The sequence below is a fragment of the Myotis nattereri genome (genome assembly GCF_964212035.1).
Source record: "Myotis nattereri genome assembly, chromosome: 6".
Lineage (NCBI taxonomy): Eukaryota > Metazoa > Chordata > Mammalia > Chiroptera > Vespertilionidae > Myotis > Myotis nattereri.
This window is the reverse complement of record NC_138081.1, coordinates 18,618,600-18,762,778: the sequence shown is the minus strand read 5'-3', so window position 1 is coordinate 18,762,778 and position 144,179 is coordinate 18,618,600. Positions and strand designations below refer to the sequence as shown.

Here is a 144,179-nt window from a genome sequence, read left to right as displayed (position 1 = left end):
GATCTGGTGGACTTCCATGTTACTTTTCAGAATTTGTTGTAAAACAATTGCTCTTCCTGAAGTTTCCTGAAATCGAATGCAAGTAGTGACACCATATGTCAAGGTGTTTCATACCTGTGAAAAATGGCTTATTTACTCTGCTGTGATCATTCTATGCAGGGATGGTGCTCACCCCATAGCTGGCTGCTTTTTGGGGTCAGTGATGTCACTCTTGGGGTTCAAGATAATGTGTCCACTGAGACCTGGAGCAGGGTCAAGACATTCAAATAACATTACCTATTCTCTGGAATTCCTTTCCTGCCTCTTATGATTTTTTGTTTGTTTATTTGTTCATTTGTTTAATTTTTGTCCTCATAGTCTTCCTCTTGGAGAAGTATTTTATAGCAACTTCATAGAATATCAGCCAATTTACACCTATTATTGAACATAGACTCTTCTTCCTTAGCTTATTTAGTTCAGGTGTTCAAAATTTCTTGCCACTCATGTTTTTAACCTCAACAAAGTCTCCCTCCGCTCTGTCCTCCATGTCCTACCACAGGGTTTTTGAGAAAATCAATTCTCTCAATGTCACTCTCCACAGTGAACTAGTCCCATCATGCGCCTGCTGCCTAAAGGGCCCTCTGGAGTCAGCAGCATTAACATCACTTGGGCTGTCAGAGGGGCAGGCTCTCCATCCTCTCCTCAGACTTCCCAAATCTGCATTTTAACCAGGTCCCTGCACATTAAACTTTGAGAAGCCCCAACTTAAAGAAGGTAAACAAGACCTTCAAGGTCTGCTCCTTATCACCATGCCCAGCCTCGCCTCTCCCCACCTGAGCTTCCAGCTCTACTAAATACCTTTCAACTCCTCAGGACATGAGAGCTCTCTGCCCACCTATGTCTATGGGTGCTATTCTCCCTGTCCAGGTCACTGCCAATCATCTTCTCCACCCAACTATCCACTTCAGTCTGACTTCTTTCCCTCCTTGCCCCTCATCCAGTCCACCTCATGCTAAATGTCCCTCGGGTCTGTGGTTTGATGGCACTTTGTGAAATGTGCTGTCATAGCCCTAGCACATTAAGTGATGGTTGCTATGCTTATTTTCATCCTTGAGGAGTTATCAGTCTGTGATTTCTGAATCCATAGCACTTGAAACAATGCCAAGTGCACAGCTTTTGCTTAATCAATGTTTATTGAATTTGTGAGCACATGAATGAAAACATGAATGAATCTGTTGTCTGAAGAACCCAAATTTATTACCAGATCAATAGTTCAAAGCTTTTCAAGGAGATTGCTGATCCCTGTAACATTTTCCTACACTCTCCTTTAGGAGACTTTGCTATATTCATTTTTTTCATCAATTATTTTGAGTACCTACCTTGTACCATACCTTTTTAGAATTGATTTCTTTATGTCTCTGTGGATAGCCTCTCCCATTAGGTGTTTCTCTATCAGTGCCCCTCACTCCACCCCTCCAAGTCAGAGACTTGCGTATTTATTTTATTTTTTATTTTTATTTATTGATTGAGAGAGAGACACTGATTTATTGTTGTTCCATTTATTTACGCAGTCATTGATTGAATCTTATGTGTCCCCTGACTGTGGACTCACACATGTTTAGCAAATACACATATACTGAGCACCTTCCACAGAAACACCAGGTTCTGTACTAGGGATATAATGGCAAGTGACACAGATGTGAGTCCTTCTTCCATCCAAGTCTCCTTAGAGAGGACGTACATTTTCTCATCTTCTGTCCTGCTTCTCCCTAAAAAGCATTAAAGAAAACTCAAAGTCTGATCTCTAATACATGTTGGCACATCCAAGTACATATATCAGGAGCTTGAAGTATGATTTAGTAAAAAACTGTGGGGCCCTGACTTAGTCCTGCACCTGTAACTCACTTGCCATGTGAACGTGGGTGAGTGCACATCCATTCTCTGAACCTTGATTTTTCTCAAGTGGTAAGCAAGACAGGAGCGACAAGGGAGAGGAGCCTCAGCCTTCATGTGTGCACATAGAAGACGATTTCCCAGGAGCCTCTGCACTCACCTTCTCTCATGCAGCTTGATTATTTGAAGGGCATTATTCTGTAGTTTTCTGACTCAAACTGGCAAAGAGATCTTAAGGGAGTCATTTTATCACTATGCCCATGTGCTCAGCCATAGACATTAACGTTGTCCATTGGTACCGTCTATGGAGCACAGTGTGGCAGTGGCTCTTAGGGAGCAGTGGCCTACAGCTTACTTTAATCCACTGGGCATTAGTTGTTGGGTGTAGAACTACTTTGAAAAGGGGCAGCTGAGGGCAGAGGCAGTGTCATCCTCAGGCAATCCCTGCTTTTGGAGAGCAGCCAGGAGAAAGGAAGGAAGTAACCCTACCAAGTGGTGTGGGGGAAACGTAGAAGCCTGGAGACATAAAGCCAGTCCCTGACCCTCATTGTGGCAGAGCTGCAAAGGACTCTCTTTCTGACTACTCGCAGGCTTTTTCTCTTTCCACCTAAAGGTGTGGCCTAACTAGATTTCACCTAGAATCGGATGTTGGACATAGTATCCTTTGTCCCCAAACTTTGCACTCCCGTAGAGTGCATGATCAGCTGGGGGAAAACAAATATTTTATATTTATTCTGTAGACACAACCACAGGGCTCGGGCTAAAGCAAACGGTTTAGGCACTCTCGTGCAACCACTTCCCCCTCTTTGAGCCCTGTTGTCTTGTTCTCCCACCACCTGAAGTTTCCATAACAAGGTGCCTCCTGGGCCTCCTAAATTCCTTCTTGCTCCCTGTGGCTCATGCATCTCTTGACCACTATACCCCCCTGCACACCCACCTTGTCTATAGTTTCCCTTCAGCAGCCAAAGTGGGTTTTTTCCTGGTCACTTCCTAACTGTTCAAATTAACATTAATTTTTAGCTTTTATAAAAAAAAAAAACACCAAGAAATAACAAGTGTTGGTGAGGATGCAGAGAAAAGAGCACCCTTGTGCACTGTTGGTGGAAATGTAAATTGGTGCAGCCACTTTGGAAAACAGTATGGAGGTGCCTCAAACAACTGAAAATAAAACTATCATATAATCCATCAATTCGACTATTAGGTATTTATCCAAAGAAAAAGAAAACACTTCTTTGAAAAGATATATGCACCCCTATGTTCATTGCAGCTTTATTTGTAATAGCCAAGATGTGGACATTTACGTGTCCACCAATAGATGAGTGGATAAAGAAGATGTGGTACATTTATACAGTGGGATGTACTCAGCCATAAAAAGGAATGAAATCATGCCACTTGTGACAACGTGGATGGACCTTGAGTGAATGATGCTAAGTGAAATAAATCAGAGATAGATAAATACCATGTGATTTCACTTATTTGTGGAATCTAACACAAAAACAAAAAACCCTCACAAAACTCATAGATACAGAGAACAGAACAGTGGTTGCTAGAGGGGAAAGAGTTAGAGGTCTGGGCAAAATGGGTGAAGGGGTCAGGAGGTAGAAGCTTCCAATTATAAAACAAAGAAATTATGGGGATGTAATGTACAGCATAGTGTCTGTAGTCAATAACATTGTAATGCATAGTTGAAAGTTGCCAAGGGTAAGTCCTAAAAGTTCTCAACACAAGGAAAAAAAGAATTTTGTAATTTTGTATAGTAATGGATGGTAGCCAGGCTTATTGTGATGATCACGTCTCAGTGTATACAATATCAAATCATTATGTTGTACCCCTGGAACTAATATAATATTATATGTCCTTTATACCTCAATAAAAATGAAAAACAAAAAACAACACACACCCATTAATCTCTATTAGTAAGGACAAGTTGTGGTGACAAAAGGAATGTTAATATGCATAGGAGGATTCTAGCAGCCACAGATCTCAGAATGTATCTGAGATCAACCTTGGCTATACCTGGTTCAACATTGTTTTTTTAATCAGAGACGTGTGGTGGGCTAGAAAGAGGCAGACCTGGTTTTGAATCCCCCATCTGCCACTTCTTTGAGTTAGTAATTGTGTCTTGCCAAGTTTTAGTTTTGTTTCTGAAAATGCAGCTAATATTTAGCTCACAAGGTTATAGGGAAGATTAATTAGCTAAAGTACTTAAAATGTTGCCTCAAGAAACACATCAGATCTTAAACGAGGAGGCTGGCCAAGATGGGGAAAAGGAGAAAATTGTCATTTGCAGAATAGTTGAAGGAACCAGGGGCATTTGAAGTAAGAAGTCGGTCTTGTGGCACATGGAGGCTACCCTCAAATATTTCAAGATTGATGTGTGTGGGGAAAGAGGTCAGCAGAGGATTGATGAGTGGAAATTATAGGGTAACGGCTTTTAGCTCAATGCGCGGAAGGATTTGCCCACCATCAGAATTGTCTAAAACTGCCTAGTGGTTTGGTGAACGACCTGTTCTGGGCGGTGAGCCAGCACCCTGGAAGCTCGTGGCCGGGGTGTTCCCACAGGGATGCCGCACTGGGTGGGGTCCGGGTGGTGACCTGAAGGTCCTTCCCGCTCAAAGCCACCGAGAGTCCTGTGATGTCAGGCCCCCAATCCAAAGCTACCAAAGGAAGGTCTGAAAAAAATCATCAGGCTAGAGAGCGACTGTAGCTGCGCTTTTGTTAACTAACTCTGCCTGTCTGCTTGACCATTTAAAACCAGGGTCTTTTCAACAACAATAGAGTGAGTTTGGACTTCCAGGAAAAAGCAAAGAAGGCATGAGAACGATGAGGCAGCAAAAGTTCACTCAAAACCACTTTTCTTCTTCAGTTACTCTTTAACTAGATTGTGGGTTACTTGTTGTGCTGCAAACACATTCCGATTTGATGGAAAACTGACACAATTTGGCCCATTTTCAGCCAAACCAGGGTCAGGCAAGTCACAGCAAGACTCAAAGCTATACCCCTGATATCTGTTCTATTTATAAAATAGAAACACCACCAAATGGAAATGTATTCTTAGCCACTCAAAAATCTAATTTTAAAGAGTGCAACATAAATGGAACTACCATCTTCTAAATTGTAGGGACTGTGAGTAAGATATTTGCCTTTTGGGGAGAGAAGAGAGCTGGTTGGAGCTTTCTGCCTGCTGTGAGTCAAGTTCATTGTCCACTGTTGACTTACCTTTTTTTTTCTGCTAAATGAGCCACGTTAATAACAGCCTCTCTGCCAGCTAAGTACCTGGAGGCTTAGGGAAGGGAGGATTTCGTTACAGGGGGTCCCACTCAGGTCACCACTGCTCCAGGCCAGCCCAGGGTTCTTTGCTAACACTTTATCCTTTCTACACTGGGAAGAACTGGCTGGTCTTATGGTTTTGGATGCTCCCATCTTTCTGCAGTTGCTTGGACAGCATCCCAGCATGCCTTTGCTTTCTTGAACCTTGTTTTGAAATCCTCAGGCAAAAGAAAAAAAGCAATAGACCTTTTAAAGAAATAGGTATCAGCAAATGGTACATTTTGACAAATCAAAAGGAAACCATGATATATTTTATTGTTCCCGTTTACCTGGGCTTGCTTTCTTAAAAACATTTTTAAAAAATTCCCTTTTGAAATGTAATCCACTGTGCAGGGCAAAATCATAGAACCCCATGCAGACCAGCATGTTTATTTTTAGGCGCACATCAGCCTGCCCAGCATAGCAAAGCAACTGCCTCACGTCCAAACTCTGGCCCTGGGAATTTCCTCTAACAAGCCCGTGTTTCCGAGCATTGTTACAGTACAAAGGGCAGAGGGAGGTCTGAGTGGAAGGCTCATGGTAACCCCGCCCGGAGTGAAATCTGCAACCTGTCATTGCCTCAGTCTACGGGGTCCGAGTCCGGGGTCACGATGGAGGTCACCCACCAGCTCTGGGCAGATGCAAATGAGTCGACATGTATGATTATTTCATCTAAAAATATCCCGAGACCAGTGATGGCATTTCAGAAATAAAGGCTCAGCTTTCTATTGACAGTTGAGAATCTAACCCTCACCCGTGCTGTGTAGTGGACTCTGGTCTGGCCAGAAACAGGAATTTAAAGATCCTGGGTTAGACTGCAATTAGTAAAGGGTGGTTAAGCATTTTATAGTAACAAAAGCACACATGTACATGCACACAGCCTTGACACATACACCACACACCACACCACACACCACACACCATATACCACACACCACACAATACACCACACACACCACACACCACACACCACACACCACACAACACACACCATATACCACACACCACACACCAAACACACACCACACACCACACCACACACCATATACCACACACCACACAATACACCACACACACCACACACCACACACCACACACACCACACAACACACACCATATACCACACACCACACAATACACCACACACACCACACCATATACCACACACACCACACACCACACACCAAACACACACCACACACCACACCACACACCATATACCACACACCACACAATACACCACACACACCACACACCACACACACACACACCACACAACACACACACACTGCACACATTCCACACACACACCACACCACGCATGCACCCACATACACACACGAGCAGCTACCAGAAACATGAATCACCCGGATCTTTGCTATTAATGTTTCCTAGGCCAGTTTCTGATCCTTGATTTATTCATCTACAGAATGGCTGCAGTAATCCTCACATCTTATTAGTTTGGGCATAAATAAGGTACATTATTACCAATAAACTGACCCACACTAGATTTTTGCTTAAGATTTTTGCATTTTGGTTCTAAAATGCTGTGGATTCCTTATGAGAGATTATTGTATAAATATTTACCAAGACTTCAGAGATTTTTGTTGCTGTTGTTTGGGTTTGCTGTTTTTGTTCTTGTTCTGGTGAGTGGTGAGTGGTGTGTGTGTGTGTGTGTGTGTGTGTGTGTGTGTGTTGTTTCTTGCAATTACAGAGAAAGAAGCCTAATCGGTTACGTAATCAACACACTTTATTAGCAGGGTTTTCACACCTTTGTCAAGCCCTCCCACTCCTGGGGAAGGCCACTGCATTACTACTCAAGGCTGTAAAGTTCAAGGTTGTGTCTGGGAGTCACTGCTGAAGATGCTAAGGTGGATCTCAGGTCTGCATGCAGGGTCCATATCCAACCTGGAAAGGATCTTCAGTCTACATTCCAGAAGCCCCATGTGAGCGTGGGGCTCCCACACAATCAAAAACACAAGAGGCAAGGGGACCTGCAGGGACAGACGCCATACAAAGGGCAGAGGGAGGGGCAGAAAGCCCTGACCAGGGACAGGATTGTTGGGCTCTGCCAGCGGGTGGATGTCCAGGCCCCCTCCAGGTCCACAGATGCAGGAAAATGCGCTCCAGCCCTTTGGTGAAAATGCGAGAACATTAGTAAAAATGCTTTTATGGATTGTTTTGTTTGCAAGTGTTTATCATCAGACACTCCTCCGGGGTTCACAGGGCAGGTTGCGAATGTCCGAAGTGGGGCCTGGGAATTTCCTTCCACAAAGGCTGCGCTTCCTCTCTTTGTTACTCCTTGGAGAACAAGTGGAAGCATTGCTAGAGATCCTTAGTTAACCCTTTCTCCTGTCCAGTGCTCCTGTGTCCTCATATCACACAAAAATCATGTTTCTGGCCTTCTAAGAAGTAGAAAGATTTCGGACTTGGGTTGTGTGCGTGCACAGGCAGGTTTGTGTGCATGTCTGCATGTGGGTGTGTGTATGAGTATGTGTATGAGTGTGTGCGTGTGTGTGAGTGTGTATGAGTGTGTGTGAGAGTGTGTATGTGTGAGTGTGTGTGTGTGTGTGTGTGTGTGGAGAGGAAATAGGTAATAAAGTGTTAAATTCAATATCATAACATGCACCAATCACTGTTTAGATAGGGTAAAACTTCTGCATTATTACTACGATATGCTTTCCTACTAAAAATGCTGTTCAGTTTCAGTTCCCTGTCCCCAGGACAGGACACACCTAGAATGATAGTCGCTTCTCCCCATTGGCATCTGCTTTTACTAAGCAAGGATACGATCAGTTGAAGATCTTTCAATCAATGAAGTTATTTACCGAGCATATGCTACATGTGGTCTACTAGGCACTGAGAGAAAGCCTGAAAGAAACTTTAAGAACATTTGAAATATTTACATGCACACGCACGCGTGCATTGTAAGTGAGAGTGCACAGAAGCCAGATAACTGTATGTTTTAATCCCAGGAAGATCAGAAGAGGCACATGAGTCCTCACCTAGCCGGAGACTAATTATACACAAAGGCAGTTCCATGGGGTCTCCACCGTCCTCACATGTCCAAGCACTAGTGTGGCCAAGTGCATGCACACACTTGGACATACACATGCACACACATGTACACATACCTCATCTCAGGAGGCAGCTTTGCCTTCTCAGAGATCACAGCTCTCCTGGCCTCTCACCACCAACTCCATAAAAGTATCTGCTTCAACACCCATCTCTCTCCTCCTTTCCGGTCTCCAAGGAGAGACAGCCCTTTCCTACATCCAGAGCTCAGCTCTCTCCTCCCTCCACCCTCCCAATGGCCTCACTCCACTCCTCTCTGATTGACTCTTTCCCATTATCATTTCATTCTACTTAGGTCCTTCTCATCTCAAACAATACTTTACCTTCACTCAAAGTCAAATCACAATTCTAACACTTCCGATTTGAGTTTTCAATCCCTGTTTAAAAGCAAAAAAAAAAAAAGAAGAAGAAGAAGACAACATGGACTTCAGAGTGAATTTAAATTTCTCTTCAGGGAGAATTTCTGAATATATCACGAATGACACTGTGTTTTCATGAACCTCAGTGGGGTTGCCACGGTGGAGCATGAAGCAGAACTAATGTTTTGTCAAGGTCACCACCTCACGGTGGAGCTGGCATTGCAGAAACTACCCACGGCTGCACCTGCAGCTCTTCTGAAGCCACAGAGGAGTTGTTTGAAGGAAACCTGTGGGGACTACAGGATGAGCCTGAACATGGAGTCAGTACAAAATCCACAGCCTCCTGCCTCCCAGGAGTGTGCAGGGAAGGCTTAAGAGGGCAGGGCCAGAGGCTCACCCAACCCTGGGTGGTAACAGTGTGCTGAATCCTCTCTTGGGTGAAGAGGAGAAAATATATCAGCTGTTATTTATTTTGAAACATCTCAACCCTCTACAATGTCTGGGGCTTTTGTAATAATGTATGTAAAATATTAGTGTAAGAGAACAGTAAAATGACACTCAAAATACTGGCAATACAGAGCATGGTTCATCCATGTGTGGTCTAGAGATCACCAGTGGACAACCTGGCTGGAGTGTTGGTCAAATTCAGATTGCCAGGCCCTACCTGCCCTATAAAATCAGAATGCGCACATGCGAAGGTGGGGATGGGGGCAGGGAAGGGAGCCATATGTACACACTTTTCACCAGCACCTTAGATATTTCTTCCAAAATCTGATGCACATTTAATTATGCATAAGTAACAATGGTTAGAAAACATCAGCCAGTGTGTTTAGAAAAGTGTTTACACTGCTGGCTTAAGGGGCTCCTCCCTGCATTCCTCTGGGTAGGTTAATGATTTTGCCAGCTGGCTCCTCTTTGCAGGGACATCCTTCCTGCTGAATTTGTAACCCTCTCTGGCCACACGTTTGGAAGAGAACCCACCCTGCTTTGTACCATCCCTCACACCATCAGGTGTTGACCTTTTGTTCGCTTATGTCTCGGCAGCCTATCTTATCTATGCCATACAGCATAGTGGAAAGAGCTGGGTTTGGGATTCAGAATCTGACTTAAACCTTCAGTTTGTTTGACCTCCAATCTAGGGAGTTTTCAATCGAGGCTTTGCAGGTTGCTAAACCTTTCTAAGCCTCCCTCTCTAAAATGGGAATAGCTAACTACCTCATAGAAGAATGTGAAAATTTAGTGACATTGTACATAAGCAATTTTTTAAAAAGAACTCAGCACACACCCTGTGATGGAGTTGTTTCTTGGCAAGAGGCAGCAATTAGTAACAACAACAGAATTATCATCACTACCAACTATGGCAGTGGTTCTCAAACTTCTGGCCCTTTAAATACAGTTCCTTATGTTGTGACCCCAACCATAAAATTATTTTCGTTGCTACTTCATAACTGTAATGTTGCTACTGTTATGAATCATAATGTAAATATCTGATATGCAGGATGGTCTTAGGCGACCCCTGTAAAAGGGTCGTTCGACCTCCAAAGGGGTCGAGACCCACAGGTTGAGAACCGCTGAACTATGGTGACAATATACTTGGTGAGTTTGGGAAGCACATGGATGATTTGTTTTTACAGAACCTGAAACAATATTCTGTATAAAAGAGGCCCCAAAACATTCTACCAGTAAGTGAATATGTTGTGATTTATTGGTAAAAAATAGTATTTTAAAAAAGTAAATATGTAAGCAAACTGCTGATGTAATTGGTCATGTGACTGGAAATCAGATTTGGTCTGCTCTTGATACAATTCGAATAATTTTGCACAAAAATAATCTGCTTTCCCACATGTTGTCTGCAAGTTCTCCTTACTTTACCAGGCAATTCTGTCTACTGCTTGTATGTTTAAATTGCACTTCTTCTATAAGTTACTAAGTCTGTTTTTCCCCTCTTTTTACTTGAGACGCACCTTATTTCAATAATTTCATAAATGATAACTTTCAAGGGCATGTAGGTTTTATTTATTTTTAAGAATTATCCTTCAAACAATTTTTGAATTGGCTAATGCCTATTTCCTAATTGCTGACATACCTTAGTTCTGTTTAGAACTTCATAAACTCAACCAACAAACCACATCTACACACACACACACACACACACACACACACACACTTCTAATGGTTATAAATGTGGGATGTTGTTGTGTTCTTAGAGAGCACTGTATCAAAGAAAGAAGAGAAAGGAGAAATATTGGCAGCCTAGAGAAGAAATATGAAAATTTGGAGAAAGAAGGGGCGAGTGACTTTCTAACTACTGAACTATCTTAGGACCCTCATTGATCCTTTTTGTTGCTAACATGAAGCATTGAGGCTTTAATACATATCAGGTCCTGCTCCAAGCACTTGAAGCAACAATCCTGTGAGGTAGTTGCACCCCATCTCAATTTTATTCAGAAGAAAACTGAGGAAAGAGAGGTTAAGTAATTTCCACAAACATACAAAGCTAGAAAATGGTAGAACTAAGGCTTGAGCCCATGCAATCTGGTGTCATAGCCCATGCCCTTCACCTCATGTAGTGCTCTAACAATGAGCCACTTTGAGAACTTATTTGTAACAAACATTGATTTCATACCTGTACCTGACCTGGGCTAAGGTACAGGGCACAGAAGAGTAGACAGATGAGGTCCTGCTTTGGGGGTGTGGGTGGAGAGTGGGGGGAATCATAGGATAGCAGAAGAGCTCACAAATAGACTATTATAATGCATTTCAGTAAGTGCTTTGACAGAGGGAAGTGAGGGGTGGAAGTGTACACACAACTAGAGTGAGTCAAAGGCAGCTTCTTGAAGGAAGTGACCTTGACTTGGACCCTGAAGGACAATGGAGTTAGACACATGACATTAAAGGAAGGAGGCAGTTCCAGGCAGAGGCTGGAGAACACTGTGTTTGCAGGGCATGAGGGGTTCAGAGAGGGAAGAGTAAAATGAGAAGAAAGTGGGAGAGAGAAGTGAAGTTGGATGTGTAGGCAGTTGCCGTAATGATTTAAGGTTTTAGCTTGAACATAGTTTTGCCATTTTGGGGACAGGACAGACTCTCCATGAAGGAACCCAGCAGCTCACCTATCGCCAGTGTTTCTTTTAAATGTATGAGGAGCTTCTGATTCAACTGGTGGTTTTTCAATGTGAGGACCCTATGTTAACAGATAATCATACTATATAAATCCCAGTGGTTATTCAAGTTTGCGAGCGGAGAGCTGTTTAAACACTGATTACTAGGCCCAACCCCTCTAGTTCTAGATTCCAGAGGTCTGGATGGGCTCAAGAATTTGAGTTTCTCTCAAGTTCCAGGTGGTGCTAGCACTGGATCCCAGCCCTCTAGAGAGCAGAATCCCTCTGAGTGTGAAGCCAGGAACTTGGGCAAAATCATGTAGGTGATTCTTAAGAAGACATAAAATTTGAAAATTCCTGGGGGGCTGGGGGGGGGGATGATTAAATCTCTCACCTCCTTTGCAGTAATGCTCCTTTGATTTTTAAATATTTATGTAGTTTAAGAAAAACTAACTCAAATATTCCTGATATTCTGTTTCACTTTGGCCTATAAGTTGTCAAAATGTGACTTGTAAGGTTCCTTGGAATTTTAAAAATCAGCCCTCTGACACTCTTGTTTGAGAAGCAGGAAGTCACTTGTTACCCAGAGCAAACACACTCAAGTCAAGGATTTGCCCTTCCAGAGGGCTTTCAAGCTGGGGCTTTTGAGCAAGTTTCTCTGCATTTTGGAACAATTTGAATCCGAGCCTTTAGAGACTGGACTGTGAATGTGGAGATATGAGATTGATGTCTCTGAGTGTGGCCAAGTAGAGAAGGCCGAACCGTATCTTAGGTTGTTAATTCCTGTTGGATAGATGAAGTAAAAGAAGCTGGAAATCCAAGGGCACCTTGAACAAGGGCGGAGTGAAAGGATAGATGGAAAGAAAACATCCTGGGTTCTTCATGTTTCCCTTTGCTTAAAAAAAAAAAAATCTACCGTTTTTTATGTCATGGTCACAAACTAAATTTCTCACACCAATGATTCAGAAGAAAAAGGTTCATGTGAAAAACAGCAAGTGGCCAAATCAACAACATTCTTTAACATGGTGACTGATGAACCAAAATGAGGCTTTGGGGAGCAGAAATAATTACAAATCATAAAAAAACCTAGTTCCTGTGTGGGAAACTTATACTCCTGTGTCTATAGCATTGAAATGCAAGTGTCATTCTGAATATCTAGAAGCATCTAGAAATCCTTATTCACCCAAAGTAGATTCACTTCCATTAACTGTTTCATATAGAAGAAATGGGCTGAATACATATATGCTTGAAGATTTTTCAATATCACACAATTTGTTGCCTTAGTTTACCAGTGAAATTAGATAGTAGAGCCCCTCATTCCGTATTCTGGGGACAAAGTTCAACCTTTACTGAAAGTGACTTTTGAGTTTTGAAACAATGGGTTCAAAGGGAAGTTGCTAAAAATAATTGAAATTAACAGCGATTGTATCAAAGGGAAATAAGCAGAAAACTTCTTTCATTGAACAATCGACTTTTATTAACTTGCTCTTTCCCCTCATTTTGTTAATTTTCTCATAGGGATTTCAGCTGAAGTCCTGCATTGCACCAGCTGGTTGTCTATTAATTTACTAAGTGCCTCCAAAAGCTCATGGGGCAGCCGGTGCCCTCCCATTTCCTGAAGCTTCCCCCACCCTCACCTTTGAGCCCACTAGATTCCAACCCCAGCTCAGCCCTGCCCGCACTCAAGTCAGATACTTTGAACTTGGTCTCTCAACTGACCATATTAAAGCAAGATTACCACATCTATAGGTAGAAAAGAATCACGTAAAGGAAGGAGTGATGAGTCCCTAAGGCTTTTGCGTTGACAGAATCAGAAAAAAGGGAAACAAAATGAAAAAATGAGGAGATTTCTGGGGAGAGGAGAAGGCCCTGAGAAGCGCTTTGTAGCAGCACACGGGTGGTAGTCTCTAGAACAGCCGTGGGCAAACTACGGCCCGCGGGCCGGATCCGGCCCGTTTGAAATGAATAAAACTAAAAAAAAACAAAAAACCGTACCCTTTTATGTAATGATGTTTACTTTGAATTTATATTAGTTCACACAAACACTCCATCCATGCTTTTGTTCCGGCCCTCCGGTCCAGTTTAAGAACCCATTGTGGCCCTCGAGTCAAAAAGTTTGCTCTAGAACAATAGACCCCTGCTCTAGAACAATAGACTTTAGAGTTCAGTTTGCGCAGGAGTCACTTAGAGAGTTTATACATAAATGAAGATTCTGGAGGCCACCCTGAGACTCTGGTGAGAAGGTCACAGGCAGGGCCTGAAAGTCCTGGTCAGTGGACACCCCAGGGCGTATAGCACCCTGCCCATGAGGATCGCAGGTCTAGTCTCTCCGAGGGTGAGAAGAGCAGATGGGCTGCAAGGATTCGTCCATGGCTTGGAGGAGCAGGGAAGGAAAAGTGTTCCTCCACCCTATTGGAGTCCCTGGCGGGATCTGAGAATTAGACTGATAAAATGAGGTTAACAGGAGAGATGCATACACTTTTATTTAACATAAGCTTTACTTGACAACAGTAGCCTTCATAAAGAAAGGAGGACCTGAAGAAAGTTAAACCTGACTGCTTTTATGCGAGGTTTGAAAAAGAGTGGACAGTTGAGAAAAGCTGTGATAGCACAGAGAGTATGTGCTGAATGTAGTAAACTGGGGGGAAGTGCACAAGACCAGTGTTCAGATTCTTCTTGACATCTCTCATTCATGGCAATGAGGATTCTCTCCTCCGGGTGTAGGAAGGGCACCTCTCATTTGCTTCAAGGGAGAAGGGGGGATGGGTGGAAGCCAGAGAGGCCTCCTGTTTCTGCCATTTTCTCAAACTCCTTCAGCCTAAATATCCAATATGCTAAGGTGCCATATTTTGGGGTACAATGTCCCGAACCCTGTCAGAGAACAACTCACCTCCAGTGGCCTCATCTACCAGAACCTCACTTTCCTTATTGACAACAACCCCCAAGATTGCTCATTATCTATGGCCTCCTAGGTGCTTGACAGAACAACAACAAAAACCAGAAATCGACCAGTCAACAGTGTTTGTCAAGGGTCGGAGGAACATGGGAGGGAAGCCAACATACTCAGCTCTGATTTTCTGCTTATGGGATGGGATGGCAGGTGGCAGAGTCCGAGGCTGGGAAGGAGAGGACGATGCTTTAGAAGGCACCCAAGCATTGTCATTCTCTTGGCAAAGAATTTGCAGAGCAAGCATTGGACTTGTTCTGCAGGCTTTGGGAGGTTAAAGAATACACATGCTTGCTAAACACACAAAATTAAACTGTAATTCATGTTTCTTCACCAACTACGTGTAATGGAAAATATTTCTGGCTGTCGATGACTGCTCATATCACCTTGCAGTGAAGATGAGCATAGAAAGCACTCTCCCTGGGAGATTGAGATACACATTCAAGGCAGGAGCCGTGATTGGCCTGCAATGTTCTGTTTAATGCAAATAAGAAAAATTGAGGACCCAGTGGAACACCCAAGAACATGAGATCTGAGCTAGTGAGGCTGGGAGGGGCCAGGTAAGGGCTGGAAAGGGGATTTTCAGTAACATGAAAGAAAGAGGGATGGGATGCCACCTCACTAACACACGTGCACTCCTTGTAGCCCTGACTCTGCTTGATGTTGCTATATGGCATTTTTGCTCACCTGATATGTAAGTTATTTGTTTGTTGATTGCCTATATTACTGTATCAGTTGAAGCCCTAGCAGAAAAAAATAAGACTCTCTCAAAGGTCAGCTGAAATGGTGTAGGCAGCTAAGTCAACAGGAGATTGGCAGCATTGAGAAGCCCTGGATCGCCTTCCTGAGGGCAGAAAGAGACAAAACGTTTGGGTGGGGTGTCAGAGGAGCCTGGCAAGACCTGTGGATGTAGGAGAGGGTGTTCCCTAGAATCTGTGGCTGAGGGTAGAGGAACACAACCACTGCCCAAACTGTAGCCTGGACCCCCTTTCCTCCATCCTTCAGTCTCCTGCTGGGCTTTTCCCCGCCCTTTCTTCCCGTTGCCCTCCCACTTGACAAGGATGTGGGTTTGGGTCACTTCCCGGGGCAGAGAGCAAGGGCGGATATGGATCTGGAAGCGAGCCAGCACTCTCCCCCAACTAGAATATCAACTTCTAGGGGACAGTGTTAGTTACTGATTATCTCCAGGGTCCAGATTAGTGCCTGGTGCATAGATTTTCAACAAATATTTGGTGAAAAAAATGAATGATGGATGACTCAATGAAGAGACATATTATTGTATCATGTCTCCTAACTGTGGGTAGGTGACATGATACAAACTCGCCCACTAACCCTATGATCATATTTAGCTAAATTCACCTTCTTATAAGGCTTTCCTGAGAAGGGCTTATTTTAAAGGGCAGGCACAACAGGCAGACCTGGATGAAAAGAATGAGGAGATACCTGGCATTTGATTACACACAAATTATGCTAATAAGTTATCTAGACATTCACTCTACACATTTCTGATTCTTGCTCTGTGAGCAGCTGGACTGAATTAGCCATAGATGGACCCCATCGCTGTACATCCAGCAGCATGACAGCAATGGTGAAGGTTAAGCCTCTGGTATCTACAGGTGCTGCAGTCACGGGAGGGCTCATCTCCAGCCAGCCCACCCCCAGCGGGCCAGAAGGCCCAGACACCAGGCAGTCCCGGGGGTTGGGTCCCATCCTCCCACGTCAGCTCCTCAGAGACAGAGTTTCCTGTCTGTGAAGTGGGGATGGCTGGGCCTCTTCCCGGGCATAGTCGTGAGGCTGGTCAGTGTGAACACTTAGCAGTAGCCATCAGGACTGCTTCTTGTACCGGACAAGGTCGCTAAGCTTGAGAGAGGTGTGGAAAGTGCTTCGGGGCTCTGCTTTCCGCAATTTGCTGGGTGTTTTCGATTAGGGAGGGTCAGGAGGTAATAGCACAGCCAGTCCCCACGAAGGGCTTCCTGCTTCCTTCCTTCAGGGTCAAGTGCAGGGGAGGCTGGTTTCCCTCTGACCCCTGCTCACTACCACACACCACACAGTATTTTTCTTTCAGGTGGCCTGGTGGGCCTAGAACTACACACACACACACACACACACACACACACACACACAGAGAGAGAGAGAGCTATGCAGCTCTTCCTTCCTCCGGTCAGGGAGATGTTTCCAGAAGGAGCGGGAATGAGGGGCAAGTGGGGGACCTGGGAAGGAGAGGGCAAGATCAGCTTCCCTTGGTGAAGATGGGAAATGCATTAACGAGTCTTGGCATTCACGTGGCCGCCCTTTCCAAGGGCGCACCTCCACTCCAGCTTGCTAGTGGCAAGTCCTCCCCCCACTTTGGGGCTATACCCCTGAAGGTTGGCTCTGAGTTAAAAAGGATGGGCTGATGTAAAGAGAAATGGGTGACCCTCGAACGCGAAGGTCTCCGTGCCTGAGTGACAGACAAAGAAACTGAACAGGAGTTGCTTCAATTCTGTCATTCTGTGGGACCACGCAGAATTTTTATTTGTGTTTAAAAGTTAAAGCGGTGAAGGGCAGTGCACCCTGCAAAGTGTAATCTTTTCCTTGACAAATACAATTTTGGTTTACAATGAGATGTTTTACTGCATTTTAATAATATTTCCACGTGAAATGTTTTATTTTTTCATTGTTTTAAACATAAAGATTAATCAAGAAAATAAGAATTATTAACGGAAATAGTGTTTTCATCTAAAGAGGGGGAAGTTAATAAAAGACATGGTTCAAGTCTCAAAAAAGCTAGATGCCTCCCTGGTCCAGAATTATGTGTGCTGGTTGCTGCTTTCTTTACCCCTCTGGTACTGCAATGCAGAACAATATAAGTGTGTGTATGTGTGTGTGTGTGTGTGTGTGTGTGTTGTGTTATTATAGGTATACACATGCATGTGTGTGTGTGTGTGTGTGTGTGTGTGTGTGTATTTGTAGGCTTAAGAGACCCGTTTTCTCTCTTTAAATCATTTCACAATTCCTGGAAAATTCTATGATTTTAGACATAGAAGTATACTTATATATTGCTCTTGTTAGTTCATAGAAATAATCCCAGGGCACCTGATGTGCAAGGTGAACTTGGCACTGAGGAAGGGGCCATTTCTAATTTAGACTAGTAAGTGAGCCAAGGGCGAGAGGTCATTTATATGGGGGCCCATATTTAGAGTCCAATAAAGGGTCCCAAGCAGAGATACATACTAAGAGTGTGCACATATTACCATGTAAAACACGGGCCAGATTTCAGTGGCCCTAAATAAAATGGAAAATGGAAGGACATTTGAGGAATTCAGGAAGAGACTAAAAATATATGCGGTTTTCCTCTCAGTGTTTCAGGTCAGATGAGGCAAACTAGAGGGGTGTGGGCCTGGAATAATCCTGTATTGTTGATATGTAGCTGTGTTTTGTGTATTATGTCTCAGCTCTAAAAATAGTTTCGAGGTCCTGAGAGGCAAACTTTGAGTTATAGAAGGCAATGTTGTTCGGAGAGGTCTTGAACTTGAAAAACTGGACCCCTTATTGTCCCGGGATAGGCCAACAGAGGGAGCTATGGAGGGCTGGGCAATTCCATGCACCAAGGGGAGAGTCTGCAGGATGCTGGGCCATATCCAAGGGCAGTAGCAGCCACTGTGAACATGTTTCCCTAATCTCTTACTCCATCTATTTCTGGAAAACTCAAAAAGTACAGAACGCAGGGCAGCTAGCCTTAGGGTTAATCAGCTTGGTCACCAGGCTGACTAGATGGTCAGTCAGACTTTTAGAGTTGGCCATTACCACATGAAACAACAGATCAGTGAATAAAGAAGGTGCCAAAGCAATGCCTTATCCACTGCTCAGGTTTGGGGAGACGGGAATTCAATACATCTACAGGTAAGCCATCCGAAGTGAACAATGAATGCTTCTCCCCAGTAATAAAGCAGGCAAGTTGTTTTGAACAGGGGCCAGTTTACCAAGTAATATGCACGGTATTCAGAAATTTTGTGCCCTTCCATTTTCTTTAAATGTAACTTACTACACGTAAAATAGAAAGTGGTGTTTGTGGTCTAGCAAGATCTTGCTAACTATCAAATATTTAATTTCCCCCAAGCTGTCACAAGCTCTGTTGTTTTTCAGCATTCCGTATCTCCATGCTTTTAAAAGGCACATTCTTCCTTCTCCCCAAGGAGCTGAACTTCAGGAATTTTGATTAATTTTCACTTGTGCTTCACTTTCCATTCCCACCACCACTGCCCCCAACTTTATTGTTTGATTCTCATAGACACAGGCGTCAGCCTGTCTTTTTCCGATTTCATTCTCAAGCAAACATTGTCACTGTCCTTGACATATTACGTATTCTTGAAAGGGCATTTAAAAAAGAATACATCATTCCTCTGAAGAACTTGGAGAAGTATTAGTCCAGGGAAATATCTGGTAGACTTGTAGCAGACACTAAAGAGCAGAGGCTCTGCTGGGACGTGGAAAGCATACTGTGGGGGGCGGGGAGGGGGGTAGCAATTTTTACCACAGGATGGCGCTCTCTGGTTGACCAGAAGGTAATACTGACTTATTGTATTACCTTCACATTGTAGGTCTTGCAACATTTATTGAACATCTATGATGTCCTGGGGATAGCTAGCTCTACTTCAAAAATTACTTCCACTCTTTGGCTAAGTTGGTGGAGTATCTCCCCATACATGTAGGGGACCTCCTGTAACTCTGTTATTAACAAGAATGCAGGGAACATCAGTGTGCAAGTGTGTTAGCAATCAAAGCCATGCTGTGCTTTTGGAAGTACTGGGTTCCCTGATGGTGTGTATACCTTAGCCAGCTGAAAAAGAAATGAGAGGTAAAGCAAAATCTCCCCTTGATTAAGTTATTCATTAAAAAGTATTCATTGAGCACCTACTATGTTCCTTTTCAGAGTTACTTATTATTTTAGCTCATATCTTCTTTTATAATCCCACCTTCAAATTAATCATTTTAACTAATAATTTAAAAAGTAATAGTTAAAGAATAGTTTTTAATGATCGGTTCTCATGTTTAATCTTCTTTTTTCTCAAATATCTCTTTAACCTAAGTTAATGTGTGCCATATGAATAAAATTCAGGAGGTCCATGAAATTTAGAATTTCCTTTCATTAGGAACACAGGTAATACACCACAGCAGTATTAGCAGTACCTATGATTTGTTACCAATAAAAATCACAGATATTTTTCTATCACATTTACTATGCTGCAGATCCTTAAAAAAATCTAATTTATTCCCATCATCACTTAAAACTTGTGATAGTTATTAAACCTGTCGCATTAAATATTTTATTTGAATATATTGATTAAGTAGTAAATACTCAATCACATCATGTTTTAATATTTCAGGAAGTGTATTTCAATAGAGTGTAATCCTATGTATTTTGCTTTATGCATTTAAAAAAACACTATTCTGAGAAGGCGTCAATAGGGTCTACCAGATGGCCAAAGGAGTCCACGGCACAAAAGCTTTTTTTAGTAGTCCTTTCAGCCAGGACCAGTGAGGTACAAACCTTCTCAGTCTTCACATGCTAAAAAATCTTTATTTTGCTCTCCTCCATGAATGTTCTTTGAAGTATGGAACCTGATGAGTTCACCCTGGAATAAAGCAGGTCAAATGGACAGTGGGACCCTGGACCAAACCTGGGGCACACCAACATTTAGGGATCAGGTAGAGGAGAAAGGCCACCAGGAGACTAAGGGGAGGGATGGGTGGGGAAGGAGGGACATCAGAAGAGTGGGTGCCACAGAAGCCAGAAGACTATGAGGTTTTAGGGAGGAGGAAGTGGCCAAGTCTGTCCAGTGGTGCTGCAGGGTCAAGGAAGATGAAAACAGAAAATGTACCACTGACTGTGGTGACATGGAAGCATGGTGACCTCCAAAAGAGCTGCGTTGTGCAGTATGAGGGAAGGAACACTGATTTGACTGACTCTGGGGCCAGAGAAGAGAGCTGAGGAAGTGGAGACAAATGTACTCAGCTCTTTGTTCATGACTTGTTATGGGAGCAAAAAACTGTTGCAGTCAATGAGGGGAGAGAAAGGCCTAAGTCCAAGGCATTTAAAGAGACATTCTAGAACATGTTTGTGTGCATATGGGACTGATCCAGGGCTGAGGAAGTAAGAGGAAACAAGACACAGAGGCAAGTGGAGGAAGAGGCATGCCATCAGGAGGAACAGGGACATGTCATCCTCTCAAACCAGAGGGAAGGCAGAAAGGGCAGTGCAGGTGTAAGAGAGTTGGAAGTTCCTGAATAGGAGCAGGAACATTCCCATTTAATTGACTCTGTTTCCTCAATGTAGTATGAGGCAAGGCTGCTGCTAAGACAGAGGAGAGGAGAAAGTATGCAATGGTCATTTTGAGGACTGAGAAAACTAAAATAATGGGATTGTTGGCTATGTGATTGTAGCAATTCCACCAACAATTAGCAGGATGATTTTAATGAATGAGCTGAATATCTGCCCTTGGACAGAATTAAGAACTGCTCTCTGCAATATCACCCTCTCTCTATTATTCCTCACCTTTCTCTAACTTTACTGCCCTCCTGTTGTCTCTATTCTTTCCCATATAAAACCCTCTTTGATGTCTTAAACTAATTCATGTTTATGTACAACTCATTGGAAATGGAAAATATATCAATCTTCTAAACATATTTGAGTCAGAGTAGAGTCTGTTCCTTAACTTACAGTAATTTGTTTCTAAAAGTGTAATTTCAGGAATTAGAGGCAGGTGGACATGTTTCTTTTTTCTTTTTTAAAAAAATATATCTTATTGAGTTTTTACAGAGAGGAAGGGAGAGGGATAGAGAGTTAGAAACATTGATGAGAGAGAAACATCGATCAGCTGCCTCTTGCACACCTTCTACTGGGGATGTGCCCGCAACCAAGGAACATGCCCTTGACCGGAATCAAACCCAGGACCCCTCAGTCCGCAGGCCGATGCTCTATCCACCGAGCCAAACCAGTTAGGGCTGGACATGTTTCTTTTTGTTGTTGTTGTTGTTGTTGCTTCTCAAACCCTGCCACAGGGTGACAGCCAATACTACTGATGTCACCTGGTACCATATTTTTTAGCCTATCATGGTGCCATTCACCACAATTTTAGTTCAACTGCATTCTAATATGTTAAAAGGAATTCTTTAACATTCTTCCATTTAGGTGCTGGAAAAAAATTGGGTATCATTTCTGGCACTAATTAAGTTTTGAACCAAGCATCATTTAAAAAACAAACAAACAAAAAAAAGCACAAGTTTAATATTATCTCTTTCTCTACTGAGAAATCATTACTCCATCTTAGACATTAGGTGTAGAGATAAACATCCTATCAGTACCTGTGGAATTATCCCACTTTAGAAGTGAGAGGCAAAGTATCTTAACAGTATCCTGGGAGCACAGGGGGCAGGGAGGCAGTCACCAGAGCATGGTGTTAAGAGGACTTCCTGCCAGATTAGCCAGAAGGCCACCTGGCAGCCCAAACAAAGACAGAAGATCTAAATTCTAATTCTAGCTCTGACACTAATGGTGTGGTGACCTTGGTTAAGCCTCTCAACTTCCCTCTCACACAAGGTAGCTGGAATGAATGGGTAGAGGCCCTCTTTAACTCTTTGATTCTGATATCTCCTGGCCTGGGTGACTCTTCAGCTCATATTTGCCCAATGGTTTTGGTATCATAGTTGCTCACTAATTGACTTGATACATTCTGATGAAATTACCTCTATAATCAGAAGCAGAAATGGCAGCAGGAGGGCGGGGAGACCTTTCTTTTGAAGTCAAAGGAAATGCTGGGGAGCTGAAAACAGTAGAGAACAATGGACTCTGAGAGGTGGCTCTAAACTAGGGTCTGCCAGATGCTAGTAGATCACACTCACTGTCAGAGGTATACAACATCTGCCAGTGCAGAGCACCTGCACCAGGATGAACAATTAGGGAGAGAGGTTAGAATAGCAGTGACTATCCAGAGATCATGGACAAAAGAACACCTGTCCTTTAGAGGAAATGCAGCTTCATTCTAAATAGATTCCTTCCCAGATTAAGACAAGAAGGAATGCCCACGTCTTCAAATATCTTGCTTTTCTCCATAATACTGATGGAAGGGAGTGAGGAAGGAGAAATCATTGACACATTTTGTCAATTAATAACTCTGATATCAAACGCATCCCAGCTGCAGCTGAGGGTGACATATAGCATGTTGTGGGCATCAGTAGGCATGTCTGCTGCATGGATGGCATGTCACCTGTAAGAACTAAAGGTGGAACCTGGAGTCTGGGAATGGCTCTGTGCTTCGCTCTTCTGGGCAAAGGCAGGGAAGGTAATGCTGGGAATAGCGTCCAAAAAAGGAGAATTCCACTTGGAAGGCGCTTTGGGTTTCCGCCAGAAGCTGGGACCATCACTGGAAGCATAGGAAGGTGAGTAGAATGGGGCTGTCAATTGTACGCAATGGGTTCAAAAGATAGAAGCTTTGGTATCTTTCATAGCAAAATAACACCATCATCTTAAGTTATGTACACAAAGAAGGTGTAATAGCTCTGTCTACGGGTGGAATGAGTCCATAACAGCAAGTACAAATAAAACTTGAGAGGCTGCAGCTGAGCACAAGTACAACTAACTCCAATTAACAGAGACTCTGCCAAGGTATACACACAAAAGATAAGAACAAGACCATTTGTATACTATAAAACTGCCCAATTATTTTTTGGTTCCTTCCTTGCATAAGGACAGGTCAGTGCCAGAGGGCAATTTTGCTGGCCTTGAAATAGAAATACCAAACAAGAGCTGACCCTGGGCCACATTGAGTCAAAAGGGTTACCAACATCGTGTTGTGAATTAAAAAACAAACCAAGACTTAACCTGCCAATACATGGAGGTCAGGGTGCTTCCAAAGGTGAAGTGTTGTGTACTTTTGCTTCTGCTTCTGCTATGTATATGCTAATGCTGTGGCATTCGTAACTTTGCTTGTGTGTTACACTTCCAAATACTCTTCTATAGTGAACCAAACAGGCATCTCTCCCCTAAGGGAGCTTATGTTCTAGTTGGGGATGGAAGGTGGAGACAGCCAAAAAGCAAAATAAATAAGTACATTATAGTATGTTAGAGGTGATATATTATGTGGAAAAAATAATCAGGGAAACAGGAGTGGAAGGGCTGAAATGTGAAATATGGCAGTTAGCTAAGTCTTTACTAAGAAAATGAGGATTGGGCAAAGGTGGGAAGGGAACAGGGAGAGAGACACGAGGGTATCTGGACAAAGAGCATTCCAGACAGAGAGAAGAGCAAAGTAGGAAGACTCTGAGCTGGAATTGTACCTGGCTCACAAGGAGGTCAGCACGCTGGAGCAATGTGAGTGAGGGAAAGAGGAGTAAAAGAGGAAATAAATGGTGGGAGGAGCAGGGATGCTGATGGGGTGGTGCAGGGCTTACAGGCCATTGAAAGGACTTTTACCTTGACTGTGTGAGAGGGGAGTGCCCAAGGGTTGGGCATAGGTGATGAAGTTATATAGCTTATGTTTTATGAGGACCATCTAACTGCAGTCTTACACAGAGACCAATAACCCAGTCAAGAGACAGTGATGGCTTGAATGAGAATGATAGCAGTGAAGAGGTAAGAGCTGCCTAAATATGCATGTATCTTGAAGGTAGGGCTGACAGGATTTGATGGCAAATTAAACATAATGTGTGCAAGGGAAGACTCAGGATGACTCTTAGGGTTTTGGTCTGAGTTAACTGGAAAGATGAAGATACCGTTTACTAAGATGGGAGAGACTATTGGGGTAGTTCGTTTGGGAGGGAAAAGTCAGAAGTTTAGTTTTGGACGTGTGCACTGTGAGATCCTATCGAGCATCTAAGTGGGGATATTAAGTAGGCAGTTGGATATTTGGGTCAGGAATTCAGGCGAAATGTCTCTGATAAAGATACACATTTGGAGGCCATCAGCCCAAGGATTTAAACCAGCAATTTTCAACCGGTGTGCTGCAAGACCTTTTAAAACATGCAATACCTGACCTCTTTCCCCTTAGACCGTCAAATAAAAAATATGACAACAGCCAACACAACAATAGCCATCTGGTGTGAATGAATCAAAATTATACCTATATTTTTTATCAGATTGGCAAAAAAATGTGCTATTTTTTGGTGTGTTGAAGAATTTCAGTAATTAGTTTATGTGTGCCATGAGATGAAAAAGGTTGAAATTCGCTGATTTAAATCCTGAAACTCGTGGAGGTCACCTGGGAATAAGCATCAACAGAGAAGAGTTCCAATGACTGAGCCACAGCGCAGTCTAATGCTGAGAGGGAACCAGCAACGGAGTGAGACGGATCCGTTTCATGTTGTCTGCTTTTGTCGATGAGCTGCGATAGGCCAGCACTATGTTAGGAGCTGGGCAAACAATCAATGAGACTGGCCCCTGCCATCAAGGAGCTCATACTCAATGCAGGAAAGGAGTCACCTGAATGCAGTGTGGTGACTGCAAAAGACTCACCTGGTAGGGTGGGACCAGGGAGACAGAACTCCTGGCCCAGGCTGGGAGGGCTACGAGGGTCTTTAGAAGACATAACACCTGTAGCTTAGAGTCACCAAAAGTGAGCTGAGTGACGAAGGAGAAAGGGCAGAAGGGCGAAATAGCCTGGAGCTTGCTGAGAAATACACACTTATTTGGTGCTGACATCTCTGCCTCTGAAAATAGCTCTGTCTCTAGTGAGATTAGGCCCTCAAGTGCTAAGAGACACTTTATACGAACGCAAACATAGATAACACAGCTGGAAAGTTAGTTACTCTGGCTTCACTGCTGCGTCAGGTTGAAGAAGTCTGGGGACAACTTGCCACCAACTTCAACATCTTAAAATGCAGGGGAAGGGCAGGGCCCCTGCCACAGACCACACATCTGTAGCGGCGAAGGGGCAAAGTCTCCCCATCAGCAGTTAATTCTGGGTTGCAGCCGGGGCCATATGGTGGTTCCATTCTTTATTTGTCTTTGTTTTCATTGTAAAGTGAGTGTGACAAGCACAGAGTGTTCCTAGCAACAAACGGACTGTGGGTGAGAGAGGAATTGCTCCTTGGGGAAGCGCCGGGTCAGCCACTGGACGACGCCCCTTTCCATGTCAGAGAGCCAACTGCCACCAACGACCCGGAGAAAGCTGGGGGCGGTGGGGGGAACAAGGGGGGAGAGCAGTTGGAAAAGCCCTTATCCGGAGCTCGCTCTGACAGCAGGGTGTTTGTTAAGGCAAGAAGTGTCCAAGTCAAGTGCCCCCACACTGTGCATCTTTTTGTAAATATCAAGGTCTGCAGCCTCCCTTTCTCCAGCTCTGGGTGAACTCTGCCCCCAGACATGTACTTCCCAAAGCCATCAGCCTGCTGAGTTCTCTTTGTGTCCTTTACCATCGTGTTAATGCCCAGTGTCCTCCGACGTTTTCTTCATTCCTCCCCAACACAGCTGCCACCAGGTATCTACATTTATACCAACCCACTCAGGTTACTCTTAAAGGAGCCAAATCTCACGACAGAGACAATAGGATATATTTCGGAAGCATCTGGAAAGGGCCGATCAATCCATGCTGCACCTGAGGCAAAGCTAGCGTAAAGCAAAGGCAAAGACAATACCCAAACCATATGCTACTATTTTTTTCTTTTTTTATTTTATTGCTTACAGTCTTACAAAGGGTATTACATATGTGTCCCTTTTTTCCCCCCCCGCCCTTGACAATCCCCTGGGATATGCTACTATTATTACAACGGAAATTTCTTCTCTGCAAAAATAACAGTAGCTAACACACGTGCTCACTGTGTGCCACACACTGTTCTCAGCATTGTTATGTGTATTTAATCTTGACAACCCTGAAGCAGGTAATATTATTTTACAGATAAGGAAACTGAGGCCCAGAAAGATGAAGTAAGCTGGGTTTCCGCGGAGCTACTACTTGGCAGGTCTGGAGTTTTTGGCTACTCTTAAGCTCTGGCTATTCTGGGTTTTTAAGACCCAAGTGCTTTTCCAGGACTTACATTTAATATTGAAGATTTTTAGTGTAAGAAAGAATCTGGAGTATTTTAGTCCATTTCTATAGAACAAGTCAATACCACACATATTTAGCATAAGAAGTGGATTTGGAATATTTTAGAATATGATTTAAGTCATTTGGCTCTGCATACATTTTGATTTTCCCTCTGTTTTATTTAGGCCCAGGGTAGTAGTTTATATGGAATCAAAAGATTTATTTTTTTATAGTGATTCACCACTTTATTATAATGGCTTTTAGCTACAAATAACAGAAAACCCAATTGGAGCTGGAATAATAACAAGAACCTTTATTGTGCCACTAACAGTAAATTCAGAGGTAAATATGCACCCACGATCCGCCACATATCCAAGCTTACCTCAACGCCCCCAAGGAGAATGAGATCACCTTGCTTAGACCCATCTCCGTTCACCCCCTGAGCTCACAGACTAGCCATGCATGAGTTCCCCAGCAAAGAGGGTCAGCTGTGGGTGGACAGCCACCGTGGTCTCCCTCCCAGTAACTGCAGGGAGTAGGCTGGAGAATACAGTTGAGAATCAGTGCCAAGAAATAAAAGAATGATATTTTGAAAGTTCATCTCCTTTTATTGAAATACTTAACTTTTGCCGAACCGGTTTGGCTCAGTGGATAGTGCGTCGGCCTGCAGACTGAAGGGTCCTGGGTTCGATTCTGGTCAAGGACATGTACCTTGGTTGCGGGCACATCCCCAGTGGGAGGCGTGCAGGAGGCAGCTGATTGATCTCTCTCATTAATGTTTCTAACTCTGTCCCTCTCCCTTCTTCTCTGTAAAAAATCAAGAAAATATATATAAAAAAAGAAAAAGAAATACTTAACTTTTGTCTCAAGCCTGAGTTCCTTTGGTGGTGGCTGACAGCCAGAAGGGAAGACAGGCAATGGACGGTGTAGAGCAGGGAAGACGTATGAGCTTAGAGGATTGGAACCCAGGTCTCCAGACAGTAATGGACAGTTCTTGAGCTCTTCCTCTATTCAGGCTCTCACTGGTGCACAGCAATATTATTACCCACTTTCGTACATAGTAAAACTGAGTCTCGGTGAGGAGAAGTTGGTGGGACTATGGCTTGACTCTCTACAGTCTGATTCTGGTGTCCTTGCTTTGACACTACACTGGTTTCTCTAACTACAGTCTGGGGATTACCTGCATCAGGCTCACCTGGAGCACTTGCAATGCAGATTCCCAGCTCCAGGCCAGGCCTCATTCAGCAAACCATCTGTGCACAAGGCTCATGGGCAGGCAATTGAGTAGCATTCCCCATGCTAACGCTGAAGAACGGGTGGGTGATAATCTATTACTTCCCATCTGTGTTTTGACCTTGGATAAATCCTGTTTCCCCTTGGGCTTCATTTGCCTCACTTGTAAAATCAGGATGGGTAGGTCACTTTCAGCTCAAAAACTGATTAGAATTCATCTTTAAACCCAACAACCTGACTACAGCCAGCCAACTGGTCCTTTTTCATGGATCTTCTTATCCTATATAATAACAGGCTAATATGCAAATTGACTGAATAGCAGAACCACTGGTCGCTATGATGCACACTGACCATCAGGGGGCAGACGCTCAACACAGGAGCTGCCCCCTGGTGGTCAGTGCGCTCCCACGGGGGAGTGCCACTCAGCCACAAGCTGTGCTCTTGGCTGGCGAGTGCAGCAGTGGTGGTAGGAGCCTCTCCCGCCTCTGCGGCAGGACTAAGGATGTCTGACTGGTGGCTTAGACCTGAGGGCTCCCGGACTGTGAGAGGGCCCAGGCTGGGCTGAGGGATCCCCATGAGTGTTACATAATAATGTTATCAAAATGATATTTGAATTGTCACAGAGTTTAAACTTTGATGAACAAATTTTCGTAGAGCTTCCCTAGAAATCTGGAAGAACTAGCTGTCCCTTCTTGCAGCATATTGGAGGTTCCGGACTCTAAAGCCATGGGAGGGGACTGAACTTCTGTATGTCTTCCCATCCTCTAACTTTTAGGCACTGCTGGGAAAGGAAATCATTGATAATTTTAATTTTCTTTCCCCTCTGAAATCACAGTGGACATCTTTCCGAGGTTTAAACCAGGGCATCCTACACCCGTCATTAGCTCCAACCCATTTGGGTTTGCTTTGGTTTCAGTTTTCTGATTTTTTTTTTCTTTGGAGAAAGGAAAACAAGAGCGAGGGGCATTGGCCAAACAAGTCCAGCCACTCAGTGGTGAGGTTTCCAGATAAGAAGGATCTGAAGGACTTCCCATGGGCGTGAGGGAAATCGCGCACGCCATCCGGGAAGGGGACCAGGAAATCACTTCTTGTTTTTGAAACAGCAGCAGGCTGTGCGGAATGGCTCTGTGAGGCTCGGAGCACAGGGCAGGGAGGCACCGGCAGGAGGGACACCGAGCTTGGCGGCAGCTGCCTGAGCCTCGCAATGAGTCCTGTTCGGCTCTTTCTTCAGCCGTGAGGCCTTCAAGGAGGCCGAAGGGCAAATGGCCTCCTAGTGGAAACCGGGAAGCGTTGAGGCGTCTTTTGCAGCAGGAGCGGGTCTGGGGACTTCAGTGCTGGCCAGGTAACAGGCTCTTCTCCTCCTGGGGTCTGTCTGCCTTTGCAGCAAAACCTCAGCGACACTCCTCTTCAGGCATCTTCCATTTAGGAATCTCTTTGCCTAATTTTCTCTTTTGTAGGATATGTGCAGCTGTGGCATGTATGTTGGATATGTGCAGCTGTGGCATATATGTTGGATATGTGCAGCTGTGGCATATATGTTGGATATGTAAAGCTGTGCCATGTACATTGGATATGTAAAGCTGTGGCGTGTATATTGGATATGTGCAGCTGTGGCATATATGTTGGATATGTAAAGCTGTGCCATGTACATTGGATATGTAAAGCTGTGGCGTGTATATTGGATATGTGCAGCTGTGGCATGTATGTATCATGCATAGCTAGGGCATGTATGTTGGGAGTGTAAAGCATGTGTGGTCAAGAGCATTGTGCAGCCTGTCGATTAAGTTGAGACTGTGCTTAGGGAGACTGAGTATCAGACAATTAGCTGGGATCTTTTTAGTATATTCTCGATAATGGAATTCTTTTCCCTGTCACCTTTTTTTGTCGTTGTTGTTAATAAATTTTCCTGTCTCTGGGCTAGAAAATACCATAACGACCAGGGCATTAACGAATCAGTACTGAGCGTTTCCATGGCTGGGCAGCCATGCTGCAGTTGCGCTGCCCAAGGCGATGGCTGCAGCCGTGTGTAGCCAGAGCACGGGGCATTCTGTCAGCTCAGGCCGGACAGGGGTGATCTCTGAAATGTTAAGAGTAAGCGTTACCTCCCACCCACTGACTGAGGGGACAGGAGTTTGCAGGCAGCCCTGGAAGGAAGACAGGCAGAGTGCTGGGATTAAGAGCTGGCAGACTTGACTGGAGCATTCGAGAAGGGAGGAAAAGTTCTCGGATGTGTGGTTGCTTGAACCTTTTTTTCTTGTACATTGTAGAAAGCCAGGCCATGCCACTACTGCAGCTCAGTTTTTCCTGACATGAAAGTTTTGGTCATTTTTTCTGAATTATACCCCTAATGCATGTATACTTGTACTGTGACAGAATATCTCCAACCCTTCAATACGCATTATTTCTTCCCGAATTAAATCACCAATAGTTTGCTGTGTACCTTACTAGTTAAATGACTTATTTTCTCTCTTCCTAACTCTTAGGACAAGCCAGGGCACACAGAAGTACAATAAATTTTCATTGTCAAATTCATGTATTGATCCTTAACAACATCTTCTTCCCACTGGAAATATAAAATAATACATGGGGAGTGTGGACAACTCTTTTAACATTTAAAAAAGTTTGAAAGAGTTTTGGTCATTTTTATCATTATTATTTTTGTGTTGGCTTTGGCTTTAGTAATTAAGGATATTAAAAATAACTTCCCATGGATTAAACTCTAGATTTGCAAACTTGAGGTTTAGGTTTTTCTCTTGAAGACTATCAAAGGCAGCCTTGTTCTGGCAATGAAAGGGGAAAAAAGAAAAGACAGGAAAACTAACTGGGGAACAGAGAGACCCCTAGATTAAATGGTTGACTCAGGAAATATAGGTGAGTGTGGGAGAGACTCATTTTTCATTTCATGGATAAGACCTGTGTGTAACAGGGGTTTATTTTTATCTCTTTCAGCCTTCTGTAAAAATAAAAATAAAAAAAAAAATGGTGGTCATTGATTCTTCTTTTCCCCCTTACATTGTTATGGGACAAGTGAATAAGAAAAACAGTCACTGTTAACAAGCCCATGTAGCTCATGGAAAGAAAGTACAAATAAGCTATGTCAAATCCAAGAATAATTGAAAAATACTTTCAGTTGCTACTGGTATTTGGTATTTTCTTGTCCTTATCAAGGTTTCTTCACTCCAAATTCAAGGGTCATTGGCCCTGCTGATTTTGGAAATTGGTGCTGCCTTCTTTTTTTTTTTATTAATTTTTTAGTGGATGGTGCTGCATTCTTGACCATCCAGCCTTGGTGCTTCTCCCTATCCCTGGCTAATAGGATTAATCACTTCTCCTTACTGCATAGATCCAGCCCAGACTGAGACTTCCCCTTCTTTCACCACGTCACAGGTGAAGTAGTATCTTCTTCCCATTTTCATATATATATATATATATATATATATATATATATATATTTCTTTATTGATTTCAGAGAGGAAGGGAGAAGGAGAGAGAGATAGAAACATCAATGATGAGAATCATTGATCGGCTGCCTCCTGCATGCCTCCTACTGGAGATCAAGCCTGCAACTCAGGCATGTGCCCTTGGCCAGAATCAAACCTGCGACCCTTCAGTCCGCAGGCTGATGCTCTATCCACTGAGCCAAGTTGGCTAGGGCGTGTTCCCATTTTATGGAATAAAAAAAGAGATGTTCAGAGGTTGTTTGCCCAGGAACATACAAGGAATCTTTCCGGAGCACTGAGATGAGAAGAAACCCAGATGTCTGGCTTTGGTCAGCGATATGAGGATAAATGTCAGGTGGGACAGAGAATTAAAGTGATAGAACTCTGGCAGCTTTGTAGCAACACGGACTCCAGTTTTGCTGGGAATCTGTAACTAGATCAAGCTATTGCCTGGTCCAGGTTTTAGCCAATTTTAACACCTGTTATCTAGTTGTATCTCTATAGGAACATAACCCCCACCCCACCTCACCCGCCAAAAAGAACAATGCCCAGACACCTCCCAGGAGCAACTGAATCAGAATCTCTGGGGAAAGGGCATGGGCGTGGGAATGGAATTATTATGTATTTTACTCTCTGAAGCGATTCATTTACGAGGCTGGGATTGAGAACCCCCGAGTCCTAACTGTAGGAGAGAAAATGGCTAAACGGGGCAGCAGAAGCAATCCCCGTTCCTGTGCCTGAAAGCTGGGCCAGAAGTGCCAGCTGCTGTGAGCATCAGGTAGAGGGTTCTGGTTGTTGCTGCTGTTGAGAGGAGCAGACACACCTCACAGCTGCCTGTGAGGGCGAGGAGTTTTCCAGCCTCCCCGCCCCCCACCCCCCACCCCCGCCCCCCACCCCAGGCAGGGCCCTGCCTCGCGCGTTTAGATTGGAATAGCCCCGCCGACTTCACTGCGGATACTGTGACTCCTGTTACTTGCAGATTTTACAAAATCAGATGAAATGTTCTAGGTAAACAGGATGTGCTCTTCTAGTGCCAAGTGACCATGGGAGATTATAGATTTTACTCAGTGTCGCTTTAATACGTTTTGTCCTGATTCCAAGAAAAAGGGGAAAAGAAATACTAATTATGCTTTGCTGATCTGCCACTTTCTCTATTGACCTGAATATGGATAGACAATAAATCAAGGCTGCTTTTGAATCATAAAATGTGCCCCTAGAACCTCTCCGCCCCGACATTTCTTGATATAGTTCAAGTTCATCAGTGTCATTGTTGCCTCCTCTATAGAGGCCCTGGGAGGTCCTTTTCCACCTCTCTGAGTCCTCCCCCCACCCCCCGCCCCCGCCCCCATGCCTGTGAGTTTGGGCACAGAATAGATGCTGCAAGAAAGGCTTGTTGGGTGAAAAGCATGTGTTGGCTGTGGGTACATTGTGAATTCACGAGTTAGTTACCAGCTCAGCATTTCAGCCCGTATTGTACGACTCTGGTTGTGATGGTTAAAATAATTAGAATATTGCCTATTTCTTAAAGGTAATACAACAGTAAAACCTGTTAAATCACAGCATAGTGCAGGAATCTCCACGGGAGAGACTTGCTATAGAATTAAAAAGGCAAATAATCCTTTCCTTTAAGCTTATACTCTTAATGGGCGGCAAGGCTCAGACATTGAAAAATTTAATAATAGGCAATAATTACTGAGCACTGCTATTCTAATGCCTGTTTTTTAGATAAGGAGTTCAGTAAGATGAGGAGTTCAGATTTTGGCAGCAGACTCAGCTACTTACTGTGTGATCTGCATATGTTCTTTCATTTACCCAAACCTCAGTTTTTTCACCTGTAAAGTGGGGATGATGTAGCTTTAACAATGAAGGATTAGAAGAATTAAATGAGCTTAGTGCATGCACAGTGCTGAGCCTAATGCCTGACACAGAGCAAGGGCTTGATAAATGATAGTAATTATTGTTACTACGTAAAGTGAGGCTCAAAAAGGAAGAATAGAGCAGTCCAGTTGCCAAGAATAGTATAGAAGAAGCTGAGAGATAGCAACCCATTCAACCAATAATTATTATTAATGCTTATGGCATATTTTGCAAAGGAAGGCACAATATAAGCTTGTGAGCAGGTCAGCCTGCTCTGTATCCAAGTGCTATGGGAGGAACATGTGGCACATCTGGGTTTACATGAGGTTGTGGTGATCAGCTTGCCAGGTGAATTGGCTCAAATACTATCTGAGCATTTGAGGTTTAATGTAGTATAGTAGCAATCTTTGAAAAATAGTGCTGTACACAAATTAATCAGCCTGTGCTGTGATCGGTTACAGGGCAGAGAAGAAAGGTGGGAGGGGGCCCATTGAGGAGATTCCTGCAGTCATCCAAGTGTGAGATGACAATGTGCAAACCGATGTTGTGGCCGAGAGAAAGCAAACGTCAGCAGTGGAGTCATGAACAGGACTTAGTGACTGGTTGACTTAGTGCCCCCACTCGTGCCCTTGATTCTTGTGTCTAAGGACACCTGTGAGCCAGGAAACTGGGAAGGAAGTCAGCCAATGGTAAATCTGAGCAGAGGTGGGTGAGCAGACAGCATCGGGAGAGAAGAAGGCGTGTTCAGTGCTAGATGAGTTGAATTTAGATTTAGTTGGAAATAGCCCATTTGGAGAGAAGCTCCTGCTATTTAGCCAAGAGATCAGGGTGGAAATACAGTTTTGGGAATTGTCACATAAATGGATAATTAAAATGGTGGAAGTGGACAAGTTTCCTAAGAGAAAGGGTGTCAGGAGAGATAAGCCACGGATCCAGGAGAGGTTTTGGCAGGTTCACAGTGAAGCACTGGTAGAATGAGAAGGACAGAATCACAGAAGGAGGAGGGAAAGGAGCAAAAAGTGGAGCGATGAGACTCAGGGGGGAAAAGGGGTCACCGGGAAGGAGGAAGCGCTACATGGTGTTGGAAACCAGTAAGTAACCAAGGAGTATGAGGACTAGTGAAGAATGCTATTGGGTTCGTCTTTATAAAATACTCTCATAATGAAGTGAAAACTAAAGTGAGAATGTCCAGATAAAGGAAATCGTGGAATGGCTCATGACTTCTTTCATTTTGAGGAGTGCACACATATCATTCTTTTTAAAAATATATATATATTTTATTGATTTTTTTTACAGAGAGGAAGGGAGAGGGATAGAGAGTTAGAAACATCGATGAGAGAGAAATATCGATCAGCTGCCTCCTGCACGCCTCCTACTGGGGATGTGCCCGCAACCAAAGTACATGCCCTTGACCGGAATCGAACCTGGGACCCCTCAGTCCACAGGCCGATGTTCCATCCACTGAGTCAAACCGTCCAGGGCAACACACACATATCATTCTTAAAGTCAAACAAAATCCCTAAGAGGGAAATGAAAATTTCAGAGACATGAAGTCAATGGTCAAAGTCACCAACTCCTGATCTCGGGGGCATGGAGTGAACAAGGTCTGTGAAAGGAGGAAACAGAAAGCTAAGATGGCCCTACTAATTATTAAAAAGCTGGGATATTTTCAACCATGCAGTAACTCCTGCCCTGAGCCTGGAGGATTGCCCTCCACACCTCCGTTTCAGCCACCTTGGACCCTCCCACAGACCTCTCCACTATCTACCTATGTGGGCCCCAGGCCTCTGCTCCTGCACAGAGACAGCTCTGATTGGTCCATTATGAATATTATGAAAATACTCCAGTGTTATTTTGAACCTCATCTAACAAAGAACTACTGAACTGTAAGGCTTGGCCTCACACCCAAGCCCTCTGATGCTCTCTGCACAACTGCAGCCAGCCGCAGGCTGCCCGCCACCGCAACTGGAACGCACCCCAGCATTGTTTGACCAGGGCTGAGGGAGACCCCTCCATGGTAAATGAAAGTAGCAAGATACATGAGATAAGATCAGAGTAAGGAACTCAGTGTTTTCATAGAGATGGCAATCTCTGCTTAAAGGTTAAAATCTTCCAGAGATTTACAACAAGGACAGAAGGATAAAAGGTTATCAAGGCTGCACACATGTGTGGTGTGTTTTGGAAAACTTGACCCCATTGTGTACAAACAAATGTCCCTCTGTAATCTGATAGCACTGAGCCACCCAACACAATGCTGCTGCAGGACCTTATTTCAAGGCAAAGGAAAATGAAATAGAAAAAACATTTCAAGGCAGGTCTTTAATTGGTATTGTGTTTCATGTTTGTGTTAAATAAATGTTTAGCTTACAGTTCTGCATGTGTGAGGGATGAATCATCTAATTAAATAAGGTCAGCAAAGATAAGTCTAGTACCTCTGTGGTTGAAAATACAGACCTATGAAGGCAGGCTCTTAAAGTTATACTTGAGGATTTTTCATGTGTATGTCTACAATTCGGATGGGTGGCTATTGATGACACTCTGTCCTTATTGCAACCCTATGCCTCATGGAGATGAGCAAAGAATAATAATCACACTGGAAATTGCAATGAAAGTCCTCTTGAAATTTGGTATTACCATCCATCATTAAGAGAAACTCTGCTTTAAATTATCCTCTAGTAGTAGAATGGTATATGTGCATATCTATTTGCAATCTCTCCACTAATCTCTATTTTGATTCAGAAATACCTGTTTGAAACATAGCCACTTGAGCATATAGTCTATACCCTTGAACACAGGGAAATATGCCCTTGGTTTATTTCAAAGAATATAGTAACTTGTCTAGTTAGCCCGCCACAGGCCAAGGTTTAGTGAGAGGCATGGCTTCTTTTGGTATTGTCCTAGTATGCAATGCAGTTAGTTCTCCTCTAAAAGGAAAGCTGTGCGTATGACTGTGTGACATCAAGGTTAAGCAGTTTATACCTGGGATGAACCTCACTCTTTCCTTCTTCCACCTTGCAACCAGATTTCTTGAGTTTTATGTGCTCATCACCTTCAAATTCTCACCTCCTACACTCTGCAACTTTCCCCAAATAATTTCCTCCCCCATCACCCTAATGAGATCCCCCGTACTAAGAACATAGTACCTCTCCAAATCCAATGGGCAGTCTCAGTCCTCCCCTTAGCAGGCCTCTCAGCACTGTTGGACATAGTCGACCACACTCCGCTCCTTGAAAACCTGACCTTCCCTGGTTCCAGACTTTCTTCTAGCCTTGCTTCCCTCCTGCCTCTCTGGTCTCTCATTCCCAAACATCTTGACTCAATCATCTTCCTTGAACAGGCCTTTGATTGTTGAAATTCTGTGGGCCTTGTTTGTAGGTCTTCTTCTCTACTCTCTCTACTGTCTTCCTAATCAATCTTACCCACTCCTGTGATTATAATTACAAGGCTTGTCTGCCTAGCTTCTGCTCACCTCACCAGTCCCATCTCATACCATGCTCTGCTTCCTTTTGGGGTCCCAGCCACGCTAACCAGCTTACAGCAACTTGATTGTGCCACGTGTTTTCCCACTGCAGGGCCTTTGCACATGATCTTCTTTCTGCCTGGAATCTCCTCCCTCTTCTCCCTCCACCCTCCCCTTTTGTTTTTAACTAACTCCAACTCATGTTTCAGATTTCAGCTCTATTAAATACTTCCTCTGGGACACCTCCCACAAATTCCCAACGCTAGGTCATATTCTTCTCTTAATAGGCATTGTTAGACAGTTCAGCACAGTGGTTAAAATGATGGCCTCTGGAGTTAAACTTCCAAGGTTCAAATTCTGGCTTTGCCCCTTACCAGCTACGCAATTTAGGACAAGTTAATCACTCTGTAGCTCAGTTAATTTGACATCGTACTATAAATTAGATAGTATCCTAGAATCCCTTCTAGAAATTGTTGTGAGGATTTAAAATTTTGCCCTAGCTTGTTTGGCTCAGTGGATAGAGCATTGGCCTGTGGACTGAAGGTTCTCAGGTTCAATTCTGGTCAAAGGCACATGCCCGGATTGTGGGCTCAGTCCCCAGTGGGAGCATGCAGGAGGCAGTCGATCAATGATTCTCATCATTGATGTTTCTATCTCTCTCTCCTTCTCCCTTCCTCTCTGAAATCAATAAAAGATATATTTTTTTAAAAAAATTTTCACACAGTCAGTGTTCAGATCAGTGTCTGGTACATAGTAAATGCTAAGCAAATATTAGTATTATGATTATTTTTCTTGGTAGCACTTTCATGACCATAATTAAACAATAAACTGAGTAATCGATAGTGTGGCTCTCTGGTCTTTAATAAGCTCATCTACTTCATTAGACTCTAAGTTTCATGGGGACAGGGACCATTCTCTTATTTTCTGCTGTTCCCCATGCACCTAGCAAATCACCTTGGCACTTAGTAGGATTTTATAAATGTTTGTCCAGTCAATACTTGGGTGAGCAGATAAATAGACTTGCTTCATATAATACTTTACAACAATAAATATAATATGAGGAGGAAGCCTAGATAAAGTGGGTGCTTAGAAGAAGTGGGTACTGTTGATAGCTGAGCAGATTATGGGACCTATTGCCTGGATATTGAAGAGTGGATAGAATTTGAATATGCAGTGATTATTCTGGGGCTAAGGAGCAGGGGAAAGTGGAGATTCACAAAGCATGTAAATGGCAGAATTATTTTGTTTTTGCCAAACACTGAGAAATAATAATTACTACCCCCCCCACTGTGACTCAAATTAATTCTCAAGTATTAGTTTTTGCAATTTTACTTTGCATGAACACTTGAACATCTCTTGTACTATTTTAAATTATGGAAAAGCAATCAGCTTCAGTAATGAAAATATGATAGATGCCTTTTAAATATACCAGCTCAAAAAAATAAAATTTGAGCCCTGGAGGGCCTTGATATGAGTGAAAGTGATTGTCTTTATTCTGAAGGCAATGGGGAGTTAAATAGAAAGTAAAACGAGGTCTGGAAAATCAACCTTGTGCTCGTGTATACAATGGGGCAGAGAGGAAGGAATGGAAGCCATTGCAATGGTGTGCATGACAGCCAGTGAAGGCCTGGACCATGCAGTCAGAGGTAGGGTGTCAAAAGTGCTTAGATAAATATAATAGATAGTTATGATTAGGTTGAGAAGCCCAAGTGAGGTTACACTGGATTTGAAAAATTATAAGGAATTTTAGACTTTTTGAACAGTAGTAGGGCCTCCAGAGGCCAACTCTTACACCCCAATTTTGAAATCACTGAGTGCAGTCAACTCCCTGGATTTGCAGGTAACAAAACAAACTCTCAGAGTTAAAGTGACTTGCCCTAAGTCACACAGTTAATAAGTGGCAAAGTGGGGCTAGAACTCATGTTTCCAGTTGCCTGGTCTAGTGTCCATATAGAGAAAGTTTTCCATTTATTCTTATTGCTATCCCACCAGGAAGCTCTCATAGCCCAAATGGTACCTATTCCCAGTAGCATAGACTGCTTGCTTTTTAATTTTGCCTACCACATATCAGCTATGTGGCCTTATAGAGTTATTCTTCCTTCTAACCTTCCATTTCCAGATGTGAAAAGTAGTGATAATTTAGTGGTACCACAGGATCACTGAGAGGGTTAAATGACATAAGCCTTGGAGACAGCTGAGCACCATGCCTGGACATAGTGAGCTCCCAGTAAATGATAGGGACCATCATCATCATCATCAACAACAACAATTACTATCCACAATCCTATTATCAATAGCTTGCCTGACTGTAGAATAAGAGTATTGTCTAGAATTTTAAGAATCCTTGGTTGATCTCTAGAGTCCTTACTGATTCGATCCCCAGTTGCATTTGAGACACAAAGACCTTGCTAGGCCTTAATTTTCTCATCTGAAAAACTAAAGTGTGTGTGTCAGGGGATTGGGAAGCTTGAACTAGAGATGAATTCTAACTTGTCTTCCAATTCTGATGGTATGTTTTTATGCTCTGACCAGACATACCCAGAATGCATTTTTCAATTTTCATAAAACATATCCAGAATAACCAATAAATGTTAAGCAAAAGACCAGAGTAAGTGACCCTGGTCACTCCAAAGCTCACCAAACATTCACCCCCTCCCCCATGTTCAGCGTTTTTAAAAGATAAAAAATTTAAAAAGAGGTAATTTTTAAAAATTCTATGTGAGTTTGCTAGACTGTGTGGCTTAAATAGCAGAAATTAATTTTCACACCATTCTGGAGCTTACAATTCTAAAATCAAGGTGTTGCAGGGTTGATTTCTTCAGAAGCCTCTCTCCTTGGCTCGACAATGGCCGTCTTCCTCTGGTGTGTTCACATGGTCCTTCCTCTGTATTTATCTGTGTCTTAATCTCCTCTTATAAGGTCACTAGTCATATTGGATCAGGGTCCACCCTAATGACCTCATTTTAGTTAACTACCTCTTTAAAGACCCCGTCTCTAAAGAAGGTCACATTCTGAGGTATTGGGATTTCGGATTTCAACACATCAATTTTGGAGGGACACAACTCAGCCCATATCAAATTCCAACTATGACCAAGCCCGTTTGTGCTTCCTGGGCATATCTCTAATCTTTATGACAATTATGCAAAATGGGTACTTTGACCCTCGTCATTCACGTCAGGAAACTCTGAGGCTCAGTGGGGTTAAATGTCTGGACCCTAATTATTCAGTGGTGGAGCTGAAATCAGAACACAAGCCTGTTTGGCGTCAAGGCTGCTGTTCTTTCCGCTACAGGAAGGAGGGAATCACCTGAGCCCAAGGCCATCAAATTCATTCTCTTTCCAAGTTAGAGCTGAAATTGCTCTGCTCAGGAGAACAATGCCTCCTGAGGACCACACTGAGCACATGTCACAAGCTGCTCAAGGGAACTTGCACAAGTGGCTCACTGCTAAACATCACCCTTTGGGCTGTTTTGTTGAAACAGAGCTGCTTCTGCTCACACTGCTCCTTTTCTACCTGAAATTCTTTCTTTCTCCATTAGACATTGAAATATTGCCCATCCTTCAGGGCCTGGCAAGTGATCCTGGTCACTCCAAAGCTCATCCAAGGTCCCTCTGTCCTCAACTCCTGTCATGCTTATCACGTGCACACTACAAGTCACTTTGGCCATAGGCCAACTTGGGGACGGATCTGACTCTACTACCTACTAGCTGGGGGCGCCGGGTAGGTTCTGTAACTTGTCTGGGCCTTTAATATTTTCTCATCTCTGGATTAGGATTAAAATACCTACCTCACAGAGTTATTGGAAGAGTTAAATGAATGAGTTGACATATTTATTGTATTTAGCACTGTGCCTGATATCTAGTAGGCATTTAGTAAAAGTATATCTTTCAAGCGTGCTTCCTTTTAGTTCATTTTTTAAAAAAATTTTATTTTATTGATTTTTTTACAGAGAGGAAGGGAGAGGGAATAGATAGTCAGAAACATCGATCAGCTGCCTCCTGCACACTCCCCACTGGGGATGTGCCTGCAGCCAAGGTACATGCCCTTGAACGGAATCGAACCTGGGACCCTTGAGTCCGCAGGCCGATGCTCTATCCATTGAACCAAGCCGGTTAGGGCTAGTTCATATTTCTTTAACTGTATGTTTCATGTCTTCCCAACAAGATTGAGAGCTTCCTGGGGCAAGGACCAGGAGTCATTTCAATTTGTGAATGCATAGCACAATTTTGGGCCAATAAAAAGTAGCCTGTATTTGTTGGTCCAGAAGTGCCCAACACATATGACTCTATTTGAGATACAGAACACAAGCCCACAAAAGAGGATTTCAAGCAGAGGGCAGCATAAGCAGAGGCAGCTGTCTCCATTTCAAAGGGAACAAAGCAGCCCAAAGGGTGATAGTTACCAGTTCCATGAGCCACTGGTGGCTTCTGTTATATATCTCATTATACACTATTGGATTGCATCAAAACTATTAGGTAGATCACCTCTGAGCCCATACTCCCATTAATCCATTCATTCATCCACTGCTGATTGATTGCCTCTTAAATGCATCCCCCTGAAGATTCTGTTTCTACATAGCTTCTTTAGTAGAGGGAAAGCTATAGGGTGGTGATGGGAAGGGCCAGGGGTGTGCAGGGAAATGTGGAATGGAATGTTGAAGATGTGGATCTGGAGACCTCATGTATCAGAAGCAGGTGGGGTAGACACCAACTCTCAGCTCCCATCCCCCAGAAATTCTGATTAATTGCTCTGGGATGATATTGAAACAACAAACAAACAAACAAAAGAAACTCCCTAGGTGTTGATTCTGATGTACAGCCAGGGGTAAAAACCGCTGAAGCAGATGCTACACAAATGCTCCAGGAAACTTCCTTCCAGGGTGGTGGTACCTGGCAAGCCTCGAGGAGGGTCCGAGTGCTGGGCTGGAGCTAGGAGCAGAGCCCTGGGCTGGAGGAAGGGAGAGACACCGGGCAGAGGCTGATCAAACATGGGCTCTCTTTCACCTCTTACCTTCCTACTTCCCGAGAGGAGAGTAACAAGACTACACTCCCCGGGGACCAAGGATTCCAAGAGAGCCAGGAAGGCAGAGCTGTGTAGAGCTTAGGAAGTAAATTATTACCAGAAAGAATCCCACTATTGCCCTATTTAGAAATAGCTTGGAGTCATAATTTGATGATGACTTCACAGATGTCATCATTTTGTGAACAGGCTTTGAACTTGCAAAGTACGCAGCCCATTTACTCCTCTTCCTACTGCAAGTCTGGGTAGGTCAAGGCTGATGAAGCGTTTCCAAAAGAGCAGTTGATCTTAAGCACTGGACGTTTCTAAGATTTGGGAGAACTGTTTCCTGACGTGTTTCAGGCCCATTTCACAATGCCAGCTCCTGCAGGAGGTTGTCCTTAGAGACTGCTCCAAGGAACCCAGACCCTCATCCTCCCAATGCTGGCTGCCAGGAATCCTGACGACCTATTCCTGGCATATGATGTCAGGGTGCTCAACTCCCCTCTCCCCAACCCCAGGGACAGGAAAATAGAGTCAGAGGAGGCCAGGAAGTTGGTCATCACCATAGGGTTGGGGCTGGGCATGAGAACATGTTTCCCAGCTTTTTCTAAGACACAGCCTGCTCACATAGGTTGGTGAGTTTTAGTACAGAATGTTCAGGACTTATCATTTTAAAAGAGAAAGATATTGGGAGTGATATCAGATAATTTTCTCTCTCTTGCTGTTCGTCTCTGTATCTCTTAGCGGTTATCTGTCCTTAACTCCAGGAATTTGGAGTAAACAAGAACCACTGCTCTAGGGGATTTATGACTAAGGGAGCGTTACTGAAGACACATTGCTGTGAATGTGGGATAATGCTCTTCACTTTTAACTGGATAAATTTGGACTTTTGTCTCCATTAGCCAAGTTAAAGATCTTCTACTGCCTTTCTCACAGGCAAGAATAGCTTTGAGCTGGAGGGTTAGGTAAGACAAGTGTGTCTTCAGGTTTCCCCCCACATGCAGTAGCAACTTCAAAAGCTGAACTGATCTTCAGCTGGTATCACTGTTCTGATTGGTCAGGCCCATGATGTACTGGTTGTCACATATTTTGAAATGACCTCTCTCTCAAAGGGAGGGCATTCTCCTTTCAGGTGGTGAACCCCTCACCTGTGCTGTGTGACTGGTGACTGCACACAGCTGTCATCACTCTTCTGCACCCAGAGAACCCCTTCCCCACAGTGGGGTCCTCCCTACTTCTCTATTTCTATTGACTTGTGATTTTTGTTGTCACCAAATACTTCCTTTGAGTAAAGAATGTTGATTTAATCAAGAGCTGGCCTAGGGCCGAAACCGGTTTGGCTCAGTGGATAGAGCGTCGGCCTGCATACTGAAAGGTCCCAGGTTCGATTCCGGTCAAGGGCATGTACCTGGGTTGTGGGCATATCCCCAGTAGGAGATGTGCAGGAGACAGCTGATCGATGTTTCTCTCTCATCGATGTTTCTAACTCTCTGTCTCCCTCCCTCTCTGTAAAAAATCAATAAAATATATTTAAAAAAAAAAAAAAAAGAGCTGACCTAGGGAAGGCTGAGGAAGATGAGGACAGTAGACAGTAGTGGATAGTGGGCTATACAGAAGGACAAGATGTAACCACTTAGAGACATTATAATTCTTGCTCACTCGACGAAAGGCCAACATTGGAGAATGGTGGAAAGATATGGAGTCAGTTTAGGTCCTTCTAATACCTGAGTCCCTCCATGGGTGTCACAAATTAAGGGAGGTTCATTAACCATTCAATTACTAAGTGTCATCCCCTGATTAACTGCCTCAGTATGGAACCAGCCAACACTATGTTGGGGCCTGAAAAAATTAAGTTGCCTCCTACATAACTCCATTCATCCTGGGAACAGTTGCTATCACCACACTGAACCAGCTGCCCAATATCCACAAAAGCCCACACTCTTTCAACGAGGGAGAAAAAACCTCAGGTAGAGAACTGAGCAATGAGTTGCTATGATTTCCCATCAGCAGACGCATCTGATCTCAAATATCTGTTCCTGTAACTCAAATTGCAAAGCATTTTCCAAAAACCATCGGGTTGCAGAATTTAAAAAATGTATTTGATTGCCAGGTTTGCCAATTGGGTCAGTTTACCAAGGCCTTATACTTCCCTCTTTTCAACTGGGGAAAAGGAAAAGGAGGCAGCCGGCAGCTCGTGATTGAAACACAATTCTCCCCGGCATGTAAGTCTTGGCGGTCATTTCTGTGTTATCTTGGCCAGGGTCGCCTGGCACTGTCTGCAGCGCCTGGGCCAAGGACTGCCCTTCCTGATGGTTGCCCTCTGGATTCCACCAGCAGTCAGAGTGAAAACCACAGCAGACCGCACCCCTGGGGCTCTTCATGGCTTTTAGTTGCATTTGAGTTTCAGAAAAGTCTGCGAGAGAATTAGAGGAGGTGCCATTATCCCCATATCACAGATGGGGGAACTGAGACTCAGATAACTGACTTATTTGAGGAAACACAGCTAGTTTATAGTAATCCTGGATCCTAATCCTTACCCATTTCTTAGTCCAGTGCTCTTTTTAGAACACATGGACATAGGAAAGTCAGTAAGGGAAAGAGTTTCCACAAGGCAGTTTCTCCTGGTCCCCAGACCCATAAGATTTGGGATTCTTCCATCTGATAGTCTTCTTTTTAATTGCCATAGTAAGTAATCAGGTCACCGAACAACTTTGTTTTCATCACCATCATTATAAAACAATAGCTATCAAAAATCAACACATAGGCGTAGCCCATGGACAATAGTTTGGGGAAGGCCAGGAGAGGGGGCGGAGTGAGGTGGAGGGGGCGGTCAGTGGTTTCAGCAATAAAGATAAATTAAAAAATGATAATAAAATAAAAGTATAAGAAAGAGAATAAATAATAAAATAAAAGCAATAGAAAATTTGCAAGAGGCAACAAAAATCAATACATAGGATGGGTCATATTATAATATTAATATTCTTCACTACATACTATAAGACTATAAAATACAACTTATAATTTTATGGTTTAAGTCTAGGATTTTCCGTACTTATGGGTCATGAAGTCAATTTAATAAAAAATTAAATTAAAAGAAAAAATAAGGATAGACGAGAATTGAAAATATCAGTGTTGCATGTAGCAAAGGTTAAGTATTAATCTCTTTTGTTCATATATTATGTGTGCTGGATCCTAAGGTTAAAATTATTTCGTACTAAATAGTCTTTCCCTTTTTCTTACTTTCCCTCTCTTTCCTCTTTCTCTTTTCTTGTTCCTTATCTCTCTCCTTCTCCATGTATAAGAAAACGTACCCCAAAGCCTGCCACCTCTGTCCTATTTACAGGTACCATCACCCATCCTCCCGAACCCTCATCCTGCCTCACATTTCCTCGCCCAAGGGTTTGGAGTAGAGGCTGTTCTCAAGACTGACTATTCTTGGGAGGGAAAGGGGTGTGGGAGATGTGGGAAGAGACTGGACAAAAATTGTGCACCTATGGATGAGGACAGTGGGTGGGGAGTGAGGGCAGAGGGTGGGGCGGGAACTGGGAGGAGGGAAGTTATGGGGGGGAAAAAAGAGGAACAAATGTAATAATCTGAACAATAAAGATTTAATTAAAAAAAAAAGAGTAGATACTTAACGCACCTCCTTTCTCTGCTGAAAAGGTCCTTTTGTAGTGTGGCCTTCGAGATAGGGTTTGCAAGTTCTCTCCATGTTTTATAAATAACTTGCTCTATCTCTAAACCATCACATTTCCCTTTCAGGCAAAGCAACTCAAACTTGAAGAAATGAAACATCCAGGGAGAACCACATTGTGCTTCGTGATCCTTGTGATTTATTCTTCCCAAGTCACAGCGACCTGGAATATAGATTCTACTGTTCATCCTTTGGTGAGTAAATCCACGTCTGCTGTGTTTTTCCTTGTCACATTTTTCTGATATCCTGGGAATATCACAGACGAAAGTGGCTTAAAAAAATTTTAGGGTCTGTGAGAAAATGTTGTAAATGGGGGTAGGAGAAGTAAACTTAAATGGACAGTAGTGTATCTACTCATGGGTGACAACTTGTCTTGCTCTGAAATCAGGGGAACATCCCCCAGTCTTCCCTTTTTAACGAAACTGCCACCTCTAGGCCTGAAGCTGTACTCTGTGAATCAGACAACAGTGACTGTAAGGCAGATTTTGAGGATTGAAAAGGATGGATGTTCTCAAAGGATTCATTGTAACTTGAGCATCAGACTACAGCACATTTCAAAAGGTGTTCATTGTGTGCGATAATCATGGCTTGAGATAGCTAAAGGGGCAGAGATATCTTCAAGCTTTTTGTTGACAAATTACCCAGGTAGTTTTGTCTTTGGAAAGTTAATGGGAGTTTTCCTTAACTAACGGGGTGATAAGTGCTGTCTTATTATTATTTTTTTGGACATTATTGGGTTATTCCTTCCTTAGCTTACTCCATATATCAGAGATAGAATATGTTATGGGTTATGAAGCTTGGGAGATTAATGGAGTTCTCCCTGTGTTTCAGTTTCTTCCTCTATAAAACAATGATAATAATGGCACTGATTTCCTATGACTGCTGTGAGAATTAAATTAGTTAATATCTATAAGCTGCCTTAGAATAGTGCCTGGTACATATTAATTACTGTAGCACTGTTTGCTATTATTATTTCTTCTACTGTCATGTTTTTTTCTGCTGATTTTTAAAGAAGATATTTTAGTGCTACTTTATTTAGTCTGTCACCATTGTTATGGCTTCATTGGTTGATTTTAGCCTTGGAGATGTCTCTTTTTGCCGTGCTTGGCCCCTTTTAATTTTAATTCGTTGTCCATCCTGTCTTTGTATTGTGTTCGCCCGATCTTTGTCCTTTATTTTTTGTTTAGCCTTTAATATATCACTTTGCTTTAATAGTTCTTTTATAAACAACATGTGTTGAAGGCTTTTTTTTTTCCATTTAAATCAAACCTGAGTGAACCTGACTTTGATTGTGGTGTATAATTTATTCACGTTAATGTCATATTTAAAATGTTTGGTCCTACTTTCAGGATTTTGTTTTATGACTTTACGCATGTCCTATTTTCTGTTTTCATGTCTTTCATCATTTCACCTAGGTTTTCTTTGTCTTTTTTTTAATGTCTCTGCTGAGTTGGGCGATATACTTTGTGTGCAGAGTGCGACCCGGACAATTACGTGCAGCAGTGTGCACATATATGGTACAGAGGGAGATGCTTACATTTCCTGGGGGGTCAGTGCAGAACTCTAGTTACCCCAGGCACGTGGGGAGAAAGCCATGCATGAGGGGATCACAGCAATGGAGTTAGCTTTACCACTGCTCCAGGATCCTAGTGCCCTCCCACTGTGCCAGGTTGGCCCTCATTGCAGAGGGCCTAGCAAAGCCTCTCCGTCTGCCTGGTGGCACAGGCTGTCAGGGGATAAGCCCCTGACCTCCAAGAGCTGCTAGTAGAATTTGAACTTGATCTACCTGGAAGGTCCCCTCTCTCCAAAAGCCTGCCCCCTTTTTCTTCCTAGATCTGTATTCAAGATATAGTATCTTCATACAGCCCAAAGGCCAAAGACCCCCATAGGAGAGGTACACTTGAGCCCTTCTCATCAGCTTACACTTCTCTAAGCTGCCACCCAGCTTCCATGGCTGGCCGTCTATCATGTTAAATGCATAGTGATGAGCTTTTAAAAGACAATTATCGCTTTTGAAATAAAATTCACCATTTTGACAGTTTTTAAGTGTATAGTTCAGTACTGTTAAATATACTCACATGGTCATGCAACCAATCTGCAGAACTTTTTCACTTTGCAAAACTGAAAATCTATACCTTATAAATAGCAGCTCCCCACTGTCCCCTTCCCTCAGCACTTGGCAACCACTCTTCTACTTCGTCTCTATAATTTTGACTATTCCAAGTACTTCCTATAAGTGGAATTGCACAGTATTTGTCTTTTGGTGACTGGCTTATTTCACCTAGCATAATGTCCTAAAAATGTGTCTATGTGATAATATGCATCAGAATTTAGTTCCTTTCTTAAGACTGAATAATGATCCACTGATGTATATCTACCTTTTTTTTATTCCTGTATCCATCAATGGACACTTAGGTTGCTTTCACCTCTTGGCCATTGAGAATAAAGTTACTATAAACATGGGTGTGCAAATAGGGAGTGGTGGGCTTTTGAGGTGGATGATGTACTTTCTCAAACTTCAATGTACACATGAATCCACCTGGGGACCTTCTTAAAATGCAGATTTTAACTCAGGAAGGCTGGGGTGGAGCCCCAGATGTTGTATTTCCGACACTTACCCCTGTTCCAGTGAACACACTTTCAGCAGCAAGGCTGTCCACTCTCAACTGTGGCCTCAGCCCTGAGTCTGAAGCTCTGACCCTCACTAGCTTTGGAAAGAGTCACATTTCTTTATCTCCCTTAACCTGTTTCCCCTACATGATATGAGAATAAATAGTATCTCCTCCTCAATTGGTTGGGAGGATTAAATGTTGCGCACATGTATGTCTTAGCACAGTGACAGACACAGAGCAAGTACTTAAGATTTAGTAGTTATTTTTACTATTCAAGTACAAATAAACCTGTGTTAATTAGTATGCTTGTGTGAGGAGAGATTCGAACAGGATGCTTGTTGAGATAATTATTTAATACTAGTGCCTGGGTGCATGGATTAGTGTACATTGAAAGGAAATTAATTAGAAGATGGCTGGCGGGGTGGAACTGGGCGAGATGGGCCAGACACACATTGGAGCCAACCTCCCAAGGTCCCTCCCCGGCCAGCCACACCTGGGGCGGTGCTGTGGCTCAGCTCAAAGGTTGTCTGCAGAGTGAGTGGGGTCCCTCCAGCAGGTGGGGTCCCTCAGCCTGGCCTGCGGGGATCAGGCCGAAACCGGCTCTCTGACATCCCCAAGGGGTCCCAGATTGTGAGAGGGAGGTTCTTGGGTGACGCACCCCAGAATAGGGTTCTCTCCTCTCTGGTTCCGGTGCATCACCCAAGAACTGCAGCTGCCAAGTCACCATAGCTCAGCAGCTCCTGCACTGAGCGTCTGCCCCCTGGTGGTCAGTGTGCATCATAGCTACCAGTCGGACAGTTGGACGGTCACTTAGCCTTTTATATATATAGAATGAGGCAAAGATCTTAAATCTGGGATTCCAGGTCAAGGCAAAGAGGAGGGAGGGACAGGGCCTTGACAAAGAGGGGTGAGATCTGGCAACAGCAGTGACCTTTGAGGGTCCCTTATCATCAGGTTCCATGGGAATTTTCTTTCTACACATAAAAGTCACCTCTTATTCCTGACTGACTGTCTACACCCTCTTCAGGCCATAGCCCCACCTCCATGGTTGTTTGTAAAGTCATGTGGAACAGGTGGGGCGTTTCCTGGAATTGCTGACCTCAGGTCTTCTGGCTGAAGCTTGGCCGTCAGGAAATCCCCTCTGGAGAAGCTGCCCATTGTCACTCAGACACTCGCCTGGGTACTTCTAGGTGGGCAAGCTGAGGGAGGCCCGGCTGGAGGCTCTGTGATCTCGTCCAAAGTAAACATTCATCTCAGCAGTGGGAGCCCCTGGCAGGAGCCCCTGGCAGGATCTATGTTCCCTCATGAGTCCTCAGTGCCCAAAGTTTAAGAAAAATGGGAAGCTCTGGAGTCTCAGAGGTCCTAGAACTGGGGAGACATGAGGATTCAGGAGGACAAAGCTACCCCCACTCCCCATGAGCCCCAGGCCAGCTGGATACGCGGACACACACACCACAGCTAGAGACTTCACACGCATCTGGTGTGCCCCAGCCCAGTATCTTCCACAAGAAGCTTAGGCTTAGAGTGAGCACAGCTTTTCCAACCAGGAAGAGCAGCGGTGGTGAGACTCCAGCATTTGCCTCATGGAAGCCCAGGCCCCCAGACCTGGCAGCCAGTCCTCTGATCCTTCTCAAACCTGGGAGAGCTACCACTACCGCGGGGACGCTCCTGGGAGGTTTTATTGCCTTCAGTATATTTTCCCTCCATTCCTCCCAAAGATTGCAGGGCTCACAATAAAATGTAGGTTATTCTCACAAAAAGCTGTGAATGCTCATTGGACAATAGAGAGGCAGTAGGTGACAGAGTTGTGGGAGCAGCAAACACTTTGCAAAGATGTTCCCTGAAAGTTCCCAATAATCACCAGAGAGTCAGGAACTAGTTCAGAAGCAGTGATTCTCAAAGGTTGGCTTCACATGAGAGGATATGTGGTTAAAAAGGCAGTTTTCTTCACACGCACCCCCTCCCAGACCTGCTAAATCAGATTGCAGAGAGGAGAGGCAAGTTACCCTTAAGCTCACAAAGGTTTCAAATAGTTTGCATGAGAGCATTGCAATGTATCTTCATTTTAGCAGACAACTGCCAGCACCAATCTTTACCCCACTGGGAAATGGAGCAAACAACATCTCCACCTGGGACAGCTGACCAAAGGTCACCGCCAGTGGCCACCTTCTCCCAGGCTGAGTCTCCCAACCGCAGCCCATGAAGTGTGGACCGAGAAAGCTTCTGATGGCCCCCACTCCCCACGCCCCTCGGCCAGGCCCCAGGGAGGAGGGAGGCAGGAATGTAGCGGAAGACCCTTCCCCTCCGCCTGGGCACAGGGCCAACGCAGGCTCCAGGGGAAGCCGGCAGGAACCAGCCCTGGGTGTGGACACTGCTCCTTCTTGGGTTGGTTCCTCATATTCAGTGCAGCTGAAATAACCTCACCGCGAGCGAAGTAGCATCTGGGCTTCTAAAATTCCAATCGTCACCCGTCACTGCTCTAGTCATCTTCAAGAACATTTATGAACTGTCAGGTACAGTTTCTCCCAGTCCCCATGGGTGTTAATACTCGTCATCGAAAAGAAGGGGGATGGGAAGAGGCAGTAGATAAAAAGTACAAGAGAAAGACAGAGTGGGTCCCTGAGACAAAACCGCAGTTTTCTGGAGAATCTCCTGATTAAATGATGCTTGTGTGGACAGCTGCAGATGTGGAGCCAGGCTAGCTAGGTTCAAATCCTGATTCTGCTATTTAAGGGCTGTGTGACCTTTGCCAGGTTATTGGACCTCTCTGTGCCTGTTTTCTCATCAGTGAAATGTGGGAAATGGCAGTACCATAGGCTGTCGTGAGAATTAAATAAGTTAGCATACATCGAGTGCTTAATAGTGTCTGGCACGGGATGTTGAACACATCTTAGGAATTATTACTTTTGTTACCGTTATGATGTGAGATAACTAGGAAATAATGGTAGACAACGCAGATAGCAGAATGAGCCGTGCCTCGGGTGAGGTTCATAGGTGTGTGGAGTTCGTGGGAAAGAACACACTTCTGTGGGCAGGAGTTGTCTGGGGAGGCCTCAGAAAGGCAGGGCTCCTCTATTGACCCTTAAAGGGGGTTCGGATTGGGAAGAACACCCACAGGGAGATCCACCTGGAGGCAGGCGTGAGCTAAGAGACCTGTTTCAGATCACGGTGTGGTTACCAGCTGTGGAGCTGGCATTGATCCCAACAGGAAAGCCCATCAGTGTCAGTTCCTAAACCAGAAGCCACATGATGACCGGAGATGAGCTTTACAGAGATGCGGCAGGAGGTTGTGTGCAGAAAGAGAGGTCCGTGGTCCATGGGAATGGTGCCCCAGAACAACGTGAAGCCCTGTCTCAGGACAGCATTTACTATGTCACCAAAACTAGTTTCCGTGCCGTAGATTTATTAAGCATTTGACAATCCCCTGACGCAGGCTATTTTTATCCCTATGTTATAGGTGAGTACTGAGGCACAGAGAGGTGAAGTAACTTGCCCAAGGTCACACAGCCATTTTATGGCAGGGCTCAGATTTGAAGTCAATGTCTGCAGAGTCCTTGTTTTTAACTATTGTGCCTTGTGATATAATTAACATTTATTAAGAGCTTACTATGTGCCACATTCTAGTTCACTTAATTCTCATAACAATTCTATAAGGTCAGTACCATTGTTATTCTGTTTCACAGAAAAGAAAACCAAACCGAGGCTTAGGGAGGACGAATAAATTCCTCAAAGTCACACATGAATTCCTCAAAGTCACATTAGTCAGTGGCATAGCTTTGTAGCCAGGCAGACTGACTCTGGAGCTGGCTCTCAGGGTCCCTGCCACAGAAAGCAACCATCGGGAGAAAAAGGAGCCGGAAGGAGAGAATAACTTATAAGCATGGACCATCTAAATGGCCCTAATGCTGCAGGAGTACTCCTGTGGGGACAGGCAGAGTGCCAAGAAGAGGCCGTGAGACTTGTCGAAAAGGCCAAAGGAATGAGTCAGGGTTCCAGTCATGGGCAAGCAGCACAAGCTGAGGACACCAGGATTTATACTTCTTGACAGGACTCGCACTGCAGGAACTCTGAGAAACTCAGACACGGTGATGTCTTCCACTCCTGGGTCTGGAGACTGGTCTATAGAAAGTGAATTCCCGGGTCACAGTGCAGAGCTGAGTCCATGTCATTTTCCCGACCACTGAGTTGCTGTTCGCCCCGAACTCACTCACTGGGCACAAGGAGCTAACCCCGACTCTGCAGCCCTAAACCCAGCTCTAACATGTGGGGCATGGGAGCAGAACGCCGTAGTGGAAAGATGTCTTTACCACTAATTGACAATTTTCTAAAATGTTCTTTCAGAATCTCCAGGAGCATGAACTAGCAGGGGAGGAGCCACTGAGGCAGAAACGAGCGGGTATGTAAACTCTTTCTTGTCAATCACTTCTAGTGAGTGCATTAAATGATATTGGCTCTAACTTTTCAAAACAGTGTGATCTACAGTTCAGTCTCAATATCTAAAAGTAATTACAAAAAAACTCCATTCTCTACCAAATGGCACGAAAGGGATCTTAGCACATTCCGATGACCCTTTCCCCTCCCACCATGTGTGCCCATCTCCTCAGCTGCCCTCCACCCCCAAAAGCCTGCTTCTCTACTCTCAATCCTGCAGCCTTTCCTTTTGCCTTTTTAAAAAACCTCTTCGATTCTCACTTATCACTTTATTTTCTGGATCCACTTAACCACTAGACTCAAGGCCTTCTCCTCTGTTTCCCACTCTAATTTTCCCACTAAATTTCAAACGCTGGTCTGGAAAATAGAGGGCTCTGCCCCCTGCAGGGTTGAGGCAGTGAGAGCTGTAAACACCTCCATGTATAATGATCCTTGGGGTCCTGTCCCACCTGCAGGACCTGGGCGGGTGTCAGCGTACATCTGCAGGCTGGCTTTTCCTAGAACCAAATTCTCCTACTTTTCTCATAGGAACCTTTCAAAAGCATCATCCTGATGCTTTCATTTCCTTGCATAAAATTCTTCATGGGCTCCCAATTGCCTTGAAGATAAAATCCAATTACCTGCTTGAGTCCTACAGGATGGACCCTGCCTGCCTTTCCCACATGTTCTATTCCTGTTCCCTTTCACACAGCCAGTGCCCTGCCCACCATCCCCCTTTGCTTGTCCAAGGGACTCTGACTTAAGTCTCAATTCACAGGGGTTCCTGCCATGTAAGGTCTTCCATCAAATCCCAGACAGGGTGGGGCTGCTTTCTGGGTTCCCATTGCCCTTGATACATTCCCGTAGCGCAACAGTATCCCAATGCTTTGTCATGCTGCTTCCTGTTTGTCATCCCTAGTAGACGTGAGCGCCCCTGAACTCTCTTCCTCACCGTAGCCTGGCTACTAGCCCAGTCTCTCAATAGGTGAGTGAACAAATGAAGCTAGAGTGCATGTCTCTGTATAGCTGCCCCTTTGTTAGTTCAGAGAATCTGTTCCTATTGTTGAGTCTGCTGGCCTGTGGCTACACCAACTGTGTAGAAGGTAGAACTTCTTACGTCGAGCATTGTGATGGGATCATTTTCCAGACGTGCTGTGACTTGCTCTGCTCAGTCTTGTGGTCTGAAAGACTGGCTGGGCTGCCGAAGGGAGTAGGCTTGTCAGAGGTCAGGGTGGAGGTGTCTGTTAGAGCCCTCACAGCTCAGCAACCAGACCGCACTGCCATGAAACTAGAACCTGACCGCATTTTATCAAGCTGCCAAAATCCTCATTGAAAGGTCATACCACTGAGAATTTTCTTTTCCTTCCCTTATTTTTCTTTTCTTTTTCCTTTTCCTTTCTCTTCTCTTTCTGCTTCTGTTTTAGCCTTGTTTCCTATCCCTATGGGATCCCCACGCCCCCTTTCTTCCTTCCTTGCTTGAAGTGGTCTGCAGCGCAGACGGCACTTTCTGTGCTTCAGAAGGAGTATCATTATGGCCCTAGCCCTGTAGGCTCAGTGGATAGAGCATCGGGTCCCAGGTTCGATTCTGGTCAAGGGCACATACCTTGGTTATAGGCTTGATCCCTGGCCCTGATTCAGGTGTGTCCAGGAGGCAACCAATGGATGTCTCTCTCACATCAATGTTTCCCTCTCTGTCTCTCCCCCTCCCTTCCACTCTCTCTATGAGTCAATGGAAAAAATATCCTCAGGTGAGGATTAATGAAAAAAATTAAAATAAAAAATAATAAAATAAAAAGAGCATCATTATGTCTACCCCCACTTCCTGCCCCCTGTGACAGGCACAGGGCCACAGGTGCCCCCATGCAGCCCTTTGAAAGACTTTTCTTTTTAAAATCAAACTATTGGAGGGTGAGTTCTAGCTCCAGGTTCCTGCCAGCTTCTTCTAGATCTTGGCTGCCCGCTTCCCCAGGGACAGTGGGGGACCCACAGCTTTAAAAGTAACATCTTCCTGTACTTCCCTCGGCTGTTTGTGACCCATGGCAACAGCACGAGAGGTTAGCCCTTGGGGAGGAAACCGCTTCCACATCTAAGGGTTTGACATTCCACAATTTTTCCAGACGTGCTTTATTAAAAACTCTCATGATGATAAATCACCATGAAAACCTCGTTTCCATTTATTACATATGGTCCTCTGAGCTCTCACGCCTCCAGAGTCCTTTGGGATTTGTTAATCACTCAACTCGCCATTTGCAGGAGATGGATTGGCCTCTGTACTTTTACTAAATGATTGAAATAAGAAATGGCCATGGAGCCCTCGCTGGTTTCACTCAGTGGCTAGAACGTCAGCCCACAGACTGAAGGGTCTCATGTTCCATTCCTGGCCAAGGGCACGTACCTCATTTGCAGGCTCACATTGATGTTTCTCTCTGTCACTCCCCCTCCTTCCACTCTCTCTAAAAATGAATGGGAAAAGTATCCTTGGGTGAGGATTAACAGGAAGGAAGGAAGGAAGGAAGGAAGGAAGGAAGGAAGGAAGGAAGGAAGGAAGGGAGGGAGGGAGGGAGGGAGGGAGGGAGGGAGGGAGGGAGGGAGGGAGGGAGGAAAGAAGGGCCATGAAGAGGCCCAGGCACTATGCAACAGATACTTGAAACGTGAGTTGCAGTTAAGAGCGTGACTATGAGAGGAAGCAATAGGAGGGTTACATGCGGCACAGGCCACACGGAGGTGTCTGTTCTGCTTGGTGTGTGAAGTTAGCGAGCTGAAAGCCTTGCGCTCTGGTTCTCAGCGTGGTATTCTCTTTCATGTATACGCGCAGCACCCTTTCTGGAGCCTTAACACCAGAAAGGCTCAAACAGTGGTTCCGAGAGAAAGAGAATTCTCAAAAGAAATTTTCTTTTGAGACACTGTACCAAGTCTTCAGAGCTTGGGATAGAATTGTCTTTAAAGACTGGATCAATACTCATATTTATTCTGAGAACACTGTGGACTTTTTCCTAACTCATTTTGCTCAGTTATATAACTTCTTGAGCCCTTGATATATATTCATATCACACACACATATATGTCACATCTATCACACAAAACCACATATATACATAGAAATAGATACGTATACCAAATAATGTATTACATATATAGTACTATATGTATCACATTTATCACACACACGTCATATATATATATATATATATATATATATATATATGCCTAATATGCTAAGTGTCCAACCGTTTGACCATTCAACCAGTTGCTATGATGTGCACTGACCACCAGGGGACAGACTCTCTGACCAATAAGTTAGCTTGCTGCTGGGGTCGGCTGATTGGGACTGTGGGAGATGGGCCAGACACACCCTGGAGCCGACCTCCTGTGGTCCTTCCCTGGCCTCTAAAATATTTCTTCTAATTAATTTCCTTTCAATGTGCAAGAATTCATGCACTGGGCCTCTATTATATTATAGCATTGTGGAGGGGAATAAACAATATTGTGTACATATTATTTTTAAAAATGTTAATTGGGTTATCTGGGGGTTTATTTGTTTTAGTTTTAATACTTTATGTGCTAAAAACAAAGTCAACTAATTTACTCATAAAAACAATACTGGCCGAAACCGGTTTGGCTCAGTGGATAGAGTGTCGGCCTGCGGACTGAAAGGTCCCAGGTTCGATTCTGGTCAAGGGCATGTACCTGGGTTGCGGGCGCATCCCCAGTAGGGAGATGTGCAGGAGGCGGCTGATTGATGTTTCTCTCTCATCGATGTTTCTAACTCTCTATCTCACTCCCTTCCTCTCTGTAAAAAATCAATAAAATATATTTAAAAAAAAAACAATACTGTATTAGAAAGAGCCTGAAATAGCCCTGGTTCAGAGAAGTTCCCATGTAACCACTAGAGTCAGGAAGAATGCCATCACACAGGAGTCAGCGTTTTAGGAAAACCGTTGTAAGACTCTGCTGGGAAGAGAAGCCTGCACAGAAGCCCCAGAGGCCTGAGCAGGAATGAGTGCACACCTGCCTGTAAAGCAGAGGGAAATAAGAAGGGGTCGAAGAACTATGTCCTGACGACACCAGGAAGTAGATTCTATCTAGACTGAGAGGCCGGCAGAGAGGAGGGACTGATGGAAGCCATCTGAAGGGAGAGCCAGCCAGAGGGTTTGGCTACGTGAACTGGATGAGGAGGTTGCCCGGGAGACCAGCGAGGAGGCTCAGCAGTGCGGACCGTCATTGGCTCCAGCCCCTGGGGTGAGACAGGAAAGGAGAAAGGGAGCCCTGGTGAATGGCATTTTGAGGAGTGGACGAAAGGGACCTGGAGCCAGATCCGATGTGGGGGTGAAGGGGAGGGATGGTCCAGGTGAACTCCCAGGAGCACAAACCTGGGTGCCTGGGGGATGTGGAGGCCACAGGTAGAAACGGGAGTGGGAACGAACATCTTATTTTGGAGGTTTGTCAACAAACCTGAAATTTAGTCTTAAGGGTAATCTTCATAGGGGACTGAAAGTCGAAGCTACTGGTAAGAAGTCACACAAATATGTCCCCTATGTCGATTTAGGAAATTGTCCACACCAGGTTTCTTCCAAATGTGACTGGGAATGTACCTTCAGCCCTGGACTGAAGAGTCCTCATTGGTTTTAATTCAGCTTCAAAAGGAAAGACCGGTAGGAGACAACATTTCAAAAAAAAGAGATCCAGAATGTCCTAACCCTGTGCGGGAGCTTACCTTTACACCTATTCAGTGGGAGCGAGGCTCCTACCTCCCTGGGATGCTGGCCGCCTGTGCTTCTCAGCAGCCCTGGCAGCCCGGGTGTGCGGGTCCTTTTGATCTGGGTCCAGGAAATGCTATACATTTTCCAGGTTGAGAAACAGATTTGAGGGTTTTCATGGCTTTAATCTTTCCTGTGATAATAGGTGACAGGCAGTGCTCCGAGCAGGCCCCGGTGGTGGCAGAGCAAGATGAAAGGCCGGATGCTCTCAGCCTGGTGTTTGAGTTTGGTTTCAGAGTTGACCTTTAATACCTGGAGTGCTTTTTCTTTCAATCTCTGATTAGTGTTGTTTGTTTGTTTGTTTGTTTGTTTGTTTGTTTAACACTCACCAAGCTGAGACCTAATGGAAATAGCAACTTTTGCTTAAACTACCAGCAGACACTGGCAAAGAATAGAATCATTAATTTTTTTTAATTCTTACTCAAGGATGTTTTACTGATTTTAGAGAGAGGGAAAGAGAGAGAGAGAGAAAGAGAGAAACATCGATGTGAAAGAGATACATTGGTCAGTTGCCTCCCGTATGCACTCCGCCTGGGTATCAAAACCAAAACCTAGATATGTGCCCTGACTGGGAATTGAACCAGCAACCTTTCAGTACATGGGATGACACTCCAACCAACCGAGCCACACCACCAGGGCTCATTACATTTTTAAAAATCAGTATTATTGTTTCTATCTGCTGTTTCAGAATGGTTACAATATGCCAAACAATTTGCTAGGGATCTGCATTCAGTATCCAACTCCTTAACAACAACTCTGCAGAGATAATATTACTCCTACTTTGCAAATGATCAAAATGTGGCTCACAGAGGTTAATGCCTGCCCAGGTAAGAAGGCATTCCACACAGCTCTCTCTGGCTCAAAGTCCATGCTCAGAGTTAAGAGTCGTAGTTCTCAACCTATGTTTCTGGCCTGTAAGATTCCATCCCATGATTCTTGGTGCCCCTTTGTAGAGCAAGGAGCAGTGGGACCACTGTCTTCCCTGCACTCAGAAAAGAACTTTATATGGGGCTGACTTTTTTTTTTTTTTACCCATGCCAGCCGTACACATTTATTATTATTCATGCATGGTCAAAAGACTTACAAAACCCGTTATTATCAGTATAACCATACATATGAAATATCACATAGTGACATGGAGTGAAAACAACAGCTTTATACATATTTAAAAAGACAGACACATACACACATTCTCTTTCAAGTGTTCACCATACACTGCTACACAAGCAGGAGGCATGGAGCTGCAGGAGTTACAATATACATGACATGTGGAAATGTCTCAAGCATAAAAACCACACTTAAGTTGCAAAAATAAAGTTTCTTTCTCCAAACATTTTGATCTGGGCTCAAGCAAAGCACCAATGATTTTCATAGATTAGAGGAATGAACAATGCATTTCTTCCCCACCCCTTAAAAAAAAAGTCTACAGCAGATCTGTTTCATCCTTTGAAGATGATTAGTCAGTAGAATGGATTCTTTCCCCCAGAGTGCACAACCCAGTGTTTTACGACACAGTGCTTCCCCCTCTCCTCCATCCACACCTGCCAGGTAAGCCAGAGTCAGGGGTTCTGGTGGTTGAGCCCTATGAGAACAAACCTTTCTAAAATCTAAAGGGAGAACTTTGACTATGATGCTGCCAGATTGCTACCTACTAGAACATGCCAAGAAAACAGAAAAACAGCCATCACTTAACTATGGGGGAGAAACAAGAGAGCCAAACCCAGTGATAAAGATGCACTGTCCTCTTTGCTCAAGAGAAAGCCACACCCAAGCTCATGTCTTCTGGGTGAAGTTAGCAGCCTTCATTCTTTTGCAGGTGGGAGATTAATTTATGGATCTAATTTGGCTCTGACTTTTGAGAAGCCATAATTCCTATTAGAGTTGCCGGGCAAAAGTAGTATTGTTTGCTTTAACAGCTGTGACTAAGACAGAACTGCTTGTCTCAGTTTGTGGCCAACTTTCCAGAAAGGTCTCTTTAAGATAAGTGCTGTGTGGTGGGCAGTGATTTATGGGGAAGGAGAGGGGAAATCCTGGCTGGTTTGTGCCTTCTGGGCCTGCAGATAGGCCTCCATTTGTGACACGGGTGACACCTGGAATGTGCACCTTCCACTGGGGCATTGGTGAGTCAGAAAAATTCAGACAAACAACACCAGGGCACAGGAGCCAAGAAAAAGAAAACACATTAAACTGTCTGGAATCAGGTGGCCCAGGGGCAGCAGACGAGTATGGAAGCCTCTTAACACACCCACAGAGGGGTGGGGGAACAGCCTTGCATTCCCCCTTGTTCCTTGTAGCTGAGGCAGGACAGAAGAATCACTTTCCTGCAAGTCCTCAGGTTTGGGACAGGGGAGAGGCAGAGATTGGCATTTCTATTCAAACTGTAGGCCTCCCTGAGGCTGTGAGCAGAATATGCCCTGTGTCCTCAGCACCAAGCACAGTGCCTGGAAATAGCCACTCAATATATAGTAAGGTTACTTATAAATCAACTAGAGGCCCGGTGCATGGATTCGTGCACATTGAAAATAAATTAATTAGAAGAAATATTTTAGAGGCTAGGGAGGGACCGCGGGAGGTTGGCTCCAGGGTGTGCCCGACTGTCTTGCCCAGTCCTGATCGGGCGGACCCCAGCAGCAAGCTAACCTACCAGTAGGAGCATTTGCCCCCTGGTGGTCAGTGCACATCATATCGACTGGTCGAATAGTCAGACACTTAGCACATTAGGCTTTTATATATATAGATAAACCAAGGAACAAACCAACTGAGCAAGGGTCAGTGTCAAAATCCACAAATGTCGCCGAAACCGGTTTGATAGAGCGTCAGTCTGTGGACTGAAAGGTCCCAGGTTCGATTCCAGTCAAGGGCATGTACCTGGGTTGCGGGCACATCCCCAGTGGGAGATGTGCAGGAGGCAGCTGATCAATGTTTCTCTCTCATCGATGTTTCTAACTCTCTATCTCTCTCCCTTCCTCTCTGTAAAAAATCAATAAAATATATTTTTTTAAAAAAATCCACAAATGTCAATGGTGGTGGGTCATTGTGTCTTTCCTCACCATGGATTTCTAAGACATTTATTATGCTGACTCAAATGGAGCAAAGTTTTAGCTAATTCTTCCATTTATCATTAATAATTTTGCCTTTGAGTTTAATATTATTTCAAAACACACTTTGGGAATTGCACATTTCCCAAAGACACATTTAACAATAATACCTCATATTTTTATGGTCCTTTAAGATTTACAAAGTGGGCACTTTTATTATCATCTCCTGTTTGAGTCATGGCAGGATATAGTCAAAATAAAATGAACTTCGGAGTCAGAAAAATATAGCTTCAAATCCCAGTTCTAAAATTTGCTGTCCATATGGTTTCAGTTTTGTCATCTGCAAAATGGGGGTTTGCGTACTGTTCTCATGGCCCTCGAACCCAGCAGGTAATGGATAAATGCTGCTGTTATTAGTGTTACTATCATTATGACCACCTGGGATCTATTCGGTATCCCTGAGGAAAGAGGTGAGCAAGTGTCAGTTCTCTCAAAGCAAAAGAGGAAAAATAAGAGTAAGCAGATATGCTTGGAGACTGCACGATTGTTCCCCCACAGGAGCACCAGCAGATGGTGTTGAAAACAAAAAGCCACGCTAAAGCCAAGAACAAACTTATGGGTTCATATTGGTTCTCCAAGATCACCTTCTCAGTTTCTTCATTTGGATTCAAATGTTAGATCCCAAACCTGCTTGATCACCAGAAGCACCTGTGGGAATTGGGAAAAATTCACATTTCTGGGCCTCCCCCATCAAGACTCTACTTTGGCTCACGTAGGCTGAAGCTCCAACATATCTGTGTGTGTAGAATTCCCTAGGTGGGTGTAATCATCAGTCAAGTGTGGGCGACACTGGAATAGGGGATTCCCAATGGCAAGCCCGAAGCCTTCTGAGTTACTAGGGTATTTATTTATTTATTTATTTTTTCAGCCTGTTTGGAAGAACTGGCCATTTTGAAGGAGAAGATGTTTCCTTTTCTATTAGAGATTCTCTTACTTACCAGTCTTTGATCAGGGAGAAGTGATGCTCGGGCCAAGGGCTACTCTGAAACTCCTTTAGAAGTTAGTGAACATAAAAGGTGGATAAGGGACAGAGGGCCTTAGAGACTGGTGCTCTTATTAGTAGTTGCACAGATCCCATACACTGGGACTCGCTAGAGGCACAGGAACTTTCCTCTTAGCATTTTAAGTTTTTGGCTCAGCTCCCTGGAAGATCTCAGCGGAAGAACTCACTGCCTTGGTTTCAGTGGGGAGTGATGACATCCATGAATCACCACGTGCTTTCCAGGCCCATGCTTGTTCTGCAATTAAGTCTGCAAAGAGCACAGGGTGGTGGGCTCATGGGTGGGAGGTAGACAGGGCCCTCAGACAGACATTAACATTATGCTGTGATCAGACCCTGGGATGCAATAATGCGGATGAAGTGGGGGATATGGGATTGTTAAAGACCTCATTCTTCTCAAAAGCAGCTCCCGTCCAGGAAATCCTGTTTACATTCATGGGAGGAGATTCGACTGACCACAGCAAAGAGGATCCTGGAGCTAGGAATCCTCTGGAGGGTATAAATATTGCTGCATTACTTTTCAGGAAAAAGAATGTGCTCTAAGGAAGACCTGCCCTCCTTGCAAATGTCCCCAGGGGCAACATACTGTGTCTAGAGTTCAGATCACATAAATTAAGATAAGCAGTCCCCCAGACCACCACCCTGAAGCTTGTTTTCATTGCAAAACCATTTGAGAATCAGAAAAAGAGAAAACCAGGAAATTTGAAGCAACAGCATAGTATCATGACAGACTGAGATTGGGTTTTAAAAGTCACCTGTTCTGCAGGAAATATATTTTTATAAGGAGAAAATACACCTTAAAGTGCATTCTTTTTTGTTGTTTTAATCTTCACCCGAGGATATGTATTCCATTGCTTTTCAGAGAGAGTGAGTGGAAGGGAAGGAGGGAGGAGGAGAGAGAAACATCCATGTGAGATAGACACATTGACTGGTTGCCTCCAGCACACACCCCAACTTGGGAGTGGTGAGGAGTGAACCCACAACCCAGGTATGTGTCCTTGGATGAGAATCCAACCCAAGACCCTTCGTTATGTGGGCCAATGCTCTAACCACTGAGCTGCACCAGCCAGGGCAAAGTGCATTCTTAATTTTAAGAAAATCTGCATTTTTACAGTTTGTGTTAATTATATTAAGTTGAATGATGCCAAAAATGAAATAATTCTCAACAAGGTTGGTGACTTAAACCAACATGCTAAGACAAACATAGTTTGCAACTGTAAGTGAACAAACATTATGATTTTCTACCATAAACATTTCTCAACTGGAATTTCCCATAGTAAACTTACTCTACTTTAGTGTTTCACATAAATAATCCTTGGAAACACTGAAAGCAAATCTTGCAATTTTATGGGAGACATTCTTTGCCCTCTTAGAAAATAGACGTAGAATTTTTCATTGTATGGTAAAATATGCATCATAGGTCCAGATTTAACTTAAATTTTAAGGTAATCGCTTTGTAAGTATTTACCTACCTTTTTCTTACTTGACTGACAAAATAAAATAGAACACAACTTGCCTTCTCAATGTATCTGTAAAAAATTTTCTTAATTTTTGAAGGCTGTTCATTAGCTTCTAACTAGTCTATGGCTTCTGCACCAGTTATATATTTCAACCAAGAATGAGCCAAGGATTCTGGCAGTGACAGAGAGGTGGATCTGTGACTCAACTCAGAGTCACAGGTTAAACTTATTATGCGGTGACCCAAGGCCAGATGGAGTGAGTAAGGCCATGAGAAATGAAACAGTTCCTGTCCTTGAGGAGCTTACAGCTAGTGGGCTAGACATGATGTCATATAGGAAACTATGAAAGAATACAGATAGATATAGATATAGATATAGATATAGATATAGATATAGATATAGATATAGATATAGATATAGATATAGATTTAGATTTAGATATAGATATAGTTATAGATATAGATATAGTTATAGATATAGACATAGACATAGACATAGACATAGACATAGACATAGACATAGACATAGACATAGACATATAGATACACATATACTGTCTGCCCTGCCTGCAGTGGGCATGTATGTATTGGGGACCAGATGCATCTAGAATGATAGCCAGTCAGCCAGCCTGAAGACAATTTGGAAAAACAATGAAGATCGCTTTCATTTTACTTTCCAACTTGCCAACTTTGCTATTGTGGAACACCTATCATTCTGAAACACAGAGTAAAAACCGAAAGCCACGCCAGGCTAGGAGCAAAAGGAATTAGCTAGATGACTTTTCCCAGAGGTCTCAAGTTTGCGTAGTCCAGCTCTCAAAATACATGCATGTCAATTCAATGGTGTTTGAAACATATTGAGTCATCCTGGTGAGTCAGGACATGTATTGGCATTTACTGTCAAGACTGTTGCCAAAGCCTGCGTGCTAGGTCTCTCTGCTTCTATTCTTGTCCCATCACAGTTCATTCTCCACACGGAGGTCCTTGGCCTTGGACACGAAGAAGGGTGTGGGAACAGAGAGGAAGGACAAGGCCTGAGCTTAGCCTGTGAATCTCTTAAATGGCCAGAGACCACTGCTCTGAGACCAGACAGATCAGTTGCCTTCTTGGTTTAAATAGTAAAGTTGTAGAGAGAAATCACCATGAGAGGGACTTGGTGGTGGTCAGTATACAAATTCTTCTTTTCCTCTAAAAAGTTTATTAGAAATTCTCTTGTTGTTGTTTAATCCTTACCTAAGGATAATTTTCCATTGATTTTTGGAGAGAGTGGAAGGGAGAGGGAGAAACAGAGGAAGAGGAGAAAGAGAAAGAGAAAGATTGGCCACCTCCTGCATGCTGTGCCCTTGACAGGAATCGAACCCAGGACCCTTCAGTCCATGGGCCGACACTCTATCCACTGAGCCAAATCAGCCAGGGCTTTTCTAGAAATTCTTAAAGGCAGATGTGCATGTGTCCAGCATCCACATGTTCCTGTCACCACCTTTAAATGCTAAAATGTCTATGGTGTTCTCCCTCCACCACCCACAGTTAAGTTCTCACAGCCCTTCTTATGTTTCATTTCAGTTGCCACGAGTCATCCTACAGCGAAAGAGTACACTGTTGATATTGAGATCAGTTTTGAAAATGCCTCCTTCCTGGATCCTATCAAAGCTTACCTGAACAGCCTCAGTTTCCCAATTCAAGGCAATGACACTGACCCCGCTGCCAACATTTTGAGCATAGAGGTGACAACAGGTAAGTAAAAGACCCATTGCTTCAGAATGGAGGATTAGGCTTATCAAGGAAAGGCTCTCTGAGCTCCTCCCATTAGAGCAAATTATACTGAGTGGGCAAGTGCAATGACCCAACGGGCTTGACCTGTGATTTTATTACTTCGTTGCCTTCCAGATGAAATCCCTGTTGGTAAACTCTGCAGCCAGTTTGCTTATTTTAAATGGTGACCGCATGTTTACTTAGTGGTTTGTTTGTTGCTTGTCACAAAGTGGTCCCAAGATATGGCCATGAAAACTACTGGATCCTCTTACCCTGGGCAACCAGTGGATATGGCAAGTATGAGTTCAGGAGACTGATAAGTAGCAATTCCCTTCTTTTTTGGCATCATAGGTCAGGAAATAGGAACCAGGTACATGCCTAGGTCAGCAGTAAGGCATTAAGCAGGACCTCCCAGACTATGGGATTGGACTTTCTGGTCATTGACTCCCTTCCAAGGTCATGATAGCTCTCCTATGTCTCAGGGGACCATTACCTCTATGCCATAGCAGCTGTGAGATGTGATTGCCCTTTATGTTATACAAGGTTACTGCTTTGTAAATTGCAAAGCACTAAGATGTGGGCTTTTTTATTCTAAAATAGTAACAAGAATAAAATTCTTATTTTTTAAAATCTTTTTGAATTCTAATATTTTAAAGAGTCTATCACAGTGTCAGTCTGCATATTAATTTTTAGCTCTTAATATATGCTGCTTGAACCTGAAAGAGCTGCCTTAAAGCTCCCTTTGGATTCCATTCCCCACCAAATTCTGCATTAGCGTTAATTTCCTTGAGTTACCATGAGGTTCTCTGATCGAATGCATTGTGAGTCACCCACAGTGTTCCTCAAATGTATTTATGAAAAGGACTCTTCCGTAGAACATTTCACAAAACCAGTTATGTTGGAGCAAGATAGGAAACATCTTTCTATGTCTCCACTCAGCACAGATCTGCATCTAAAATTGTCTCCCCTATTTATGGGAACAATTAATAATTTGATATATTTTTAGTCAATTTTGTTTTGCTTCCCAATAGTCTTTTAATGGAAACCTTTGGTATTTATTTGAGTACTAGAAAGCAACTCTAGTAAACAAAATGTACCAATAAGTATCAAATGTAAGTTGTTCATTTTTGTCGAACAGGTTGTGATTGTTAACACTTGAACTTTCATTGTGAGCTAATGTTATGTACCCTCAGTATAGACATATTAAGACAGTCTCCTAGGTTCGTCTGGCTCTGTTAGAGGAGGTGTGATTTCAGGGGCTCCACTGTTTATGCCATTTTAGAAATTTGTTAACCAAGTTTACAAATTGGGTTAACAAATTTACAATTTAAATTAGCAAGTTTCTCTTTTAAGATGCGAATTCCCTGGGAAAGCTTAATTTATCCTGCCAGCAAGACTGGTTATTCACATGTTGAAGGGGTGACAACTTCCTGATAGTTAACTGAGAGCGCTTGTGGCTCAAGGACCTCAGGACCAGAGGGGAAAGCTGGAGAGACTTGACCTCAGAAAGGAGTGGATGTGATGGATGGGCAATGAAAATTAGACTTATTGAACATGAAACTAATATCTAAGCACCCCCAAATTTTCTCCATTCCCCTCTTCCCATGCTTCTCCCTGCCCATCCTTCCAACAGCTTACTTTATGATCCTTTCAAGGAAGACATTTTTAATAATAGCAAACAAAACTATGGGCCAGACTGTATGTAAAGCACCAAACAATACCTGGAATGTGGTAGGCGGTCTGGTGATGATAGCTTTTGTCATCCTCTTAAAGCAAGTTTGCATTTTACATGGGCGTCAAAAGTTCTTCAAATACTACCCCCACATCCCTCTCAAGAAACAAACAAAAAATGCTTTCGCAGTGGGATTTTAGGTCAGTAAAAGAGAGATTTTGACAAAGAGGGTCTCTTTGGCTCCCTTCAAATTCCCCTACCAATGATCCCCACCCTCACCAGCAGCCTGGACACCCTTTGATCCCTAAGCTTCTGCTCAGCTCCCATGACTTCCAGAGCACAGGGCTGCATCAGCATCCAAGGACTCACTAGGACTCAGTTGTTCCTCCTACTTCAGGAACAAGTATTTCATGGCTTTCATGGAGTGTCACTCTGCTGAGCCTTTGCCCAGGTGCCCGTCTGCAGAAAAAAAAAAAAAACAGCTCCCAGTGATTTGACTTTGGTCCAGTTTTAGGAATAAAATCAGCTCTCTGTTTTCAGTGTCCCCTTAGTATCAGAGTCTGTTTGGGCTGCTCACATTTGACATGAAATGTAAAAGGCACAATTTTGCTTGTACTCTTCATTTGTTATCTATTGCTGTGTAACAAACTACCCCAAAACTTAGCGTTCAAACAACAAACATGTCACAGTTTCTAAAGGGCAGAAATTTGTGAAAAGCTTAGCAGGCTCTGGCTCAGGGTCTCTCATGAAGTTGTCAAGCTGTCAGCCAGAGGGGCAGTCATCTGAAGGCTCAACTAGGGGTGGAAAATTTGCTTCCAAGCTCTCTCATGTGATTCCCAGCAGACTCAGTTCCTCACTAGCTGTTGGCTGGAGACCTCAGTTCCTCACTCTGTGGTTTCGTGAAATGTCATGACATAGTCTCATGTGATGACAGCTGGCTTCCCCCAGAGCAAGTGGTGCAAGAGAGAATGAGAGAGAGCCACCAAAGTGAAAGCCAGAGTGTCTTTATAACCTAATCTCAGAAGTAATACTTCTGCTATAATCTATTGGTCACACAGACCAACCCCAGTACAATATGAGAGGGAACTACATGAGAGTGTGAATACCCAGAGGCAGGGATAGTCAGGGCCCATCTTGGAGGCTGGCTACTGGATGTCAGAAATCTCTCGTATCACCATTGTAGGCATGCCTTGGGCTAGTTGGAGTAGTCATCTTTTAGATGCTCAGGCCTAATAGCATGGTGATACATACAGGAGCCATGGGAATCTCATGCAATACTCTTGAACTTCTCAGAAGGGCAATATGGAGTGGAATTAGTCTCTACTTGCAGTCTATAAATGCAAAAGCGGTGACCATCTTCTCTCTCCTCCCTGTTCTGGTTGACAATAGTCTGCAGACCTACTGGAAATGAAATCTGGTGCTCCTGCGAGTCAGGCTACAGGTGGCCTCGGGAACAGTGCCTTCACAATCTCACTTGTCAAGAGCATGACAACGCTCCTGCAGGGCGTTGCAATTGCCTTAAAGGGCTGCCTCCCAGTGGACCTTTTTGCCAGCTCCAGAGAGGTAAGTAACTGCTCATTAAATGTTCGTTTGCTGAGTGGCTATTTGGTATCAGATCAAGCAAATGTTTCTGTGTCCTGTGTGTTCTTAAAGGCTAACATGAGATTTTTAAATATTGCCCCCTTTTTTCAGACATAACCCTGAGAATGTCAGTCAGACTCAACGTGGGCTTTCAAGAGGACCTCAGGAACACCTCCTCTGCCCTCTATAGGTCCTACAAGACTGACTTGGAAACAGCGGTAGGTTTTGGCCTCACCGGCCTCTGAACCAAACAAACTTTGGGCTGCACTAAATCTATTGCATTGACTGTGGATAGTTTGCTTGGATCTGTCAGAATTTATGAATGTGGATGTTAAAATTACTCCTGTACTTCTGGGATGATGAATTTAGAAGAGCTCAAATCAGTGTTCAGGGGATGATTGGACATCCTCTTGACCTTTAGGTGGGACTTCTTTTCAGGATAGAATTGATTCAGATACGATTTGGTGATATAATGGTAAACTAACTGAAACCCATTCAGAGACCCAAGAGCATGATCTAGAAGCACTTGATGGTACATTTCTATTTGTCTTCACACAGCACATGGATGAAACTACTAACATCTTTTGGGCAGATCAGCCTAAGACTGGCAGAGAGGGTTCCAAATCACTCTATGCTAACAGTTCAGAGACATTTACACTTAAGCCAGATTTAAATTTACTCCCGTGAAAATAGAGACTATTCCCTTAGTGTTAACTTTGTACCAGACACTATTGTCAGTGCATTACATTGGATGACTTTATCTAAACCTAAATGCTTTACTTGAATTAACTTATTTGTAATAGACCATCCCAACTGGTATGGCACAAATTATTACCGGTAGCCTGAGATAATCACTTCCCTAACTCTCTGGGCAGCTGAGCTCCTGCTTCAGGCCAGGAGCAGGCCAGGAGCTGACCTGGGTGTGCCACACAAATATTATCATTTTCCATGGGTGCCATGTTAGAGTGCTGATGCCGTAGAGCTCTTGGAGATCTGATTTACCTATCTGGCATGTAATAGTTCTACACAGCATGAGAGTCCTTCTCATACACACAACCACATGCAAAATCATGTATGCTTGAGGAAGAGAGTTACATACTAAACTCTGGATCCCCCCATGCAGGTACCTGGTACAGAGTGCTTTGCATATCGCATCTGTCCTGTACATGTGACTTGAGTCAAATTGAATTTCCTATAGGGTTGGTATTCAGAGGAACGAACTTTGGTAAAAACATCATCATAAACCACATTGGCTCAACCAGCACTGCAATATGTTAAGTGAGGCATGAGGCAGTGTGGTAGCCTTAAGAGTGTACCTCCTAGATCTCTAACTGCAGGGAATGTAATTGACCAAGGGCTCCAGCTGCTGCCTCTGACGGCCATGACAGTGCTTGTTGCTCACTGCTAATGAATGAGCTCAGAAGGTCTACATCTTCCAGATACAGACCTCTTTGAAGGCCTTCCCGAACCTTCCCATACACAGTCTAGGATGGTTTCATCCAACCTTCCTTCCCACTCTTTCCCACTTAGGGTTAAATGGCTCTCTCTGTCTTCATGCTGTCTCTCCCATATTCCTTTTTCTTGAATACATACATTTTTATTGATTTTAGAGAGAGGAAGGGAGAGGGAGAAAGAGATAGAAACATCAGTGATGAGAGAGAATAATTGGTCAGCTGCCTCCTACACACCCCCTACTAGGGAATGGGCCCTCAATCCAGGCATGCACCCTAACCGGGAATCCAACCATGACCTCCTGGTTCATGAGCCAAGGTTCAACCAATGAGTCACACCGGCAAGGCCCCCCATATTCTTTCCTAGTTGTTTTCCTGAGTAAATGTTTCTACATTTAACCTGGTGTTTGCTTTTTAGAGAACATAGAATTTCAGAGGTAGATAATAGGAATGACTTCTTCAGAGATCAGTTGATGCCAGAGCTAACAACATACACAGGAGGAGATTTCTCTCAGGTTGAACAGGAATATGTGCTTTTTATTCTGTTTCTAATCTTTGACATCTCTGTCATTGGGCCTTGCTACATGACACTGTCTGCTTTATTTTTCAGTTCCGGAAAGGTTACAGTATTTTACCTGGCTTCAAATTGGTGACTGTAACCGGGTTCAGGTAAGAATGCTGTAATGGGGTCATTTCTATCTAATGGCACAGACCAACACATCAGTGAAGGAGGAAAAGCCCGTTAGAAGGGTGTCATCTGGGACACTCAACAGGGGCAGAATGCTGGGGCTGAAAGTGGCCGAAATACTAAGAATTGTAGCTCACTCCTTACAGAGGCAGCTACTTAGAAGGAAGGTGAAAAAGGACTCGTGTTCATTCTATGCACACAAGAATTTTACAAAGATATGGGGTAAGTTTGTAGTTTAGGGAGTTCAGAAATACAAAAGTGAAATAATGTCACACAATGATGCATTTATTCAAGAAAAGTTGGCCAGCCAGGACCACAGGTGCAGGCTGCTGCAATGTGGGTGGTGCCCCCTAGGGTTGTGCACTCTGGCCGACCTGAGAGGGTTTACACAGTTTTTCAAACAGTTGGTTGCCAATGTTAAATTTTAAGAATGTGAGACAGTGAGGATTTTTGCTTCACTTACATTAAGCTTCCCTGGTAACCCTGGGCCAGCATGGCTGTATGACAACTCTCTGCATGTGGCTGCCACTCTATGGCCAGTTTATGTGATTCGTTCACTCACCCCTGTCTGGCTATTTTGTTATTTATGTTACCTGTCTGCATACAGTGGAGTGTCCACGCCCTGCCTCAGGCTTTCCATTAGAGTTCGAAAACACATTGAGATCAGTGAACCCTTCCTGCAGTTTTGTTTTCTCATACAAATAAACCATAAGGATCTAGACCAGTGGTTCTCAACCTTCTGGCCCTTTAAATACAGTTCCTCATGTTGTGACCCAACCATAAAATTATTTTCGTTGCTACTTCATAACTGTAATGTTGCTACTGTTATGAATCGTCATGTAAATATCTGATATGCAGGATGGTCTTAGGCGACCCCTGTGAAAGGGTCGTTCGACCGCCAAAGGGGTCGCGACCCACAGGTTGAGAACCGCTGCTCTAGACTCTTCCAGGTCAGTCACTGCTTTACTGAACTGCGTGGTCTCCGTCCAGGCCCGGAAGTGTGGTTGTGGCATATGAAATCAGAACTACAACACCATCCCCTGGAGTAATGCACAGAGCGAATGAGCTGGTCACACAGAACCTCAATCAGACCTACAAAATGGACTTCACTTCCTTCCAAGCAGTGACTAGTAGTAAGTAGATGTTGCTACATTTTTTTTCCCCTGTGCAATGATTCCATTTAGATATGACAAGGGTGTTTACTGTTATGCTGAAATCTACGAAATTACATTGTGATGTCCCCTGTGAGGAGACTCTCCGGTCCCCAGCATAGAGGTCTATGTGCCATCTCCCTGCCTTAGGCTGGTGCAGAGCCTCTCAACAAGGCTAATTCACTGTAGTTAGGGGAGAGGTTGCCAGGGGAGAGATTTTGCAAGGGGGCCACAGAGCCATTATGGGTTTTAAAAATTACTGTAACAGGCCCAAGATATCCAAAAAATACAACCAACATGGTGGTGCAGGCTGGGATATTCATGAAGTGCCCTGGTATTAAATAGGGGGCCGCTGTTATTTTAGAGCAGTGGTTCTCAAAGTGTGGCCCCAGGCTAGCAGCATCAGCACTGCAGGGGAACTTGTTAGAAATGCAAATTCCTGGGGCCACCCCAGACCAAGTGGGGCCAATCTGTTTCAACAAGCCCTCCAGGCGACTTGATGCCCAGGAAAGTTTGAGAACCCCTGCTTTGGATCACATTTAACAGTGGTGAAAGTCTTGGGATTTTAGATGTTCTCCTACATTCTACAAATGGGCTACAGTGCTGGGCTCTGTTGTGTTAGGAGGTGTGGACCTATATTGTTGCCCAAGGAGTAGCAAGGGGAACTGGCTGGGTAGAGATTTGGCGGCCCGGAGTTTGGCTGGTAGATGTCCTGGATAACACAGGCCCATGGTTCCCAAGTAAAGGTAGTTCCTCTTTGGCGCAGTGTGGTCCACCGTGGGGGAGGACAGTGCAAAGAGGGCCAAGGGCACAACTGTGAGGCAGGGCGCCCTACTCAGCAGTTAGGCTGTCCTCACAGCAGGTTTGTGCTCTTTCTCTTTACAGTCTCTGCTGGTATTTTTTTTTAAATATATTTTATTGATTTTTTCCAGAGAGGAAGGGAGAGAGATAGAGAGTTAGAAACATCGATGAGAGAGAAACATCAATCAGCCGCCTCCTGCACATCCTCCACCGGAGATATGCCCGCAACCCAGGCACATGCCCTTGACCGGAATCGAACCTGGGACCCTTCAGTCCACAGGCCGACGCTCTATCCACTGAGCCAAACCGGTTTCGGCTCTGCTGGTATTTTTAACAGCGGATCTTTTTAAAAAATAAAATATTGAAAGAGATATACGCAATGGTAAGAAAGTGCTGCAACAGATGCAAGATAAAATAGCAAAATAAAAATTCAAGATAAATAAGGGAAAATTTCAGAACAAACTAATGAAACCCAGAAAGTTGAAAAAAAAAAAAAAGGGGGGGGGGATAAGTGGCCTAAAAGGGTGGACTCACACAGAAGCAATTTTAGCAATGCCACATCTTCACCCCTAATATCACCCCTGAAAAGTTATGTTTATTTATTGTTCTGAGGGAATAGGAGAGGAGTAGTTTTTTGCGTAGGTGTTCTTCAAGTATTATTATTTTTCCCCCAAAATTTCAGTTGCGCTGAGGATAGTCAGACATTTAAATGAACAAAATGCAGCAGACTTACTGATCAGTGGCTGTCAGTCCAGAACTAAAGGTGCTTTAGTATCCATGGCTTATTATTCCAAAGAGCAATGAAGTCATTGGGAATGGTACTCGACTCCCCTCTCTGCAGAGGATCTACATCCATCTCTGTCCTCCTTCACAGACCAGAATGTGAGTCTGTGATGTACTCAGCCTTAGACCACGAAACATGAACTTATGGGGTGCGCAGACACCGCCCTGCTCTCCATAGTATTGGTGGTGTTTACCCTGAATACAAATATCAAAAAATTCAAGTGACTGCGTGCTTTTACAAAATTGTATCTGAGGGACAGGGGAGAGGAAGAGAACAAGAAAGAAAAATGCTGAGTGAATGAGTTGGTATCAGGAATCCATTTTTTAAAAAAAATATATTTTATTGATTTTTTTACAGAGAGGAAGGGAGAGGGATAGAGAGTTAGAAACATCGATCAGCTGCCTCCTGCACACTCCCTACTGGGTATGTGCCCACAACCAAGGTATATGCCCTTGACCAGAATCGAACCTGGGACCCTTGAGTCCGCAGGCCGACACTCTATCCACTGAGCCAAACCGGTTAGGGCAGGAACCCATTTTTAAATCTGTCTTTATGAAACACAAAAAGCTGATGGCAATCTTTAGAACAGTTCCATTGGTTTTGTCATATGTTAACCCACTGGTGATCCTCGATTAATCAGCAGGGTCCCTTAACTAGACATCCCTTTCTTTAATCACTGCCAATAAATTTATGATCAGTTCTATACAACCATATGATCCTGGCGGTTTTACTAGTCATAGTTATTAGCAACGATAGTAACGAAAAGAGGGCGCTATTATTGTAACTTTTCTATGGTAAGCCCTGTGTGTTCCACATATTTCATCTGTATATATTCCCTGAGGCAAATATTACTATCTTCATTTTACAGGTGAGGAAATGGAGGCTTAGAGAGAGCAAATAATTTGCTCCAGAACTATAGTAAGTAACACAAGTGTGTGTGACTTCAAAGCCAGTTCACTGTGCTAACTATTCATAGGTGGCCTTGATCCCTAATGGTTGAATGTGCTTTTTAAAAATCTTAAACCTAAAGAGGAACCTAAAATAAATGGTAAGAAATATTTAGATACCTTGATATTTTGATCAGAACATCAGACCACCTGGAATGAATCTTAAGGTGTTTGAGTTCCCTGTTTACAGTGTGGAGAAGTCTGGTCTGAGCAGGAAGCCCATACACTAGAGGCTCATAGAGGCTCCTGACCCAGCTCCTCCAGCCCCTCCCCTCATGGACCACAGGAGAGACATGCACAAGACACAACTTAGAGGTAGAACCGCCTGTTGTGTAAAAACAGGGCCACCTTAGAAGGACATACAGAAATAACAAATTGTGTGTTTTTATCCAGGGGATTACATCATGCAATGGCTCTCCAGAGTTTTACTGTGAAAACAATAACAATAGCTACTGTTCCCCTAAGTCACCTCCCAAAGTAGCTTGCAATTTTCTGCCAGACTATTTGAAATATTAAAAATATACTTGGGATCCCCATTACTGCCACTGGGGACTCTTAAGTGTGCAAAGACCCCACACTGGAAGCCGTGTCCCTAGTCGTGCAAAACTGGCGGGCTCTCACTCCTTGGGCCGCAGAGAACAGCTGCCCAGGGATGGAGGGAGGAGGACGTGTTGCCTCCATCTAGGGAGCACCACAGATGAGATGCTGTGGCGACTTCCTGAGAACCCTGTGGAGTGGCGTCTGGTGAGTAGTAGTAGTTGCCTTTATTTGCTTTGGAACCCTACTAATTGTTTTCTTTGGGTTTCCAGATGAAACCAGGTTCTTTGTCACACCAGAAATCATCTTTGAAGGGGATACGGTAACTCTGGTGTGCGAAAATGACGTTCTGTCCTCCAACGTGTCCTGGCACCACGTGGGGAGGCACGCCAACATCCAGAACGGCAGCCGGTTCTGGGTGTACACCACCGTGCTCAACAACCTGACCTCCGTGTCACGCCTCACCGTGTTCAACATCACCCTGGGGGACGCGGGTGGGTGTCTGCCCAGTAACTCACTCGGGTGGGGGGAGAAGGGATGAAGGGCTCTGAGAGAACAGACTTAAGAACGTGTAGAGAGCGTTTCATCTTCAAAAAGGAGTCACCAAGCTCGACTCTTCCAAATTGAAAATCAATCCCATGGCATATCAAGCCAAGCAAATTAGTCTTGGGAGACAAGTACAGTTTTCCACATTTACTGAAATTTAGGAGTTTGGAACCTGACACAAAAAACCAGACTTATGCTCTTAATTTTTTTAAATTTTAAAACAGCTCTGTTGAGGTAGAATGGACATATAATAACTGTGCATATTTAAAGTGAACAATTTAGTAAGTTTTGATCTATGTGTAGCTCTGAAACTATCGTCCTAATTGGGAGAGTAGACATTTCCATCACCTCCCCTCAAAATTTCCTTGTCCTCCTTTGCAATCCTTTCTACCTGCCCCTCCTTGCCCCTCTCCCCAGCACCCTCAGAGCACAAGTCTTACACCTGACATCCTAGAATTTAATAAGCCCCAAGAGTCCAGAGGCTAACAGGGGGACCTTTTTCTGTGAATGATGTTGGGTGGCAGACACCTGGTGCTATCACATCTTTGTGGATTCTGATTTTGCCACGGAGCTCAGTAGAAGGCCAGAGTTACCCAGTCTTCCAGTTCTCCAAGGTTTTCCAGTGTCTCCTTCCCACCTCTGTCACCCTCACACGTCTTACTTACCAGTAAGAAACAAGAGTGAGATGGCCTTGTGCCATCAGAAGTGCCTTCATTGGCCTTCGCACTTCCTGAACGTTCCTTTAGGGCTGATAGACCAAGTCTGAAAAGGATGTTTCTCGAAGCACTGTCATGACACATGCCCCGAGGCTGTCCTTCTTCTAAGTATCAATAGCAATCAACTCATAGTAACGAATGCTTCCGTGTATTCCGTGCAGGTGAATATATTTGCAAACTAACCATGGATATTTTTGAATATGAGTCCAGAAAAAAGATTAATGTGACCCCCATCCGGATTTTTGCAAGTGAAGACATGAAGGTGACGTGTGACAACAGTCCCGTGTCCCTGAACTGCTGCAGTGAGATCAATGTGAACTGGAGCAAAGTGGAATGGACGCAGGAGGGGGAGATCACCATTCCAGGTAAGAATGTCGGATGCCCTTTCGTGGCCAAGGAAATATGGGAGATGCCGTGGGTGGGAGAGGAAATGTCCGATGGGCGTTTCTTTCTAGACTTCAGACTGTGAAAAGTACTAGGCTTGATGCCACCCCTCGCTTAGCCATTCAAGAACAAAACTCCAAAAACATATGTGCATATGTGTCATGCTTGGGTCGTCAAGATCCTGGCAGAGAAGATCCAAGAGGGAGTGACATGATGACTTAGGTCCATGAAGGCTGCTGCCTACGGAAAAGCTTGTCCCCACCTTCCTAGCCTTTCCAATTTCAGCAAAGAGCGAGGGGTGAGGTCAGCACCTTTGCTTTGGAGTCTGACTTGGAAATTCTCCTTCCATGTCTCTTCTCACTTCTCTGCCTTCTTATCCACAGTTTCTTCTACGTTATCTAATGATGTGTCTCTGGTTTGTTTGTTTTGTTTTGTTTGTTTGTTTTTTATCGCCCTGTGTAGGCCTATTTACCTCTCAATTGTCTCATGTCCATTTCTGAACCGTTTGCTTTCATTTCAGATCTGAGATCTAACTGAAGTCCCCCACCCCCCAGTTTACATGGTGAATGACAATCCTACTCCTAATAAATTAAAAGAGCAGTACTAACTCTGTTTGCCATAGCAGTTTGTGATAAACCATTTTTTTTAAAAAACAAACAAACATGTTATTACTTTTAATCACATTTTAAACTTGACCACAAGTTGGAAGCTGGAGGGTTTTTTCCATCCAGTTTTCAAAACGAAATTGGGATCCAAATTAAATGACTTAGTCACAGTTGTCACAATAGGAAAAGGCAAAGGATTGGGACTCACTTCAAGCCGCGTGTCACAAGACCGGTGTTTGTCTGGGCCAAACTCTCTTCCCATGCCTGGTGGGCCAGGGCTGGGGCGCACTGACCCGGCAGTGTGCACAGAGGCAGAGCCTGCTTTCCGCCTAAAGCCCTCATAGAACAATACCCAACCCTCCCCTTCAGAAATGACAGTATTAAGTGTCCATACTTACCCTAAAAAAATCATTCCAGTGAAGTGTGGCTTCCCCCCTTGAAATACATCCGTGATGGTGGAGACTTTATTTTACAAAGCCTTTGCTATCCGACCATATTAAATTATGAAATACAAAATAATGATCGATTGGCACGCACCTCTTCCTGAGCACGCCTCTTTTGTAAAGCCCATCTCAGCTGCTGTTTGTATTGGACTTTAAAGCCCCCAGAAGAATGGGAAAGGCATCTGGTAAGTGCTGGAATGTTGACACTGGTCCGCGTAGTCACTTCCTTGATTGTGAAGGAAGAGGAGGTGTGGGCATCCTGAAGGAACCGCCAGCTGGGAGAAAGACTTTGCAAAGTTCCTGGGAAAGCGCATAAGCTCTCCAGGGTGAGAGGTGAAAAGCATCGCCCTCTGGCAGACGAGCCAGGAAGTCTGCGGTGCAGATGCTCAGAGACCTCTCCATGGCCACCACTTCTTCAGATAGTCCCCATGCCCAGTGCGGGCTCAGCGGCCTCAGAACAATGGGTTTCCTGTCACAGGGCTGGCCGCCTGGGGAGCTGCAGAAATCAGTTCTCTGATGAGTTTAGCCTCTGCTCTGGGCACCCTGCCCTTCCTCCCCCACCCTGACTGCCCCTTCTCTGCAGCAATTTTGCTCCAAGTTCTACAGGTGATTCAGAAACCGTTTTTCCAGGCCAGTAAGAAACAATCTAGCTGACTAATTCACCCCAAACATGTGGAACTGAACGTGTTACCTCGTCTCAGAAACACATAGTGTTATTTTCAAAACACTCTGGCAAGAAATAAGACAGAAAGAAGTGATCAGCAAAGGTAGGATTTCTAGCTTTAAGGGGAGAGGGTCTGTTGAATAGGGAGGGATTTCTGCAGTTTTTCAAATCAACAGACACCAACTATGATATTAATAATAATGGTATCAGAAGTAATACAGTTGCCCCCCTTATCCACGGGTATATGTTCTAAGACCTCCCATGTATGCCTGAAACTGTGGAGAGTACCAAACCCTAGATATGCTGTTTTTTTTTCTAGACATACATACTTATGATAAAGTTCGATTTATAAATTAGGCACAGTAAGAGATTAGCAATAATAACTAATAATAGAACAATGATAATATATGGTAATAAAGATTATGTAAATATGATCTCTCTCTAAATATCTAATTGTACTGTTACATACAGCGTGCATAAGGTTTCATCGTGCTACTGAGAATGACGTGCAATAAAAATTTATGATTTGTTTATTTCTGGAATTTTTCAAAATATTTCTTAATATTTTCAGGCCGTGGTTGACTGTGGGTAACTGAACTAGCAGAAAGCAAACTTCGGATAAAGAGGGACTACTGTAGTATTAATGCTGCTACTAGGAGTAGTAATAGCAGAGGTAAAAATAGTTGTTATTATTATTAGTGTGGCTTCTCATTTTTCTATATCCAACACTAGCTTTGACTGTGCAGGAATGTATTAACAAGTTGGGGGAATTGAAGAGCAACAGAATTGAGAGGGTCACCATAGCTCTTCTCAGGGGGCATGATGGTAAAACATAATGAAGTCGAATTCCCTTTTGCCCACAAGCTAGGACGGTTCCCAAATGAGTTCATAAACTTCTTCCTGGCCCTGCCTACCCTATTTCCTGGCTCGTCTCGTGCAGATTACTCATAAAGCAATTGAATCTTTACTAGAGGGTGTCAGCCCCTTCTTGGCTGGCTGACAGAGGTGTGACGGCAGGGAGCACCGAGTGACTGATGAGGGAGGGACAGCCTCAGATTCCACCGTTCCCTTCTTTGTCTCCTCTTCCCAATTGCCCCACTTACGCTTTTAAGCTTATGTTATTGTGCATGCTTGTGCGCTGTCTGAAATGTTAGTTTTGCAGCCAAATAGCATGAGGAAGAGATAAAGAAGTGACACCACTCTTTTTCCCTTCTTGAATAGAAATCCGTCTTGTGCTGTTCGTGTCACTTTATGTCACCTCCATGTTCGTGTGTATTTTTCAGGTTTTATTTCTTATGATTTATTTCTAGGTTCATACCATTATGGTCAGAGAAGATGCTTGATATAATTTCAATTTCTTATATTTATTGAGACTTCTTTTGTGTCCTAACATGTGCTCTACTAGTATCCTAGAAAATGTTCCATGTGCACTTGAAAAGAATGTATGTTCTGCTGCTTTGGGATAGAATCTCTGCAGATATCAATTAAATTCATCTGATCTAGTGAGTCATTGAAGGCCACCATTTTCTGGTTGGTCTTTTGTCTGGAAGATCTAGCCACTGATGTCACTGGAGTGTTAAAACCCCCTACTATGACTGTATTACTATCAATCTCTCCCTTTTTGTCCATCAAGGTTTGCTTTACATATTTAGGTCCTCTATGTTGGGTGCATAAATATCTACAAGGCTTATATCCTCTTGTTGGATTGCCCTCTTTGTCATTATGTATTGTCCTTCATTGCCTCTTACTATAGCCTTTGTTTTAAAGTCTATTTTGTGAGATATAAGTATTGCTACCAGAACTTTTATTTCCTTTCCATTAGCATGAAATATCTTTTTCCATCCCTTTAGTTTTAGTCAATGTGTATCTTTTGTCCTGAGGTGGGTCTCCCTGGACAGAATATACATGGGTCTTGTTTTCTTATCCATTCAGCTACACTTTATAAAGTGCCACTAGGAGTCCGCCTGCCTCAGGGACTGAGGTGAGACCAAAGTAGAGAAGCAACTGGAAGTATTGAAGCATTCTCCATCCTGGTGGCAAGAAAGGGTCACCCTTTTGGTTTTGGTTTTTAAGAAGACCGGGTGTCAGGGCTTCACTCTAGAGCAACTAAATTGGAATTGGGTTTGGGCTCCAGGCAGTGGCATAAGTTCTTAAATGTCACTGGAGATTTTATTGGGCGAAGGGGAGCAGGAGCCACGAACTTAGTCTAATCCCTCATTTATGCAGGAGGACAAGTCTCCATGACAGTGGCAAAGGGCTCCCTCCTCACCCACAGCTCTTTCTCTTTCTCCTCCATGTCGCTCTCTGTTCCTAGCGATGCCACAAAAAAATCCGATTTTAAATAATGATTCCTCTATTTGAAGGAATGCCCACCAAATTGGATTTTAAAAAAAGAAGAAGAAAGAACTTGTGCCAAGTCTTCAGTCCTGGAATAATAAGCCTACACCCTGTGCTTTTCAGTAGGACAGTGTCTAGTCTCGGGAAGCCGTGATCCCAACTCAGCCACGTGCCCTTGTCCTGATGCAGGGCAAGGTGGGGCACCTTGTGGACTCCCAGGCCTTCGTCCATTAAATAGTGATAATGGTACCTACTTTACAAGAGAGGAGAAACACTGAGATGGTCAATGTAAAATATTTAAAATACACCTGAATGCACTGAGTCTGCCCTAATAACTATTTTCTGATCATGATGATAGCTTTAAAAACCAGCCCCTCACTTTTCCTCAGCGTGGTTGGTGGGAAATTTTCATCGGATATGATCTAATCTTGAGCAGCAAATGTGTAATTGCATACCATCTCTTCTCCAGAAAGCACAGTACCAGCTTATCAGCTGCACTCAGTACCCTCCGGGCAGGACCCCGAGGTGCACAGCCCCATGGTGTTGTGTGAAATACAATGGGAATGCTGCCAGTTCAGAGTTCCCACCTTTGTTTTCTGAATTTGCCATCTCTCTGGAGCCTTATCTCCACACTGTAGGGTTCAGCCTCACAGAACTACTGTTTTTTCCTGAGCAAGACCAGCACGCTGCTGCTTCTGTGCTTTGGCTTCCACCTGTAATTTCTGATTTAACTGTAGAATTTTTTCTTGACGTAAAATCTGTGTGTTTGTCTAACTCGGGGTCTCCCCACCTCAGCACTAGTGATATTTTGGGCCAAATCATTCTCAGCTGAGGGTAGCTGTCGTGTACATTGCAGGGTGTTTATCAGAATCCCTGTCTCTACTCACTAGATGCCAGGAGCACCCCTAGTTGTGACAGCCAAAAAATGTCCCCTAATATGGTCAAGTGTCCCCCCCAAAAGGCAAAATCACCCCTGATTGAGACCAAATGTCTAATGCATAAGGCAGACCAGAATGGAGCTGCTTGAGTTAGAGAAAGGGTTGGGGGGGCGGGGGAGGGGCTAGAGTCCACATGGCTTATTACCCCCAACCCAGCCCCAACTCCTAAAACAGGTTCACAGAACACCACGTTCTCCAAGGAGTACTGATTCATACACACCCCCACACACCCTCACTGCACACCAGAACACCACAGCCACCATTTCCATCTATGTCTTTCAAGGCCTAGAACAAATCTTCCCTCTCCTCTGAAATCTTCCAAATAAAACTTCCCTCCTTTAATCTTCATACTGTAATTACTTCTCTCTTATGAAACCTATCTACTAGATATTATAATTATTTCTGTACATGTCTTTATATGCCCCATTGTTTGTAGCTCATTTTCTTGCACATTAGCTTGGTGAGAAAGCTGGGCTTGAAGGATGAGTAAGAGTCAACAGGGTGAGGGAAGGACAATATTACAGGTGTGAACACATAGGGTGTGAAGCTATAGGCATGTTGAAGGACTTGACCTAGTTTTTAAGAAAGTGATGTAGAATCAGATAAAGAGTGCAGAGGCAGTTGAAAGCATATGTGAATAAATACATATACCACACTAAAGAGATTTTAGTTTGTTTTGAAAGCAATGGTAAGATTTAAAGGTAAAAGGAGAGAAGTCCAATGATAGGGGCTGAACTTTAGAAAAAATAAAATTTAAAAACTAAAAATAAATTTTGAGGTAGTATAGCCAATAGATTGAAGGACCAAATAACCAAAAATAGAGACCCACTTACAACAGCATGCAATTAGCAGGATAATGGGGCCCAGGTTAGTGACCATGAGTTGGAGTGGATAAGACAGTTATGAGATGATTTAGAAGTACAACCTAAACATTTTTACAACTGGTTGGAAGTGGAATGTGAGGGAAATGCAAGTAATTAAAAATAACCTTAAGATTTTTAATTTTGAGAGCTGCCATTGGCAAAGAAAAGACACATGAGATGATATACAGGCTTTGTCTCGGGAGGAGAAAGATGAGTTCCAGTTGGACACGTTGAATTGGAGATGCCGCAAATATCAAATGGACACTTGGGAATTCACTTCTAGAGTTTCCAACACAAGTGTTTTTCTCTTTTAAAATATTTTTAAATTGATTGTTTAGAGAGAGAGGAAGGGGGAGGGAGAGAGAGAAAAACATCAATGTGAGAGCAGAACACCAATTGGCTGCCTCCTGCACACCCCCTACTGGGGATCAAGCCAGCAATCTGATATGTACCCTGACTTGGAATCAGACTAGCAACTCTTCAGTGCACAGGAAGACACCCAACCAACTGAGCCACACCGGCCAGGGAGAGAGTGTTTCTCTTAGAGCTAGAGTAGAGAGTCATCCAAATACAGGATATAATAGGAGCCATGGTGTGGATGACATTCCTCAGTGAAACAGTAGAGATAACAATAAGAAAGGGTCAATATCAGAGTGCTTGGGCAAGGCCAATATCCTTGGGAACACCAATATTTACGAAGGGAACAAAGGCAAGGAGCCTGGGAAGGAGACCCAGAAGGAGGGATGAAGAGAGAAGAGAAGCAGGAGAGACTGTGGAATTGAGTAGCCACGTCACAGAGAAGGTGGTCAGCAGAATGGGTAGCATGAGAAGAAGCCACTGAGCCTGGGAAAGAGGAAATCACAGGGGGCCTTATAGGAGCACTTTCAGTGGAGAATAAGGGAAAGGAGATAAATCACAGCGGTTTGATAAAAAGTCGGAGTTGAATACTAAAGATGGCAAATGCAGAAGCCTTGTGGTATGAAGAGAGGATGAAAACGCAGTGATGGCTAGAGAAGCTTCCAGATTAGGAAAGTTATTTTAGAAAGGGAAGACAAGACCTGGTGGTTAGCATGAAAGAGTCCAAGGAAAGATTAAAGACATAAGGGAGAGGAGAGTTAAAGGATGGCATAGGGCCTGGGGGAATTGGAAGACATGGATTTGCAAAAAAGAAGTGGAGGAGTGAGCTATAGAGATAAGTAGGGACACTTGTGCCTATGAGCTAGGAGGTAATTTAGTCAAGTGGGTGAAGATGAAAATCAATTTCATGTTTTGAACCGTTTGGGAGACGGGGGAGAAAAGCTGGTTACACATCAATCAAAGTATTTCAAACATCACTGATTATCCAGCTAGGGCTGAAAAAGATGCATTTATGCTGGAGCTAATCAGAAGGTTGATTCTTTTTCTTTAATTTTTGGAAGGTTGGCAGTGTTTGAAGGATGCTTTAGGAGTTCTTGATAGTAGGCGCTATTAGAAGAGGGAAAGAGTGGAGTAGAAAACATTCACCGGAGGGTTACAGAGCCATGGGCAAGAAGCAAAGAGGCCTTGGAGGGCATGGCTTCTGGGAATGACAAGCAAGGTATTGAAGAGGATCTATTTTGAAGGGGACACAGCTGCTAAGCTGAGAAAGCATGAAGCTAAAGCTTCCAAGAAAGCATATAGACTAATAAGATGGAAAAAACTATGAAAACGTTTCTCAAATGAGATGAATATCAACTGTTCCAGGCTTGTTTCTTCCTCCTTTCAATAATAATAATAACAACCTAAGTAACCTGATTTTTTCTTTCCAGTGGAAATCATGTTCAAAGACCATGGTTTTCTTTCTTTCTTTTTCACATTCTAACAACCGCCACTAACGGGGCAGGCCCCAGCCAGGCACCAGTCTAAGTGTTTATTTTTGTTTTAATTTAAATTCTTTATTGTTTAAAGTATTACATGAGTCTCCTTCTTCCTCCATTGGCCTCTCCTTGTCCCTTGTCTACTCCCACCCCCCAGCACATGCCCTCACCCCACTACTGTCTGTCTCCATTGATTATACTCATATGCATGCATACAAGTCCTTTGGTTGATCTCTTACCCCCTCTCCTCCCCCCACCCCGACCCCCGCCCTCCATCTTCCCTCATAGGTTGGACAGTCTGTTTGATGCTTCTATGTCTCTGGTTCTATTTTTGTTCATCAGTTTATGTTGTTCATTATATTCCACAAATGAGTGAGATCAATTGTTTTTTATGTTAACTCATTGCACCTAACTACAATCCTGGGCTGTGGTTATTATTATTTCTCCTTATTTTACATTTGGAGAACCTGAGGCACAGAGCAGTGTAGTGACTTTCTCAGCAATGCCCTGCCAGTGATTGCTTGAGTTTGGGATCTGTAGCCAGGCGACCTGGTTCCCAAGTCTGCAGGCCTAACCACTACATATTCCTGTCACCTCTCCATTCAGAGAGAAGAAACCTAACTTAATTAATAACTCTTTTCCACTGACTCGGCCTCCCTGTGACAGCAAAAGAACTGCCTGTGTCATTGCAGGAAACTCTGAAGCAGAATCAGATTCCAGCTGCAGCAGGTACACCCTCAAGGCTGACGGGAGTCAGTGTCCCAGCGGGTCGGCCGGAAGGACAGTCACCTACACGTGTGAGTTCATCAGCTTCCATGGAGCCCGAGGCAGTAAGAACATAGAAGTGACATTCACATCTGTGGGTAAGGACTCTTACTAGCATTTTTACCTCAAACCCAGGGCTGCCAATCAACTGGGAATATCCCTGAGCCATAAAGCAGGGCCTTCCCTGGTGGTGGGAGGGTGGTTGGGGTGAGTCACAGAATGGGCAACAGGAGAGGATTTCCCTCTGTGTCATTTCAATTCACACGAAATCTTCAGTACGGGGAAGGGTAGGCTGGGCAGCTGGCTGCAGAGAGGCTACAGCCTGCCTTGTGCCGGTGCAGAAAGTGGGCCAGGAAGTAGTTTTACACTTAGATTAGTCCTATTTAACCTTGAGTTTTCAAAGAGGCTGATGCCCCCAGTTCCCCCCTTTCCCTTCCATAGTTTCATTCTCCCTCCCTTGAATTCTCCTTCCCTTAACCTGGCTCATTCCCCACTGCCCTTCCCTCCCCTGTCACCTAATCTAGGACGCATGCTTCAGAAAGCTTAACAACCTGGCACTTTGAGGTTATTTTACAGTTGTAACAAGTACTTTTTAATATTTCAATTAATTCAGCTTATTTAGGCCCCTTAAAAATAGAAGTTCTTCTCCTCATATCATAAAGCATCATAACTTCAGCCCTCTCTGCAAAAAGAGGGCAGTCAAAGTTGTTTTGCCACCCATCTTAGAAAACAAACTATGTAGCTAAATCATGAACAAGTTGGAGGAAGGACTTATATATCAATGGATTTGTTACTCTTGCTCACATTTCCTGTTATTGTGACCTGGCATTTTTATAAAGAGCAAGATTAGGTTTATCTGAAAACATTATTGCTGTAGTTCATGGGTCTTCTGAGCAATGTGCCGTTGTCTGTAGTGAGCACAGTTGTACATGGCACGGTTCCACGCTGGGTCCTGTGTCCTTAGGTGAGCTTTGGTTGTCTTAGGGGCATGTTTAGCCTCCGATGAAAACCACTGGACTGGTATTTGGACCTCATCTGAGAATCAAGAGAATGGGATTCACAGGTCCAGGAGCCTTTGCCTTTTCTCTCTTGCAGAAGCCACTCCACCTCGGAAAACTATCCCGAGGTCACTGCAGCCAGTAGGGCACCGCCAGGGACGCTTTAATCACACTTTGTGACTTTGGGGCTGTATCTGAACACTTGAATCCCAACTTCTAAAGGGCACTATGGAGACCCCTGATTTTTCTGATGGTGACTGAGGAGATTATACACTGACTGGAAGAGCAGGCAGCCTCAGTGAACTCCAGGCACGAATTTTTCACCTAAAAAAGACAGAAATGAATGGCATTTTGAAATGTCAACCCTGTAAAAGATATGCTCTAAGAGCCAGAGGCAAAACTAGTGGGGCATTCATACAAGTTTTTATATTTGTAAAGGCCTTGTTAACATTCTCGGTGAATAAATCCTCATGAACCTAGGAGGAAATTCTCAGAAAGAGGAGTAAATGCAGAGAGTTATGGTCAGGGTGCCTATATGGCCCCGTTCGCCCGAGACAGTCCAGTGATCCCTTAAGCTACTTAAAATGTAGCTTCAGAAATCACTCTTGCTTGGACAGAGACTCAGTGCTAGATCTAGGGATTAAGTGCTGGGGATGCAAAGACACAGAAGAGAGAGTCCTGTGCTTGCGGGGCTCGCATTTTTATGGAGAAGAAATATAGAAAGAAAGAAATTAAAATACAATGTGGTGTCGCTGAGACACTTGGTGTCCCTTGCGGTGTCGCGGAAGAGGTTGGAGGGGATCTTGGGTGAAGTCAACACCCCTAAGTTTGCAACCTTTCGCCCTGCTGACCATCAGGAGATAAATCCAGCCACAAAGGGGAAGTGAAGGAGCTCCTGAGGCATGTGATGGAAATGAGTACAGTTCAGAGCACCACCAGGATCAGCCTAGAAACAAATAAAGCCCAGGAGCAGCAAGGTACCAATCCCGCGGTGACACAGTAGGCAGGACGGTCCCCGCTTCCTGTCTCTATCTTAAATTTCACTCCTGTGTTGATGGCACCAGAAAGACTAAACATTGTGCTTGTTGTCGGTTTTCTTTTGTCTGTTTTGTTTGCATTCTTTCAGCCAACTTAACAATAACCCCGGACCCAATTTCTGTTTCTGAGGGACAAAACTTTTCTATAAAGTGCATCAGTGATGTGAGTAACTATGATGAGGTGTATTGGAAAACTTCTGCTGGAATTAAAATACACCAAAGGTTTTACACCACCAGGAGGTATGCTGATAAAGCGGAGTCAGTGCTGACGGTGAGGAGCTCGACAAGGGAGTGGAACGGTGAGTGAAAATACTGCTCTGCTGCCCGGAGCCCTGGAAAACATGCAGCAGTAGTTCCCATCCACAGTTCATGCAACAGCCCTTCTGGGGAGGATGTCATTATACCCATTTGACAGATGTAGAAACTGAGGCTCAGAAAGGATAATAAATACACCGAAGCCCCTATACCTTAAGTTGTAAAGCTAAGACTGGAACTTGTCTCTCTCATTCTAGAGCCCGTGCTCTTGCCATGAAGTTAAGAGGATTTTTATTAAAGGTACTTTTATCAAACTCATGGTAGTGTTTCACCCAATTGCAGCATCAAAAATCTAGGTAAAAGGTTTATTAGGCCTGGATCCAAAGGAAGGAACATTTTTATTTCCTGTATTTCTCTGTACAGTATTCATGTTGGGAAGATATGCAAATCTTTGGGGGGAAAAGAGAATTGATTGAGCTACTGTAATAACAGCTGACATTTATTGAGCCCTTACTATGTGATAGACACTGTCCTAAGTGTTAAAGTGTGTTAATTCATTTAAAACAGTAAACTGAGAGGATAATGCTATTATTATCCCCATTTTGCAGATGGAAAAGCTGAGGCTCAGTGAGGTTAAGTAAGTTGCCCAAGATTATGCATCTCGTAAATGGAAGTGCCAGGGTGAAACTCTGGCTAGTGGCTAATTCTGAACCACTTCACTCTGACGTCTTTCATTAACTGTAAGATTAATCAGCCCGGATTCTGTGAGTCCCTGGTCTTCTTCATTTTTTCCTATGAAGACCAGGCAACATTGTAGAAATAATTGGTTATTGTTTGGCTGTAGTAAAATATCAGGAAATGAGAGTATTTTTCTCCTATGGTGAACTCACACCTAGTTCTGTCCAAGTTGCTCTTTCCTTCTACTGGACAATAGCTTAGGAGGAGCCATAGCTTTCCCAGTTACAGGCATTTATTAAACATTCTCATACTCAAGTGCTAAAAAAACCTAGTCTTACCTAACTCAACTACACTTTCATTTTAATGGAATTTAAATTTCCCTTCCCTCCCAACAGAATTGAAAGGAGTTTCTTCTTGTTTTTTGTTCTGCCTGATTTCCCACCAGCTAGTTGCTTTTCTGGCTTCTCTAGACTTGGAACAAAGAGAAGAAATGTAAAATAAAAAATAAAATAAAATAAAGGGTCTTACTAAATTGTAGGTACTCTTCTTATCTCCTGTACTGTCCCCATGATAGGTGCTCAAATGGTGGCTCAGCCTCTGATGAGCCCTAATACTCAGTGGGAAAAGGTCCTTTCAAGAAACACAACCCAAGTACTGTCCACAGTCCACTCTGCCACACCAAAAACTGGGCAGGCAGGCTACTCCTGCTGCTGCCTCCCCTTTCACTTCAGCAAGGTCAGCCAGCATCTTACTTTTAGACTTTTCTAGATAAGAGTGAGACATCAGACATCTCATTCCAGAGTACAGAGGCTGAGCACTCCCAAGAAATCTCTCTCTCTCTCTCTCTCTCTCTCTCTCTCTCTCTCTCTCTCTCTTTCCCTCTCTCTCTTGGTGGTGCCATGGGGTCCTGGAAATTGAGGAGCCTACTCAGAGATGGAAAGAGAGGGCATCACAGTGTTTCACCTAGGTGACAATTCTCATCAAAGAATTTGCCACTCCAGCACACACCAAATTTCCCATTCATTCCCTGGTTAATGAAAGAGCCTTGGAGTAGGTAACGGGAACCTATTTTGAAACCCGATTCCCCCTAACAGCGTGTATGACTTTGGATAAGCCACTTAATTTTATTTGAAAGTAAGTGAATATTTAGGTGGCCCTTGGTTAGTCTTTCAAATACAGACGTAGAGCACTCAGGAGGGGAGTCTATCAAGCATGTTCTTACCCACTGTCCAGGAAGTCTTGTCAGGGCAACTAAGCCTCTTCTTAATCTCAGCGAACACCTTTTGGGAGTGATGACTTAATTTCATCTCATTCTTGCTTCCTTCCATCCAGGAACCTATCAATGCATATTTAGATACAGGAATTCATACAGTGTCACCACCAAAGATGTCACTGTTCACCCGCTGCCTCAAGAGTCGAACATCATGGTTGATCCTTTGGAAGCCTCAATCCCATGCACAGGGTCCCATCACTTCAGGTGCTGCGTGGAGGAGGATGAAGACTACAAAGTCGCTTTCCAAGTGGACACCCTGACCTTTCCTGCTGGTAAGATGCCTACTGCTGAGTTGTTAGGACATAGTATTTTTTACAGGGAAAGTCTAAAAGTTTACTCTTAAAGTAGACATGGGATTGCTTCAGAGACAGAATATAACAGATTGAATTCCAAAAGCCATTATTACCTTCACTTTTGCTTTATTTGGCTTGTGGCAAAATCTTGAGAGTTTGTTTTTTTAAGGGAGCCATTGAAGACAGTATTAAGGTACCTTCACAGGTCTTCCACTTCCTCAACATAGCTGACTAGACATTCTGACAGGCCCTCTCTCCAAGCTATGAATCAACATTAAAGTACCACAAATTCTCTTAGATGCACAGCTGAGAATGCAAGAAAGGAAGAGAGATAACCAAGTACCAAACATAGAGGAAAAACCTAGAGATAATGTTTTAGCTAAAGCTGGGCTTCCTCAAAGGCATCTGCCAATATAAGAAACCCAGAACCATGGCTTTTAAGGCTCTGAAGGCCATGGAAGAACCGGTCTTTCTCCCTATGCAATAACTAAGGCACCCCTAGCCCACCAGCACAATGCCAGGACCCTCAAAAAGTGACATGCTCATTTAAAAAATAGACTAGAAAAGCAAAATTCACCTGCCAGAGTTAAGAACTTAGCCTTATCTCTAGGTGAGCAAAAACTTTCCCAGAGAAATATAACTGCCTTGCCCTTATTGAGGTTGGGAGTTTGAATTTATACTACCTATATGGTCCAGGAACTCCAAACTGAAGAGGTGAAATGGTCTATTGATAGCACCCAATGGCACTTGGTAAAAAAATAAGTTCAAATCCTCTCTGGTAGAATGTCCCATCATTCAAAATCCCTCAAGATTCCTACAAATGAAGGTCAACCAAATATGAACTCACACACCCAAATGTCAAAACACAGACACCATCATGAGCAATTTACAGTTATTCTTTCAAGAATTATTCTTGAAGACCTGCTCAATGCAAAACATCAAAGTAGGCCATGAAAAGGAGAAAAAGCAGTTAGGTCACATATACTAATATGTAGACGAGCTCCTGTCATAAAAGACAATGCATATAACAATAACTATTCAAATGTACAATACAGATCAAATGAACAATGGAAGTTCAGAAAAGTAGGGACTAAGTGAGTCTGGAAAGTTTAGAGAAGATTGCATGGTATCAATCTAGAATCAATCTGGACACTGAAACATTGAGACATTTCAACATTCTGTGTTCCACATGCATTCATCTAGTGCTCTCTCAATGTGCCAAACACTGCACTAGATCCTGGGAGGTGGAAAGAAAAATAAGATCAGGTACCTTCTCTTCAAGACCTCATGGTCTAGTGGAGGAGACAGGTCCATAAAAAGGCGACTCTCAACCAACATGGTGAAGGCAAGACAGGATAAAGGCTCAGGACCTGATGGGATTTACATAGGACATTCTGAAAGGCATTCTGAGTGTCCCAAACTGTGTGGGCACAGAATGGTGAGGTTTTGCTAGCATGCATGCAAGTGTGGGCTTGCTTACTTGTAGGCTGGAGGCATTTAAAAAAACCACATTAAAAATCATTATAGCACATTCCTGGGGAAATCTTGCACGAGTGTATCCATAGAGGATCATTTTAACAAAATGTGTGCTTCGGAGACTCATGTTGTGACTTAATTCTTTCAATCATTCTGCCTTAGCTAAAGAAGTTCATGGAAAGCAAGCGTGCTACACATTCAATTTCATGGCAAAATCAATAGTTTCCTGGTGTCCAAAACATGTCAACGTGTTCTGCCACTTCACTAATGCCGCTAATAATTCAGTCCGGAGTCGGTCTATGAAGCTGAATCTGGTGCCTGGTGAGAGCATTTTCAATTATTTTAAAGCATTGTACTCATGGGCAGGAATTTACCTATTTATTCACTCCCTCATTCATCCATTCTATAGTAGACGTTGAGCACCTTCCTATGGCATGCCTTAGGCTAAGCATGGGGGGTTTGAAAAGAAATAAGCCACGTTTCCTAGCTCCATGCTCGGGGAGAGATAGATGTGGTCAAGAATATAAGTGCTAAGCTAGAGACTTTGTGGGTGGCCAGAGAGGCTGCCTGCTGATAGATCGGTGGGGAGGAAGTGATCAAGAAAGTCGTGCAGATGAAGTCATATTTCAGCTGAGTCCGGGAGGCTACCCACTGCACAGGGCAGACACGTGCCTGAATTCCAGCTGGAGGGATTCTGATTTACTTGGGCTGTAGTGAGCCTGGATGTTGGTATTTTCCGAGCTCTCCAGGTGATTCTAAGATGCCAGAGTTCAGAATCCCTTGGGTGAAGGCATTATATCCCTAAGGCTCCTGGAAACCTGAATATCTCTCATTTGGCTGAGCCCATATTAAGCTCTCATTATTTTCCATGGCTGAGAGAGTCCAGGCAGCAGAGAGAAGTTTCCCGGGGCCTGGAGGTGGGAAATAAATCCTGTTAGGAAAAGCAAGTGCAGACGAAAGTCAGGCGTGTATGGAAAGCTCTAAGAGGCTTTGGAAAGCCAGGGACAAAAGAAAGACTGGCTACCTCCAAAAAAGTCACCGAACGGAAAGGGGAAAATGAATTCAAACATCAAAATCCTACCTGCGCCAGACCCCATTCCCACTTCCTTTTCTCCTCCTCTCAGTTGTCCCTTTTATCTCCACATTTTCAATGCAGGAGAGAACATCACATGTCGAGATCCCATCATAGGTGTGGGGGAGCCTGGGAAAGTGATCCCGAAGCTCTGCCGGTTCTCGAACCTGTCCAGCAGCCCTGCGAGTCCTGTTGGCGGGGTCGTGACCTACAAATGTGTGGGCTCCCAATGGGAGGTGAAGAAAAGCGACTGCATCTCTGCCCCGATAAACAGTCTGCTCCAGCTGGCCAAGGTGATCCTCAGACCTTTGACTCTGAGGTCTTCGTGGGCTCATCTGTCTGGCTTATCATGTCTCAGCACTAAGGAAAACGGGCTTTGGGCTGGTTTGTGTTGCTCTCAAAACTACTTTTATTTGTTTCTTTCCAAAAAAAGGACAAACAGAGAAATGCTTAAAAATTGGTTTAAATACAAATATGGAGGTAACAAAATATGTGTTTTGCTTTAAAAACAGCCATATACCTTTACCTTGTCTTCTCAGTTCCTTCTATGTGTTGCCTGCAAGGGGTAGGTAGTATTATCCTCACTACCCGCTGTCCTTTGAATAATTTTTATATTAAGCAAATAGTTCTAATCTTTTAAGAAAGAAGAGCAACATAAACAAATAAGATTGACAATTGCAAAAAAAAAGGTTGGGCTTTATACTTTTACAGGTCTGAGATTTCCTCAATCCTTAGAGGTAACCAGTAGTTACAGAAGAAGGGACTAGCTTCCCTCTCTTACCTAGAATAGAGGTTACTGTCATGTAGGAAGGGAAAATCCCTTTCTTTCCATCAAAATAGATAAATGCCACCTCATACTTACGTCATTGAAAGTTAGAGACTCTTAAAATTCCATGAGTTACAATAAATAAGTACTGATGAGGCAACTAGTGGGGTTATAGCAGATGGTGACATCTTCGGACAGCTGGTTCCAAATTCTCTCAACCTTGGAGGGAGAATTGAGGAAAAGAGGTGATATTAACTTATGTTTTATCTGGTTCTCCTCTTGTCTTATACCAAATTCATTAAAAATACCTACTATGTACAAAACATTATTATAGATGCTATCAGGGTAAAGAGGCCAAATCTGGTTTGATAGATAATATGACATTAAAGATACATTAATTTTGGTTAGGATAATCGGGAAGTGCTGCGTGAAAAACTTGGCATCTGAGTTGGACTATGATGGACAAAGCATTGGAGATATAAATTATCCTAATTGAGGAAGATAGAAAGTATAATTTGGACTCAACATTGGGCCATGGTACCAATTCTAGATGCTTAGATACATTGTCAATATAAAAGAGGCATGCTGGTCTATCACATTCCATTAATTTATCCATTCAACATATACTGTTGAAAACCTACTGTGTGCCAAGTTAGATGACTGTACTATGTTAGATATTATGGGATATGAGAAGAATAAAAAGAAATATAATGTATTTTCACATTGTTAAGGAGCTTATATTTAATTGGAGACATTGAAATTAGAATATAAGATGACTTTCATAAAAATATCACAAATATGAAGTATACTAAGTAAGATGGATACTTATGCATTCAAAGGAATAAATTTTCGTGTTGGAACACTCATCAAAGTTCTTCATAGAGAAGATCTAACCTGAGTTAATTCTTTAATTTTAAGTATGAGTTAGATAGAAAACACAAGTGTGATGATTACAGATAGGGTGACAATATCATTTATCATAGAGACCAGGACACTTTTAGAAAATAAAAGAGGGTCTGTTAATAATTACATGGTGACAGAAGTTATATACCAGAACTGTTCCAGGAAAATTGGGACAGTCACCCAACAGAGGAAATGATTATAAAAAGGAAAGAGTAGCCAATGTGCTTCCATACGGACCATCTAAGTATCAGTTTCATTCAACGTTAATCTAATTCTCTAACAATCACACCTCCTTTTATTTTCTCAATCAGTCATCAGGTTGACATATGTTTTTCCATTCTCCCATGTGTGAGGTCTTACATAATATTCCATTCTGAAGGGCACACACAGTTTAAAAGAAAAATAAGTTATTTTATGAGATATACTCTGGGGTATGGATAAAACAGGAAACTAAGGATAGGAGAGATTTTGTCATGGACGGATCAGCATGATCTAATGACCGAACTGATTGACAAGTGTTTTGTTGGTTTGTGTTGGCTTTTGTGTTGCTAGGCTTTGAGCAAGAGCCCCTCTCAGGACAAGAAGCTGCCTACATACCTGAAGGACCTTTCTGTCAGCACAGACAAGGTGGCACATGAAGTCAGTTCTCCGGGGAACCTGGGAGCCATTGTCAACATCCTTGATTTGCTCTCAACAGTTCCGATCCAAGTGAATTCAGAAATGATGACGGTGAGTTTGTTTAAGCCTTGCAGGAGTTTGGGGGTCTTGTCTTTTCACCCCTCAGGACTTGTGGTCAAGAGAGATAACACCTCCCCATTATAGCTTCTTCTCTGTCATTTCCGGAGCAGTGTCCTAGTTATAAGAGTCGCATAACATGCTCTGCCACCTATGGCTTTTAGGATATCAGGGGGTTCCCTATTTTCATTTTGGGATGTTAAGAAGATTTCTTTAGTGAATCTCTGCTTAATATCTTCATTAAAGTAGAATGAATTGTTATCTTCTTTCTAGGAAAAGTAGGAATTAACGGCTTTCAGAATAGGATGCTCAAAGGTCTAGCACTAAACATGAACTTTGAAGCAGTCAGGGTTCTGGGAGGAAAGAGATTTCACCCGCAAGAATTCTGATGAAGAGACTTGAATGAAAGGTTGTTTCAAGACATAAAGCCAGGATTTAAAAAGGGGGCGGGGGGTGAGGTATTCAAAGACCAACGACATTTAGGAGCCATTACTATCCCTGGGACTAAAGGAGAAAGAGGAAACAGCTGAGTGAGAGCTGAATCCCTGGATGAGGGCTCACTCAGCAAGAGCTATAGTCTCAGAGGGACATAGCTATTGCCAAGATGTGCTTAGATGGTGTGGATGGGGGAGTGGGGTATTGTGGGTCGTAGAAAAATCTATTTCAACTTTTTCTTCTCCCACCATCTCGTCCCCTGCCAGTGCTTCCCACTGGCCAAACCCAACCAGGGATTTCCTAGGGCTGCTATTCCAAATTGCCACAAACTGGGTGGCTTACAATGACAGAATTTTTTTCTTCCAGGGTTTTCAAGGATAGAAGTCCAAACTCAAGGTGTCTGCAGGGCATGTTCCCTCTGAAGGCTCCAGGGGAGGAGAGTCTTTCCTTACCTCTTCCAGATTCTAGTAGTGCTAGGCTCTTGTTGGCCTGTGGCTGCCTCCTTCTAATCTCTGACTTGCTCTTCACAAGACCTTCTTTCCTTCATTTATCTTCTCCTTTTCTATCTCTTATATGGATAATTGTCATTGGATTTAGGGCTCACCTAGGTAATCCAGGATGGTTTCCTCTCAAGATCCTTACCTAAATTACATCTTTGAAGACCCTTTCTCCAGATAACGTCACATTCACAGGGTCTGTGTATGGAACATGTCATTTTGGGGGCCACTAGTCGACTAACTATAGGGCTCATAGTTTCAGAGAACAAAAGTTTAAAAAGGGTAGAGAGATTATATTGAGAGAAGGTACACATAGAAAATGACAAGCCCAAGTTTATGAGAGAGAGAGAATCAAAATGTTTAGCAAAAAAAGAAAGATGCTTTTGACAACAACAGCATTGCTCATTTGATGCTCAGCATATGAGAGGGTCTTTTGTGACTACTTTGTGGGTGAAATGCCAGCCACCAAAAAGCCTTTACAAGCTTGAGGTTAAAGATGAAATAAAACAATTAATGAAGCTCTCTGCCAACCTACTGAATTGGCCTTAGTGGGTGGTTCTCACTATCACTTTTGCTGAATCTTTAACTAAGTCTCACTGTCTTGGAGACCAACCCATCCTCTGCTAACTCCCTGCCATAAGAAGGTGGGTCCCAGGTCCCCACAGCCGATGATGCCTCCTTTTCCTCTTACCTGTACTCACTCAGCTTCCAAAGAGATGGTATTTTTTCTCTTGTATAATGGAAAGAATTGATTTGATTTGATCCCATGTCATGTCAATTACAGAACGTTCTCTCTACGGTCAATGTCATCCTCGACAAGCCCATCCTGAGTACGTGGAAGGTGTTACAACAGCAACAGACCAACCACAGCTCACAGCTACTAGATTCGGTGGAAAGATTTTCCCGAGCACTACGGTCAGAAGATAGCGCCATTTTGCCCATCTCCCACACTAACGTGCAGATGAGGGGCATGGTAATAAAATCTGGCTCTCCAAAACCCTACAAACAGAGGTTTGTTTTCTCAGACTCCGACCTCTGGGGCGATGTGGCTATTGACGAGTGCCATGTGGAGAACCTGCAGCCAGACACATCTATTGTCACCGTGGCTTTCCCAACTCTCAAAACCATCCTCGCCCAGGATACTCAGGGGAAGAATTTTGCCAACAGCTTAGTGATGACAACCACTGTCAGCCACAAAATAACTGCTCCGTTCAGGATTTCAATGACTTTTAAGAACAACAAGTCCTTAGGTGGGAAACCACAATGTGTCTTCTGGAACTTCAGCCTTGCCAACTATACAGGAGGGTGGGATAGCAGTGGGTGCTATACGAAAGTCGATGGGGACAGTGTCTTGTGCAGCTGCGACCACCTAACATCATTCTCCATCCTCATGTCTCCTGACTCCCCGGACCCTGACTCTCTCCTGAAAATACTGCTGGATATCATTTCCTACATTGGGCTGTGCTTTTCCATCCTGAGCTTAGCAGCCTGTCTAGTTGTGGAAGCTGTGGTGTGGAAGTCAGTGACCAAGAATCGGACTTCCTATATGCGTCACATCTGCATAGTGAACATTGCAGCCTCCCTTCTGGTTGCTGACGTCTGGTTCATTGTGGCCTCCACCATCCGGGACCATCACTACGTACTCAATGAGACAGCTTGTGTGGCTGCCACCTTCTTCATCCACTTCTTCTACCTCAGCGTCTTTTTCTGGATGCTGACTCTGGGCCTCATGCTCTTCTACCGCCTGGTTTTCATCCTGCATGATTCAAGCAAATCCATTCAGAAGGCTATTGCATTTTCTCTCGGCTATGGCTGCCCTCTTATCATCTCAGTCATCACAGTGGGTGCCACTCAGCCTAGGGAAGTCTACACACGGAAGAATGCCTGTTGGCTCAACTGGGAGGATACCAAGGCTCTGTTGGCCTTCGTCATCCCAGCGCTGATCATCGTGGTAGTGAACATGACCATCACGGTTGTGGTCATCACCAAGATCCTGAGACCTTCCATTGGAGACAAGCCCAACAAGCAGGAGAAGAACAGCCTGTTTCAGATCACCAAGAGCATTGGGGTCCTCACGCCACTCTTGGGGCTCACCTGGGGTTTTGGCCTCGCCACTGTGTTCCAGGGAAGCAGTGCTGTGTTCCATATTGTGTTTACCCTCCTCAATGCCTTCCAGGTAAGTTCTGAAGTGCCAGCCTTGCAGGAAGTATCTAGGCAGGTGGGACAAATTAATGATAGAAACACAAACAGGAGTGGGAATGGGGAAGGATTTTAGTTCAGAGGAGGACCTAGCCCTAAAGAGCAGTAATCACAAGAACTCAACAAGGTAGAAAGGACACATTCCTCTGTTCCCATGGAACCTCATACATCTTATCACCTGCATTATAATTTAGTTGCACATGTGACTCTCTTCTAAATGCCCTGGTAGTACAAGTAGGAGGAGAGTCCCTTCCCTACACTGGATTATGCTATTTACCCAACATTATCTTGATGCCATCTATTATCTCCTAAAAGAAAAAATCCTCTATATAACCAAGTAATTGCTCCAGTTAATTGCCACAAGCATTAAATGAGATCGCTCTTTGAGATGTCAGGGACAGCATTGGTCTTATCTATCATTATATACCTAGTACCTAAAAATGACCTTGGCCCAAACTATGTGCTGAAAATAACCATTTGACAAATGAAATGAATGCTATGCACCACATAGAATGTTCTCTGGAAGCACTTGCTGAAGGACAAAAGAATGAATGTCTTACGTAAGGTGGACATTTTGTTCTATTTGTTCTATTAAGCTAAAATGGAAAAGACGCCCTCTTTGTTCTCTTGCAGTGCATAACTCATTATAACACAAGCCGATAGGTTAGAAAAGCTTCAGCCAAGGTACAGACAACAAGCCTTTGGAGCACAAGGAAGGAAATGCTTAATTCTGATCTCACGAGTGGGTGGGTAGGAAACACAGGCCCCCATGAGCTGGTGAGGAGGTAGGAGGTCTGGAGGTGAAGTTGAGACAACACCCCCGGATGCAAATTCTAATTTCTGCTACTGGGCCCAAGTCTCCAAATTATAGAGCTCATGTCTGATGACATTTATAATATGCCTTGACTAGAAGTAAATGATTATTCCACCCCATGGCTCAGGCCCTCATCAGACTATGTGAGGGCTGCTGTAGGCATAAGAGGTATGTCTAATAGCATAACCAGCAGGACCTCCACTTCACAATTGGGGGAAAATAAGGAAATAGAAAATACCCTGATAACATAAAACATTTAAAGTCCCTTGGTGTGGACCTACTGCATCTCTCTTAACATCATGTACTAGGCTCACTCCATAAACACAGGTGTGGGAAGAGGTAGTACAAATTCAATGCCAGGTTAGCAATACTTCCTATTTTGTTGAACAATAGAATATAAGTGAAATGCATTTCTTCCCAATTCTTTTTTTCAGGGACTATTCATTCTGCTCTTTGGGTGCCTCTGGGACCAGAAGGTAAGAACATGACAATTTCATGCTCCTGGAAAAGTCTGAGGTGCTCATGGCAAGTAGAATTTATGATGGCTTTTTGTTATTGTTGTTAAACAATGCAGGTACAGGAAGCTTTGCTGAAAAAGTTTTCTCTGTCAAGATGGTCTTCACAGCACTCAAAGGTAACTCTTTCCTTTGTAGCGACTTTTGAAAACCCTTCTCTCTCCACAACTAGTTTTGGCATAGATGATTCCAATGTTTTTGCTTCTCGCCTGATTCAACCTATTACACATGCTATGGAACTATCATTAAGATGCTGTCCCCACATCTTTAAACAGGGGATAAATAGCACAGATAATGTCAACTGGAGGTTGAAATCAAATTTCAATGAGAAATAAACAAGGAGCGTCTGATGAAACTCAGGGCTGTAGTAAACACAATTTGAGGAATAATGATGAATAGAATTTTCTATAATTTGTTTTGGAAAATAACAATTGCACTCAAATATATTTCCCTGTTTACATATGTCAGAAGATACTAAACTCTATGACAATAAAAAAACATCTCAAAGTTATTTTTCTAATACCGGTGATGATATTCCAGGTCTCACGGGGCTCCCACTTGACTGGTTTTAAGGAGAAATTCATGCTTATCCCTGCTCTCACCTTGAAGTGGGATGAGAGCTATTCAGACAATGACCACTAGAGGGCAGCAAATGAATGAATCCGACTAGAGAAAGCAGGGCCTCGGTCTGACACATTTGCATGTAATTGTCTTTTTTTTCTCGTTTCTAGTCAACATCCCTAGGTTCGTCGACACCTGTATTTTCTATGAGTTCTCCAATATCAAGAAGATTTAACAATTTGTTTGGTAAAACAGGTAGGTAGTGACCCCTAGGTGCTCCCTGGGTTGACCCAAACAAATTGCCCTGATGGGGAGATTCAAACCCCTGCTTTCCCAGTCCTGACTTCATGACATTTACAATGCCCTCATTGGGGGCAGAGGTTAAATACAGGAACTTGCTTAGATTTTCCCCAAACCACCAGGAGGCTGGTACAGAAGGTAACTTCCTTCAGTGGAACAACTAATAACTTCTGAGGAATAAGATTTGGAGAACCTAGAAAAGCCTGCAGACAGCTGTCTGTCAAACGGGTATGAACCCTAACAATGGGGATGGAAACTGCCTGCCTTGTCAAACACTGACCACCCTTCTATTCCTGTGAAATGTTTCCGGGCTGTGGTGCAGCAAAGAATACGTTCAGAAAAGCATGTTATAGAAGCCCATGCTCCGGGTTCCTTTTTTTTTTTGGAAAGTGCATGTTTTACACATTGCCATTTATGAAATCACTCATACATGTAAGAGGGATCCCCAAGTCAGCTATGCTATCCGAAACATGCACAGGTAAGTGTCCACCGTGGAGGCACACAATAAATAATATTAACGGCTTTGGGCAATGAGTCTCAGCTGTTTGAAACTCTGTGCCACGCCGCTACGGTCTCCGTGAAAATAAGCAGCGCAGTTCCTCTCAGCTTCTTGAAGCCAACCAGGTCTCACACATATAGAATCTAGAGTCGTGTCGATGATCCAGAGCAAGGCTTTTCGTGGTTAGAACTCCAGAGGACTTGGTGTTTCGGGTTTTAGTTTGAGGCATTACACGGAACTGGAGGGCGCTGGCTTTTGATTTTGAAGGTCACGGATTGGACCTGCTGAGAAGGGACCCTCAGGGTGTGTTAGCACTGTTGCACTTGACCATCACTGTTGCTGGAATGTGTTTGCCCTTTGCATTAAAGGGAAACTGGTGAAAAGTCTATGAAATGATCCCACATAACATGGAAGGCCAAGAAAAGCTGTCCGTTATTTCTGAATCACACAGACAAAAGTTGGAGTTGGAGCTGTTTCCAAGGTCCCAGGGCCTGGGATTCCCTGTCATTGCACTTGGTAGCCTCTCGGGTCATAAATGCAGCTCTGATGACCTCATTGAGGGGTCCATAATCACTGTGACTTTGGTTTATGTTGCCAGCAGCCCCACAGGGGCCCCCAAGCAGTGATGGAAACCTTGTTAGCAGTGGCAGTTCACCAATCTGATGGTAGGGTGGCCACTGTGTCCCTTCCCTTGCTCGACACATGTCCCCTACTCTCCCTGTGCTTCGTCCAGGCTTCCTGCTGACACAGCCTGTGTGGTGGCTCTGGTTCCCCTCCCTGCTGCACTCGCTCTCAGCACTTCTGTTAGCATCCCCTGACTTCTCCTCTTTCCTGGTCTTGCCTTTTCTTCCCCTGTAGTTTTCTCTTTTCTTTCCATCTCTCCCTTCCCCCCATCACCTTCAACTCAGCTTACAGACCCTTCCCAAGAGCTTCCCCAAGTCACCCCAATCCAAGGGGACCAGGGGGTTCCCTCCTATGGATGTCCCATGCATGTGGTGGCATGTGGAGGGCTGCCCATGTGGAGACTCTCTGTCCTTTGTAGAAATCTGGCTGCTGGTGTGATGGGAAGTAGTTAGTGCTTGTCTTGTCGGCTGCCTCGCACGCTTGAGAATGACAGATTTGTCTGTTCTCGGGCACTTGAGGAGGGCGGGCATGGGTTTGATTCTGGCACGGCGGGCTTACCTGGCTCTTGGACTAGAGCTCCCCTTCGGGCCTTTAGAAGAAGCCCCCCCACCCCTTCCGTGATCGCCCAGGCTGGTCTTTTGGGCTAAGCTGCTGTTCTGTGTTTCAGGAACCTACAATGTTTCCACCCCGGAAACAACCAGCTCATCCTTGGAAAACACATCCAGTGCTTATTCGTTGCTCAACTAAGAACAAGAGAATCCAACCCATGTGACTCTTGGGAACAGTGGCTGTGCTCTGAGAAAGAGATCTTTTCAAAGCCCTGGGAAACACATTTTCTCCACAGGCTTCTGGGAGCTGATGCCGAAGAGACCTTTTCAGTAGGGAAGAGCCTTTCTTGTGTAAAGAGGGACAAAAAGTAATTGTTCCATTTATTTTGCTGCCCCACCCCCACCCTTTGTGTGATACCAAATGTGTATAGTATTTAAGTGAAACTCAACTTTCCCAAAGCCCAACTATCTGTCTATATTGTAAAATAGAATTTCAAAGAGACATTTTCACTCTTCACATGTTGGCCACAAAGATAAGCTTTCATTAAAATAAGATGTAATAATGCTAGTACCTAGGAAATACTTTAGTGGATTCAAGAAAGGAAGGAAAAGAAGGAAGGAAGGAAGGAAGGAAGGAAGGAAGGAAGGAAGGAAGGAAGGAAGGAAGGGGAAAAATAGAGAGAAACAACATTAAGAACCACATTTTAAGATTTCCATGTTCATGAGCCAACACAATTGCTAGACAATACAACACTGAGAATTAAGAGGTGGCTCAAAAATGGAAACTAAAAGAAAGCCATGGGAAAAGTTTAATACCTCCCTGGTATTTTCTTAGCAAAGAGAAGGGGGAAAAAGAAGTGGGGGGGAAATAGAGAGTAAATTACATCATCAGGATTCTTTCAAGTGGATAATAATATTGACCAGAAATTGCATGGAATGAGACATGATCCTACATATCTAGTTTTTTTGCATTTAAGGTTTGAGCTAAGTGGAATGAATATGCAAAGGAAGTGTGATAAGCATCCTTTATCTGATCCAAGCAAGTCCAACTGCTGATTATATTTTTATAGTTTATAGTTTTTTTTATAGCTTATCAGAAATGTTTTGGTTTGTTCCACATTTTGAAAGAAAAAAAAATGCGTATTTTTTTTATCCATTAATTGCCAAATGTGATATATTGCACTGAAACAGATCCCAACTGTCATATATTATATGTAACAGCTTCCAGGTACTTCTCTGTGCATTATAGACTAGATTTTAATAATCTACAGCACTGTATATTACTGTTATTGTTACTGTGGATCTAGTGGGCTTTGGTGTGTTGTGTAGCTCTCTATGTATTAACGCTCTCAGTCTTTAAGTCTCCAGACCAATATACATGTAGAGTTCTGTACAGTGTAACTTGTGTTCATTCCAACCACTTGGAAATCTTCCGGAAAGTTCTACCGCTGCCTAGTCCAAGCTCTCACTGACACGTCCCCTTGATGAACAGATGGTGGAGGTTTTCCCAAGAATTTGATTATTTGTGATTTGTGTGTGTCCGTGCCTTTCATACAAATACAAATATTTATTAAATTTGCAGCCGTATTAAAGTGAGCCATGTGCTGCAGCTACAGCAACCATATATTCCAACCAAAGTCATCACGAGACAATAAAATGTGGGACTGCCTGGGAAATGGGGGCCAGGCGCTCCTCATTCAGACCAAGGACCTGCCCACCAGGAAGATAGGACAAAAGGGGCTGAATGCAACAACCCTTAGTTTATCAAAGTTCGAAAGAATTTTCTTTTAAAATTTTAACTCATTAAAAATCTCTTTCTTTTAATTCTAAAGTTTACTCTGGCTTTCTTTTCTTCATGGGGAGTGCTGGGCGGGGGGCAGGTGGAACAGATTGAAATATTAACAATGTTAAAAGTAAATGAACTCTTAATTTCTACATATTCACGAATGGCCTAGACATGACTCCCAAGTTTGCTGAAAGTTGTCACTTCATTATTCCAACTGAACAGTCCATTATTTAAAGCCCCTAAGGGAAATGATCCTTAGGCTACAGCGTTCTCCAGGGCGTAATCAACTGTGGGCAGAGCTCAGCACTGAGAAGGTGGAGGACCCGCTGAAGTAGAATTAGACATTAGGGAGAGATTGGCTTTGGCTGATCGGGTGCCTGGGGTTTTACCAGGGAGAACAGAGGCAGGGTTACAGCACAGTGTTAGCAAGGCCGTCTTGACACGACCAGCCAAGGAAAGCAGAGAGCTGGGGAGAAGGCTGTAGTTCCCATGTTCAAAAACACAATGGGACCAGAAGCACTGAGTTCCAGCCCCTTCTGTAGGGCTCCTTTGGGAATCACTGAGTTTGACGTGGTGAAAGGAACCTCTGTAATGGCAGGAACCTTTGGCAACGTTCCGCAGAATGTGCATCTGGCCATCTGCCCACATTCGTTAACTGAGGCACGTTCCCTTACTACATACTTGCGTGCGTCTGCGCGCGCACACACACACACACACACACACACCACCCGAGGCGTGCATGTGCTTCCCACCTCATGAGCCACAGCACTGGATGCAAATTTCAGAAAAGCTATGTAAACAAAAAGTTGGAGAAATAATTTTTGGTTTTCTCTCCCACCTGCAAGATACATAGTTCAAGCCCTGCTCTTGGCCAAGAGTATCCAAGAGCAGTAGAATTCAAAGCTGTAAAGGAGGGCACCCACGAATCTGTAATCTGTAATTGTATGAAAGTGAGCAATTGGTGACATTGGTTAACAAAATTATTCAGGTCTCAGGTGCACAATTCCACAACACATCATCTGTACACTGTATTTATTGTGTGTTCACCACCCCGAGTCAAGTCTCCATCCATCACCAGGTATCACCCATACCTCCCTTCACCTCCACCCATCCCCATCACGTCAACTCTTGAATGAGTCACATGTTCACCGTCCTTCCCCCTGTTTCTTATTGTTTGTGTGGACAAAGAAGGGAATGAAGCATTCATGGATTGTTCAGGAGTAGGTTGCTCGGGCCAGAAATGAACACAGTGGGAAATCACAACCTTTTGTTGTTTGTGTAAAGAACTTCAGAGGGGCTTGTGTTGGAAGGTTAAAGAAAAAGTTATAAAGAGAAGAGAAAGATTAGCGCAACCAGTACGTGCAGATGCAGGGGCGGAGTTATTCTGAAGGGAGTAGAACAGGAAGTCACAACCATTTGAGAACAGGAAACTGGGGTGGTCGTGGAAATGCCATGTGGGTGGAATGCGTTTCATTTGTGGCATGTGATGGTAATGTCACATGGCTTCTGCATCCTGAAGGGGCAGTCAGTGACTCAGGACAACAGGGACCGGATTCCCTGAGTGTGCAGAATAGAGGAGGGGCTTACGGTGGATAGTTCTCTCTTAGGTATTTTTTTGAAAGTCAATGAAAATATTGTCTCATCATTTCAAAGATGTTAGCTGTGAAATGAGGTGCTATAGGTTTCTAAAATTAGAATCTAGGATTTAAAATCCTGTCTTAGTGTGCCAGCACACAGTGATGTTTTCCTTTCATGCTTATACCGATAAAATATTTTACAAGAGCTGGTAAAATATCTAAGTTGTCTGCTCTTTTGCCATCTGTTACTGCTGCTGTTTCAGGCATCGTCCCCCATGTCAACCACAGTTTAACTCCATTATCTGATCAGTGAATGATCCCTTACATTTCCCAGGCATGGGAGAGAGAGGAGGAGGCGGTGCCAGAAGCTCAACCACTAAACTCCGTTGACAGACAGCACTGATGCCTTTCCTGGCACCATCCACACCCCCGCTCAGCATGTGGAGCCCAGAAGCTCACAGAGAGTTTGCTAAACAGGGGTCCTTGAAGCAAAGCTTTTTAGGACCTAACTCTGTGGGAAACAAACAAACAAATGTTTGTTGTAACTTTTGTGTGTGGTCTGGCTGGAACCCTCATGGACAGCTGAAACAGAACCCTGGGAGTTGTTGGCCATAGATATTTCCCCAGATCGCCCCTATTCGTTTTCTATTGCTGTGTAGCGTATTGCCACAAACTTACAGGCGTACAACAAATTCATTTGTTATTGCACGGTGTCTGTGGGTCAGAAGCCTGGGCATGGCTTAACTGGGTCTTCTGCTCAGGGTCTTACCTGGGAGTCCTCCTCCAAGCTCACTGCTTTCGGGCAGAATTCCATTCCCTCAGCACACCCTCAGCTCCTACAGGTGTCCTACTGTCTCCTGCCAGGGACCCCTCTCCACAGTAAGACAGTTTGCTTCTTTAAAGCCAGTAGGAGAATTTCTGATTAAATCTCTCTGATCTCTAGATTCCTCTTTAAAGGACTCACCTGATTAGGTCAGGATCATCTAGGATAATCTCCCTTGTGATTAATTCTAGTCAGGTGATTAGGGACCTTAATTACATCTGCAAAATCCCTTCATCTTTGCCTTGTAATGTAATCTACCTGGAGGAGTGATATCATATACACAGGTCCTGCCCACAGTCAAGGGGAGAAGGTTACGCAGGATATTTCATCAGGTTGTTTAAACAAACCAACAAAGGGAGGACCCACGCTGCTCTGCAGAATCTGTCTGAGGTGTTGGCTGTGGATATGTGAACTGCAAACATTTATTTACCCACGAAGGTCATCACACCTAGAAGGGTCTCTCTTGCAGGATCAGTAAGGAAGCTCTCACGCTGCAAATATTATGTCTGCTGAATATGCAAATGTGAAGGATGTCACCTTTCCTAAAGAGATGGCTTGGAAAAGCTCGATTTAACCAGATGAGAAGAGGCACACCCACTCAGGAGCTAACAGCCTTCCCCAGCATGCTGTGTGCTGGTGGGCCAGGTAGAGCGAGCCCAGGAGCTAATGTGCCCTGGACAGTTAGGCCAGCAGATTAGAGACCTATCCACACTGGTGCCAGCCAGGCTCTGAGCTTTTATACATCTGACTTCCCAGTCCTTAGACATAAAGTCAAAATGCCCCTCTCAACTGGGCACTTCTCACCCTTCAGACCTGCCCATGAAATGTTGCCACCTGCAGCCTGCATTGCCTGACCACAACTGGCCATGGATCTCTCATGGGGTTAAACTTCTGCCATCATAATATTTGCATGGGTCGGGGCAGCTTGTCTGGAGTTCCCTGCTCATTTGAACAGGTTTTTTTTCTTTTCTTTGTAAGATGATGTTACATCATTTAGAAGGAAGATGTGCATTTTTGTATTTGGAAGACTTTCCCCCCCTCCCTTTATGGCGTATATACTTTACTAGTCTAGACAGGGAGAAAAGCATGCTTCCTACAAACACTTTCTAGGAGAGTGACTCTAATGTGAGTCACATTTTTAAAAGTAGGTAAAATCAATTTCAATAATGCATTTTATTTAACCCAATATATCCAAATCATTATTCCAAGATGCAATTAATACACTGACACTGATTCACGAGAGAATTTACCTGCTGTTTGGTACTAAACCCAGAGTGTGCTTTACACTACTGCACACCTCAGCTGTCACAGCCTTGTTTCCATTGCTTAGCAGCCACACGATCCAGAAGCTACTGCACTGGACAACCAGCATTAGAGTACAAACCAGGCTTCCTGCTACTCACAACCGCTGCCTCCTCTACCCTGCCAGCAGGGTGAGAAAATACAGTGAGAACAAGTCCTGCACCATGTCACCCAGGCTGGGCTATGCACAGGCTCTGTGTATAGAACCCCGGCCCCTCTGAGCCCACCTGAGAGCCACACTGACAGAAATGCCCCTCGGGCAGGCTCAGGGCCTTGGCCCCATAAAATCACAGCTTCACATCTTCCCCAGGAAGGAGGAACTTCCTGGGGATCCCCACCGGCCTTCTGTCCTGGAGGACGAGCTGGCTGTGTCATTCATGTGGCGGGGCACAAAGAGCAGGGTTCCTGTACCAGGCGGATGCCCTTACTCAGTCATGGGACCCTTCTATAAACTCCTATGGCCCTTGGTTTGCTCATCTGAAAAATAAAGAACATTCTCATCACCCCTCAAGGCTCTTGTCAGGCTCACAAAGCAGAGTTTATACAAACATGTTTTGTAAACTATCAAGTGTTGTGCAAATAACAGATTATTTCCACATCTCTGTGAAAGCAGACAGAGGCTGACCCCAGGGGAGCCATGGGGAAGGGACATTAAGCCCCCTTGTCTGTAATGAGGTTCCAGGGCAGTTTAAGGCCAGTGCCTAGGGGTCTTCAGAAGGGCACTGGATCCAAAGGACACTGGATCAGGCACTCATGAGGAATGAGGGAGTGAGGGAGTGCTGGAGAAATTGCTGACTTTGAAGATTTCCTTCAAGCTAATTCTGTATGTGATGAGCTGACTTTTCTTACAAGGCCCCGAAGCACATATGTAAATTGGCAGAGTTTTAATAACATTTCCCAAAGAGTTGCCTTCACACTGACCTTTCATGCTTCCCTCTTCCTTGCCTCAGAATGCTGAGTCACCGGTCATGACTCAGCTTCTACCTACCCCGCCCAGAGGGCACATATCAGATCCCTGTTGCCCAACAGTATAGTCTGAGACCCAGGCCTGTCCCCACCCCAAGTGCCTTCAGCACTCCTCTGATGGGGGTAGGAAGTGGGGTCAGGGAGGGAGCCTGTAACTATATCAGTGCCCTTCAAACTCAAGCCTGGAGACCAGATGGCCCCAGAGGATGAACGTGTGGGGAAGCAGGAAAGCCTCACAATTGTGATTAGTGGGTTCCCAGGGGATGTCTGCTCTGAGTAATGCCTCTCCAGCACCAAATGGGTCCACATGCAGACTTCCAGGTGCCCCTTTCCTCCAGTGGCACCAGCAGCAGCGTCATTAAAATCCCACTCTGCCCTGGAGACTCTGATCAAATTATCCCTCATCCCTGCAGATGCCAGGAGACTGGAATTGGCCCTTGGACTGGGCTGGTGATCTCGTCACCCTCTCTCTCTGCTCCCATTGGTGGTACTGAAGGCGTGGTGCAGCCGTGAAGCACCCAAGACTTCCCATCCCCCAATCTCAGAGGCTAGGGTTCCCCCCACCCCAATTTTTCCTCTGCCATGCATGGACACCTATCTAAGTTTATCCTCAAGCACATTCTAGAGAGGAAACAATTCCCATAAGCCTTCTGCTCTTAGTGAATATGGAGCAGACAGAGAAAGAAGGAAAAATGGGCTCCATGCCGGAGCCCACCGTATGCCAGAGCCCTGGGATTTATCTCCAAATACCACTTTCCTGTGTGGGCTGGACATGGCTTCCTAGAATAGAGATATAGTCCTCTTGGGTGTTTTAAAAATGATTTTCTAGACTCTTTCATGTCCCTTTTACCCATAAACTTTGAGATGAAGAGTTCAAAGGTCACGAGTATTCCCTCTGCACAAATGGCCGTGGGTAGGAGATATGTGAGACCTTTCACACCCCCAGGGTTCTTATTCCTTAATCCAGAGCCAAGTCCCAAACGAAATATGCTGGTGACTATTCAAATCTAAACAGACAAACCCAGGAGCCCAGAAAAAAAGGCTTTTTCTCAGCATGAAAAGCAACAGGAACTGATTGGGGAGGTCATGGGAAGACTGCAATTGCAGCCCATGTCCTACGGTCAACAACACAATCCCAGAATGACCTGGGGCCTTTTTTGTAACCAGTTTTGATTGGTACCATCCTCTGTCCTCCACCCTGCCAAACAGTCCCCACCCCCGGTAGTGGTGGAAAGACGTGTTTGGTTTTGATTAACCGAGGAAAATTGTACATCCATTTACTGCTCTTTTGGAACTGGGAGCGTTTCCCACGCCCGGAGGAGCTCTCTTACAGCTGTCCTAGTCAGAGCGGCCCTAACCAGCTGGGCTAATGAGTGACAGCTGGCCTCCAGCCCTGATTCTCAACATTCACAGGCTTTTCCTAAGGCTTGATCGCCACCTGGTGGTCACTAAGAGAAGGCACCTCCTCTGGGTCCCCCTGGGTAGGACCTCAAAGGCAGACAACTTTAGGCCTGTGGGCAACATGCCCAATGGGAAACGCGCAGAGAAGTAATTTTGGGCCTGTGAACACAGTGAAGGTGGAATCAAGGCCTGTGAGATGACGGAAACAGGGAATGAGAGAATCTCTTTTGCTCCGGACCTCCTAACCCTTTTACATTATGGTCCTTGCAGGAGCAAAGGAAGTCAGAAAGGGAGGCTGGAGGTATGGGGTGGGTGAGCACACCAAACACAGAGTTTTGGTGAAAAGATGGCTCTCCAGCCACGTGTTCATTTCTGAAATATACCATCCAGGATACCTTCCTCCTTCTGTCTCTTTCCTCCCTCACTGACTGAGTCTTTTTTATGGAACCAAAGGCACAGCTTAAAATAGCTGCAGAAATCACCTGACCCCCTTTCCAGATGGTTTGAGGAAGCAAAATGGGTGCCTTCCATGTTTCATGGGACTTCTACACTTTTTCCATCAATGCAACTTCAAAAGGAGGAAGTAGGATGGTCTGATTCCTTTTCTAATCCACCCATAGAAAACTACGGCTGGGCTGGGCTTTCTTTTGCAATCCATGTTGACTTCGCAGCTGTCCCAGGGCTATCTGACACACCAGCCCCCAGCTGAGGCCAGCTGGTAAGTCTGGCCTCGGGACACACATGCCTGCCAAAGTGTGATCCAAGAAGCCCAGGAGAAGCAAACAGTACCAACTGCTGAGAGGGCCGCCCTTGGGGCAGAGGGACAAGCTGACCTGATCTTGGGTAATGAGACAGGCAACTTCTGACTGAGAGAATATCATGTGCCCCAGGGTATTTGCTCATAACCTCTCAAAATCTCTCACACCTTTTCCCTTATGTGGGACATTCCTCTAACAGAGAGCAAAATCTCAAGTTGAAATAGGGCTAAACGTACAGAAACTTCTGGAATAGGTACATGGCACATGAAATGCATTTGACCCTCTGATGATAACTATTTAACTATGTTCAGTACCATTTATAGTGTTCTTACCATGTGTTTGATGCTGTCCTCAGCTCTTCATGCATATAATCTCATTTATGCCTTATAGCAACCCTGGGTTGAGTAAATTTGCTTTTTCTCTTTATTTAAAGGTGAATAAATTAAGCACAGAGAGGTGAATAACCACAGTCACACAGCTCAAGAGTGTTAGAACCACATGTTGAATGCAGAGTGTCTGACCTAGAATGTGCATGTCACCACCACACTCTACTGCTTCTCCATGTAGCCCGATGCACATAGAGCCCATAGTGGGGAGGGTTCCGAGGACACAAAATCACAGAGGGAGAACAATGGTGATGGGAAGGGTGGAGAAATTAAGGCATCTCCAACCTTCATTTCACTTTATAATTTCTCCTAGGGGGCAGCCCAGAACACGATGACCAGTGTTCTGGGCAAACTGTGGCGTCAACTCACTTCCTCTTGTCATCTCTGATGGAGCATGAAAGGACTCCTGCTGTGTTGCCTTATTGAAAGCAGATCTCACATCAGCCACCTAGTTCAGTCCCCAAATGAAGCAGCTTGACGCACATGCCATTTTCATCTTTAGTCTTCATCCAGATGAGCTTCCATGCGGCCCCAGCTGCTGGTTGTATTATGTTTGTTCTTGCCAGAGATCTACCGAGCATTCTCAAACTGTTGGATGTCATTTAGCCACAAAGGAGGAAAATATGATTTCCCAGAAAGGCCATGTTTCAAAGGCTGTGTTTAAACACAAATGGAGAATTGAGACATTTGTCCTAATAAACTTGGCTGCCTCGTGATTTTCCTTGTTATGCAGACTGAAGCAGTAGCTGATTGGCTGCTTGAATTGCCTGGAGTTTCTGCTTCACTTGTGGGCACATGGGCCTGTCTTTAGTGCTGATTGACAGCCCGTGAGTGAGTATACAGAGGAGTGAAGAGCATGGGATCTGGAGCCAACACCTTTCTGCTTTCCAATTGTCACCACTTCTTGTTTTGTGACGTTGGATGAAATAACTCTCTTGTGACTCAATTTCCTTTAAAAGGGAATGAAAATGATACAGGTTGCTGTGAAGAGTTGTCCTTATAAAAGGCCCCAGTAATTACTGAATGAAATTATCCTTTCTTATGTTCTATCACAGATCCCAGTCACTACTCAGAATCACAATACATATAACCCTCCACATTTTTGCATTTAATTCATAGCTAGGTGTCTTTGAAAGGAACCCTGAAGATACATGACATCCTAAATCATCATTTTACCAAGGCTTGAGTTTAACTCATGCCCATTATGAAGCCAGAAGTCATTTAACAAATGAGTGAGCCCGGGTTACTTCCCGGTGTCTGCATGTCAATTCGGCTTCGGTAATCTTATGGAACATACATTTTTTCTTAAAGGAATCTCACTATTTCCCCTGCCAATGAGCCAACTAGGGGCTGCAGCAGGAGAGTCAGCTATCATAGGAAACAGAACCACAGCTCAAACTACTTTAAGCAAGGATGGATATTTATTAGCTCATGTAGCTAGAAAAGATACTAGATTGGCACACCTTTGGGTAGAACTGGACCCAGGAGTTCATTGTTCTCCAGGTCTCCCTCTCCCTTTTGAGGCTCTGCCTCCCTCTCTGTGTTTATTTCATTCCACAAGAGATCTTTGAGGGAAGAAATCTATGAGGCCTTTTAGATTGAGATCTAAAAGGAAGAGCAGCTGTTTTCTTCCCCATCTGCCCGTGCATCATGGCAGCGCAAGGCATCGTGAATGACTGAGTGTGAGTCGCGTGCTGACCCTGCAGAAACTACCATATCAGTGAGGAGTATGTTTTCTGTGAGCTACAAAGATGCAAAATAACAGAGGCTTAAACTGCAAGTTCATTACTTTAGCACATAAGTGTGTGGATAAGCAGTCCAAGACTGATATGGTAGACTTGGCTCCACAGAGTTCTTAGGGACCCAGTCATTTATTTTTGTTCTGCTTTTCCCAGGGTCACCTCTCAGCCCCACAGGGCAGTTCCCACTCTGACCATCATGTCTCCTTATCAGCCATTAGAGCAGAAGAAGGAACTAAAGGTGTATGCACCAAGGCTTCTTAAAGAAAGCTTTCAGGAGCTGTCATTCAACATTTCTGCTCCCATTCTATTGGGCAGAACTTGGTCACACAGCCCCACCTACCTGCCAGGGAAGGAGAGAGTGTAAACCATATTCTGGGTAGCCATGTGACCTGCTGGGATTTGGAGATTCTATTGTGAAGAGTGGGTAGAGAGAGAATGGATATTGGTGACCATTTTTTGCCTGGGGCTGGTAATTTGAATGTTTTACCTGCCTCTCACTCTCTCCTATCTTCCTCATAATCCCACTATCCTACTCTCTTTTATTCTCTTGACCAGATAGATATCTTTAAATGTTACTAACGATTTCCATTAAAGCTGTTGAGTCACACATGGGTCAAAGTCTAGGCCCTGAGGGAAGCCGTGACCCAGATGAGGCCATGTCCAACCTATTCCTGGATTCCAGGACCAGAGCTTGGCAAATGTTAAAGATGAGAGAGATGAGTCTTGTCTTCACTATCTTGCCCCATCTCACTTTTAATACCATCTCTTACACATTCACTTGTACACACACACACACACACACACACACACACTTGTTGGGCTCCCCAACCCAGGTCAAATATTTCCATCATTTTTTTTCCCATGTCAGTACTCATTAGAGGGTACCACCATCCCACTCTACCATTTCTCATCCCCCGCCTACTAGGGTTTTGGATAATTTACTAAACAGTACTCATAACTATCTATCTATATAAAACTCTAATATGCAAATAGACCAAATGGTGGAACAACCAAACAACTGGTCGCTATGACGTGAGCTGACCACCAGGGGGTGCGTGCGCAACAAGGCGGGCATCGGCAGCAGGCGGCAGAGCATGGAACACGGCAGGCATCGGCAGCTGCAGGATGGTGGAGCAGGTGAGCGAGGGCGACAGACCAAGGTGGGATGCCAGTCGCTGTCATTGGGGCGAGCCTCTAGTGGTTACTGAAAATTCTTTGCTCCTGCATGCCATGGTCCCACCTTGCACTCGCACCTGCTGCCGGCACCAGAGCCGCTGCTCGCACAGATTAGTGAACTGAGACCAAGAGTTTAAATGATTTCATTAAAACTGCATAGCCAGTTAGATGGTCAATTCTAGCCTGCAGCCGGGGTGCCTGACTCCCAGACCCATTTCCATCCACTAAAGCAGGTTCTGAGTGTGGCGCCCACACCAGCATCTTCACATTACCTGGGAGCTTGTTAGAAATGCAAATTCTTAGACCCCATCCCAGACCCACTGAGTGAGAACCTCTGGGGCGGGGCCCTCCATTGGTGTTTTAATCAACTTTGGGGGGGAGGGGAAGGACTGATGCACCCCAGGCTGGAGAGTCAGTGCCCAAGGGGTGCCGTTAGCACCTGCTACAAACTCTTCTCACAGCTGTGCATTACAGGGACTCTTCTGAACCCCTCATGTTTGTTTCCAGAATGTCCATAACTAAGGAAGCCTGGTACCCTAAAGCCTGAACCACTCCAGCTCCTGAAGCATTTTCTTTTGAGTAAACTTCTGAGCCAGCTCTCTCTCATACCAAGTGACCTGATCTATCTGGGAACTCTAGACTATTATCTTCTTAGTAACCGTGGAAAGGAAGTATTCTAAAAAGACTTCTTTAAAATTTTCTTCTACTTGGTACTTTCAGTTTGTTAACTTAATAATCTTATACATGAATAGCATATAAAATATACTTTAAAATTTATAAGGATCTGAGAAAGGGCTTTGAGTTAACTCTTCCCCATCCACTCCACACACACAAACAAAAACACACAATGCCGAACACAGAGAAGGAACTGACCAAATATTTATTGAATTTGTTAAAACCTGTTCTTAGATTCAGAGGAAGAAAGTAAGTGCATTGGGACCCTGCTGCTGGGAGGACTCTTTATTTGAAATCCTTTAGCACAGGAGACCTTAAAAGAGTAATGACACTATTGTGTCTGGTGAAAAGTACGTATTTGAACATTTGATTCTGATGCAAATGATGTATGAATTTTATTGCAGATAGTTCATCTACAGAAGGAATGAGAGTTCATATAGCTTAGTTATTCATTCAATTATAGCTTCATTCATCCACTTTCATTGAAGGCCCACAATGAGCTAGGCCAGTGGTTCTCAACCTTCTGGCCCTTTAAATACAGTTCCTCATGTTGTGACCCCAACCATAACATTATTTTCGTTGTTACTTCATAACTGTAATTTTGCTATTGTTATGAATCGTAATGTAAATATCTGATATGCAGGATGGTCTTAGGCAGCCCCTGTGAAAGGGTCGTTCGACCGCCAAAGGGGTCGCGACCCACAGGTTGAGAACCGCTGGGCTAGGCCATCTCGCTTCAGGCATTGGCGCTGGCGTGATATGAGGATCTGCCTGCATGGAGCTTACAGTTTGTGGGAAAGACAATCAATTAAACAAGTGATTTACAAAGAAGTGCAGTGAGTGCTGTCACAGACATAGTAGATACATTCAGAGCACATAGCAGGGTAACAGAATCAGAGGGTTGGGGACAGAAAATCCATTACTGGTCACACAGGAGGCTGGAGGCCTTGGTCCTCAGAGGCCTGTTCAAAACAAGGCTGACAAAACCCACCCCAAACTGTGTTCAGCACAGGAGCAGAGGTGTGAGTAGAGGAAGAGCTTCTTCGATCTGGCTGATGTCAGCAGGCGGGTCACTGCCTCGACTTTTTGGAACGCATGGAGATGATGGTGAAGGTCAAGAAGAGCACGCCGGCGGTGCCTCCGATGACCACGCCCAGGATGCTGCCGTGCACCTGCATGGCCTGGCAGCGCTCTCCCGTGTAGAAGAAGGCATGATCGGAGACACACCTGGGAACAGGACACAGGGGTTCATGTGGGAGCCACCGGAGCCCCGCACCGCCCAGCGCCAAGCGCCAGCAAACCAGAAATGCCAGTGAGTGCTTACTGAGCGGTTCCACAGGCCTGGCCCCACTCGAAGGGCTTTGTGTGAGCCCGTGCACTGAATCCTGTAACAGTCCTTGGTTATAATCAGGCCATTCTCACCAACCTCATTTATGGAAAGGTTAAATAACTTGCTCAAGGTCATGAGGTCAGTGTTTCACACATGAAGTCTCATCCCAGAGGTCGGTCTCCAGACTCGGGACTCAGCCTGCACGTGCAAAGTTTAAGAGGCAGGTTTGGACTTAAAGAATATGTTGCCTGACTCTGGCTCAGACAATAAGCTACAGGGTGAATTCTCCAGGTAGAATCTCAGTGCATTAATGTTGGACCCTGTAAACTTCTAGAAAATAGTCATCAAAGTGTTACTGTAAGGTGAGCTGTCTGACACATAGTAGGCACGGAATGGCTATGCCTTCCTTGACATTCTTTTTTTAAAAAAATGTTATTTGTTATAAAGATCAACTAATCTCTGAACCACGGTGTAAAGGGCAGTGTTTCACCTCTTCCATGAGAACAATCCCAGCCTTTGTGTCAAATAACATTGCCAACACAAAGTCTCCCCCCAGAGCAGAATGGCAGGATAGACGTTAAGGCCTTCCTTCATCCTGGAATCGGTCTCTTAAAAATCAGTGAATAACTGAAAGTTTTCTCTGGCCCATCCTCCTCCAAATCCAGCTGATTCCCTTAGAGGAGCTTACTCCACAAACACTCCACGCTGCAGGCTTGAGGGAGAGGAATAATTTGGCTGATGAGAGGCTGACACACAAGTGGAAACCCTTGACTTCCTAACCCTGAGAAGGATGAAGCCCACCGGGCACATATTGAAATCTGGTATCCAAGAACCTATCAGCAAAGAGGTGCCGTGCTGCCCCGTGGCTGCGGAACCCTCAGGAAACAAGGTGGGCATGCTCCAACGGAAGGAACCCTGGCACTTTGGAAAAGTGATTGACTTCCAGGGCTGGGGCAGGGCAAACAAAAGATGGGCCTGGGACTTTCTGTGATGCCAGAAAGTAACATCAAGTTCCTGAAAGAATGAGCTTGTGTGGAAAGGGCATGGGAGCCATTCTGGAAGAGCTTCCCAAGGCCAAAGGTGGAACAATGTGAGCAACAAGGTAAGTACTGGCATATTGAAATGTAGCTCAGAGAATAAAATTAATAGTTTTGAATCCTTAGGGATATACGTAAATAATTGTACAAATACATGAATGAGGAGGAGGGGGAAGTTATTCTTTATAGAAGAATTTCACTTCATTAATGCAGAGAGAAAATAGAAAATCACTATTAAAATATTAGAATGGCGATTATTCCAGCGGGATCCACCAATGGATGCTGAAATCGGTGGGTGAGAATTTGAGGAGAAGCAGGAGGTCAGCAAGGTCTCAGAGTGTCTCTCCCAAGGTATCCGTTCACTACAGAGTGAGGAATGGTAAGAAGCCTGGTGGACACCCGTTTGGCCAGGTGAGCAAGGTTGGCATCACCCGTCGCAACACATGTTAACACCAGGTACCCCTCACATGACGCACGGAGAAGAGTGTATCTCATTTTTGCTTTTCTTGCCCAAAATGTACAACCTCAATATAATCATGAGAAAGCATCAGATAAACCCAAATTGAGGAGCAGTGCAAAATAACTGAGCAGTACTCCCCAAAAGTATCAAGATGATGAAAGGCAAAGAAAGACTGAGGAGTTGGCCAGGTTAAAGGAGGCGAAGGAGACATGAAAGCTACATGTAACGTGGGATCCTGAATTGGATCCTGGAAGAGAAAGAGGACATTGGTGGGAAAACTGGAAAACCAGAGTAAGACCTTTAGTTTAGTTAATCCTATTGGTCATAGTACATAGTTTTATTCATGTTCATTTATTTCCTGGCTATGCTAATTGTTCCAGGGTTATATAAGATAAGATGTTAACATTAGGGTATGGGGAACTATGGCGTATTTTTGCAATGTATTTGTAAGTCTAAAATTATTTCAAAATAAAAGCCAAAAATAGAAGGAGCAATTGGCAATCAAAAAGAACTAAGAAGAAATGTAAATATTTTGAGTCAAGGATCTGCTACTATTCTGTCAAATGAAACTGATACGTCTGGCATCAATAAATCCTTTCCTGAAATAATTTAATGCAAATAACAAACATTACAAAAAGAACTATTAAATAGAGCAAACCGTGCAAACAGACAGACCTGGAGGCGAGTCTAGCTGCAGTATTTACCATCTGGGTATTTTAGACAAATCACTTAACTTCTCTAAGCTTTAACTACTTTATGCACTACCTGGAGATGACAGGGCCGGTGTGTCACAGGGTGACTTTAGATGATGCATGTATACTGCTCAGAAGAACATATGACACATAACAAGCAGTCCGACAATATCAGGTACCCTTACCACTATTAGTAAAAAACTACTATAATAGTACAGCAGAACTAATAGGCAATAGAAATAATAATGAGAATTAATAATGAATAAGAACATTGGCAGTCAGGGGAGTTGGGAGCTTGGTCCTGAGTCCCGCTGTGGCAGCGAACGCCCAGGGATTCAGGCACAGCTCCGAGTCAAGGTCAGCCACGCCCAGCTCACCACCTGATGGAGTCCTTGCCCTAACCCACGAACAGTGCCTTTTACCAGGTTAAGCACATGGCTCCCTTCTGTGGACCCACCACTTGCCTCCCCAGCCACAAAGCCTACCTGCAGCTCGCCATGCCCTTCACGTTCACACAGAGGCCATCGTTTTGGCAAGGGTTCGGGTCACACGGGTCTCTGAAGTACGGGGGCCAGTTGTGGTCCTCCATGGGGCCCGTGCTCTCCGCTGACCGCTTCTGCCGCCCAGGCTGCCCGTTGCCCTGGCTGTCGGGGATGGTCTCTAACGAGGCCTGTGCTGAGCCTTCTTCTGAGGCCTGCTGCTCCTGGCCTTGGAGAACGAGGCCTTGGGGGGTCAGCCTTGTGTTTCTAGGGGTGACTTCAGTCTGGTTCAGGTAGGTAATGTCTAAGGAGGAAGATGGATGATTAATATCTGACCACACTTGACGACACTCCTGAACAAAGTTCCCTGGGTGGCCTCTATCCCTTGTGGACATCACCTTTAGTGACATGAAAAGTGGCTTTGAACCCAGCTGACTCTCCCTAATGCTACTTATTTTTATTTTCAAAGTAGTCCAATCATATTTTTATTTCACTTGAAGAGGAAATATAAAGTTAGCATGGATAGGCTGACCTAAACTAAACTGAAGTCAGCGAGAACTGTCATATTTGATAAATTCTCACAAAAGATGAACACTAAAATGTTAGTTTCTCCCAAGAACAGGTAAACTGCTTCTCTGCCCTTCCCCCCTCCCAATTCTGAGTTTTGCAATAGAGTAACATGTGGTTCTCTCAGAACACCTCTCTTTTATTTTTACCTAGTCCTTAAAAAAGAAAAAAAAAAAAATCCCACCCTCCCTGAGATGCCTAACAATCAATTAACACTCAGAGGATAGGGTTTTTCATCCAGGAAGATCAGCGCAAGTACCTTCAAAATCCACAAACATGATAAGGTCGTCGTTTTTAAGGAAACTCCTCCTCTTCAGCATGTTGTGGGAGATGAAAGTGCTCCAGCCCCAGTCAATGCTTCTGTAACAGTTACAGTCCTTATCATAAGTTCCCACGATGGTTGGTCTGTCCCAGATGACTGAGCCGTTTATTGCTGCAAAGTTATGGGTAACACAAATTACCTCTTTATGCTTCACTTTCCAAAATGTCTTTAATGAGTAATGTGGAGCTTTGCTAATCAGAAAAAAATACGTCGAAGCAAATCAGTTCATTTACTCTTTCGAGGAGAATTAAAACTCAGAATTGGAAGGGGGAAGGGCAGAGAAGCACAGCTCTGAACGGTCAATTGTCCGCTATTGGGTGACTTCCTCAAACAACTGGGAGGAGCAGCTGTAGCCTCTTCCTCATAAAGCTTAACACTCTTTATGTGGAAAAGAAAATCTAAAAAAAATACAAACAGTTTGCTCATTTAGGGATTGGTGCAAGTTTGTTTCATGAGTGTACTGATGATCAGGGCATTGGTTCTGAGCATCTGATAAATGATTAGCCGTATCTGTCTTCTCATTGAGACTGAGCTTCATGGAGCAGGAACTGCCTGATTTGCTTCTTATTCCAAGGACTTAGCCTAGAGTTTGGCACATTGCAAGCCGTTACTTGATGAGTGAATTCAGAAAGGAGGACAAAATGACGTGGACAATTTTAACTTAATACTCCAACATGACTATGTTATTGATATGCCCCAGGAGGAAATGTGAGAGGAATGCTAATCTCTCTTACACAGATGAGAATCAGCTCTGTTGTCCCTTCCAGGGTGAGGGGCAGCTCCTAGAACCACTTACCTGAAGATGTCTGGGACTTAGAGGTGGTGAACACCATGCTTGAGGACATTCTTTTCCTGGCATCGGGTTCCTGGTCCAGTATTGTCATGATCGCCTGTCTGTTTTCCACCGGCCACTCCAGGATAGCGTCATTCTCCCCGCTGCACAGGTGGAAAGTAAGTCCTAAGTAGCCAGAGCTCAAGGAGTTTGCTCTACCATGAGGGTATAAGGTCAGCCCAAAACCATATCCCTCCGAATTGTAGAATCGAGGGCTCAGGATCTGGGACCCTTCAACCGTGTCCTGAAGGACTTGGGAGAAATTATGTACTGTCCAAACTCCTGTGGGGCACGGAGTTTCTGTCAGGGTGATGTCATCCAGGTAAATTCCCCCATTCGAGTTCTGGGGGTCACCTTTTATGCCCTGGAAAAGGTAGCGAAATTTCTTCTCCTCTCTGAGTGTCACATGGGCAATTTTCCAAGTTTGGCTACCTGAGGACAGAGAATAAGATTGGTGACAACTGTGGCCAGCATTTGTTGAGCACCAACTATGACCCTGGTACTATGTCAATTACTTTATGTGAATTATCTTATTGAAACCTCACAACAACCCTATGAGATAGATACTGTTATAAACTGGTTACCAGTAAAGATCTTTTCCAAAGTTACATTTCTAGTAAGGGAAAGTAGCTATACAAAGACACACTATGCTTTATTTAAAAATTCATATTCAAATCTTAATCATGAATTATTTTTCATTACCATTCAATTTCACAGGTTCTGGGTTTCCCCTCAGTTTGATGGTATAAATACACCCCCACCTCCTAATAATTAGCACAGAATACCCAAGTATTAGACTGAGCCTTATACAACAATCATTTTGTAATCCAAAATTCTCACAATGGAAATTTCATATGGTCCCACCTGTGAATTGATGCCAGAGACATATATGAAAGGCTCTAGAGTAGACGATAACTTACAGGGTTAGCTAGAGCTCCCCTATGCAAAACCGACTCACTCCCTAACACCTAGTTTTTCCCCGCTTTCTTATAGTACTTCAAATTCCACCAAGTAGGGAAGCTATCCTCTTTTTAAAAAACAAATAATCCAAAAAGAATTACCACTATCCAGACACCCACATTCTAGTGAAAATTGGGCTTACTTCCTTTTTCTGAGCTTGAACTGGACGTGGTAATTTTGAATAAATAGCTGAGATGAGAAGTGAGAAGGCTGCTCTAGAAAATGGGGTCCTGGTCCCAGCAGCATAAGAAGCCAGAAAAGAGTTTGAGGGTCTATGGAGAGAAAACTGCCAGGGTGGAGCAATTTGAAATTCCCCAAAGATCTGTCCCTGCTTTGATATTGTGCCCAGGGTGTACCCTAGCATTGGGATTAAAGAAGAGAAGTCAAATGCTACATCACAAGTGGGAATCAGGTTGGCCAAAATGAATTCATACAGGTGAGTGTTACAGAAGTTTAACCTGAAGGACAATTGGCCAGAGGGCTTTGGAAGTGTCTCTTTTCCTCTTTCTGTGTGTTGTAACCAGAAACCTTCTTGTAGAGCAGGGGTGGGCAAACTTTTTGAATCGAAGGCCACAATGGGTTTTTAAACTGGACAGAAGAAGGAGCTGCGGCCGAGTTTCCGACGTTGCCATGTTAACACTGCTGCTGGTGAAGGAGCGGAGGGGAGAGCAAGAGAACCCTCCGCTCTTTCGGCTTCACGGGCCGGAGGATAGAACAGCCAAAGGGGCCACATCCGGCCCGCGCGCAGGCCGTAGTTTGCCCACGGCCCACGAAGCCGAAAGAGTGGAGGATGCTCTTGCTCTCCCCTCCGCTCCTTCACCAGCAGCAGTGTTAACATGGCAACGTCGGAAACTCGGCCGCAGCTCCTTCTTCTGTCCAGTTTAAGAACCCATTGTGGCCCTCGAGTCAAAAAGTTCGCCCAACCCTGTTATAGAGTCTACTTTCCCCAAAATTAGGAGCTCTTTTATTATCCCTTGTTCTCACTCATTCTCACTAAGGACAACTTCAAGGGACAGGTCTAACCATGTTCAGTTTTCTGGAGCAGAGCTGGTTATATAACCCATGTGGCCGGGTTATCTGCATACAATAGGAGAGAGTGGAAGAAGGCAAGCATTCAACCTATAACTTACAAACTAATGTAACTGACATCTCCCGGGGGTAGGACTACGGTCAAGTGGAGCACACACGGCTGTGAAATGTAAAGGGCACCAGGAAGTCTGGAATAGGGGCAGAGACAGAAGATTGGAACTATCTATCCAGGAGGATTGGACCATGGGAGTTCTGAAAAGAAAAAAAAAAAAAAGGATAAGGATCCTTTTCTTGCTAATGGCTGTCTTTTTATTTTCTTCATATGGGTTGTTACCATGAGATTGAAATGTAGGACATGGTACCAAGAGAAAGTCCTGAGGGGACATCACCAAATGGGCAGTGGCTCATCTATGACATCTTTAGGAATGTTTCACTGAGACACTTCCATAGAGCTGCCGTGAATCAGGCAATAGACAGTTCTAAGATTGTTTGCAGCAGACAACTCTCATCCTTGTTAGCTCAGAATTGTCATCTACAAGGGGATCTCGGTATTTGTAAAAACATGAGTATTTTGCATGTAAGTTTGCATAAAACATTACATAGATAGGGAGAGAGAGAGAGAGAGAGAGAGAGAGAGCGAGAGAAGCAGAGACAGACATATTTTGTATGTAAGCAGTTTGGTTTAAAAACACATTTTGCACAAGTTAAAAACTGTTCAAAACGGTTGTAACTACCTTAAGTTATATACTACAGAAACACTAAATGATATTCAACCAACCTTTTAGAAAAGTTTTATTGACAAAACAGTATCAGAGTGGATTGTTTTAAAAGTCCATTCAGATGACACTTCCAGGGAACTTAGACACACTTTGAATTCAGTAGAATTCAATGCATAGCAGCATAAGGAACTAAATTAAACGTGAAAAGGTTGCTCGGTTGATTTCATGCTTACAAGGATAACACTTTCAGCTTCCTATGGAAGTGAGGAATAATGGATCCCATCAATGTTGATGAGACTCTAATTCACTTTCTCATTAAATATTTACAATCCTTGGTAACAGAGAATTCTCAACTGTTAGTCCTTCATTTGATGAATGGTAACAGAGAATTCTCAGCTGTCATCCCTCCATTTGATGAAGATGCTCTGTAGATTTCAGAAAGAAGAGTGAACCCCTTAGAACTGCTATCTGTAGAATTCCCGGGTTCCAGAATGGCCTGGGTAACGGTCATTTGGGCACCTGTTCTTATGAGTGGCCCCTAAGGAAGCTCCCACCCTTCAAAAGCAGCAGATTCCTCTAGAAATACTCAAAAAATTCTCCCTTTATTTGGGCTCACTCTAATTGAGAAATTCTTTGTTGAATGAAAAAATAGGAAGGCAAGTCTCTCTTTCTCTGTTATGAATGAACCACCACCACAATAAAATGATGTAAATACTTAGCTTTATAACCCTGGGTATTGATTTACAGCCAGACTGCCCTCATATCCAACTGACTACCTTAGCATTCTAAGGTTTTCATGCTGACCCTCTTATAGAAATACACAGAGTATTGCTTAGTAATATGTAAGTGATTATATGAAGTTAATAGACACAAATGGCTTAGTTCTCAACTTCACTAGTAGATTCCAGTTACTTCAGCATATTAAAAAACAGTATCATTCAGTTTTCTGAAACTGATGCAAAAACACCAATGGTCAAGTATTTTACCCACTCTCTCTCTCTCTCTCTCCAGCAGCCTCAATTTCTGCTTCTCTTTTACCTTCCAATCTCCATCCCTGAATCATGAAATTTCTCTGCCCAGGCTTTCTCCAATGTTCTAGTGAAAATTGGATTTATATACTCTGATTGGCCTCTTTTAAAGTGTATTTAAGTTTCACCTAACCCCTCACAGCTGCTTGTAATTTCTGAGTGGTTAAAATATGTATTGTGTGGTGCAACTATACCAGACACTGTACTAAACATTTAGGAGGGGGGGGGGGAGGTGGTATGGCAGAAAAGGGAAGAAGAAGAGAAAGAGAAGGAGAAAGAAAAGGAGGAGGAGGAATGAAGAGGGGGGGAGGAGAGGGAGGGTGAAAATGGAGGGGGGAGGGAAAGGGAAAGGGAAAAAAGAATCAGAATCCCAGATTTTAAGCCAAATCAGTCCTTGCATGAACGCCTCCAGGTACCTTGAAAGGTCTGCATCTTGACCAGCTTGCGAACCTTGCCTGTGCCATCATCTCTCCTGACCCAGATGGCGAGTCTGTCTGAAGGACTTCCGGTCATCTTATAGAAAAACTGCAGGCACTGCTGCTTCCTCTTTGGGTAAAGAATCCGAGACTCCAGCAAGGCTGCCTCTTCTGCCAACCCTGAGCTGGTGTTGAAGAACATGAAGTAGCCAGCACCTGTGGAGAGAGCACCCAACATCCCATCTCTGGCTGCCCGTACCCCAGGGCGCCCTCTACCCCACCAAGTGAAATAGTGAGCAACAGCCATTATGCAGGCAACACAAGCTAGAAGTCTTCTGGAGAAAATAAGAAGAATGTTGTTTGTCAGTATATATTCTATTTGTCTCCATGGACAGATTCACAGGCTAATCCGCAGCTATGCGCTGCTTCTATTTATTGACTTTGTTCCCAAGTTGGTGAAACATAGACTTCTGACTTAAGAAAATAGGGGCTGTAAGCAAAGTTTGATAGAATTTAATGTCTGTGAGGGGAATTCTATTTCCCACACTGAGTTCATTGTTTAGAGATTCATTCCAAGGCAAAGAGCTGGCCTCCTAATTGTATAAGAAACAGTGGGATCCAAAGGTGTAGTGATTAGAATTTAAATATTCACATTGTTAAGGGTTCAGTTTCACCTGTGTCTAGCCTAATGACTGGGTGTGTTTGCAGTGGTAAAGAATCATCCTTACTATGTCATAAAAGGGGCATTCAAAGCCTAGTATGAACTATTCAGGATGTCTCCTGTATATAAAGAAACCTTTGAAAGAACACTGAAAAAGAGGGGAAAGAGTGTCTACACTTATGCCAAAACTGGGGTTGGCCCAAGTCAGATATTCCAAAACTCTCTGCCCCAAAATAAGCAGGCAGCTAAATGAATGTTACTTTAAAAACTAGCACACTTTTCAAAGTCAAGCTCAATGAACAATTCTTGCATATAAAGAAGTCATTTAAACTGTACTCCAGAATTCAACCTCTTACCAAATGCTCCACTCAAAACATCCCCCAAAATAAAAATCAAGAGAGTATCTAGAACAGGTCTAGGCACTGCTTCATCCTGCCTCCTACACGGGGCGTGTACCTTTCAGATGGGCAGTGAGCATGGATGTTTAAATAAGATTTCCAAATGGCTTAAAAATTTCATGATGGCTTTAATATTACACCAGGAAAAAAAATATGTTTTCTTGTGTATTCTTCTCAATACTTGAACTTAGTCTGAGGCCTCTGAATTATGAATTACTGAAGGTTCCTTGCTTAGGAATTCTGCCCATCAGAAGTGTGAGGTGAAAGTCCAATAACTGGGATTCAGGAGGCCTGAATTCTTGCCCTGGCTCTGCCACTAACAAGCATTCATTCACATGTCTGGGTTTTAAATGGGATATGGCTTCTATCCTTCAAGTTATTTGAATCTATGCATCTACCTGAACAATGCCAGGGCTCACTGGCAGAGGGAACATGGTCCCATGAGGTGCTTCTTGTGGAAGAAGCAGAATAGCTGATCAAGTTAAGCTGATAAAGTTTTTCTAGAAACTTCTTCTGGAGTGTGATCCTTTCCTTTCCTATTAAGGTGCTAGAACATTCTCTCAGCAGGTTCTTCTCACATGAAGATCACCTTTTTGTTTATCTGGAAATTGTATATTAGCCCAGCAGCTAGCCCAAGAGGTTGGATTAGAATCCATGAAGGAAATGTAATGAGAATTTTAGGCTCAGATACCCTTTGGGTACTTGAGATTATATGTTTAATAATCTGATGTGGGCAGAGACTTTAGCCCTTTGCCAAGGACAGAAGGAAACCTGGCAATGGCTTACAACCTCTGACATTCTCCCTGGTGCCTGAAATCAGGGTGACAACCTGGGTTCCTTTTGTGAAGGAAATTTAACCAATTCACACACAGGCATGGACTAAGGGACTTTATAATAGTCCAGTCTGTATAAAGTGATTATGACCTATAACTCCACCTGCTTCCAAATAAGGTTGAGATGATTTCAATGACCAGCATTTAATAAAAGGATGCTAGAATAGGAAAATACATATAAATGGAACCCTTGGAAAGAAAGGGAATGTGGAAAAAAACAGGAGGGGAAGCTGCTGGTCTGCAGCTGGGGGTTGTGTATGCATAGTCTTCTCCCATCCTCACTGTGAAGTATCAACATGTTGATGGTCCAGAGGGCTCACAAAAATAAAGACTTAAAAAATGAGTTCCTCTGGTCACAATGATTTCACACTTAGGTCTGTCTGACTTTATGGCTTTTCCACACACAAACCATATATAGAAACTATCTGAAGCTGTGCTGTCCAATATAGCAGCTACCAAATCTATGTGGCTATTTAGCACTTGAACTTTGGCCAGTCAAAACTGAGATATGGTGTAAGGGTAAAATGCACACAGATTTCAAATATCGAGTATAGAAAAGTGTGAAATCGGTCAGCAATCATTTTTATATTGAATCCACGTGCAAATGTTAATATTTTAGACATTAAGTAAGTGTATTATTAAAGAGACTTTCCCTTGTTTCTTTTTTATGTGACTATGAGAAAATTTTACATTATATATGTAGCTCACATTACAGTCCTATTGGTCGGCACTGCTGTAGGGACATTGCCCTTATGTACAAAGTCATGTCTTATCAACCACATCAGTTTTGTCATCACTTAAATGCACCTTCCTTTTGCATGCCCAGAACCTCGGTGCGTTTTATTAAGTTAATAATAAAGAGACATGTTCTTTTTCCATCTTTAGAATTCCAGGTTTGATAACTAATATTCCAACTGAGGCAAAACATGCTGGCTGCCATTACCAATTGAACCTGATGAACCACTTCAGGTGGTCACTTTCTGCCTTCACCCACCTGTGCATTGTCCTACCAAGGTGTGATCCACTTGTCCAGGCCGAGTGCTGTCCTCATGGTCCCAGTCAGCGTCATCTCTGGTACCCTGAATCATCCCACAGATATTTGCTTTTTCAAAAGCACAGTGGTCCAAAAGGGTGTGAGTTGTGGCTGCAAATGACATTGTTGTCACCTGGTTAAAAATTAAAGGCACCTCATTCCAAATACCTAATGTCTTAGGTTACTAAGATCTCATTGTTCAGAGATAGCAGGATCATGAGCCTTTCATTTTCTTGACTTTTCTCAGATGAAAATCCTACTGTCTCCCATCAGAACTTAGAACTTGCCAATATACATGCAGTCCTACCCACCACCAAGAATCACAGAGTTAAATAATAAAAAAGGCCTCTCAAAAAACAAACCTGACTCCTTGAGATCAAGATGGAGGTACCTACAATACTGGACTTTGTACTTGGTAGATCCTCTCTATATACATGTGGAAGAGAATGAAAGAATGTGTCTCCAAAGACTAGTGGGGTCATTTTAGAAAATATCCCAAATCTGAGCAACGATTACTCTAGGAACAACTACCCTGGGGAAAGAATCTTACAGGATACAAAATACTTTCAAGCCTACTACCTGTCTTGAGCTTTACATAATGATACACCCTTCAGAAAGAAGCTAAAGAAGTTGGACAATCACAGCTTCCTAAATTGCCCCAATACGTTCACTTTATAAAACACAACCACATAATTGATTTTCACAACCATCTTGTGATATAGGTGTTATAATTTTTCTACTCTAGAGATAAAGAAATGTAGTTTGTTCATTTTATCCTATATAATAAAAGACTAATATGCAAATTGACTGGCCAAACAACCAGTCGCTATGGCATGCATTGACCACCAGGGGGCAGACTCTCAATGCAGGAGCTGCCCTCAGCCCACAATCCCCAGGTTAGCCAAGGCAGGCACCAGTGGGGGCCCCCCAATTGGCTCTCCCGTCACCCCAAAGATCATTCCTGATTGCTGGTCAGGCCTAGGGACCCTACCTGTGCATGAATTTCATGCACCAGTCCTCTAGTTTAGCTAGAACATTAAAGAAGAGTAGAAGAAAATATACAGGAAACCTGCAGGGTGGGGAAACTCTGTTGGGGCTCATTGACCTCAGCCCCAAAGGTACTCACTGCAATTGTACATTCGGTTCAGCCTCTCCAAATCGATGGCACTGAAATCCAGGCGCTGCCCAATGATGGAGTTAAACTCAGGGATCTTGGTCGTGATAGTAGGGACACTTACATTCTTGTTAAATGAGAAAGGCGCATAGTGCATCAGAGACTCATAATCATAGGGTGTGTTGAGGTCTGTGATGAAGCTGTCATCATAGGTGTTAAAGTTGTGCTGGTGACCTGTCAGTGAGAGAATCCACAGGTCCTGTTTGGTCATATCATTTTCCCACACTACCCACTTTGACTAGATACTCAACCAAAGACCAAGAAAGAAAAGGGAAATTGTGTGTGTGTGTGTGTGTATGTGTGTGTGTGTGTGTGTCTGTGAAATACTTTTATTATTAACTATTATTAGCTGATAACCATATCCTATATAATAAAAGTGTAATATGCTAAGTGTCTGACACATCAGTTGACCACTCTACCAGTCGCTATGATGCACACTGACCACCAGGGGGCAGATGCTTCAACCAGTAGGTTAGCCTGGTGCTGAGATCTGGCCCATTGGGTCTGGGTGAGAGAGCTAGACATGCCCTGGAGCCCTCCCCTGGTCTCTCCTCAGCCAGCCAGCCCCCATTAGTCCCAATTGGGACTGGGCGAGATGCCCCAATGGCCCCAATCACCAGCCAGGCTGAGGGACCCCACCTGTGCATGAATTCATGCACCAGACCTCTAGTACTATATAATAATACTAGAGGCCCGGTGCACAAAAATTTGTGCACTCGGGAGGGTCCCTCAGCCCAGCGGGTGCCCTCTTGCAGTCTGGCATCCCTTGGGGAATGACCACCTGCTGGCTTAAGCCTGCTTCCCAGGGGATTGGGCCTAAACTGCCAGTCAGACATCCCTCTGGTGGCCCGGGAGCCCTTGGGGGATGTCCACTTGCCAACAGGGAGCAGGCCTATCTACAGTTGGACATCCTTAGCGCTTCTGAGAAGGTGGGAGAGGCTCCCACCACCACCGCTGTACTGGCAGCCATCAGCATGGCTTGTGGCTGAGCAGAGCTCCCCTTGTAGGAGCACACTGACCACCAGGGGGCAGCTCCTGCATTGAGCATCTGCCTCCTGGTGGTCACTGTGTGTCCTAGTGACCAGTGATTCCCAGTCGCTCTACTATTAGGGGCAATTTGCCTATTACTCTTTTATTATATAAGCTAGAGGCCTGGTGCATGAGTGGGGGCTGGCTGGTTTGCCCTGAAGGGTGTCCTGGATCAGGGTGGGGGTCCCACTGGAGTGCCTGGCAAGCCTGAGTGAGGGGCTAAGGGCCGTTTCCAGGCTGGCCACAGCCCCTTCAGTGTCGGGGGTCCCCGCTGGGGTGCCTGGCCAGCCCGGGTGAGGGGCTGATGGCTATTTGCAAGCTGACTACAGCCCTTTCAGGGTAGGGATCCCCACTGGGGTGCATGGCCAGCCTGGGTGAGGGGCTGATGGCTATTTGCAAGCTGACTACAGCCCTTTCAGGGTAGGGATCCCCACTGGGGTGCATGGCCAGCCTGGGTGAGGGGCTGATGGCTGTTTTTAGGCTGGCCACAGCCCCCAGCAACCCAAGCTCCCAGTGGAGGCTGGCTGGAAGCAGGTATCTGGGATTTATTTAGCTTCTACAATTGAAACTTTGTTGCCTTTTGCAGAGACCACAGCCAGCAAGAGCAGGTGGGAAGCTTGGCTTCCTCCATTGCCGGGGCAACCAAGCCTTCTGCTTGCTCCAGCTCCGTGGCTGCCAGCTGCCATCTTGGTTGGGTTAATTTGCATATAGTCGCTCTGATTGGCTGGTGGGCGTGGCTTGAGCATAGCAAAGGTACAGTCAATTAGCATCTTTGTCTTTTATTAGTGTAGATGTAAAAGTATATTAATGACTATTAAATACATAATTAAAATGCACACATGATTATAAGTTGTTAAATATATGTATATATTTAAATCAAAGGTTCAGATTTTCAACTGAAGCTAACCAAAGGCTTCTGATTAAGTTTCAATTAACCCCTGCTTAAAGTTATTCAACATACACTGTTCCCTTGTGTGGAATCATTTATGATCAGGTCAGCATAGTCCATGGGATAGGTCAACACATCATGCCCTCTTTTTAAAAATATATATGTATTTATTGATTTCAGAGAGGAAAAGAGAGGGAGAGAGAGATGGAAACATCAATGATGAGAGATAATCATTGGTTGTCTGCCTCCTGCACACCCTACACTGGGGATCAAGCCCACAACCCAGGCATGTACCCTGACCAGGAATTGAATCTTGACCTTCTGGTTCATAGGTTGACGCTCAACCACTGACCCATGCCAGCTAGTCATGCCCTCTTTTTTTTTTTTTTTTTAAGATTTTAAAATTTATTTTTAGAAAGAAAGAGGAAGAGAGAAGGAGAGAGAAAAACATTGATGCCAGAGCTGAACATTGATCAGCTGCCTCCTGCCAATCCCACCAGGGATCAAGCCAGCAACCCCAACATGTGCCTTGACTAGGAATCCAACAGGCTACCTTTCAGTGCATGGGATGAGCTACACTGGCCAGGAAGTGCCCTCTTTATATTTTGTGTTCCCACTGCAGAATCTGAAGCACCTGCCCCACAAATCTGTCCTGGGTATCCCAGGATGGGTTACAGCAAGTGATAAAGATGATAATTGCGGGAAGCTGTTCCATCCTTGCTGCTTGACACAGTCACTACAGGGAAGAAACATCTGCACAGCATATGTTCCAAGGGACCTGGCGTTTATGGCATACTGTTCTTAATATGATTGCTCCCCTTCTTAGCGCTATGTGTTCTAACCAGGGCCACCTCCCCAAGAAAGGTTGTTTCCCCAGGTGGGAATGTTTCCCTAGAGTTAGGGATTAACGGGACTAGGGAAGGGAATAAATCAGTAAAACCCCCTAGTGTTACAGAAATACCGTGTGCTACTTATGAGGAACTTAGACTAAGAATGTTAGCAATAAATTTAGGACTTGCTAGGCCCATATCCCGAGGGGTTTACACACCAGAGAAAGTACCAAAACCTATCCCTAAAAACCCGCCAATGCAGGGTAGTCCCAAGGAAGACCACCAGTAAGGCTAAAAGGACAAATATCACACAGTTAAAGAAATACTGCTGGAAGAAATGCAGGCAGGCTCCTTATCTAAAAATCTTATGCAAGCCGGGCGAGCAGAAAGATTTAAACTAAGTGCCAGGCAGGTAGTTAATCACCATAACTACGAACAATCACGCTTAAGCTACATAACCTTTACTTAAGCCATAGAATAGGAAAATCTCCTTCAGTTATTTCCTTATAGCTTAACAGTAGAGCAGTAGAATAGTGATCTTGGAATAGAAATAACAAACTAGCCCTTATAATGGAACAAGAGACTAACCTTTAGAATAGAATGTAGAAACATAGACAATAGATAAGATTAAAATCAAACAGAGGTAGGTAGAGATAAGATTTTTAGCAAAGGTCAGATAAGAAACTATAAACATAAGACAAGGAACTGTAAAAGGTCAAAGGAGGACCCAAAACTTACCATGATGTAACTATAGAGGCATGCTTACAGAATCAAATAGAATAAATACAGCTGTAACCAGACAATAAAAAAAGAACCTGACTATGCTGATCATCTGAATGCTGCCTCCGTGTCCTTCATTCTTCGCCGACGCCGTCCACACCTTTGAAAACCCCTGGACCGCTGTGGCTGGACCCCAGGCAAATAATAGCACATTCCACCCATCCACCTTGGGTTAATACACACCTGGAATAATTTCATCCCACCAGATTTCCACATAATCATCCCTGTCAGTCCTTGACTGCTCATGGTAAAATCCCAAAGCATGAAGGATCTCATGTTGGATGATGGCCTTATGGTCACACCGCTGTCCAATGGAAAGGTTCTGTCCTACGTGTTGGTCACCAACCTCAGACCAGCACCTTTAAAGAGAAGAGGAGAATTTTCTCCAAGATAATGCTAATATGGCTGTAATTCATAGGATTTCAGAACACACATTAGAAGGAAGTTAGGTTTGATTTTTAAAAGAAATTATCAATAGTGTTCTCATACTATTGGTGAGAACAATGGTAAGAGATGCTGATGGTTCAATGATAAAAGACTGGTTAAGTAAGAAACATTTCCTGGAGGGGTATTTTGCATGCTTTAAAAACAATGGTCCATTATAAACCAATTAATCCTAACAATGCATCAGGCAGAAAGAAGTACAAATGGCAGTCTTCCTCACCTCCACAAACCCGTAAGGTATTCCAAAGAATAGTATTATAGCTTTTATACCAAAATAGTGTCTCTAAGTGATGGCTATGGTTGACTTTAATTTTCTCCTTTATATTCTAATGAATTTCCAAATTTCCTATCATGAGCAAGTGTAAATTTATGATCATGAAAAAGAGCCTCATTACTGACAAAATAACTGAAGGCTTTGGTACTATCCTGAAGCTCCAAAGTTGCCGCGGGACAAGATGAAGAAGTCAAAAGCAGAGAACTTCTAAAATCTGTGCTCTTGGCAAGGCGTGAAGTACACTTTAAACCTTTTCCCTTCACATAGAAAGAAACTATCCAGATAAGTATTGGTTACTTCCATTTCCATGACCCACAATGCCTCAAGCAATAAACTCAATGTCCAGAAATAAATTTGCTCTCCTATCCCTACTGCGGTTCTACTGTCCATACCCCCAATCTCAGCGAATGAGGTTACCACCCACCAGTCATCCAAATCAAAACCTTGATCATCCTTGATTCCTCTCTCTTCACATCAGCTAATCACTAGGCTCTGATAAGTCCACCTCTTTACCTATTTCTGAAATCCATTCTCTCTTCTTTATTTCAAACTGCCTCCTTTTAGTGTAGGTCCCTTTCATTTCTTCCCCGGAAGATTGCGGCATTCTTTAATTGATGTCCTGTCACCAGTCTTGCCCCACTTCAATTTTTTACCCACTGTTGCTGGAATAATCTTTCTTAAATGGAAAACTGAACACATTTTGATGTAAGACTTGATTCCCTTACACATAATATGACCAGGCTCCTTACACATAATATGACCAGCTTATGTTCCTGGCTCATCATTCATCACTCACAGCTTCAGACATTCTGAACTTACTGAGTTCTCCAGGTAAGCCAGATTTCTAGTCACGCTTGCTTTCCTCTTTCTCTCTACCCTTCATTTTCCTTCTTCCTCTCTCCCTTCTCTCTCCCTCTTACTCTCTTCCCATGCCTCATTTGTCCTCCCCTCTCCTCTGCCTCTATGTCCTTCCTTCTTCATCTCTCTAACACTCAGCCACTCAGGCAATCCTGAACCCTTTCACTATGTTAGAAGTTCTGCTTATGTGCCCCGATAGCCCATGGCACTCACCACAGCATATTAGAACCATTTACCTGTTGTGTCTCTACCACCCCCATCTGCAACTGCAAACTTTGTGAGGCCTGAGACTGTCTCATACTTCTTTGTACCTTCAGACCAGCATTCTTCCTGGTACATAATAGAGGGTCATATCTATTTTTTAAAGTAAAAGCATGAGCTAAGAAAACAACCACTCAAGTAAGTAAGGTACTTAACTTGTATCTAAGTAGTCATCAGAATTTTACTTTTTTAACTGATGACTTTACAGACTTTTTTTCTGAAGAGGCAAAATCATGTGCTAATTTCCTTCTTCATCTCTGTTATCCATCCATGATTATTAACAAAAACCCCACCATCAGAATAAGACAACCAAATCCAGGTGGCACCTAAAGGCAATGATGGGAACTGCAGCATGTGCTAATATTACCTCCTTGCTGGGCTTGAAGACACAAACAGAGTCACAGCACATGGCAGCTTTACTTCGCAGGTTGGTTGACATAAACACTACTGAAGGAAATGGGCTTTTTTTTTCCTCAATATACCTTTATTTCTTCTTATAAATAAATATTAAGAGCAAATTTATATCTAGAAGTTTACAAAGAGGTCCAGCCAACAGAGTACCATAATTTAAAATAGTACCATAACAAGGGTATAATTTACACTTTAATAAACTTGACTTTAAAAAAGTAATGTCATTTAAATCATGACCTAAGATACAATTGAGATAAACTCCCTCAAACAGCTCATTCTCTACATAATATGTTAAAAATGCTGTTTAATTTAAAAATCACAGTTTTTAAAGATTTGAATTTACTTTTAGTTTCTTACCAATTTCTTCTTTTAGCCTTTGAGAGAGAGATGTCACTTTTTATAAACCAGAAGATGCATGATTTTCACACTCTGTAATATTTTCATACTGACCCTTCAAACTGCTGAAAGATGATATATGAGCTCTCTCCTTCGTAGGGCTTGAAGTCCACACAGGACCTGAGGCGGAACATTTCAAAGGCATAGAGAATGGCTCCTTTAGCATTCAGCTCTGCAGAAATTGGTAAAAAATATCAGTAAGCATTATTGAGATCTTAGATGATGTACACAACACAGTTTAGAGAAAATCATGCCACCCCATGAAATCCACAGAGGTCCCTCATAGATTGTTGGGGTAGTAAATAGATTCCTTGAAAACTAAAACTGAAAAATTAGTTCGGGACATAAATATCAGGCACATACTTTGAACACATAATAATGTAAATATAACTACAAAATAAGAATGCACATATGTATGTGTATGTGGCTAAACCAAATAACTTCCCCACTTTCCTTCCCCCATTCAAGCAGAGATTCTGGGTTCATGCCTCAAGAGAGTTCCATGGCAGAGCAGAAAACAGAAGCGACTGGAAGCCATGTGTGTCCTCTGCCTGGATGAACCAAGTTCCTTGGAAAGAAACAAAGAATGGTGTTCCTTACCCCAGTCTAAAAAGACATCCCTCTCACTGGAGGAAGAAAGCAGAGTGTAGAGAGGTTTGTGGGTTCAGAAAGCATAAGTACATATTGTACTTCCCTGCAAAACCCCTGAGGAAATGGCAAATTGAGACAGGCAGCCCTGCAGGTAGCCTTAGAAATGATTGCTGTAGCCCGTTTGGAACCAAAGCAGCAGAAGTCTACTGAACCTGACCAGGCAAGAACAATAGATGCCTGCCAGTAATGTGTGTGGCTCAATGGCCAAAGATCAAATGTTTTTCCTTTTACCTAACATGCTCACAGCTGGTATTGCATGGGACAAGGATCAGGAGGGGAAAACAGATGCTCCACAATAATGGAGGCTGTTTTACTTTGTGTGTGTGGTTTTTCTCTCCCATCGACTCATTGAAAGTAGGTCTCTAAGTTAAAAATAAAGCTAAATTATATACAATTAAGTTATATTTCTTGCATATTTGGCTTTGTGCATTCTCTCAAAAAAGCTTATCATTCCTGGTAGTTTACCAAGTACTTTTTTACTATATTATCCGGCTCTTATTTCATTTAATAAGCTAACAAGTTGGAGATTCCACAATTCAGATGTCATAGGATCATATCAAAGTTAGTAAAAAAAATATAGCCATTTGGAATAATAAGTAAATTAATTGTGGAAACAACACAGATAACAAGAGCATACATCAAACTTCCTGGATGATTTTCATGAATTTTACCGATTCTTTCTTAGTGACATCTATAATATGAAGAGATGTACGCAACGAAATGTGGCCTTCACTAAAGTGTAAGAAAAAGGAGTTTGGTTTTACTCAAGTCATGCTGTCCATAGGTTATGTTGCTCTTGTCCTCAAGCCATAGAGTGGGAGTGCTGAAAGTGGTTCATTTCAAAATCCCATCACTTCTGACCTCCCACACGTGAGCAAGTTGTAAAAAGGGAATTAACCACGTCTGTAATAATTTTGTAAAAACCATCCCAACATCATTCAAAAGAAAGAAAGTGCAATTGAAGGCCACCTGAAGCCACCTTCTCCATCGTGAAGCCAGCTCTGAGTTGCCTCCTCTGAAAGTCACACTTGGTGGCTTGTGTGTCGTCTTTATGCAGGTGGTCAGCCCATGTAGGGCACTGATAGCCCCCGAGAGGAAGGAGCTCATCCTTTGCCTCAATGATTTCCTAGTTCTCAGTTCTGCACTTTGCCATAGTAAGTTTTACATAGTTCTGTCTTGAGTAACCACATTAGTTTAAAAAAACCACTAGCCCGCCTTCACCCTGTATCAAATAACAGAAGAAGCGTTAACTTCAGACACTGATGACTCCACATATTAGAGGATAGCGTGGCAAGGCTATTTTTAGTTCAAGAATCCTTTGAGAGAGTTTTTGATCTGGTAATGGGGAAGAAGCTTAAATCTTACAGATAACAATGATAAACTTCGGGAAATTTTTAAGAAAATAAACTCTTTTAAAGCACCAGAAAATGACTAAAACAGGTAGAGACAGTAGGAGAGGTGGAAATACCACTAGTTAAGATTCAAGTTTATATAGTGTGTGTGTTGGGGAAGGGGGGGGGGGTGTTGTTTTGTTTTTTGGGTTTTTTGGTTTGTTTGGGTTTTGGGGGGTTTTTTGCATGATGACACACTGCAAATTCTTTCAGTGCAAGAAAGAGAGAACTCAACCATAAATTTGAAGTTGTGTCTTCCTGATGTATCTATCACAGGAAGGGTTCAGGATTGCCTGAGTGGCTGGAAATCAAGAGAGGAAATCCTGGGGGGAAAGGAGTCATGACTGATTGGAAGGAAAGGGGGTTGGTGGTTCCAAAATCTGTCCATAAACACGTCTCCAGTCTTTGACCCGAATGGGAGAAGTCTCCAAGGAGCTTAGTGAAAAGTAGCAGATAGAAAGCTGATTAAACAGGCATCTCAGTGGAGAATTTGAAGTTTGAATCGTGCCCATTAGAGGGACTGGGGAAAGTCCTGGACATCCTACTGAAACTCCAGAGAGGCCACGGTGTCTCCAGAGTAAAGATAAAGGGATTTGTTTTGAACTAAGGACAAAATCAAAACAAAACTTCCACAAATCCAAGATGATCAGTCAGCAATTTAGCTGTTCTAACAAAAGTTAACACTATCCAGGGGCCAATAACAGAATACAGAATCTCTGAAATGTAGTATTTACAATGTCTAATATATAATTAGCACCAACAGTCACGACCTATTTAACACTGATAGAATAATGTGCCCCCAAACTGTAGAATACAAGTTCTTTCAAGTACATACACCAAGAAAGGCCATCAGTTAGACCACAAAACAAGTCCCAATTTCAAGAGATTGTAATCTTAAAGAATCTATTCTCTGACCTCAGCAAAAACTTGAAGAGCTTCCAATATTTGGAAATTTTGAAACATCTAGCTGACCCATGGATTTAAAAAAAAAAAAATCACAACAGAAATTAGAAAACATCTAAAATAAACTTTAATAAAGATATAACATATCAAAAATTGTGGAAAGCAGTAAAACCAGTGCTTCAAATAATATTTATAGCTTTAGATGCCATATTATAGCATTGCATTATATTTTTAAAATGAAGATTTAAAATCAGTGATATAAATTCCACCTTAAATATAAAAAGGAGTGCAAATTATACCTGATGTAAGTAGAACAAAGGAAATAATAAAGATAAGAGCAGAAAGCAACAAAACAGAAAGCAGAGGATCAAGAGAAAATGAACAAGTCAAAATTTGTTCTGAGGAAATATTAATAAAATCAATACAGTGCTTTAAAAAAGGCAAATCACAGACTAACAAAAAATATTCATTATGTATATTTGACAAAGGACTTTATCTATAGCATATAAAATTCTACAAATAATGAAAAGACAAATAATACAATAAAAAACATGAAAGATTTGGACAGACAGTTCATGAAAGAAGATACACAAATGGCCAATAAGCACATGAAATTGTGCTAAATACTGTTAATCAGTAGGAAGAGGCAAATTAAAATCACAGTGAGATACCATTTACAACCATTAAAATGGCTACAATTAAAAATATTAAGGACACCAATGTTATTGAGAATGTGTAACAAATGGGGCACTTACACATTGTTAGTGACCATGAAAAATGGCATTTTCTTATAAACCTAAACATACATTTATCATATGGTCAAGCAACTCTATTCCTAGACATTTACTTGAGGTAAATTAAAACATAAATTCGTATAAGAATGATCACAGCAACTTTCTTCACAATAGCCCCAAACTTGAAAAAATAATGCCTATACCCAGAAAAATGGATAAATAGTTGCAATATATTCATACAAAGAAATATTACTGAGTAATAAAAAAAGAATTAACTACTGATCTACATTAATATGGAAAAACTTTAAAAACATGCTGAACAAAAGAAGCAAATACAATAGATGACCAACTATGTGATTCCATTTTCTGTAGATCAGTTGTAAGTCAGGTAAAGTAATCTATAGGAAAAATATTAGAATGGTAGTTTCCTCTTGGGGGAGTGGGGATCGGATTGGCTGGAAATGAGCACACAGAACTTTCTGGAGTGATGGAAGTGTGGGTTACATAAGCTTATGTATTTTTCAAAAGCCATTGACGTGTACACTGATTTGTGTATTTCACTCTATGTCAGTTTAATGAAGGGACCGTGTACAAATATTGAACTCTGGGTAGCATGTTCACTTTTCCCAATGGTAAAGGTGATTCGCATGTGGTGCTGCTTGAGAGCTACCTCTGTTCCCTTACTGCTGCTGCCGTATTTCAGGCCTCTTGTCTTCAGTCTTGCTCTCCACGAAACTGCCACCTACCTCGCAGCTGAAGAGACCTTGCTGCTCAAGGTGTGGCCAACAGACCAAGAGCATCAGCTCACCCAGCGGAGCGTTAGGCGTGCAGAATCCGGAGCCCCACCTGTCCCTGCTCTACATGTTAACCAGCTCCTCAGGAAACCCTCACTCTAAAGTCTGAGAAGCACTAACACCTCACAGAGGCCGTGTGAAGGGCAAATATCAGGTGAAGGCAGCAGTGCCTGGCACGTAACTGAGATCCAATAAGTAGGTCTATGTTTTGATGGGAGGAAGGTAGCTCAGGTGTGATAAGAAAATTGTCATGGGAGGACAAAACCCTTTACTAGTAAAGTTGTAGTTTCTTTTTTTCCCTTTCTTCTTCTTTCTCTCTCTCTCTCTCTCTCTCTCTCTCTCTCTCTCTCTCTCTCTCTCTCTTTTCCTTCTAAAGCTGCTGTTTCTTAAATCACATTCCAATAAATACAAATGCTCCATGAATTTGCAAGTGTGTTGGCAAACCCTGGGGAAAAACACCTCAGCTGACTTTTTCATGAAATAACTGAGAACAACAGCCTTTGTTTATTTCTAGCTCTTCTCCAGGAAAGGGGTGGAGGCCGCCCTGATGATAGTGGTGGAAAAACTCAGAAACATAGTAACATCTCCTGAGAGTGGAGCCGTCCTGGCAGCCCATTAGGGCTGAGCAAGCTTGTCCTGACTTCCCCTCTCTCTGACCTCCCTCCATCTACCCCATGGGCCTCATGGCATTGCATCACCCTGGTGCTCAGATATCAGTCAGCTGCCTGAGGTCATCCAGTGTCCACGCGTGGCTTCTAATACTTGCTTATTTCCACCAAGTATTATTTTCAACAGTGAATAAAATATAAACTTAGTCCTTTATCTTAAGAGAGAAAAAAGAATACCATGTACTAATACCGAGGAATGAAGACTTCAGTTGTGGAATATAGACTTTTCTGCTTCAAAAATGTGGCATGTTTGTCTTGCAACAAAAAGGGACGATCAATATGCTGAAAATAGTATTCTTATTCCATATTTAGATTCACCTAAGCAAACTATTATTTAAAGTGCAAGTTTTTATTGCTGTGATGGCAAATTATATCTCATTGTGTTGTCTTTCCTGGTGGTGCTTCTGGTATTACTAACATGTTAATGTTTCCTGCCTTTTAAAAATTATTTTGATGCTCTGTATCTTGGGCTCACATTACATCGATGCATTATCATGCCTCTCATGCCAGGAGATAAGAATTAGCAGGGCTTAGAAAGCCTCTTACACAGGACCGGTTACCCCCCATCTGATGTGGCTGAACAGGAGGAGGGGGGTGGAAGAAGAGGCAAGCCCAAAGCTCCTAATAAAGAACAGTTAGTGTTACCCAGATTGTCCGCCAGAATGTAAGGAATGGGGAACTTCCATCTGGTGTTGGGGTCTCTCAGACCATTTCTGGAGTTCTGTGAAAAAACAAGGTACAGGTCACCGGGAAGGCCCATCCCCTGGTCCCCTCCTCCACCAAACCCTCACACCGCAAATCATCTGTCACGCAAGTCAACAATTTAGTAGCATTTGTTTTCTGATTATAAAAGTGATAGTTCATTACAGACAATCTGGAAAAGTCAGAGAAATTATTAAGAACAAAAAAAGGTTCTCCCCAAACTGAAATAAACGCTTTAAACGTCTTCTCTCTCATTTTTCACTTACTAGGCTAATTGATTGGATAAAGCAAATTTAATAATGACAGACTCTTTTGTGATGTTTGCTATTTTTTTATCTGTTTTTGTCACCACTGACCACAATGTAAGTCCTTGTGGGTATAGATTACAGATTAGATTCTTTCATGTCCCCCTCGGTGCCCGTCCCAAGGCGCACAGAGCAGAGGCTCACACACATCACAGCCAGTCCCGAGGGACGTTGCTGTGTCATGGGCAGGTACTCACCCTCAGGAGGATGTCCCCTTGAAAGAGGTCCAACCCTGCAGCTAGAGGTGGATTTAAAAAAAAGAAATATTTGAATGAACTTTACTAAAAGGCATCTCTCATCATAAAATTCATTTTTTCCATTATAAACCTGTAATTATTCACCTGTATGTGATGAAAGTATTTTTGAAACAATGCAAAAAATCCCTCTAATGGAGAGATGTATATAGCCAATAAGTATCATATATTCCCAATCCTGTTTTCATTTTGAAACAAGAACCTTTGTCCAAGAATTTTAAAATAACAGATGAGCTGGAAGATATCTTTTTGATGATTGACTTCACATCTCTCACACTTCAGTGGATGAAATGGATTCCTGAGACAGGAAGGGATATACTAGGTGTTCAGCACTGACTGAGCTTTAACACTCTTGACTTCCCACCCATGGCCCCTTCCCTTAGTATACTCTCCTTCTTCCCGACCCTCGGTAAATGGGTTGATTTTTTCTTTCCCATGAGAAGACAATGGTACCCTCCAACAACAAGCAACTAAGGCTGTCACTGCACCATGTCTTTTCTCATTTCCCTACATTTTCTTAACCTCCAAAACCTAGCCTATGAATATGATAGCAACAATGCCAACAACAGGTAGCGTTGACACCACTGCCCCACCAGCAGTAGGACCCACATTTTCAATTGCCCTTTTAGTAGGGGTACTGCGTGCTGGTCTAGCCATACTTTTGAGCAACAGTATGCATTTCCTGACACCTGGCCTGGATGGGGGTAGGTTAGGGGAGTCATATGAATGGAGACCAATCCCAGTGGTTGGTCAGCATAGATGTCGAGGAGGGTGAGAGAGTGTGGCAAGAGGAGCACTTCCCAAAGAAGTACATATCCATTGATAGCCAGCCTCATTCTACTCAGTAGCCAATTTGTTCATCGTAGCACATACTTATTAAGTACCTAATGTATCCCAGGCATTGTTCTAGTTGCTATGGGTATAGCAGAGAATAAAGCAAAATCCTCGGGGAGATGGCATTCTTGTTTGGGGATAGAGGGAGGCAAACAAACAAAAATGTAGAGTATAGCAGATGGTGAAAAGGGAAATAGGAAAAACATAAGAAGAGTAAGGGGAGAAAGAGTGCTGAAGTGGAGGAGTTGATATTTTATAAAGAGTGCTCAGGGAAGCCTCCCTGAGGAGGTGGCATTTAAAGCAGAAATCTGATGGAGTGGGGAGTGACTGAAGAGTATTGAAGGCAAAGGCAACCGCAAATAGAAACGCCCTGAGGCAGGAAAGCCTTGATGTCTTAGAGCAGTGCTTTCCAAATGCTAGGGTTGCTGACCCCCACCCCTAGGATCTCTGATCAATAAGTCTGGGGTAAGGCCTGAGAATTTTCATTTCTAACAAGTTCCCTGTGCTGCTGATGCTACTGGTTGGGGGAACCACACACTGAGAACCACTCTTGTAGAGAAATAGCTAGAAGGTCAGGGAGATTGGAGAGCTCAAATAAGTAAGGCTGCTAGGGTGGGGGGATGTAGTAAGTAATGGGTGAGAAAGCTGGCCAGAGTCAGGTCATCTCAAGCTTCACTCTGCCTAGGAATCATCTGGAATCTGTCAAAATGGAGATGCTGATTCTATAGGTCTGGGATAGAGCCCAAGATGCAGCATTTCTAAGAAAGCTATTAGGTGGTACAGGTAATATTGGCCTGTGAACCACACTTTGGGAATCAAGACTCCAGGATCTTTATTTTGTGCTGGATGGGATCTCGCCAACACTAGTCAGTGCTGGAAGATTGGAAGATGGGAATCTTGTGATTGGAAGACTGGAGGGGAAGAGCGGCATGGCCTGGCTGGCACTGAGAGCTCTGTCAGCTTGTGAAGAACAGCCTGGGCGGGAGGAGGGCACAAAGGGAAGAGCAGTCAGGAGGCCACTCAAGGACCAGGCCAGAGATGAGATGGCTTAGACCAGGACAGGAAAAGAGAAAAGCTCTGAAAAGTCACAACTTGTGACATAATTTGATGGTAAATCTAACAGCATTTGCTGACAGGTGGTGTGTAAGGTGTGAGAGAAAGACAAGAGTTAGGGAAACTCTGAGGTCAGAGCCTAAACATCTAGAAGGAGGAAAATGCATAATGAAAAAGACTGAAAGGAGCAGATCTTGCGGGGGGGGGGGGGGGGGGGACGGGGAAGGTTATATCAGCATCGTGGGGGGCGTGGAGAAAAGATTGTAAAAAGGTGACAATTTTCTCTATGCGATTTTCCCCAACATGTTGTGGTTTCTGGCTATGTGGCTAACCCAATCAATCTTGACAGCTCATTTGGAATGGCTTAAAAGAGAAAAGACACCCATGGGAAAACTTATTCTTGGGACCATAGTTCAGAGATGGTGGTGGAGATGAAGAGTAAGAAGTGGCTCTAAGTAAAGCAAGATTTTTTTACTAGATAAAGAAGGATGAGATTAGGAAACTCTAATTCTAAGCCCAGCCTGTTTTAAAGTAGAGCAGATCCTCTCAATCACTACACCTTGACGACCTGACCTAAGGAGAGATCATTTGTTGCCTGACTCAAGTCTGAGGACCCACTCACCCATTGACCTCACTAAACTATTTCTATCCCCACCCCCCCACCTGTTGTCATTCTCAAGCTTTTCCAGTTAAATGTCAACTAGCCTGCCTTTTTTGTAAATGGGACAATGGCAGAGCAATTTAACCGCCAGGTATTTTAGTTTTGTGATCTTGAGATAGCACTGAGCTATGAGTCAGAAGACCTGGAAGCGATCCACATCACTTGTATCTGTGACCTTGGGCAAGTCACCCCAACTCCAAGGAGCTGCTGTCCCTTCCTGCCAAATGAAAATAGCACTTTAATTCCCCTACAGGATTTGACAAATAAATGTGCAATTAGATACAGAAGCTTTTGTAAACTATAGGTGTCTATGACCATGATACTTCTATTTCCCAGCAATCCTAAACAAAAACACCTAGAACGTAGAGGCTTCTCCTTAATTTTAGAAGCAGGACCGAAAAAGAAAAAAGAGAGATGATAACTCAGCTTCTCTCTCTCCTGTCAGTAACCAATGAGATTGATAAATTTCTTCAAGAGATATGTTTGTGGACAAGATGTTGAAATAGAAACACCTTTGTACTTTTCTCAAAGTCCTAAGTAAGCAGTTGTTAGTGAATATGAGGGCCCAGTGAAGGGCTAGGTTTTTCTGCCTGCTAAATATAACCATGGGCATACTCCTTATATTTTTCTTTAGCAAGCAGAATAATCATCCATTTTTCTTTCCTGTTTTTCAAAATGGAAATTGGAAAAGTGAAATATTTATAAGTAACAATCTTGTTATGTATTTGTAGATTTACTAAACACATATTGTGTCTCCTAGAAAATTTGATCTATCATTCTCTTTCCATATTTCTATTTTACAGAAACTCTACAAATTCTAATGATGCATCAATAAGTAATTCTCCCCTCAAAATTACCCAATAATGTATTATGAAGGTAATAGCTTTTCAGTAATTCTATTACAGGATTTGAAATTATTTCAAGGTATTGATAATATGCAAATTGAACCCACCTAAGTTGATTTCTGAAATATCCTTCTGTTCCTCAAACTCTGCATCATGTACTGTTAAAAAGTGGGAGAAAATTTGTTATAGTCTTGCTGAACAAAAGAGAGAAAGTCCAGAAACACTCTCTATGCATTTCAATTGGGCCTTACCATTTCCTTTTAAATGATGCTTAATCTGAAAGAAAAGATACAGAAAGTGGATAACATATACTAGAGTTGATATCTCTAAATATTCAGAAGAGCAGAATTTGACTTACCGATACAGCTTCTATGTGAACAAAAAACAAGATGAAGGAGAGAATGCAGGTGGCCCTAGTCCACACCATTGTTGCAAGTGAAGAAACGTTAGCAAAGACACCTTGTGATAAATGCCTCTTGGACCTTGTCCTGGCTGTCATATTGGAAACTTTGACCCTTTCATATGCACTATAGCGCTAAAAAAATGTCAATGAAAATGTCATTGACCCTTTGGAGGGCAGATACTAAGTTTAACATAAAAGTTCAAGCTTCAGAGACCAGGGAAAAGTTTGAAAAACTTAATAGTGAGATAAGCATATAAACACCAATAACATTCCTATTCTGCCAGCAATAATTGTGCATAAAATATAACAGGTAAAAGATGAGCTTCATGATAGAAATAAAAACAATCTATAAAATGATTTTAAAGTATATAAATATAATAAAAATGAGTTCGATTTTTATGGAAATGTTATACAGCAATTATCAAAGGACTTAAAAAAGAATTATCCATCTATTCATTTGCAACAGATACATGTATATTTACTTATATAAACATTCATGGATCTGAAGACTCAGAATAATAAAGATGGTCATTATTTTGATATTAGTCTATAAATTCAATGTTATTCCAATAAAAAACTTAACAGGGTCTTGACAAACTGACCAACTTTCTGAAGTTCACGTGAAAGAGTGA

The 144,179-nt window shown here is 43.5% G+C and overlaps 2 protein-coding genes across 2 annotated transcripts; one reads left to right on the top strand and one right to left on the bottom strand.

Annotated features, from left to right (window-relative positions):
• The first annotated feature begins 28,923 nt into the window (after nucleotides 1-28,923).
• On the top strand, nucleotides 28,924-102,443 carry ADGRF5 (adhesion G protein-coupled receptor F5). The gene is made up of 22 exons (XM_081094709.1): nucleotides 28,924-29,231; nucleotides 45,410-45,535; nucleotides 52,295-52,349; nucleotides 64,241-64,411; nucleotides 67,491-67,664; nucleotides 67,794-67,900; nucleotides 69,744-69,802; nucleotides 70,812-70,954; nucleotides 74,314-74,535; nucleotides 75,465-75,668; nucleotides 84,065-84,235; nucleotides 85,993-86,112; nucleotides 86,262-86,471; nucleotides 88,438-88,650; nucleotides 90,310-90,468; nucleotides 91,304-91,512; nucleotides 93,441-93,617; nucleotides 95,340-96,731; nucleotides 98,003-98,044; nucleotides 98,143-98,202; nucleotides 98,815-98,899; nucleotides 100,735-102,443. Exons 2-22 carry the CDS (start codon nucleotides 45,434-45,436, stop codon nucleotides 100,812-100,814), a joined length of 4,155 nt encoding a protein of 1,384 aa, XP_080950835.1. The 5' UTR covers nucleotides 28,924-29,231; nucleotides 45,410-45,433; the 3' UTR covers nucleotides 100,815-102,443.
• Nucleotides 102,444-114,277: 11,834 nt separating this feature from the next.
• Nucleotides 114,278-143,571, bottom strand: MEP1A (meprin A subunit alpha; the record flags this gene model as incomplete). The annotated part of the gene is made up of 14 exons (XM_081094441.1): nucleotides 114,278-114,434; nucleotides 117,212-117,509; nucleotides 118,032-118,205; nucleotides 118,891-119,358; nucleotides 123,079-123,294; nucleotides 125,965-126,114; nucleotides 127,130-127,351; nucleotides 130,889-131,064; nucleotides 133,404-133,521; nucleotides 139,136-139,211; nucleotides 139,695-139,735; nucleotides 143,252-143,302; nucleotides 143,396-143,420; nucleotides 143,503-143,571. 14 exons carry the CDS (start codon nucleotides 143,569-143,571, stop codon nucleotides 114,278-114,280), a joined length of 2,241 nt encoding a protein of 746 aa, XP_080950567.1.
• Between the last annotated feature and the right edge of the window lie 608 nt (nucleotides 143,572-144,179).

Excerpts from the sequence above, each read along its gene's own strand:
- ADGRF5 (XM_081094709.1), top strand. The coding sequence starts at position 45,434 with ATGAAACATCCAGGGAGAACCACATTGTGCTTCGTGATCCTTGTGATT. Across the intron at positions 70,955-74,313 it reads CTTCCAAGCAGTGACTAGTA|ATGAAACCAGGTTCTTTGTC; the intron begins GTAAGTAGATGT and ends TTGGGTTTCCAG. Across the intron at positions 75,669-84,064 it reads GGGGGAGATCACCATTCCAG|GAAACTCTGAAGCAGAATCA; the intron begins GTAAGAATGTCG and ends GTGTCATTGCAG.